At 45.3% G+C, this 144179-nt stretch overlaps 3 protein-coding genes and 1 pseudogene across 6 annotated transcripts in view; 2 read left to right on the top strand and 2 right to left on the bottom strand.

Moving 5' to 3' along the window:
- The window catches only part of eral1 (Era-like 12S mitochondrial rRNA chaperone 1), a 682619-nt gene extending 670808 nt beyond the window's left edge, over positions 1-11811 (bottom strand). For 2 of the 3 annotated variants that reach the window (XR_013499069.1, XR_013499068.1), the window contains exons 1-3: positions 11598-11763; positions 6754-6912; positions 3986-4113 (exon numbers count right to left, since the gene is read on the bottom strand). Coding sequence is in view for 1 of the 3 variants with exons in the window: in XM_078224622.1 (XP_078080748.1) it covers positions 3986-4113; positions 6754-6912; positions 11598-11679 (369 nt within the window). In the remaining 2 variants the exon portion in view is untranslated. Of the gene's footprint in view, positions 1-3985; positions 4114-6753; positions 6913-11597 lie in introns of all 3 variants that reach the window. The other variant, XM_078224622.1, reaches the window with a different exon arrangement.
- Positions 11812-13703: 1892 nt separating this feature from the next.
- LOC144501196 (reactive oxygen species modulator 1 pseudogene) lies at positions 13704-13938 on the top strand (annotated as a pseudogene).
- A 21586-nt stretch (positions 13939-35524) lies between these two features.
- On the top strand, positions 35525-81975 carry fam222ba (family with sequence similarity 222 member Ba). 2 transcript variants are annotated; one of them, XM_078224623.1, is made up of 2 exons: positions 35525-35834; positions 73992-81975. In XM_078224623.1, the coding sequence occupies exon 2, from the start codon at positions 74009-74011 to the stop codon at positions 75326-75328; it is 1320 nt and encodes a 439-aa protein (XP_078080749.1). In that variant the 5' UTR covers positions 35525-35834; positions 73992-74008; the 3' UTR covers positions 75329-81975. The 2 variants fall into 2 exon arrangements, with proteins under 2 accessions (XP_078080749.1, XP_078080750.1); XM_078224624.1 differs by lacking the exon at positions 35525-35834 and adding an exon at positions 36198-36293.
- A 1600-nt stretch (positions 81976-83575) lies between these two features.
- On the bottom strand, positions 83576-124834 carry LOC144501189 (transient receptor potential cation channel subfamily V member 3-like). The gene is made up of 15 exons (XM_078224618.1): positions 124770-124834; positions 120034-120152; positions 114934-115086; positions 112507-112647; positions 108485-108765; positions 101928-102104; positions 99536-99691; positions 97918-98001; positions 94070-94143; positions 93260-93425; positions 91959-92025; positions 90481-90752; positions 88198-88295; positions 86862-86938; positions 83576-85353 (listed from the first exon to the last, which is right to left on the bottom strand). The coding sequence occupies exons 1-15, from the start codon at positions 124832-124834 to the stop codon at positions 85079-85081; spliced, it is 2205 nt and encodes a 734-aa protein (XP_078080744.1). The 3' UTR covers positions 83576-85078.
- Between the last annotated feature and the right edge of the window lie 19345 nt (positions 124835-144179).

The raw sequence follows: 144179 nt of genomic DNA, 5'->3' as shown, positions 1-144179 counted from the left end.
TCCGATTGTATTATATTCTTCAGGAAATTGTACATTTCCTGTCACCAGCTCTCTGCAATGCTGAGTTGAGGCTGGGAGCCTCGCTAGGACAAAACAACAAAATAAATTTACCGGACAGCTTGTCCTCAGCAAGAATATTGGAAGTCAGCCAGGAAATGAAGCAAGACTCAGCTGGACCAGGAGGAGGAAGGAAGCTCCCACAACGTCACTTCAAGGCAGCTGGGTCACACGGACTTGAAAGGTCCGAGGTTCTTGTAACTCATTGTGTGCGCACTGAGTTAGCGGATCTCAGCTGGGGTGGAAGTTCATGCAAGTACCTCTGGGCCGGGGGGATTGCTCCCCAGGAAGGCAGAGAATCTACAGGAGAGGACGGACTGGGCTCAGCTGTAAAACTCAACAGAGGTTACCAACACTCACTGCCTGAAACTGATATTTCTGAGGGTTCGTCCACTGAGTCTATATGGGTAAAACTGAGAAATAAGGGGGGAGATCACTTTGGTAGGATTGTACTATTGCCCCCCCAAATAGTCAGCAGGAAATTGAGGAGAAAATATGTAAGGAGATTACAGATAGCACCGAGAAAAATAGGGTGGTAATAGTGTTTGAGCCTCTCGGCTGCTGGAAAGTAAAGGAGACAGGAGTTCTGCTTCTTCATAAAATACCTTTATTTCTTTGATCCAACTCCACACACAATTCTCCACCAACAAACAGTGCTACCTGTGGCCCCTTTATATATCAGTGACTTCGACTGGATAATTGACATCAAATTAGGATTTAATTGGAAGGTCTGTTAACCCATTCCGAACAATAGTAGGGGACTTTAACTTTCCCAACATTGACTGGGACAGTCATAGTATTAGGGGCTTGGATGGAGAGAAATTTGTTGAGCGTATTCAGGAGGAATTTCTCATTCAGTATGTGGGTGGCCTGATTAGAGAGGGGGCAAAACTTGACCTCCTCTTGGGGAAATAAGGAAGGGCAGGTGACAGAAGTGTTAGTGAGGGATCACTTTGGGACCAGTGACCATAATTCCATTAGTTTTAAGATAGCTATGGTCTGACCCAAAACTTAAAATTCTAAAATGGGGCAAGGCCAATTATGATGGTATTAGACAGGAACTTTCAAAAGTTGATTGGGGGAGTCTGTTGGCAGGTAAAGGGACGTCTGGTAAGTGGGAGGCTTTCAGAAGTGTGTTAACCAGGGTTCAGGGTAAGCACATTCCTTTTAGAGTGAGGGGCAAGGTTGGTAAAAGTAGAGAACACTGGATGACTCGGATACTGAGACCCAGGAGGAGGAGGAGGCATATAACATGCATAGGCAGCTGGGATCAAGTGGATTATGAATATAGAGGGTGTCGGAGTAGAGTTAAGAAAGAAATTACGAGGTCAAAAAGGGGACACGAGATTACTTTGGCAGATACGGCAAAGGAGAATCCAAAGAGCTTGTACAAATACACAAAGGGCAAAAGAGTAATTAGGAGAGAGTAGGGCCTCTTAAGGATCAACAAGGTCATCTATGTGTGGATCCACAAGAGATGGTTGAGATCCTAAATTAATATTTCTCATCAGTATTTACTTTTGAGAAAGGCATGGATGTTAGGGAACTTGGGGAAATAAATAGTGGTGTCTTGGAGTGTGTATATTACAGAGGAGGTGATGCTGGAGGTCTTAAAGCGCATCAAGGTAGACAAATCCCCAGGACCTGATGAAGTGTATCCCAGGACATTGTGGGAGGCTAGGAAGGAAATTGCAGGTCCCCCGAGCAGAGATCTTTGAATCATCGACAGCCACAGGTAAGGTGCCTGAAGATTGGAGGGTGGCAAATGTTGCATCTTTGTCTAAAAAGGGCTGCAAGGAAAAGCCTGGGAACTACAGGCCGGTGAGTCTAACATCTGTAGTGGGTAAGCTGTTACAAGGTATATACTGAGACACAAATCTACAGGCATTTAGAGGGGCAAGGATTGATTAGAGACAGTCAGCATGGCTTTGTGAATGGAAAATCATGTCTCACGAATTTGATTGAGATTTTAAGGGATCTCAGTAGATGAGGGCAGTGCAGTGATGTTGGCTACATGGACTTTAGCAAAGCCTTTGACAAGGTACAGCATGTAGGTTGTTACATAACGTTAAACCTCTCAGGATCCAGGGTGAGGTAGCCAATTGGATACAAAGTTGGCTTGATGACAGAAAATTGCAGAGGTTGTTTTTCAAACTGGAGGCCTGTGACCAGCGGTGTGCCTCAGGGATCAGTGCTGGGTCCACTGTTATTTGTCATTTATATTAATGGTTTGGATGAGAATTTAGTAGGCATGGTTAGTACGTTTACAGATGACATCAAGCTTGGTGGCAGAGTGGACAGTGAAGATTATCTGGAATTGCAATGGGATCTTGATCAATTGGGTCAGTGGGCTGATGAATGGCAGATGGAGTTTAATTTAGATAAATGTGAGGTGATGCATTTTGGAAGATCGAACCAGGGCAGGACTTACTCAGTTAATGGTAGGGCATTGGGGAAAGTTATAGAACAAAGGGATCTAGAGGTACAGGTACATAATGCCTCGAAAGTGGAGTCACAGGTGGACAGGGTGGTGAAGGCATTCGGCATGCTTGGTTTCATTGGTCAGAAAATTGAATACAGGAGTTGGGATGTCTTGTTGAAGTTGAACAAGATATTGTTACGGTCACATTTGGAATACTGTGTACAGTTCTGGTCACCCTATTATAGAAAGGATATTAAACTAGAAAGAGTGCAGGAAAGATTTACTAGGTGCTACCGGGACTTGGTGATTTGAGTTATGAGGAGAGGCTGGATAGATTGGGACTTTTTTTCCCCTGGAGTAGGAGGCTGAGGGGTGATCTTATAGAGCTCTATAAAACAATGAGGGGCACAGATAAGTCAACATCTTTTCCCAAAGGTAGGGGAATATAAAACTAGAGGGCATAGGTTTAAGATGAGAGGGGAGAGATACAAAAGGGTCCAGAGGGGCAATTTTTTCACAGAGGGTGGTGAGTGTCTGGAACAAGCTGCCAGAGGTAGTAGTAGAGGTGGGTACAATTTTGTGTTTTAAAAAGCATTTAGACAGTTACATGGGTACGATCTGTATAGAGGGATATGGGCCAAATGCGGGCAATTGGGACTAGCTTAATGGTAAAAACTGGGCGGCATGGACAAGTTGGGCCAAAGGGCTTGTTTCCATGCTGTAAATCTCTATGACTCTAACATGAAAAATGGAACGTCAGAAATTCTACAATGCTCTAAAACTCAACATCAAGTTCAACGATTCCAGTCATAAGCACTGCTCCCATTTTATCGGACTGCTGGGAATGATTTTGCCATTGCCACTCGCAGCTCCTTGGTTTATGTTTTTTTAAGTTTTAAGGTTTTTAAAAAATTTATTTATTGGTGTCACAAGTAAGGCTTACATTAACATTGCAATGAAGTTACTGTGAAAATCCCCATCCCACACAATTTTGGACTGTGGGAGGAAACCCACGCAGACACGAGGAGAACGTGCAGACTCCACAAAGTCACCCAAGGCCAGAATTGGACCTAGGTCCCTGGCACTGTGAGGCAGCAATGCTAACCACTGTGCCACTCAGTTTCCCTCTCCCATATTCCTGCCAATTTACTGGCTTCACTCACCTCTTTCACCTCTAACACTTTTCAGTTCTGATTGTGGGTCAGATTGTTAACTCTGTGTCTGTCCCCACAGATGTTGCCTGACTTGCCGAACATTTCCAGTACTTTCTGTTTTAGTTTTAGATTTCCAGCATCCACGGTATTTTGCCTTTGCATTAACACTACATCTGTTTCTGGTCTTAGTTGAGATGAGGTGTGCCGATATAGTGAGCAGCTCCCTGATCCGTCAGCACGACAACAACTGCTGGCTAGAACTTTTTTTTAAAAATAAGTCCTCAAGGACATCAATAGCAGGAACTAAACCAGGGGCATTCAATCTTTCTTTAAAATGGTAAGCTGGGTTTACCTTTCTGCCCAGAAGCTGGTTGGATAGGGTGGATTTGCCAGCATTCGGAGCCCCGATGATGGCGACTCTCAGCACACGCGAGTTTTCAGGCTGATCTGGTTGATGGAGGAGGAGGTCGTACTGCTCGTCTGGGCACAGAAATACAACTTCAATCATTTCAGACAGTGAATTGTGTGAGCAAAGTGCTGAGCCAAGGCCGGGCCAAGAGTGCACAGTGAATGCTGCTGAGTAGTAGTTTGGATCCATCTGGGACATTTGCATTCAGTTTTCGGCAACGCACCTTAGAAATGTCACAATGGACTCAGATAGGACTCAGCACATATTAACCACAATGGGAGTTAGGAACAGGAGTAGGCCATTCAGCCTGCTCCACCATTCAATACAATCATGGCTGATCAGATACAGCAATGCCTTTTGCACACATTATCCCCACAATCTTTTACATTATTGCTAATCATAAATCTATTCATCTCTCTCCTAAACATACTCAGTGACTGAGCTTCCACAGCCCTCTAGGACAGAGAATTCCAAAGATTCTCAACCCTCTGTGTAAAGAAATTTCTCCTCACCTCGGTCCTAAGTTATTTTGAAATTGTAGCCCCTGATTCTAGACTCCCCAATCAAGGTAAACATCTTACCTGCACCTACTCTGTCTATTCCTTTGAGTATTTTATAGGTTTCAATGAAATCACCTCTCAATTCTTCAAATCTCTTGGTGAATACAGGTCCGGCATGCCCAATCTCTCTTTGTAAGATAGTCCCACCATCCCCGGAACAAATCTGGAACTCCCTCTATGGCAATAATAGCCTTTCTGAGGTAAGGAGACCAGAACTGCACACAGTACTCCAGGTGCGGTCTAACCAAGCTTCTATACAATTGAACCCAGACCTTGCTACTTCTGCGCTCAAATCCTCTTGGGATAAAGGCTAACATTTATTAGCCTTCCGAATAGCTTGCTGCACCTTTATGTTGGCCTTCAGTGACTTATGGACAAGGACACCCAGGTCCCTTTGTACAGCTACACTTTCTAACTTCTTACCATTTAGGAAATACTCTGCACATCTGTTCCTTTTACCAAAATGAATAACCTCACATTTTTCCTCATTATGTTCCATCTGCCAAGTTCTTGTCCACTAAGCCTGTCCAAATCCACCTGTAGCTGCTTATTCCTACTCTGTTTTCTGCCTGTTAACCGATCCTAAATCCATGGTTAAATTAGGAGGATATGTTCATATACTGGACTTGTACTTTGAGTTGAGAAAGTTAAAAGGTTTTGTAACTGAGGTGTTTAAAATAACAGCTGTGCATGTTGGATGCCAAAGAACAAAGAAAATTACAGCACAGGAACAGGCCCTTCGGCCCTCCAAGCCTGCACCGACCATGCTGCCCAACTGAACTAAAACCCCCTACCCTTCCGGGGACCATATCCCTCTATTCCCATCCTATTCGTGTATTTGTCCAGACGCCCCTTAAAACTCACTACCGTATCCGCTTCCACTACCTCCCCTGGCAGAAAGTTCCAGGCACCCACCACCCTCTGTGTAAAAAAACCTGCCTCGTACATCTCCTTTAAACCTTGCCCCTCGCACCTTAAACCTCTGCCCCCCCTAGTAATTGTCTCGTCCACCCTGGGAAAAAGCTTCTGACTATCCACTCTGTCCATGCCCCTCAATCTTGTAGACTTCTATCAGGTTGCCCTTCAACCTCCATTGTTCCAGTGAGAGCAAACCAAGGTTCTCCAACCTCTCCTTATAGCTAATGCCCTTCAGACCAGGCAACATCCTGGTAAATCTTTTCTGTACCCTCTCCAAAGCCTCTACATCCTTCTCGTAGCGTGGCAACCAGATTTGAACACTATATACCAAGTGCGGCCTAACTAAGGTTAGGCCAGTTAGAACTTTCAAGAGTGCGATCAGTAGATTAGTGTTGGGTCGAGTGTACACAGGATATGAAGTAAAGGTGAGTAAATGGAGTTGAGGCATTGGTCAGTCGTGATATATTACTGAATACGGAACTGCCTCTTGATCTGACTGACTTCCTCCTGTTCCTCGGCACAAACACACAGTGTCAACGCCACACATATCACTATTTAAAAAACAATTAGAAAATGAAAGATTCTTCAGGGCCTCAAAATAGATAAACCCACAATGACACTAAAATTCTCCAACCCCATGAGATTTTGTGCCTGACGAGGTGAGGAGCAGCAGTGTCAGGAAAGCGACTGAGTTTTCACTTCAGAAGCCTAGTCGTGGCAATAATTGCTCCCAAAGCTAGTTCAGCACCCAGGAGGCCAAGTAAAACTCCCTCTACAATATCCCAGAGTGTCTCAGACCCAGCCTCATCAGAAAACCCCTCCTGCTGCAGTACGAACTTTCCACTCGATACACCAGCCGCGTGAAAGTCTTTTCTGAGCAAGATGCCAATTTGTACACAATTACAAGCAGTGTGGTGCAACTTAGTCTCGCGCACGTTCCCCTCTCCTGATGACAGTGTGCAAGATTGGGAACGAGTCTTGCTGTGTATCAGGCTGGTCTCAATCTGAAATTGATCATTCTCCCCCTCACATTCTTCACAAGATTGATTTGCATTGATTCCTACCTCGCAGACCCTGGGAGTTTGCAGCAGTCAAAGAATGGTCACCAACGATACACCCAAGTCGCAAAAATTGCTCGTAGAAAAACACCAGTCTTGAGATCCAGCAACTAAATAAAAATATTCGCAGACCACCCAACTTTAGAAGGAAGCACAGAGCAAGTTGAGAACCCACCTTTACTCACAGAAACAGCAGGAGGGTATTGTCGACCAAGGTCATCAGTTTCTTGTTTTGTGACTCCCAATATCTTCCCCAGAGCCGAGCTGCGACCGTAGTGACTGGCCAATGAGCGGGTGACAGTGTGAATCCGGTCACTTTGCAGAAAGGCAAATGCTGATAAGCACAAACACAGATCATGCAATGTGACAAAGAATTACACCAACAGTAAACCGTCTCAAATTTTCTGCCAAACCTGCCTCTATTCATAGAACATAGAACAGTACAGCACAGAACAGGCCCTTCGGCCCACAATGTTGTGCCGAGCTTTATCTGAAACCAAGATCAAGCTATCCCACTCCCTATCATCCTGGTGTGCTCCACGTGCCTATCCAATAACCGCTTAAATGTTCCTAAAGTGTCCGACTCCACTATCACTGCAGGCAGTCCATTCCACACCCCAACCACTCTCTGCGTAAAGAACCTACCTCTGATATCCTTCCTGTATCTCCCACCACGAACCCTATAGTTATGCCCCCTTGTAATAGCTCCATCCACCCGAGGAAATAGTCTTTGAACGTTCACTCTATCTATCCCCTTCATCATTTTATAAACCTCTATTAAGTCTCCCCTCAGCCTCCTCCGCTCCAGAGAGAACAGCCCTAGCTCCCTCAACCTTTCCTCATAAGACCTACCCTCCAAACCAGGCAGCATCCTGGTAAATCCCCTCTGCACTCTTTCCAGCGCTTCCACATCCTTCTTATAGTGAGGTGACCAGAACTGCACACAATATTCCAAATGTGGTCTCACCAAGGTCCTGTACAGTTGCAGCATAACCCCACGGCTCTTAAACTCCAACCCCCTGTTAATAAAAGCTAACACACTATAGGCCTTCTTCACAGCTCTATCCACTTGACTGGCAACCTTTAGAGATCTGTGGATATGGACCCCAAGATCTCTCTGTTCCTCCACAGTCTTCAGAACCCTACCTTTGACCCTGTAATCCACATTTAAATTAGTCCTACCAAAATGAATCACCTCACATTTATCAGGGTTAAACTCCATTTGCCATTTTTCAGCCCAGCTTTGCATCCTATCTATGTCTCTTTGCAGCCTACAACAGCCCTCCACCTCATCCACTACTCCACCAATCTTGGTGTCATCAGCAAATTTACTGATCCACCCTTCAGCCCCCTCCTCTAAGTCATTAATAAAAATCACAAAGTGCAGAGGACCAAGCACTGATCCCTGCGGCACTCCGCTAGCAACCTGCCTCCAATCCGAAAATTTTCCATCCACCACCACCCTCTGTCTTCAATCAGACAGCCAGTTACCTATCCAATCGGCCAACTTTCCCTCTATCCCACACCTCCTCAGTTTCATCATAAGCCGACCATGGGGGACCTTATCAAACGCCTTACTAAAATCCATGTATATGACATCAACTGCCCTACCTTCATCAACACACTTAGTTACCTCCTCAAAGAATTCTATCAAATTTGTGAGGCACGACTTGCCCTTCACGAATCCGTGCTGACTATCCCGGATTAATCCGCATCTTTCTAAATGGTCGTAAATCCCATCCCTAAGGACCTTGTCCATCAATTTACCAACCACCGAAGTAAGACTAACCGGTCTATAATTACCAGGGTCATTTCTATTCCCTTTCTTAAACAGAGGAACAACATTCGCCATTCTCCAGTCCTCTGGCACCATCCCCTATTCACTTCCTAAAACGGATTACATTTTTAACTTCTCACTTCTGCTGAAAGTTCATCAGCCTGAAACATGAACTAGTTCACTCTCTATAGATGTTGCGCGATCAGCTGAGTTGTTCCGGCATTTTCTGTTCCAGTTTCCAATCAGTATGATACTGCAAAAGGCTGTAATCATCAGGGACACATTTCTTAAAACAGAAGTGAAATATTTTAACTTTTCATCAATTAGTTGGCTCTGTAGCTTTACCTGATAAACATACGGTGGCACAGTGGTTAGCACTGCTGCCTCCCAGCTCCAGGGACCCGGGTTCGATTCCCGGCTTGGGTCACTGTTTGTGTGGAGTCTACACGTTCTCCCCATGTCTGTGGGGGTTTCCTCTGATGCTCCGGTTTTCTCCCACACTCCGAAAGACTGGTTAGGTGCATTGGCCATGCTAAATTCTCCCTCAGTGTACCCGAACAGGCGCTGGAGTGTGGAGACTAGGGGATTTTCACAGTGACTTCATTGTAGTGTTGTAAGCCTACTTGTGACACTAATAAATAAAATACATTTGCATGTAATCTTATTGCATGGTATAAATTAACTAGGTCTCTGTGAACTCCCCAGCATAAGCTTTCAAATGGGATTGCTCATTGTACATGGCCAGGAAGGAGATCAAGTTGAGTATCAGGTGCCCCTCTGGTATTCCGAAAGCCCCAAAGTAATGATTGTTTTATTTGAATGTATAGCTTATTTTAAGTGACAGTTGTTTCTTTTTTTAATTCCGTGCATCTAAACACTCCAGCTGTTTATAATTCCCATCTTAGTTGTGGTCAACTTTGGAGAAATGTCTGGAATTAATTTCGGATTCAGGGGTGTGGATCTGCTCATTTTGGATTTTAAAATCTGATTCTTAACAATAAACACAGCTCCACCTGCTGAAATGCGTGCACAATTTGGGTCAGTGTTGGGTGGGTACGACATTACCAAAATTTCCATCATATCCAATGAAGATAAAACTACAAATTTACATTACCAAAGTGTTTGTGTTCATTTTTTTAAGAATGACAGTCATAGCAAAGAAAGTCTTAATTTACATGTGAAGGAGGCAACCTTTATGCTTAAGACGACTTTTATGCTTAATATCATGGACATTTTTACGCGTGTATATCAAATTTATTTTAAAATAGTCAGCAGCTCACAGCAATGCGATGACTCATGGGCACCCCTTAATCACTTCAGACAGCCTCATCACTTTAGACTCCAAGCAGGGAAAACATAGACAGTAGCTCAACTGATTAGATGATGCAAGAAGCTCAAAACACAAAGGGAACCCTCCAGAAAGAGATCAGCCCAGGGAAATGGGTTCACATCATCATCAGCCACAGATCAATTCCACCTATCTATAATGGCTTTTTAACATCTTGCTATTGTGCCACTGCTTTGTGTTATTAGCAGGCACTGATCATGTAACTGGGAGTAAATGATGAGCCTATTACCATATGTTTGGCGCGAAGTTCAAAACCCTATAAATTGTAAAGCGCACAATGGCCAGGCAGAGCAGTTGACTAGCAGCTGTCTCTCCCCAGGCCTGCGGTTTTTGTTATTTTAAACAGAGAATAAAGTTTGTGTTGCCTTTCTGTACTGTACATGTCTGCTTGTCTTTTATGCTGGTAGGAAGCGAGAAACTTCCCCTTACAACATGTCAAAGTTCCTTGCACACAATGAATTATTTACCACCCTGACTTGGAAATATATTGCCATTCCTTCACTGTCACTGGGTCAAAATTCTGGAATTCCTTCCCCAACAGCACTGTGGGTATACCTACACCTCAGGGAGTGCAGTGGTTCAAGAAGGCAGCTCACCACCATCTTCTAAAGAGCAACTCAGGATGGACAATAAATGCTGGCCTAGCCAGCGATGCCCACATCCCATAAATGAATAATAAAAAACCTCAAATACACAGGCATGGTCACAATTTACAGTTGCATCTCACAAGTAGCAATAGATCAGCAAGTCATTTTGAGAGGAGAGGGGGGGGAAAGAGGTTGTTGCTGAGGGATAAACACTGTCCAACAGACTGGGAGAAATGTTTTAGAAGCGTCATGAAATCTTCAACACCTGAGCCTTGGTGGACGAGCTCTCCATAGTCCTGCCTTAGAGTGGCAGTCTCAGCCAGTGTTCTCGAGGACAATTAGGGAGCGCCAATAAATGCTGGCCTTGCCTTGATGTTCACATCCCATGAACAAATAAAATTTAAAAAACTATGCGGCTAATTGAGATTCCAAATGTGGTCAACTGCATTTTTGATTAGTAAATTAAAAATAATAGATGTTGCACAGAATCTCAACAATCAATTTACATGGTCGGTGTGAACTTCTAATCTTGTGGTAAAATGCCAAGATGATAGGGTTTGTTCTTTAATCATTGCTAAAGCTCAGAAACTCCCCCCCCCCCCTCCCCCAAAACTGTTTCCTGTCCTTTAAACCTCTTTGACACACTTTGATGTTCTCCCTGGTAGACCATAAGATGTAGGAACAGAAATAGGCCAGTCAGCCCATCGAGTCTGTCCCACCATTCAATGAGATCATGGCTGATCTGATATAATCCTCAACTCCACTGTCCAAAGATGTGCAGGTTAGATGGATTGGTTATGCCAAATCACCCCTTCATGTCAGGGGGAATTAGTGGGGTTAATATATGGGGTTAGAGGGATAGGGCCTGGGTGGGATTGTCAGTGAAAGCTCAATGGGCCGAATAGCCACCTGCATTGTAGATTGTATGATTCCATTTTCCAGCCTTATCCCCACAATCCTCGATTTCCATAGGGTGTCACGTAAATATAAATTATTGGCTACTGAATGGGGTTAATTGTTTGATTAAATATGAAGTAGTATGAACAGTTTATCTGCTGTACCTGTGCCAGGTGATTTCTGCTAAAATTAGTGCCTGAAACTAACCGCTCAGTGAATTTCTCCTGGACAATGTGTATAACTACCACGGATGGACTCAAGCCCCGGGCTCGGTTTTGAATCTCTGCCCACCTACTCCCCCTGGAGAGAGGCCTGTGCTTTCTGGCCCACAGGCTGCGCCTGGGCCCCCCCTCCCGGGGCTTTATTTACCCGAGCGGTCCTCGGTCAAGGAGGTGCCTCCCGGTACTGACCTGCCTGGCGGCTTATACCGGGTCTGCGACTCGAGTTCCCCAGCACCGTGCAGAGCCAGGCCCTGCCTAAGGCCGCAGCCATTGATTCCCGGCCCGGGGCTCCGGATTCTCCGCTCCCTCAGAGAGCCGCTCCGGCCGCCGCCATGACACTGCCGCCGTGCATTGTGGGAGCACGCAGCGGCATGCTGGGATAGGTTCCAACAGCGCCACCAACAGGAGGGGAGGAGGCCGCGCCACTCAGTCAGAGGGCAACATTCAGCCCTTTAAATGAACTCAGCCCTTTCACCATTCCACCCTGAGCCAATGTTCACCCCTTAGCCAACATTCAGCCCATTAACCTGTCAGCCCCAAGCCAACATTCAGCCCTTTAACCAACATCAGCCCTTAAACACAACATCCAGTCCTTCAACCTAACATTATCATTTGGCCAGAGAATGACAGAATAATTATAGCACAGAATGAGGCCATTCAGCCCATCATGCCTATGACCATTTGTCACAATGCAGTTTGTGGGAGCTTGCTGTACACTATAATGATTTTCCTTTGCACTTTGGAACATCCCCATTTCATAAAAGGCACTATATAAATGCAAGCTGTTACTTTTTAATCATGAACAATGCCGTGGGCTATTGAGGTTTCCTTGTGGATGAAAAATGTCAGTCACGCTTTGACTCTTTGCTGACCACATTTGACACATCACCAGAGACACCGCCAGATTGGTTATGTTACCATCCGGACTTGGAAATATATCGCCATTCCTTCACTGCTGCTGACTCAAAATCCTGGAATCGCACCCTAACAAAGGTGTGGGTGTACCTACACCAACGGGACTACAGCAGTTTAAGAAGGCAACTCACCATCACCTTCTCAAGGGTAACTAGGGATAGGCAATAAATGCTGACCTAGCCATTAATGCTCACATCCCATAATTGAACTTAAAAAACATATGTCTTCTTCCATTCCTACTTAATCTAATCTGACCAACATATTATTCTATTCCTTTCTCCCCCTTGAGTTTATTGAACTTCCCCCCTAAAGCTACTGTGTTTTCTGCATCCTAACAGTCATTACTCTCTCTAAGTACCAACAGCGATAACCCAGGTGTCATTAATCAGAAATCAATTTTAACTAAAGAGCCTGCTTTTTTAAACAGTGAAATCCAAATTATCGAGCAGAAACCAAAGGAAGCTTATCAAATCAAATCATAATCCTGTTCCGTGTGGCAGCTGTGTGCTTCATAAAAGAGTGACTTTTGTTCAAATGTACTACGCTGGCTGTAAAGCATTTCGGGACATCCCCAGGTCATGAAAGGTGCTATATAAATGTAAGCCGTTTCTTTTTAATCATGAGGAATGCCTGGGAGGTTTTCTCATGAGTGAGAAGTATCAGACACTGTTTTGACTCTATGGTGACCGAACTCGACACTTGTCATTGTCATCCGAAACCCACTCACCCAGAGTGTTTTCACTGCAATAACACTTTGGGAACAAAATCATGTCGGGCATACAGCACAAAAACAGGCCACTTATCCTCACTGGGCAGCACAGTGGTTAGCACTGCTGCCTCGCAGCTCCAGGGACCCGGGTTCGATTCCCGACTTGGGTCACTGTCTGTGTGCAGTTTGCACATTCTCCCCGTGTTTGCGTGGGTTTCCTCCGGGTGCTCCGGTTTCCTCCCACAGTCCAAAGATGTGCAGATTAGGTTGATTGGACATGCTAAATTAACCCTTGGTGTCCAGGGATGTGATAGGTTAAAGGGATTAGCAGGGTAACTAAACGGGGATAGGGCCTGGGTGGGATTGGTGTTGGTGCAGACTTGATGGGCCGAATGGCCTCCTTCTGCACTGTAGGGATTCTATGCTCGATGTTAATGTTGACAGTCCACACAAACCTCCTTCCATCCCTATTTACCTAATCCGATAAACAAATCCTTCTATTCCTTTCTGTCTGACATGTTTCGCAAGCTTTTCCTTAAATGCAGATATTATCCTCAATGTGGCAGTAGCGAGTTCCAAATTCACATCATTCTCTGATTAAAGGAGTTGCTCAAAGGGCATAACCTCAAAATGTCAACCTGAGGTACTGAGATTCGGAAGGCATCCCTGCAATGCCAGTCACAACGCCACTGTATGGGCAGTCACAGTCCAGCTGCTTTGACAGAGTTAAAGTGGGCTTGGTGATAGGCAGTTGGCATGGTGGCTGGTGCACCATTTGGCAGTTTTTCATGCCTCAGACTAGGGCTGAGAGATTGAGAGCTGCTGGGTGGTGTTGGGGAGACCAGGATGCAGAGTGGAGGCACATTTGGAACCATCATGGCAATTAGAATGGGAATCAGATGCTAACAATCAATCTTTCCTTTCTGCTGAAATTTCAAGTGTTGCAGATAATGTATCACCTGTCTCTATCTCCCTGGTAACCAGCTGTATAATAATGGAGATTAAAGTGCATGGTTTAATATTGCATCAAAAATAAAATCAGAGCCAGGCCATTTAGGAGAGAGGTTAGGAAGCAGTGCTTCACAAAAAGGTTGGCAGGAGTGTGGAACCCTCTCCCACAAAATACAGGAAGCTCAATGAAATTAAAGAAAAGTAAAAGTTTTTTTTATTAGTCACAAGTAAGTCTTACATTAACACTGCAATGAAGTTATTGTGAAATTCCCCTAGTTGCCACAGTCCGGCGCCTGTTCAGGTCAATGCACCCTAACCAGCACGTCTTTCAGACTGTGGGAGGAAACCGGAGGAAACCCACGCAGACACGGCCTGTTAGCGAAGAGCATCAATGGACAAGGCGGGCAGAATGAGCTAGGATAAGGATGAGCCAGGATCCTAATGAATGGTGGAAACAGGCTGATACCTCTTTTGTCTTTTTAAAATGAATCTTTAATTCAACCCCGAGCTCTGGAATACCGCCTCTACATCACTCCGTCTCTCAGTACCTCGCTTTCCTCCTTTAAGACGCACGTTCAAGCCTACTTCTTTGACCAAGCCTGTGGCCAACTGTCCTAATATCCCCTTCCGTGACTTGCTGTCAAATTTTGCTTTACAATGTTCTTGTGAGAAGCTCCTTGGAATGGTTTATTCTGTCAAAGGTGAACTATAAATGCAAGCGATTGTTTTTATTTGATCCTCAGTCAATATCAGAAAACCCCGTCCTCGGCAAAGTGACAACCTGCTGACACAGCAATAAGAGCAATCCAAGATAGAAAGTCACTGACAGCTCTCTCGATATGATTGATAACAGATGGCTGGGAGTGGAAGGTGTTTCTTCAAGCTCAGGATTCAGAATCTGACTGTAAACCATAGAATCCCTACAGTGCAGAAGGAGGCCATTCAGCCTCTCGAGTTCGCACTGACCATGATCCCACCTAACCCCTATCCCCGTAACCCCACATATTTACCCTGCTAATCCTTCTAACCGACACATCCCAGGACACTAAGGGACAATTTAGCATGGCCAATGCACCTAACCTGTATCTTTGGGCTGTGGGAAGAAACCAGAGCACCCGGAGAAAACCCACGCAGATACAGAGAGAATGTGCAAACCCCACACAGACAGTGACCCAAGCCTGAAATCGAACCCGGATCCCCTGGCACAGTGAGGCAACATTGCTAACCACTGCTGTCCAGTAAACCACTCCAGCTGAATTCCCACTTTGTATGACTCATTCAAGTTTGTGGATTGTGATTTTTGGATTGAAATAATTATAACATGTAAATTCTAAGCCTTTAATTTTTTTTAAATTCACTTACGGGATGTGGGCATGACTGGCTAGGCCAGCATTTATTGCCCATCCCTAATGGTCCTTGAGAAGGGGGTGGTGAGCTGCTTTCTTGAGCCGCTGAAGTCCCTGTGGTGTAGGTACACCCACTGTGCTGTTTGGGAGGGAATTCCAGGATTTTGACCCAGTGACAGTGAAGGAACCTCAGTCAGGATGGAGTGACTTGGAGGGGAACTTCCAGGTGGTGGTGTTCCAGGTGTCAGCTGCTCTTGTCCTTTTAGGTAGGTTTGGAAGGTGCTACCCAAGGAGCTTTGGTGAGTTCCTGCTGTGCATCCTGTGGATGGTTCACACGGCTGCTACTGTTTGCGGTGGGGGGAGGGATTGAATGTTTGTGGAAGGGGTACCAATAAAGCAAGCTGCTTTGTCTGGATGATGTCAAGCTTTTTTGAGTGTTGTTGGAACTACATTCAAATAGGCAAGTGGAGAGTATTCCATCACACTCCTGACTTGTGCACTGTAGATGTTGGAGAGGCTTTTGGGGCAGTGGGGTGGGGGGAGGAGGGAAGTTTGTGATGGTCAGGAGGTGAGTTACTCACCACAGAGTTCAGAGCCTCTGACCTGCTTTTGGAGCCACAGTTTTTATATGGCTAGTTCACTTCAGTTTCTGGTCAACGGTAACTCTGACGCAGGGTGTTGACAGCGAGAGATTCAGTGATGTTAATGGCATTGAATGTCAAAGGGCAAGGGTTAGGTCCTCTCTTGTTGGAGATGGTCATTGCCTGGCACTTGTGTGACACAAATGTTACTTGACACTTGTCAGCCCAAGCCTGGATATTGTCCAGGTCTTGCTGCATTTGGATACGGACTGCTTCAGTATCCGAGGAGTTGTGAATGGTGCTGAACATTGTGCAGTCATCAGCTCCACTTCTGACCTTATGATGGAGGGAAGGTGATTGATGAAGCAGCTGAGGATGGTTGGGTCGAGGACACTGACCCTGAGGAACTCCTGCAGAGATGTCCTGGGACTGAGATGATTGACCTCCAACCACCACAACCATCTTCCTTTGTGCCGGGTATGACTCCAACCATTGGAGAGTTTTCACCCAGATTCCCATTGACTCCAGTTTTGCTCGGGCTTCTTGATGTCACACTCGGTCAAGTGCTGCCTTATTGTCAACGGCAGTCATTCTCCCTCACCTCTGGAGTTCAGCTCTTTTATTGTAGGGATGTTTTTCAGAATGATTTCCATATCATAATTTGGGTTCCAGCTTGGGTTGGACATGTTCCTCACATTCCCCAACCCACTCCCCCTCTACTCCTGCCTCCAGCTACTCCACCCCACCCTCCTACTATTAGTTGCCAACATGTCCAACGCCAATTGAAAGTGAATAGAGGCCGTTTTGTTTCCTTTTTCTCTTGTTTTTGTGCTTGCAGTCAGCAGGATACCTGCTCGAGGCAGGTGTTTCTTCTCTTCACCTATCGCCATTCTCTTTGGCTCTTTTGACTAACTCTCTGCTATTCCATCTCTCCTGTCCTTCACATCATCACAGACCTGCCTTTTGTCCTTGTCCCACCACCCCTTGGCCCCTGGATCTACTGGCCTCTGGATGGTCGCAGACTGGACATATGAGCTGGTAAGCAAGCTGGGAGCCTGCAGAGGTTCTGATGCGCTGACAATGCATAAGAATTGCCCAGGGAGTTTCAACTTTCAATGTACCTGCTCCCTGGCACACTTCACAAAGGTCTCCAACTTCAGACAGTTCCGATGTACTCATCTGGATAGTTACCCAGCCAAATTTGAGACAGATTTAAAGCTAGTCTAGCTCTGGAGTAACTGCACAACTGAACCCCGCAATCACTCACACCGCCCCGCTCCACCCGACTACTCCCTCCTGACCATCCCCAATCTGACCAAACTATCCCTCCTGATCACTTTACTGCTTCAGCCCAACTATCTCCCCGACTACCCCTCTGAACAAACCCAATGCAACCCAACTACCCCTCCCAACAACGCTACCTGCCTGACTACCCAACTATCCCTGCCAACCAGACCTGACTAGTGCATCTCACCCACCTGATACCCTATCCCCTGGTACCTCCAACCTTACTCACCTGCGATCTCACTCACCTACCACATCACCCACCTGCCACCCTTCCCACCTGCGATCTCACCTACCCTGCCACCTTACCCACCTACCACCTCATACACCTTCCACCTCACCCATTTATCACATCAGCCACCTATCACAGAATACTACAGTGCAGAAGAGGCCCTTTGGCCCATCGAGTGTGCACCGACACATGAAATGCCCTGACCCTGCCCACCTAATCCCGCTTGGCCCATTGCCTTGAATGTTATGGTGTGCCAAATACTCATCCAGGTACTTTTTAAAGGATGTGAGGCATCCCACCACCTATCACGTCATGCACCTGCAATTTTTCCCACCTGGCATCTCCTATACCACTTGCCACCTCACTCACCTGTCCCCTAACCCACCTGTCACCCTATGCGATACCTCACCCACCCTACCCATTCACTCATTAATTAACGTTGTTCACCAACGTCGACACTGGACACAGACAAATAACATCCAGTGCCATAAACAGTCTGCCTTCCCCTGACTCTACTGACCTGCTGGAATTCTCCGAGAGATACTTTGCTCTACATTTCTGGGAAGATCAGACTTGGAGGATCCAGCAGGAAATGTGGAGTCCATTGAGGCAGGGGAACGTTGCAGCTGAGAAACAATCCAATGACGACGGAGTCTCTTCCAAGGATTCAGGCCATTCTACTTCCAACCTTTCCCAGTTCTGATGGAAGGTCACAGACCTGAATTATTAACTCTGTTTCTCTCTCCACAGATGCTGCCAGTTTGTCCCCCATTTTCTGTTTATATTTCAGATTTGCATTATCCGGAGATGTATTCCCGGAGATTTCAGTGTGAGATTCTGCCTCTGACCAGGGCGGGACGGTGGCTAGCACTGCTGCCTCACAGCTCCAGGGACCCAGGTTCGATTCCCAGCTTGGGTCACTGTCTGTGTGGAGTTTGCACATTCTCCCCGTGCCTATGTGGGTTTCCTCCGGGTGCTCCAGTTTCCTCCCACAGTCCAAAGATGTGCGGGTTAGGTGGTTAGTCCCCCTTAGTGTCAGGAGGACTAGCTAGGGTAAATGCATGGGGTTATGGGGATAGGGCCTGTGTGGGATTGTGGTCGGTGCAGAGTCGATGGGCTGAATGGCCTCCTTCCGCACTGTAGGATTCTATGATTCCACCCAGTTCAACAATGTTTCTCCCACCACCGCCAATATATTTTATAATCAAGACTGGAAAGTGAAAAAAATAAAGTGTTTTTTTTTTAAATGCCTCAACACTTACTCTTCCGGGTGTTGCTTGCAGGAGTGTCTGGGGTTAATTTAATCTGAAATTCCCCTGGAGAGTCCAGAACAATTCTGGAAGGTTATCAACCCTTGTCCTTGTGTATGGGGGGGCGGCGGCGGCGGCGGGAGGGGGGGGGGGGGGGGTGGGCGGGTGAGGCAGGTAGCTTCTACGAAAAGTTGCTCCAATACCGGGACTGTGCGAGTATATAGCTCCGTCCATCCACATCACTGTGGATAGTCCAACACACTGATCCTCCTCCGTAACTCATGTTCATGCAGCTCGGAAAGACAACCTATAATTGTCGCTTTCCACAAAGCCAGATAATCGCTGATACTTTCCTACAGGCAAAGCATATTTTTACAATTGGTAATTCTTCAAACCCGAATGGGAGGGGTACTTTGAAATCTATAAGTCGTGGTGTAAAATCCCAGTTAATTCCAGGTTATACTCCACTTTCTTTGAACACTTTTGATTTATGAATGATAAAATGTATTGAAGGTGCAGGGGAAAATAGATTGTTTAACTGGACGGGGTAACCAGTGGATATTGTGAACAGTCCTGGTCTCCATTTTACAACAAAGATGTGGAAGCAATGGAAAAAAGATTTACTGAGATCTTACCAGAACAGAGAGGTTCCAATATTCAAGAAAGACTGGAAAGGCTGGGCTTTCCTCTCCCGTAAAAACCTGAGGGGTGCCTAACAGAATCCTTTATGATTATGAAGGGGTTCAGTAGGATAGTCGTAGACAAAATTATTCCACTTGCGGGGGAGTACAAGGCCACAAATCAGTAACAAATCCAGTAGGGAATTCAGGAGAAACATTTTTACCCAGAGAGTGGTGAGACTGTGGAATCTATTAGCACAGGGAGTGGAGAGGTGAACAGTAAAGATTCATTTCAGGGATAATTGGATAAGCACACGAGGTAGAAAGAAATAGAAGGATATCCCAGAGGGTGAAAAGAATCAAAGTGAGAGGAGATTCATGTGGAGTGGAAACACCAGTAAGGGCCAGATGGACCAAATGGCCTGTTTCTGTGCCATGGATTCATCATCAGAGAACCCCCCGAAGCCCTTAAGAGGCATCCCAGATTGAATATCGATCAAAGTCAAATATATCAGAGGCAAGGTAATTATTGGCAGTACAAACAGGGAGGTGTTGACCTCGTGGTATCATCACTAGATTATTAATCCAAAAACTCAGCTAATGCTCTGGGGACCTGGGTTCGAATCCCACCACGGCAGATGGTGGAATTTGAATTCAATTTAAAAAAATCTGGAATTAATAATCTACTGATGACCATGAAACCATTGTCGATTGTCGGAAAAACCCATCTGGTTCACTAATGTCCTTTAGGGAAGGAAATCTGCTGTCCTTACCTGGTCTGGCTGACATGCGACTCCAGAGCCACAGCAATGTGGTTGATTCTCAACTGTCCTCCAAGGGCAACTAGGGATGGGCAATAAATGCTGGCCCAGCCAGCGACGCCCATGTCCCACGAATGAATAAAAAAAACATGAAACTGCCAGAGTATTATATTGAAGAGTGAGAATATTATTATGAAATGCAAGGGAGGATTATATAAACAAAATTATTAATGTTAGTCCAAAGATGCAGGTTAGGTGGATTGGCCATGCTAAATTGACCCTTAGCGTCCCAAGATGTGTAGGTTAGGGGATTAGTGGGGTAAATGTGTAGGGTTACCAGGTAAGATGCTCTGTCGGAGGGTCAGTGCAGACTTGATTGGCCGAATGGCCTCCTTCTGCACTGTAGGGATTCTATGATTCTATGAAGTACCCAGCAGTTTATTTTCATATCGATATCACAGGTGACCAATGGTCCTTGCTGACCATCAGTGCTTACGATGGTGTTCCATTTCCTGTTTACTTTCTTCCCTGTTCAGTCGAGATAGGAATACGCCCCTGTTCATTCACTCACTGCAATCCCTGCACCCAGAAGGTGTCCCCTCCTCTGCTCAGAGTTCTTTTAACGTTACCTTGGCTAGGCTCTCCTTGTTTGTGTTCGAGGGGACCGTCTTGTCTGTGCTTCTCCTACAACTTTGATTACAGTACTTTAGGGAGCCAAATTGCCTTTTGAAGTCTTTGCAAAGTGCTGATATTGATCCAACACTGTAAGGACGAGCATTGTGTCTGTGACCTTGTCTGTGTCATTAGCACTAACAGTAATGTAATATTACTTTTTCCATTTACTGAAAAAACCATTGGCAGTTAGGTTGAAGCAGAAAATCAATTTATCCTCCATGCCAAGGGAATAAAATCTAGAGTCGAACAAAGTCGTAGCCCCTTATGTTCACAGTGTTTGAAATCTCTCTGTTACAGTCTATTATAAAAATGCTGTAATATATTACAAATGCAGCGAGACTCTCACAACACAGGAGCAAAATGGCTTCCTGTTTACAACCAACTGGTTTTTTTCTTTCGCTCCCTGTCTGTTAGCATTAATAAGATTTTCTTGACACTAAATTCCAAATCTCACACACCTTTCTGTACCTTCTGAAAGCTAATCATTCCGTCAAAGGCAAGAAGGATCCAACAGGGGAGATAAACTGAAATTATTTATTCAGGTGGGAGAGTCCAGAACAAGGCGGAATGACCTTAAAATTAGAACCAGGCTCGTCTGGGTGATGTCAGGAATGGAGCACTTCTTCACACCAAGGGGAGTGGAAATCTGGAACTCTCTCCTTGTATAAAGCTGTGGATACTGGGGGTTTAATTTAGGGTTTCAAAATTGAGAATGATAGATTTTCACCAGGCTGCAGTAATATCAAGGCAGCGCGGTGGCACAGTGGTTAGCACTGCTGCCTCACAGCGCCAAGGACCCGGGTTCGATTCCCGGCTTGGAGTCACTGTCTGTGTGGAGTTTGCACATTCTCCCTGTGTCTGTGTGGGTTTCCTCCAGGTGCTCCGGTTTCCTCTCATCGTGCGAAAGATGTGCTGGTTAGGTGCATTGGCCATGCTAAATTCTCCCTCAGTGTACCCGAACAGGTGCAGTAATGTGGTGACTGAAGGATTTTCACAGTAACTTCATTGCAGTGTTAATGTAAGCCGACTTATGACACCAATAAATAAACTTAATCTTGATAAAGGATATGGAACCAAGGTGGGTAGATGGAGTTAGAACACAGACCAACAATGATCTAACTTAATGATGCAGCAGGCTTGAAGGACCTCCTCCTGTCTCAATGTTACTGTGTCTGCAATCCCACCATCACTTAAAATCTACCATTTGCTTGTGAGTAGTGGAGGTGAACACATGGGCTGTGACATTCTGGCCTCACTTGCCCTGAAACTCCTGCCTCTACTACTGCCTCTGGCAGCTTGTTCCAGACACTCACCACTCTCTGTGTGAAAAAATTGACCCTCTGGAGATACAAAAGGATCCAGAGGGGTAATTTTTTCACACAGAGAGTGGTGAGTGTCTGGAACAAGCTGCCAGAGGCAGTAGTAGAGGCGGGTACAATTTTGTCTTTTAAAAAGCATTTAGACAGTTACGTGGGTAAGATGGGTATCGAGGGATATGGGCCAAATGCGGGCAATTGGGACTAGTTTAGTCGTTAAAAAAAAAAGGGCAGCATAGACAAGTTGGGCCGAATGGCCTGGTTCCATGCTGTAAACCTCTGTGACTCTAGGTCAATGGTCCTTTCCATGGTCCGCCCCTCGCCCGCTCCCATTCCCGTGGTGGACGGGACGGTAAAATTCACCCCGCTGTCTTTTGGATGAGACGTTAAACTGAGGCTCCATCTATCTGCTCAGGTAGATGTAATAGATCCCACAGCATTATTTATCCTTACCATCCAGGACAATATTTATCCTTCAACCAACATCACAAAAACAAAAAGAGAGATCATCTGTTTATTTTCGTGCTGTTGTGTCTAAGAGTTTTCTGCGCAATTTGACTACCATAGAAAGAATCACAGAAACCCTACAGTACAGAAAGAGGCCATTTGGCCCATCGAGTCTGCACCGACCACAATCCCACCCAGGCTCTACTCCCATATCCCTACATATTTTACACACTAATCCCTCTAACCTACACATCTCAGGACACTAAGGGGCAATTTTAGCATGGCCAATCAACCTAACCTGCACATCTTTGGACTGTGGGAGGAAACCGGAGCACCCGGAGGAAACCCACACAGACACGAGGAGAATGTGCAAACTCCACACAGACAGTGACCCAAGCTGGGTAATCGAACCTAGGTCCCTGGAGCTGTGAAGCAGCAGTGCTAACCACTGTGCTACCGTGCCATGTTCCAACATTAAAATAGCGATTACATTTCAAAAGTACTTCACTGGATGTGAACACTTTGAGACATCCAGTAGTTTTAATAAGCACTTTATAAATGCAAGTCTTTCTTTTTGCTAAGGTGTAGCTGTATTTTTAAAAAAATATTTGTGTGCTGGTGGTTCCATGCATTTAAAATGTACATCACAGAATCCTAGAATCCCTACAGTGCTGTTCGGCCCATCGAGTCTGCACCGACCACAATCCCACCCAGGCCCTATCCCTCATAACCCCACATATTTACCCTGCTAATCTCCCTGACACTAATGGGCAATTTAGCATGGCCAATCAACCTAACCAGCACATGTTTGGGCTGTGGGAGAAAACTGGAGCACCTGGAGGAAACCCACGCAGACACGGGGAGAATGTGCAAACTCCACACTGACAGTCACCCAAGACTGGAATTGAACCCGGGTCCCTGGTGCTGTGAGGGAGTAGTGGTAAACACTGTGCCACCATATCACTATCAGAAAATTCAATAATCTGATATCTTTGTTACCTACAGCTTCAAATGTTCCATAGCTGCCCTCGCAGTCCTCCCTCTTTAGACCCTCCATAAAAAAGCTCTGCTGCCTCTGAGCCTGACTGGTATCAAGTCCTGTTCACTCACCATCCCATTTTCTTGCTGGCCTTGGCTACCTTTCTGGCAACACTTTGAATTAAAAAGTCACATCTGTGTTTTCAAATCTCTGGAACCTGCTCCAGTCCCACAACTGTCCAAAACCTCTGCCTCCCTCCAATTCTGGCCTCTTGTACATCCTCAAATGCTGTCGTTTCACCGTTCAGCTGCCCGAACTCTGACCTCTGGAATTCCCTCCCTAAACCTCTCTGCCGCTGCAACTGTCTGTCCTCCTTTAAGATGCTCCTTAAAACCTGCCTCTTTGATGGAGCTTTTAGTGACTTCTGATTTCTCCTTGTGGAGGGTCTTAGCTATGAGGAGAGATTGGGTAGACTGGGGTTGTTCTCCTTGGAAAGACGGAGAATGAGGGGAGATCTAATAGAGGTGTACAAGATTATGAAGGGTATAGATAGGGTGAACAGTGGGAAGCTTTTTCCCAGGTCGGAGGTGACGATCACGAGGGGTCACGGGCTCAAGGTGAGAGGGGCGAAGTATAACTCAGACATCAGAGGGACGTTTTTTACACAGAGGGTGGTGGGGGCCTGGAATGCGCTGCCAAGTAGGGTGGTGGAGGCAGGCACGCTGACATCGTTTAAGACTTACCTGGATAGTCACATGAGCAGCCTGGGAATGGAGGGATACAAACGATTGGTCTAGTTGGACCAAGGAGCGGCACAGGCTTGGAGGGCCGAAGGGCCTGTTTCCTGTGCTGTACTGTTCTTTGTTCTTTGTACTCCATATCAAACTGATTATACATACTCCTGTGAAGCACCTTAGAAAGTTTTACCACGTTTAAAGTGCTATATAAATACAAGTTGTTGTTGTCTTCTAGAAAGTAGACTAACAATTGTAAACCAACGGGCTGGTTTATTTTACACATAATACCTGAACGAATAAGATTGAGTTTTAGAGAATTTCAATCCATTTCATAATACATTGGAAACAAAGCACACCCTGCTCTAACCCGATTAACAGCTGGACTGACTTTACAGATGAGTGAATCCCCCAAACTGGCTGACTTAGGATGAGGGAATTCTTGGTAACAGATGTAGCTTTGTGGATAGCCCTCTTGCCTTGTGAGTCAGAAGGTTGTGGGTTCAAGTCCCACGCCAGGCTGTTTGAATCTAGGCTGTCGCTCCAAATGCATTACAGAGGGAGGGCTGCACTGTCAGAGGTGTGATCTTCCAGTTGAGTGGTTACACCGAGGCTCTGCCAGCTCTCTCAGGTGGATGTTAAATATGCCATGGCAACTGCTGCAAAGCAGAATGGAACATTTCTCCCCAATGTCCCAGCCAATGTTTATCCTTCAACCAACATCGCTAAAACAAGTGAACTGATCATTACCTCATTACTGTTTGTGAGATCTTTTTGTGCAGAGATTGGCTGTTGCATTCCCTCCATTAGAATGGTGACTGAGCTCCTAAAGTACATCATTGGCCCAATGCATCACATTACCAAGATCCCCCACAAGTACTACTTTTAAATTTTGAACCACATTACTGACAATTTAACAAAATTGTGGCACTGTGGTTAGCACAGCTACCTCACAGCGCCAGGGACCCGGGTGACTGTGTGGAATTTATACGTTCTCCCCGTGTCTGTGTGGGTTTCCTCCGGGTGCTCGGGTTTCCTCCCACAGTCCAATGATGTGTGAGTAAGGTTAATTATACATGTTAAATTGCCCCTAGTGTCAGGGGGATTAGCAGGGTAAATATGTGGGTTAAGGTGATAGGGTCTGGGTGGGATCATGGTCAGTGCAGGTTCGATGGGCTGAATGGCCTCCTTCTGCACTGTAGGGATTCTATGATTTTAAGTGATTTGGGATTTCCTGAGGTTGAGGGAGGTGCTATAGAAATGCAAGTCTTTCTGCTTCCACTCTAAATTATCCGCAGACTGCCTTGGCTTCCAGCTAGGTAGGAAATCCCTTTCCCAAGTCAGGGATTGACCAGTTTAGCTGATAATCAAAGCTGCTCAGTTTCTGACTATTTCCCTCCTGCCCCGGCTGAGTTTCTACCACCCCCTCACTGTGGCCACACAACTTGAGATTGGGAACTCGTTGGGGTTCAGAATGGCAGCCCATCGCATTGCAGGCCCAATGCATCGCATTACCAAGATCCCCTACGAGTGCTACTTTTAGATTTTGAACCACGTTACTGACAACTTAACAAAGGTCTGCTATCTCTTTGAAAGTCAGACTGCATTTTACAATCATACTTATTGGAAACACGTAATCAATAATAATAGTCCCTGGAGCAGATAAAAATGGGCATTTTCCTTCTCATTCATCAATCATTCTCAGGCTGAATATACCATATATAATTAACCATCAGTTTTTAAACCATCTTACATTGATCCCTGGGCTAAGGTGAAAAAAGTTTCTCTGGTAATACATTGGCTGGCATCGCTAAAATATCTCCTTATCCCTTCTGAAATGGTTCTGGAAAACAGCAGGGGTGATGGTGGCATTGTGGTTTTGTCAATGGCCTAACAATCCAGAGAACCAGGCTAATGCGCTGGGGACACGGGATCAAATCTCATCAAGGCGACTGGTAGAATTTAAACTCAATGGACAAAATCTGGAATTGAAAGCTAATCTCAGTCATGGTAACTTTGAAACTATTATTGATTGTTGTAAGAAAAATTCATCTGCTTCACTCTCTCCCCCTAGGCCCAAATGTGACTCCAAATTCACAGTCATATGGTCGATTCTTAACTGCCCTCTGAAATGGTCTAACAAGTCACTCAGCTGAAGGGCAATTAGGGATGGGCAACAATGACCATTAAATTAAAAAAAACTCTGAAGTTTACTCAATCACATTGGTTTTTGTGACCTTAAGTTGAGACATGTTTTACCCGATGATATATGGCCTCAGAGTGCATGTTCTCAGGTCCCTAGAGGTAGCAGGACAGGTGGATAGGGTGGTAAAGAAAGTATATGTATTGCTTTCCTTTACTGAATGAAGTTTGGAATACAAAAACAGGGATATAACACTAGAACTGTATAAAACGCTGGTTCGGCCACAACAGGGGTTTTATGTACATTTCTATCACCACATTACAGGAAGGACATAATTTCTCTGGAGAGATTTGATTTATTATGCATTATCATACAGTGAAAAGTATTGTTTCTTGCGCGCTATACAGACAAAGCATACCGTTCATAGAGAAGGAAACGAGAGAGTGCAGAATGTAATAGCTAGGGTGTAGGGGAAGATCGACTTAATGCCAGGTAGGTCCATTCAAAAGTCTGACAGCAGCAGGGAAGGAGCTGTTCTTGGGTCGGTCGGTACATGACCTCAGACTTTTGTATCTTTATCCCAATGGAAGAAGGTGGAAGAGAGTATGTCCAGGGTGCGTGGGATCCTTAATTATGCTGGCTGCTTTGCCGAGACAGCGGGAAGTGTAGACAGAGTCAATGGATGGGAGGCTGGTTTGCATGATGGATTGGGCTACATTCATGACCTTTTGTAGTTTCATGTGGTGTTGGACAGAGCAGGAGCCATACCAAGCTGTGATACAACCAGAAAGAATGCTTTCTATGGTGCATCTGTAAAAGTTGGTGAGAGTCGTAGCGGACATGCCAAATTTCCTTAATCTTCTGAGAAAGTAGAGGCATTGATGAGCTTTCTTAACATTTCATGTCGGCATGGAGGGACCAGGACAGGTTGTTGGTGATCTGGACACCTAAAAACTTGAAGCTCTCGACCCTTTCTACTTTGTCCTCGTTGATGTAGACAGGGGCATGTTCTCCTCTGCGTTTCCTGAAGTCGATGACAATCTCCTTCGTTTTGTTGACATTGAGGGAGAGATTATTGTCATCGCACCAGTTCACCAGATTCTCTATCTCATTCCTGTACTCTGTCTCGTCATTGTTTGAGATCTGACCCACTACAGTTGTGTCGTCAGCAAACTTGAAAATCAAGTTGGAGGGGAATTTGGCCACACAGTCATAGGTGTGTAAGGAGTATAGTAGGGGGCTGAGAACACAGCCTTGTGGGTCACCGGTGTTGAGGATGATTGTGGAGGAGATGTTGTTGCCTATTCTTACTGATTGTGGTCTGTGGGTTAAGAAATTCAGGATCCAGTCACAGAGGGAGGAGCCGAGGCCCAGGCCATGGAATTTGGAGATGAGTTTCATGGGCACAAATGGTGTTGAAGGCTGAGCTGCAGTCAATCAATAGGAGTCTGACATAGGTGTCTTTGTTATCTAGGTGTTCCGGGATTGAGTGCAGGGCCAGGGAGATGGTGTCTGCTGTGGACCTGTTGCGGCGGTAGGCGAACTGTAGTGGATCCAGACAATCTGGGAGGCCAGAATTGAATTGTGCCATGATTAAACTTTCGAAGCACTTCATAATGATGGATGTCAGAGCCACCGGCCGATAGACTTTAGGGCACGCTGCCTGGTTTTTCTTATTGAAGCAGATAGAGACCTCAGATTGTTGTAAAGAGAGATTGAAGATGTCTGCGAATACTCCCACCAGCTGGTCCGCGCAGGATCTGAATGCTCATCCAGATATCCCATCCGCTCATCCAGACACCCAGTCGATTTCTGTGGGTTGACCTTCGAGAAGGCTGCTCTGACATCAGCAATGATGACCCCAGATACAGGTTCATCCAAAGATTGCAGAGGAGATTAAAAGAATGTTGCCAGGACTTTAAAATTGCAGCTATGAGGAAAGATTGGGTAGGCTAGGGTTGGGTGGGCTCCAAAAGGCCAAATGGCCTGTTTCTGTGATGTACATTCTATATGATTTGATACATCTACATTCCAAGCAAAATGTATTTAGTGATGAGCAAAAGATATTATATTTATGGGGACAAGTTCACAGAATCACAGAGGTTAGCACTGCTGCCTCACAGCGCCTGAGACCTGGGTTCGATTCCCAGCTTGGGCCACAATGTGGAGTTTGCACGTTCTCCCCGTATCCGAGTGGGTTTCCTCTGGGTGCTCCGGTTTCCTCCCACAGTCTGAAAAATGTGCTGGTTAGATGCATTGACCCGAACAGGTGCTGGAGTGTGGTGACTAGGGGAATTTCACAGTAACTTCATTGCAGTGTTAATGTAAGCCTTACTTGTGGCTAATAAATACTTTTTAAAAACTTGTTATGGCGCAGAAGCAGGCCATTCAGTCCGTCGTGTTTGCATCTGCTCTTCAAACAAGCGTGATGACTTAGTGTCATTCCCCTGTCTTTTCCCCGTAACCCTGCACATTATTTTCTATTCAAGTAATCATCTGATGCCCTTTTGAAAGCCTCAATTGAACATGCCTACATCACACTCCCAGGTAGTCCGCTCTAGACCAGAACCACTTGTTGTGTTAAAAGTTTTTTCTCACATCACATTTGCTTCTTATGCAAATCAATTTAAATCTGCGGCTTCTCTTTCTCAATCCTTTTACGAGCGGGAACCATTTCTCCCCCTGTCCACTCTGTCTAGCCCCCTTACAATTTTACCATTTCCATCAAGTCTCCTTTTAGCCTCCTTCTCTCCAAGGAGAACAGTCCCAGTCTCTCCAATCTATCCTCACAACTTAAGTTTCTCTTCCCTGGAACCATCGCATAAACTTAGATTGTATTCCTTGAAGTTTAGAAGGTTCCGGAATGATGTGATTGAGGTGTTTAAATTGAAGAAGGGATTGGATAGGATTGATACTGATTTCCTCGGGTGGGGGAATCCCGAACAAGGGATTAAAAATTAAAAATTAGAGGTAGGCCATTCAACAGTGAAATCCAGAAGCACTTTTCCCACAGAGGGTAATAGATGAGGAGTGCGATTTCAGTTAGGTCAGGTCTGTACATAATGCTGCAGAGATATAACTTCGTCCATCTTTTATATATAAAGTTCTCCAGTACAGTGGTTAGTACTGCTGCCTCACAGCACCAGGGACCCAGGTTCAATTCTGGCCTCGGGTCACTGTCTGTGTGAGTTTGCACATTCTCCCCGTGTCTGCGTGGGTTTCCTCCGGGTGCTCCGGTTTCCTCCCACAGCCCAAAGATGTGCGGGTTAGGTTGATTGGCCATGCTAAATTGACTCTAGTGTCAGGGGATTAGCAGTGTAAATATAGGAGGTTACGGGAATAGGGCCTGGGTAGGATTGTGGTTGGTGCAGACTCGATGGGCCGAATGGCCTCCTTCTGCACTGTAGGGAGTCTATAATTCTCCGCCGGGAACCACTGAAACCTGTGAACACATCAACTATGTTATAGTCTTGTAGCAGACAGTGTTCCCTCCATAATAAATATGGATATTCCTTCTAAATTGGTTAAATCCCAATAGCAGCAGTTTGTTTCCACAAAACATTTAACTGTTACGTCAAACAGGCGAGTGAAATAATCACAATTAAATCTTACGCCATTGTGTGCATCTACACTGGGACACAGAGTCCATCGATGGTGTAGAGGGGGATCTGGTGCAGTAATAGCTGTAGCACAGTGGGAGCATGCTCATCTCCACCGCAGAATACCGTGGGTTCAAGTCCCACTCCAGAAATGTGAGCACAGTCTAATCGGAACATACGAAAAAGGAGCAGGAGTAGGCCATTCAGCCCCTCGAGCCTGCTCCACCATTTAATAAGACCTTGGCTGACCTGATTGTAACCTCAAATTTGCATCCTGCCTACCCCCAATAACCTATCGCTCCATTACTTACCAACTCAAACAATGACAAGATGGAGTACAGGAAAGAGAATCTGGTGTGTTGGTGCGATGACAATAATCTCTCCCTCATTGTCAACAAAACGAAGGAGATAGACATTGACTTCAGGAAGCGTAGTGGAGGGCATGCCCCGTCTACGTCAATGGGGATAAAGTATAAATGATGGAGAGCTTCAAGTTTTTAAGTGTTCAGATCACCAACAACCTGTCCTGGTCCCCCATGCTGAAACTATAATTAAGAAAGCCCACCAACGCCTCTACTTTCTCAGAAGACTAAGGAAATTTGGCATGTCCACTACGACTCTCACCAACTTTTACAGATCCACCATAGAAAGCATTCTCTGTGGTATGGCTCCTGCTCTGCCCAAGACCGCAAGAAACTACAAAGGGTCGTGAATGAAACCCAATCCATCACTCAAACTAGCCTCCCATCCATTGATACTGTCTACACTTCCCACTGCCTCGGAAAAGCAGCCAGCATAATTAAGGACCCCACACACCCCGGACATACTCTCTTCCGCCTTCTTCCATCGGGATAAAGATACAAAAATCTGAGAACACATACCAACCGACTCAAGAACAGCTTCTTCTCTGCTGCCATCAGACCTTTGAATGGACCTACCTCACATTAAGCTGATCTTTCTCTACACTCTAGCTATGAATCTAACACTACATTCTGCACTCTCTCCTTTTCTTATCTATGAATGGTATGCTTCATATGGCACGTAAGAAACAATACTTTTCACTGTATACCAACACGTGACTATAATAAATCAAATCAAATCAAGAATTCATTCTCCTCTGCCTTAAAAATATTCAAAGACTGCTTCCACTGCATTTTCGGGAAGAGAGTTCCAAAATCTCACAACCCTCTTAAGAGAAAACTTTGCCTCATCTCCATTTTAAATGGGCAACCCATTATTTTTAAACAGTGACCCTTAGTTCTTGATTCTCCCAGAAGAGTAATCATTTTTCTACATCCGTCCTGTCAAGACCCCTCAGGCTGTTATACGTTTCAACCTAATTGCCTCTTACTCTTCTAAACTTCAGCAGATACAAACCTAGCCTATTCAACCTTTAGTCATAAGACAACTCACTCATTCCAGGTATTAGTCAGGTAAACTTTCTCTCAACTGCTTCCAACGCATTTACATCCTTCCTTAAATAAGGTGACTAATACTGTACACAGTACTCCAGATGTGGCCTCTCTTGTGCTCTGTATAACTGAAGCATAACTTCCCTACTTTCATATTCAGTTGACTTGACACTCTAGTGTTGTATGCACTGAGGGAGAATGCTGTCTTTCAGATACCAGCGACCTGTCTACCCGCTCAGGTGTAAACAATCACAGAAATCATAGAAATCTTACAGTGCCGAAGGAGGCCATTCGGCCCATCGGGTCTACACTGACAGCAATCCCACCCCAGGCCCTATCCCCACAACCTCACACATTTACCCCGCTAATCCCTCTAACCTACACATCCCGGGACACTAAGGGGCAATTTAGCACGGCCAATGCACCTAACCCTGCATATCTTTGGACTGTGGGAGGAAACCGGAGCACTGCGACCCACGCAGACACGGAGAGAATGTGCAAACTCCATACAGACAGTGACCCAAGTCAGGAATCAAACCTAGGTCCCTGGAGCTGTGAGGCAGCAGTGCTAACCACTGTGCCACCGTGCCGTCCCCGTAGCACTATTGGAAGAAGAACAGGGAGAATCCCGTAGTATCCTGAACGATATTTATCCCTCCAACATCTGTAAAAAACAGATAATCCGGTCTTTTATTCTGTTGAGTTTTTCTGTGCCTACATTTACTTTGTTGTTATTTGTCTTGTGAATAAATTGTCAGCCGCGTTTGCTCCATTACAACATTGACTACATTTCAAAAGTATTTCTTTGGCTTTAAAGTGCTTTGCATCATCCTGTGGTCATGAAAGTCACTGTGTAAATGCAAGTTCTTTATTTTTCTCGCATAACAACTACGTTTGCATCTAGGTGCCAGTGAGAACTTTCATTTAAATTGCAGAATGGAAGCATTTCAAAGGAGCTGGTTGGATTTGATGTTTGCAGATGGGCTGACTTTAATGCAGCTTGTTAACAGTGACAGAAAGGGGAAGTGTGGACCTGCCTGCCACTGTGTACAAAATTATGTCAAAGAGTATTGTTTAGGCAAACAAGGCTGTGCCCTCAGGCAGAAAGGAGGAGGAGAGAATCTGTGCCAGACTGGAATGGCCGCAGGCTAGTTTGGAGACACAAATATTGAGTAGCCTATTATAATTATCAAACAAGTCACAAAGACGCCAAATTAGTATCTCCATCTACAACTGGAGGCTAAATCTCAAGGGAAGATATATGATGATTTACAATAAAGGCTTAGTGTCTTTGCAAAGTTGCAACACAATGGGGAGATTCAGATGTTGTCAAAAGCCCTGAGAAAACTCTTAAAGACAAGACTGTGAGCAAGATCCAAGCTCAGAGATTGTATTCCAGCCATCACTCACTTCTGTTTAGCCCTTCTCTATTTTGTGCTTATCAAGGTGAAGGGTATTACCGATAAAATAAAAGGATGACTTGCAGTTATACAGTGGCTTTCACCACCTCAGGATATCCCAAAGTGCTTTACAGCCACTCAAATGCTTCCTGCAGTCATTGTTGTAAAGTAGGGAAAGCAACAGCCAATTTATGCACAGCAAGCTCCCACAAACAGCTATAGTTAAGAAAGCCCACGAACGTCTTTACTTTCTCAGGAGGTTGAAATTCGGCATGATTCTATTCTATGATTCTATGTCCGCTATGACACTCACCAATTGTTACAGATGCACCACAGAATGCATCCTTTCCAGATGTATCACAGCTTGGTATGGGCTCCTGCTCTGACCAAGACCACAATAAACTACAAAGGATTGTGAACGAAGCCCAGTCCTTTACGCAAACCACCCTCCCATCCATTGACTCTACACTTCCTGCTGCCTCAGAAAAGCAACCAGCATAATCGAGGACCCCACGCACTCCGGACATTCTCTCTTCCACTTTCTTCCGTCCCGAAAAAGATACAAAAGTCTGAGATCACGTACCAACCGACTCAAGAACAGCTTCTTCCCTGCTGCCATCAGACTTTTGAATGGACCTACCTCGTATTAAGTTGCTCTTTCTCTACACCTTAGCCCTGACTGTAACACTACATTCTGCACCCTCTCCTTTCCTTCTCCCCTATGTACTCTATGAACAGTATGTTCTGCCTGTATAGCGCGCAAGAAACAATACTTTTCACTGTATACTTATACATGTGACAATAATAAATCAAATCAAGTGATAAGGGCCAGATGATCTGTTTTAGCAACGTTGGCTCGAGTGGAACTTTAACTCACGACTTTCTGACCCTTCTGACCCAGTGGTGAAGTGTCACCCATTGAGTGGCAGCTAATGTGTAACAGAATACTTCCCCAAATTGGGAAACCCAATATCAGTATTAAATGCTTCCAGTTGGGATCCAGCGCAGCCATGCACATGGCAAAGCCCTTGGTACTCTGCCTCAAAACAGTGCCTAGATCCAGACACACCATTCATCAATATGGTCTTTCTGCATGTTACAGGCAATGTAAATGTGCATAATCAGGAAGTGAAATTGATTCTGATTGTTTTTGTGATCCTGGTACAATCCCCACCATGTTTAAAACAGGTAGTTGTTTAGATTGGGTAATAATGCTAACTATTTGCACTATTAATTTTAGAATTGCTTTAAAATGTCCTGTTTATTTTGGGAAGAATCAAGCACTGCAGGTCTCTGCTCCACCAAATGTACTTGACTAGTCATTTCAAACATTAGATTTCAAGTTAGTACTGACGAAAGCCCCCTCACTATTCAGGATCCAGCGTAGAGGAGGGGGATAATAAATCAGTCAGGATAACTGCACCTGGTCACTACCCAGGAAACAACAGGTGAAAACAGAGGCTGCAATGCAGTGAAGCATGTTGGAGCATCCTTAATTGAGAAGGGTTTGTGGGTCCAGTGGGATCCACCACTTTGAGTTATGCAGCCTTTGGCTAATTGCTGCAGCTGTCTGATGACTTATTTATAGAATGCTGGCCAAAACTCTGTTTGGATACAGACCAATTTCCACACTTGTGGAGAAAATGTTGTACACTTCGTCAGTCTGCTCAGGGAGATGCAATAGAACAGCTGAAGATCTTGTCTGTGAAGCCATTGAGGATTTTTCTGTTTGTGTTAGTATTCTCGGTTCTCCCTTACATTTTGCTTAACACATTCTATGAAAGAAGAAAACAAGACATGTATTTTTATAGCTGCTTTCACAACTTAATGTTTATTTATTAGTCACAGGTAGGCTTAGATTAACACTGCAATGAAGTTACTGTGAAATCGCCTAATCGCCACGCTCTAACACCTGTTCAGGTACACTGAGGGAGAATTGAGCATAGCCAATTGACCTAAACAGCACGTCTTTCAGAGTGTGGGAGGAAACCGGAGCATCCGGAGGAAACGCATGCAGCCACAGGGAGAACATGCAGACTCCGCACAGACAGTGACCTAAACCAGGAATTGAACCCGAGTCCCTGGCACTGTGAGGCAGCAGTGCTAACCACTGTGTCACTCTCTGGATGTACTGAGATGTTTTTTTGTATTGAAACCTATTCACTGTCCTGTAGGGAATGTGGTGGACAGCTTACACACGTGGTTCCCCAAGCAGCAGTATGGTAGTTGAATAGATCGTGTGTTTCAGATAGTTGATTTTCACCCAACTCGCTATAGACAAACTTATGTGGGGCATGTGATCTCCTGATCCACAAACTCTGGCACCCTGGTGCTTGTAGGTGGGGAAAGTCAATGCATCAGCAAAATGTGAAGCATTTTATTTGGCAGCAGTTAGTGCAGAATGCTAACTTCATTTCTGCCCCTTCCCTTTAAAAGCAATGTCAATGCCCACTTCCTTTCAAGTAGACATTTGATTTCATTCTCCAGATCCCTCGAATCGTGGCTCAGTCCATTTCTCTCTTTGTGAAATCCCTTGGGGTTATGCCAATGAATTATTAAACAATGAATTAATTGTTCATGTATCTTCATGTGATGTGTGGAACCATCATTATACCGAAACATTTGGTCCTCCAACCGATAGGGGCGCAACACGCCAACTCCACGGTTCCGCTTGAGTAACTGGGATACAAATCAAATAAAAATGTATAGAGAATGACGAGGCCGAGAGGTTAATTGAAAACGATCCAAAATATATCGTGAAATCTGTGAGGATTTTAAGTTTAACGGTCAGATGGACCGCGTGAAGCAGGTGCATCTGTCCAATCACCACGATTGCGCATGCGTCTAGACTGCAAGCGGCTGCTGGTGCGCATGTGTATTCACTTACAATCGCGCATGCGTAGTTGCCGGCAGTCGCTGGTAGCGCGCATACGCATGCGCCGGCGGTCCCTGCGTCTGGCGTTTTTTGCCGCAGTAGCAGCGGTTGCAAGCGAGCGGCGCGGGCCGAAGAAGCGAACGAATTCATGACCTTACCCACAGTTTAACTATGCAGTCCTGTCAGCTCCACAGAAAGTAAGTGCCCGTCTGGCGTTTGGTTTGGTGGTCGGTTTTTTCCCCCTCCCCTCCGGAGGGCAGTCGGATTTTAGTTCGATTCTTGAGGCGGCGTCGGACAGTTAACAAAAGAGGGGCGGGCGCCCGGGCAACCGAAGCTGCCAGCGGAAGTCCCGCCCCCTGCCACGTCGCTGATTGGTTTATTGTGCCCTCAATGGGCGGGACGTTACCGCAAGGGCGGACTCCCCATTGGTCAGCTGCTGCTGTCGATCACGCCAGCTGCTGCCTGATTTCCGGCAGGGAGTTGGGTCGGGAGCTCTGGCTTTTTTTCTGCTTTTTTTTTCCCCTCACAAAAGTCACTGAATTGCATTTTTATGATCGGAGGGATTTTTTTTGTAAATAATGCCGTAAACGATGCCAAGCAAACGCCGCCGGCCTTGTCGTGTGGAGGTTGCAGCCTTTTGCAGCGAATATTTAAGAGTAAGAATCCACCAGTTGTGTCTATTTAACTTTTTTAAATGTCTGAAAATTTTCATTCATCAACCCAATTTTTGTTTTTGTTTTTTAAATTTGGTTTTTATAAACTCCATGAGGTGAGATTGGTGCCCATGACAAACTGGCTGCAGTGGCTACTGTCATTAAAAAAATTTTTATTATGCCAAAAGAAGTGCTAAAGTTAACTTTTTGTGGGGGGAAAAATAAAACTTTTTGAGGTAATTTTTGTTACAGGAGGGACTAAATTCATCTTAAACATACAGTCTCTGAGGCGTCTGTCTGGCTTTGTGTGCGTGTGTGTGGAAATTTTTTTCTCTGATGTCAAGCCTTTTTCTTTAATACATTCACATACAAGGGCAGCTTCAAAGAACGCTATTTAAAATGCAGTATTTCAAGGGGAGGGTTGGTTGTCCGCTCTGCAAATCTTTATTAAACCAGAGCCGTCTGTCCCTGTCACATGAAGATTAATGTGGGGGGGGGGGGGGGGGGAGAGGGAGGACAGACAGACAGGGGAGGGGGGGAGAGAGAGAGAAAATCGCAGCTTGATTTGAATTGCCAGCTCCTTTTCATCTCCCATCATGAGGGATTGTGGTGTTAGGCGGTGGCGTAACCTTGTGGCTGATGCACGGTTTAATCAGTCGAGGCAATCTGCAATCTTTACAGTACGCCATTGTTACAAAGGCATTTCCCCTTGCTCGTAATGTTTTTAAAACCAGTTTATCTCGAATTGATTAGCTGGGAATCCAGCGTGACTAATCATTTGCGCAGGACGGCAGCAGTTGTCATTAGATATCTCTTCCTCTTTCTTCTCTTCCTCCCCCCCCCCCCCTCCCTCCCTCCTTTCACCACCCACTGCATCCCCAGAGAATAACAATTAATTTTGGCCGTGCGACGTTATTGTACTTCCACTGTGTGGTTTTCCCTTTTTTCTGCCCCCCCTCCTCCTTCTCAAGGAGAACAACACATGGAAATGACACAAAACTGGGATTATTTTTACTTTATTTAATGGATGGGGGTTCGTTGATATGAGCATGAAGTTCCTGCAGAAACTGCTCATTGTGAGTAGATGGAGACTGTGTTATCTCTTGCGGGAGAGATAAGAGAATGGATTGCTGGCCTGTTTCTGAACCCGGCTTTTAATGAATCGGTTGCTAGGCAAATTTCATCTCGATCAGTTTAATCCTCAAGATGTCGTTTACACTTTGACGCCGGGTAATGCAGGCGACTTGCTCACATTTAAGCCTTTCTGCACAGCAATTGCGAGGTCTTCAGATGTCCAAACCATGTACTTAAAATTTAAGCTGTAATATAGTTTTCAGTGCACGCTGTAAGTGTTTTGGTTGACTTATCTTATAATTATGTTGACGTTTAAAAAAAACATATTGCACTAAAACTACTTTTTCTAACTGCTAGCACATTTAACTAATTGGGATAATTAAAGCGAGAGGACAGTAATTTTCTAGGGAGTTGGATTTTACGTAAATGTTTTCTAATTGTTCCCATGTGGCTGGCCTTTTTAAAAAAAAGAACCCTGATATTTAGACATTGGTTTTGAAAACTCACTTCATGCTGTACATCTATATTTTTTCCTTTGTATGATGGGGTATAATTTATTCCCAAAACACCTGTTTAGCTTCAAGCTTTCAATATATCACTGAAGGGGTGTTTACTTGGGGTCTGGCTTTTAAAGTAAGCTGAATAAACAAGTGCTTGAAAATTTTGATCTATGCTGGAGGCTGATGGTTTCCTAGCTGGGAAAAGTCTATGCCAGCTATGTTGTATAGTTGACTAATTAAAAGTCTCATGTTGCTGCAACAGCATTTCCAGTTCTGAGAGAGATAATGGAGCAAAATATGCTGTACGTCTTGAACATACGTGAGTACCATGGAATTTTGCAGTTAAATTCCAGAATTTAACTGCAAAAAAGATAATGACTGTTGACAGTTTACTAATTCCCCCAGCTATTTGCGGCAGTGCTGCAAGGAAGAGGATGATGCGACTGGTAAGATGCACTTAGTTTGCCAACGCATCATTATATTGAAATTTGATTATACAGCAGTCACATCTTGCTGCCTCTTGTGCATTAAGAGTTATTACTGACAGGATACCAGAGTGTTGTGATTCCACCCTGGAGTTGGAAGCCAGCTTTGAGTTGACAGGTTTGACATTGGGGAACTGAAGTTGGGAATGCCTGGGCAATAAAACTGTTCTGAGGCTATTGGTCAAGTGCTCTCATCAGAAACTAACTTGATCGTTTTTAAAAGGAGGACTGGTCCTATTGAATTGACTTTTTCTTCTCCCTCATTAGCCTTTCCCCTGGATGGTGGGAAAGGAATGCTGAAGTTGGAATATTGCACCATAATGTCATGCTGGTTTGGCACTGATCCAACCTTTTCCCGTGCTCAACCTTTACAAAATCTACGTCAACCATAATGCACATCCTCCCCCATCCCCTGGGAAAATTGGCATTTATTAAGATTGAGCTTAATCTGGCATCTGAACCAGGAGGTTGATCTAACCAATTTAAATGTGTGGACTTGCATTTGTGACAAGTATTTATGATTTGAATCTTGTTACTGAATGAGCCCTGGACCCATTGCTATCAAGTTGAATCTTGATAAATGCCAGTTTACCGAGAGGTTGCACTAGGATATGAAGTTCATTGAAATTCTAAATCAGATGATTGCAATTCAAAGCCAAATGCAGGCCCTGTTTACTCATTACTGAATTAAAGCATTTTTCATCCTATTTATTACCCTTGTACATTATGTGGAAGGTGCTGGGTTCTATTTACTTAGTGCAAAGTCCCAACCTCTTAACCTATTTAATCTCTTCTTTTCAGAATACCAATTTCCATCATAGCATGCAGGTAGGTATTGCCTAATTGAGTTTAATGTCGAGCCCTCAACTATCTATATCTAGGCTTCTGATCAGCCCAATTTATCGCTTTGTCATTGTACTGCTCAGCTGTTTGGGAGGATACAGGAACAGTCATTTATGATCCAGTCCACTCAGCACATGCTTTAGTGGGGGTCACTGGAAAGCAATCAGAAACTGCAGCGCTGTTATTCCCTGTCTACTTCCCTTACTCGAAGGCGAATCTCACATTGGCCCTAAAGCTAGACCCCCCCACCCCTCCCGGGTAAGGTACCCCACAGCTTGGGCTGCCTTGTGGAAATGCCCTCCATGCCCTTTGCTACCACACGGAGGTGTTTCCTGTACAGGCTGCTGCACACCTTCTATTACGGCGTCCTCGCCTGTTGCCCGGTTACACTTTGGCGGGCCTTGTTGCCGCAGGGTGGTGGAGGTCCCTCTATGGAGGGATCTCCCCCCACTATCTTGGGGACCTGAGGTGGAGGGTGCTGCACGCAGCAGTACCGTATAATTGTAGGTTGTACCAGTTCACGGGCTCCCAAATGTGCCCTTTTTGCAACTTTGTGGAGTCTGTGGACCATGTCTATGTTCAGTGTTATAGGCTGCACAACCTTTTCAGTTTCCTCGAAAGCCTTTTGTTGATGTTTTGTTTGTACTTCAGTCCCACGCTCCTGATCTACGGACACCTAGTGCAGAGGGGGGTGGGGAAGGAGGAGGACTTCGTGAACCTGCTCCTGGGCCTGACAAGGCATGCCATCTACATGTTCAGGCAGCGGGCGAGGGTGTCGTCCAACCAGACTGCCCCTCTACTGCAGCTATATTCGCGGCTGGGTGTCCCTGGAGAGGGAGCATGCGGTGTCTGAAGGCACAATTGATGTCTTCCATGCCCGCTGGGCACCGCAGGAACTGAGGTGTATTATTGACCCCATTAATCACATTTTAATTTGATGTTTTAAGTTTCCTTCCCGCTTTGTCCTTTGTTTTGGCGGTTCCCCCCCCTTTTAGGGAATTGTCCCCAAGTTAATTTGATTTCATTTATTTGGTTGGACACAAAAATATGTCCCTTACTCAAAGGCATTGAATCCACTACCATGGCAGACAGTTATATATAATTTACAGCAGAGGAACAGAACATTCAGCCCAATTGACTTGTACTCCACAGCAAAACCCCCCCCCCCCCGCCCGGCCCATCCTACTTCATCTCGCCCTATCTCTCCTGTACTTATCTAATTTCCCCTTAAATGTATGTTATCTGTCTCATCTCCCTGTGGGTGAGAGTTTCGCGTTCTCAGAATCTCTACAGTGGAGAAGGAGGCCAATCGTGTCTGCATTGGCTCTCTGAAAGAGCACTTCACCTGATCTCACTCTCCTGCCTTTACTGTAACCATGCGCATTCATTCTTTTCAGATAGCAATCCAGTTCCCTTTTGAATAGCTCAATCGAACTGGCCTCCACCACCCTCTCAGGAAGGTCATTCGAGACCCTACCCACCCTCTGGGTTTCCTTGCATCACTTTTACTCCCTTTTCTCAATTACTTTGAATCTGTGCTCTCTAGTTCTTGATGCTCTCTTGTGGGAACAGTTTCTCTCTATTTACCCTGTCCATACCCCTCAGGATCTGGAATACCTCTATCAAGTCTTCGCTCAGCTTTCTTTTCTACAAAGAAAACAGTCCCAATCTCTCTAGCTGTTCTGGGTAAAGGCACTTCTCCTGACTTTCCTTTTGGATTTATTAGTGACATTTTTGTTTTGGCCCCTGGTTTTGGAGACTCTGTTTCCCCTGTTAACACCTCTATTTGGTCACTTTTTCAGAGATAAGAGCCCCAAGCTGTTCAATCTTTCCTGTTAGTTATAATCTCTCCATTTTGGTATCGTCCACAGAGGTCTTTTTCCAATATCCATTGAGTAATTGGAGAAGCCTTCGTTTCCTTCAGTTAATTTGTTGCTTTCCACGTTGTCTGGCAGGAGCTTAGTCATGAATATGGACATGTTTCTGACATTACTATAATATTAGAACAGCTGCAGAGGCCTCCTGCTCAACCGCAAACTGATTTTAACCACTTAGAAATGAAGGTGATCCTGATTGATTGTGTGCCTTATATAGAAGTTCATTTTCAAGTTATTTGATACTTCCACCTCAGCAGTGATTGGGGAGGGTGTGGTGAGTGGGTGTGGAAATAATAAACTTGCGCTCCTTTTGTTTTAGCCCCTTTAATCCTCCTGAAAACCTATTAAAACACTTGATATTACAAATAAATCTTTCTTACAGCGGAATTTTTTCTGCTCGGGTCAGGAGTCTTGCATCCTGAGAGTGCATAAAAAGTGATTTAGTGCACCAGCCATTCTATACTTGGATTATGCAGTTGTTAATAATTAACTAGTGTTTCAGATTAAAATGCAGAAATCATAACTGGGATCCCAAACCCTTTTCAAATATGCTGTGACTTAGAGCCAGGAGCATTGGGCTTAATTTATCACTATTCAAAATGTGGGGTACGAGCCCAGGATGTCCAGGAAGAGATCAAGGCATTTGGGAACAAAACGTGTGACCTCTGTGAATTGCTTGAAGTTGAGTGGAAGCGGAAAGGATGGAAGGAGCACACCCTGATATCAACGTCCTGGCACTGCATTGGGGAGGGAGTTGGACTGCACATCTGGATAAATTAGTGTCTACAGTCTTCCAACGCATTCCCATACAGGCCCCTGAATCTAAAATCATGCATTATTTCCTGGAGTAGGAAATGTCTAAAATGCTTGTTTAAACATTGTTCAACTGTTGTTCATTTTGCTTTGTAAGCCACTGTATTGAGACTCTTCAGTATAAAGCCTACACTTTCAATCTTTCAATATTTAGGCAAATTTATTCTACCTTATTTGAACAAATTTGCTGCATTGGCTGCTGGTGGCACTTTCCAACATGAAGTTCCATATGATTTTTAGTGCAACCTAATAGAATTGTGGTTTACCCCCCTCCCCAACCCCCGAAACAGTGCAACAGCATACTCGCTGAAAGTGCTTTGCAGTTCTAATTCCAAAATGGTAACGTGCCAGAATTGATGTAAATAACCTGATTGCTGGGGGAGAAATTTCCAATTTTTGGATCATGATCTCAAGATCTTTGCTGGAATGTGTATGCTTGTAACTAGGAATGAATTTGGCTATGCCCTCCTGCACTCCCCAGCCCACCTCAAAGACACCATTCAAGAATAGTTTCCCGATGAGGACTGTCATGGGAAGGATAGCGAGAATGATTTATATCGCACTGTTAACATACTAAAATGTTCAGGAGCATTATCAAATAAAATTTGATACTTGACTACATGATGTGATATTAGGACGGGTGACCAAAAACTTGGACAAATGTGTTGGTTTTTAAGCAGAGCCTTAAAGGAGGAGAGAGAAGTAGTGAGGTTCCAAAGGCTAGTTGAAAACTGGTACTTAACTGGGGATTGCAGCATTTGGGCAGGAAAATCTTACTGCATGTTGAGTGTTATAATTGACATGATTTGCACTTACCCTTCCTAAACTGCACTAAGGTTAAGCAGAGTGCAGCTTCGTGAGAAAAGGCCTCAAATATCTGTGGAACCATAGATGCAGCTGTGAATAGCAGTACAGGAAAATGGATGGAGAGCTGGTATTAACACAGCTTGCCGTTGCTAGATGTGCTGCAATATTAAGAATTTCTGTTGCATTTTACAAGCAAGGGCAGGTTGGTTGCCACTGACAACTTGGTGCAAATCCAGGCTAATGTTTAATTACGTATAATTAACTGCTAGCACAAACTGTAGTTGTAATTATGCAAAACAAATGGCAAACTAAGAATAAATACATTGCACTTCATGGAGTAAAGTCCCCAGGGCCTGGCTTGATCTCATTCCATAAACAGCTATTCAAGTTTTTTTTTGAAGAAATTAATGGGAAACTATTATAGGGTGCCATAATTCCTGACTGTGTAATGGCAATTACTGAAACCCGGTTGCTGACTGAACAGATATGCAGAGGGGGATGGGGTGGGGGGGTGGTCGAAGGAAAGATGTAAATCTGGAATAACATTCATTTTGATGGGTTCATCGGAAACACGCACTATATTTTCACTTTTCCAATCCTGTCACGCCTCTTGTGTTTTCAGCATTTAAAAAAAAACATCGTGGGATTGTTCTATGAGCATTCAAATCCGTATTTCTCGCAACAAAACAAAGGATTGTGCAAAAAGTGAGTGTAATGGGTAGCTGTTGCAATTGCAAATATCTCTAATAAGCACCTGCCCACAGGCAATCTCCACTGCTGATTTAAATGGCCTATTGGCATTCTTTTCTCAAAAGATAAAGGCAGTGGATATCTAAAAATACATTATTGGCCATCGGATGTGACTCCTTTTACAGATGAATCTGCATTAAAACCAATGTATTTTTGTGCAGCAAGTTATGGTCTGGAATGCACTACCTGAAAGGGTGGTAGAAGCAGATTCAATTGTAGGTTCAAAAGGAAATTGAATACTGAAGAGCTCTTTCAAGAGGCAACACGGATGATGGGCTGAATGGCCTGCTGTACTGTATAATTTTATGATTTTCTGGTCATCGTGTTAAACATCAGGTTCGTACATTTTTGAAAAAGTAGGTCATAAGCTTACCATTGCTGGATAAGGTAAGGTCATTACCCAGAGTCCACAAGGGATCAAAGACATCTCTCCATCAGGGCATTAACCTGAAGCTGATTTGAAAACATTCAGCCTCCAAAACCTTTGAGTAACAAACTGAACCTTTGGAGATTTTGTTGTTGAAGATTGGTCTCGCCATAATGGAAACGCATGCATTAGACTGCTGTATCACTGCACGTTTTGTACAGGATGTTGGCTCCGTGTACAGTTGCACCTCGCACTCGCACCTCCAACTTCTCTCTAATGATGCTTACAGGAAAAATAAAACAGCTTCACCATAAGAACAAGGCTAAACTAGAGATTTACAGTTTTAATTTTTCAATCATGGGAAATAATACAGTTTTGTATAGAGTCTCTCTGCTGTTGGCTTGAAGTTAGTTGCATTGGTATTAGTTTCATTGTGTTCCACAGCACATTTCTCTACAGGTTTACAGCAGCATTAAATTGGCGATATAGTTTTGAGATTTTATAATGGCAGGCAGGTCCAACTAAATGTGGCTTACCCACTCACTATTTGAAGTAGGTTACGCTGTTCCAAATTGGTGTCTGTAAGCCAGCCATACCTCAAATTAGGTCATGTGTTGATGCTGTTTTGAATGCATGGCTGTTTTGTGCCTGAATGGACCCTGTGATTAAATCACCCAGTGCTGGTGAACACTCCTTTTGCCTTTTATTTGCTCCCAAGAGGTGTAACCAAGGAGTATAGATTGTACTGTGATTTATGAAACTGAATTCATGGAGAATGGGACCTGGGTTTAAATTGCTTTGAGGCACGTTAGTTTTGTCCTAATGATGTGCTGCAATCGTAATCTTGCTCTGTGCAGGTCCTGACACTAGGTGCATGCGCTTGGTTTAAGAGCTAAAGGTATGAAGCTACTGTCTGTGGTCTTCAACTGAATGCCTCTTAAATCAGAATGTGTCGCAACCTCCCCCGCCCACAGACACCCCCCCGTTTGGCCTGGGACAGCCAATAATCACTATAATCCAGGTGGACTTGGTATTGAGGAATGTTATATAGCATCATTAAAAATGAGGCATTTGTAAAGGAGAATGGTGTGGGCAAGTAAAAATATGATGTAGAAGAGCATAACCCCAGGAACTGTTAGCTGATTTGAATGCATTGTTCCCAGTGAGTTATATCGGACCGTATCCCCTCAAGCTTTGAATAACCTATGAATATTTTGAAGTCACTATTCCTGATACCATCCACAACAATTGGGGCTAATTGTTAGAAGTCTGGTTTTCATCTATATATTAATTGAGAATGCACTTAAAATGTAAAATAGCATTTAATAAATATATCCAACACAGTGGAATATTCCATCACCTTCACCCTGGGATGTCTTCCTGATTTAAATTCATCATGTAAAGTAGCATGAGCTCCAGCTCAATGAACCAGTGCTTGTCTGTTCCCCAGGTACTGAACTGATTTGAAAAGTACATTTCTGCACGTTAGTGGAATTTCATCAGTCCTCTGCAGAATGGAATGCAAATGATGGGATGATATATGTATAGTGCTGTATCATGCCCACAGCACCTCAGTTGATGACAAGGCCATTAATCTGATGGATGGTTCAGGATGAATTAGATGCGCCTATGTTTGAGTTTTCGTCCCCATCCATTCGTTCACTGATGAGTTCAAAACTAACCAGGTATCCCTGATGTCATGTCAATTTGTGCAAGTTTTATTTCTTGTTTCTTTTGAGGGAGGGGTTGGGAGAGGAGAGACGGCAAAGGAAATGGGGAAAATTGGATGACTTCTCATTTTGAGTGAACGACCTGTCACTTGAATTGGAAAAATTGGCATGTGATGGCGCCAGTGTGATAGCATAATAAATATCAGGAGCAAAACTGCAGGAACACGGGCAACTTGTACATCCTTGAAGCACAACGTGCAGGAGAAATCCAAATCCCGGATGAATGCAGCAGCTTTAATTCTGAGCAAAACAATGTCAAATACTATTTTTGCACTCTCAATCAAAATCTGCTGCAAAAGCAAGGCACGAGGCTGTGTTTAATTCAGGAGTGAGCAGACTATAAATCTCTTCATAGTACGCTTAACTAATGTATTTCTTCAAGCAGGTTTTTAATTTTTAAAGTGACCTGAAAATCTGAACAACCTGGGAGTGTAACAGTTAAGATTTGTGAGAGGCTCACCAATAATTGTAGAATCGCTGGTTGATGATCTGAGGCTGAACCTTATGGTTGTACAAATGAGCCTTCTCGGGCCATCGCATTGCAATGGAAGAGAGTGGGACTAATGTCACAGTTAAATTGTTATTTGTGGCAGTGAATCTATTTATTTTTATCTTTTTCCTCGCAGTAGCTAGTTGACCACCATGTGTCCTGGAAAAGGCAGCACAGTTAGTATGTGCAGCACCTCTCTGTATCTGTTGGCCAAGTGATTTACGATCAATCAGCAAGAGACAATGTTTAGAGGGACTTACTTAAAGGCTTCTTTTCTCCTTTCTTTCTTCAATCCTCCCTGCTGCCCTGTCACTTACCAGTGGAATGCTACACATTCTCATCAGGATAACAGGAATGTTCAATTAGTTATTAATAACACCTCGCGCGGCATTTGGAAATTGGTGCGTATGTTTCACTTGCAGTGGTTGCAAGGTGACTTCCAAAAAAAATGTTTTTAATCAATATGTTCCCATTATCTGAAACTGTACGTGCCCTTGTGAAACCGTTTGGTCCTGACTTTGAGGGGACGTTGAAACATAAAATGCCAATCATCTTCTAAAGGAAGGCTGTTGGTCTTGTACAGGTCAAGTCCTTGGGTAGGAAGGAGAAGGTACGGTGCACTGATCTTGTCACATTGGCTCTGTTTATCTTGAGCATTTGTGTATACCAAAGATATGAACCTCAATCCCGATTTCTAATGAGGTCTGGCCATGTAGAACTAAATATGAATTTACTAACATGGGTTTTTGGCTCTTGCATCACAATTCCAGGCAAAATCCAGAGCAGGTCATTGGAGATATGTTCACTTCAAACACCTCTGTTTGATGCATAATATCAGTCAAGTCCAAACAGGATGTGAGCAGTACGCATAAATCAATGACCTAAATTTGGCTGAAATGCAATCTCCATTCAACAACATGGGTTATAAATTACCTACAAGTAAATTGTGTGCAAAACAACTTGACGTTTCCCAATATGAACCAAGTGAATCAACAATGTTCCTACATGCTGGTGTCAACAACATTCTCTTAACTTCGCAAAAATGCTCTCTTTCAAAATTAGTGAAATCTGACCCATACGACATGGGAGCAGAAGTGGACCTTTCAGCCCATTGAGTCTGCTTCCCCATTCAATGAGATCATGACTGATCTGATGTGATAATCCCCGACTCCACTTTCCCCATAACCCTTGATTCTTTTGCTGATTAAAAATGACCAATTTTTATCATTGGGTATTGCAGATTCAAGTAATTTTAAGATTAAAATGCGAGGACCCAGCTCCCAAGAGGGTTGGCTGCCTACTCAACAAACTTCAAAAATGAAAACCCACATTCAACAAGGCATTAATTAATGTTAACGATTGTTTATCATACCAAATGTTGTCAGATTGATATATTTGTACAAATTCCTGCGTTTATTTTGATAAGGCTGCATTGCATACATATCGATGACTTTTTCCCCTGTTCTCCCTCTTTAAATTGATATGATATTCAATTTGGTTTTAGTAATTTTTGCTGCGACTATTATTGGAACAGCTGTTCAACATTCCCATTCCAAGCTACTTGCATTGCATGCTGCTGTTTGAAGTACACAGTGCACGGTGGCACAGTTGGTTAGCGCTGCTGCCCCACAGCGTCAGGGACCCGGGTTCAATTCCGGCCTCCGGTCACTGTCTGTGTGGAGTTCTCCCCGTGTCTGCGTGGGTTTCCTCCGGGTGCCCCGGTTTCCTCCCACAGTCTGAAAGACGTGCTGGTTAGGTGCATTGACCCGAACAGGCACCAGATCGTGGCGACTAGGGGAATTTCACAGTAACTTCATTGCAGTGTTAATGTAAGTCTTACTTGTGACTAATAAATAAACTTTTAAAAAATAAACTTTAATGTAGTGGAGATTAATTTGCTCAAGTTTCAGCTATACCCATCTCCCATTACTTCTACACATCACCGAATTGGAATTGAAACAGAACAGACTAACTGTTAGAGTAACAAACGTCTTTTGAACTGTTCACATTTGCTAACTGCGAATGATTTTTTGGGCTACCATTTTCAAATCCGCATCTCATACTTTTGCTGGCTGTAACATTGGGTCACCTCAAACTTGCAGCAGCACTGAAAGTAATTTTGCTGGTTGAATTGCAGTGTACCATTTGTGTTATTGAAGATAGGTCACCAGCTGTGTGACAGTTCAGCTTTTAAAACATTGCATACACCAGTTGATTCCCATCAGTACTGTTAATCTTTCAGAGTTTGTGCTGGCCTGATTCCAAAGTTATTAGGCTTATTTTGTTTCCTTTGCTGCATTGTTATGACAGTGAGGTTGCTCTTTGGCATGTTACACTGGTATTTTCATTCCAGAATTTGAAACAGAAGTGAGGTGTAAAAGGAGTTGAAGGTATTATGTATTGGGTGCTGCAGGATATTTAACAACATAGCGCATGATCCCCTGAAAAATGGGTCAGCTCCATGAGGCACACTTGGATCTTTCAACTTTGAAGTGAATATTGTTGACATGGTAGGTGGGTTGAAAATATACCAGTACAGCAGGCTTTGTTCAAATATAGATAATGGGAAGGTCATTGTCAGTGAGGTGACGCCCTTTGTGTTTTGATTTTAAAAATGGATGAAGCTGCAAAGCAGATGTCAGTTCCGGGTTGTAAGGTTCATTGTAATTAAATGTAAACAAAAACATAAGTTTAAGGTGGATGAAATAGACTGGATTTGAGTTCTTCAGGCCAGCCCATCATTCTTCCGAGCAAAACGAGGAAAAGTTACTTTATCCTTCTGTTAAATAGATCTTAGCTGTGACCGTTTTGTCTTGGGCAGAAGTTCAGGTCCCCTGCTGACTGATGAATTGCAGGCGGAAAAGGAGAGAGAATGAGAGCAAACTTCTGTTATGAATAATAACTCTTTAGCCAACAACTTTATATCCCTTCCCCTCTTTCTCTCTCTACTCTAAAGAACATCCAACTAGAATGAGATTTTAATTCTCTCCCAAATGTATGTGGCCCTGACATGGTTGTCTCTTTTGCCCATTCTTGGGTGTCCTCTGAAGGACTTTTCCCTGAACCACTGCAGTCCTGTGACAGTGATGCTACAACAACCCACTGTGGCTCAGTGGATAGCACTTTCACCTCTCAAGTCAGAAGGTCCTATTGCAGAGGCCGTAATCTAGCTGGTAAAGCTGAGGACATGCTGCTGATGAGATGTGGATCTGTGGTCTTGTCTGCTCTCACAATTGGATGTAAATGATCCCAGGGCACCATTTCAAAGAAGAGCAAGAATGTTACCCTGAGGCCAACATGTAATATTAACTAGTTCCACAAAATGAACAGATTATCTGGGCATCATGACATGGGGAACATGACACCTTTCATAAACAGCAATGTCATGAAGCCAGACTAGACCCCAATAATTTTTCTATTTTGGCATAAATGTGAAGAAAGGATTCTTCGCTCCAGGAGTAATTCCACTAACAAATTAGGGATCTTTTTAACAAAACGAGTTTTATTCATAACACAGTTTTTAAAGTATCATTCGAACAAAATAAAACAATTTAACTCCAACTCAACTTCTAACTTATTGCTTAGTTGGAACAGAATAGCAATATTTCTTTTATAGACTTTAGTTAGCAAGTCCAAGCTTACTTGCTTTAACCTTTAACAGCTTTGGAGCTTCCAGAGAGATTTTTTAGAGAGCTGCTTGTAGGCTGCTATTTTAAACCAGCCCCCTCCAATTGAACATGCAGTTTTTTTCAGCTCCTAAACTACCTCCTCCCATTAAGCTAATATCACATGACTATGTGACCTAACTCACCTTTCCATTACTTTAATCAAGAAAACACCCAAGGGTCCTCTTCTTTGGTAAACAAAAGCTCATTAAGCCTTCTGCTAAATAAATCCTTACGTGGCTAAAAGGAGTAATTATTCTGCTTTCCAGCATCTGTTGTATTCCTTCCAGACAAACTGACTGTAACAAAACACTGAATCTTTAATCATTCTGCCCCCCCCCCCCGCCCCAACATAAAATATATTAATAGCACTGTATCGTCACACCCATGTTGCAGATGACCATAGGCTCCTCGAAAGAAAGAGCTGACTGGTGGTGATTTTAATCTGAAGATCACCACACCTCTAGTGAGGGGCAAGGTTGAGAAGGCGGACCTTCATGAATAACCTCAGCTGGTATAGGAATTGAACCTGCACTGTTGGTGTTGCTTCGCATCACGAACCAGCCATCCGGCCAACTGAGCTAAACCAACATCTAATAGGGACCTGAACCAAGATGTTCTTCAACAATAAATTAGAATCCTTTTTAAAAAAAAAAATTACTTGAATTGGTTTCTAAAGTGTTTGCGATATCATAGAAAGATAGAAAATAGAAGCAGGAGTAGGCCATTTAGCTCCGCCATTCAACATGATCATGACTGATCCTCTATGTCAACACCACATGTCAGTGCTCTCCCCATACCCCTTACAGCCTTCTGTGGTAAAGACTTCCATAGGTTCACCACCCTCTGAATGAAGAAATTTCTCCTCCGCTCAATCATAAATGGCCTACGTTATATCCTGAGACTGTGACCCTTCGTTCCAGACCCCTCAGCCAGAGGAAATAATAGCCCTGCATCCAGTCTGTCCAACCCCGTCAGAATTTTATACCTTTCAATTAGATTCCCTCATTCTTCGAAATTCCAGTGAATACAGGCTCAATTGACCCAATCTATCCTATGTGGCAATTCTGTTATCTCAGGAATCAGTCTGACGAAGCTTCGTTATCCTCCCTCTATGGCAAGTATATCCTTTCTCAGATAAAGAGACCAAAACTGCACACGCTGATCCAGGACAACATGTCCTGAAGTTGTGGAAGGCATGATTTAAATAGAAATGCTTTCCCCCCAGACTTCAAAATTCTAGGATTTTGAACCAGAATCTCCAGCTTTCTAGAATTTTTAAGTACTCTTTGCGATGTGTTCTATATGTGGGGATGGGGAAGAAAAGGGGTGCAAGTGACTAATCTTCTGTTGCATCCCTCCCCCATATCTTAAATCATTGGAGTTGAGTTTGTTGCTTTCTCGATGATGAAAATAGAATGTCGGACCTGGCCTTTGGACTATAGTTGAAGGTGTGGCTTTGAGAAGTATATTTCCTCCTTGGGCTGAGGTGATGACAAAGGCCGGAGGGAAGGAAAGAAGAATGTCAAAAAGGAGACTGATTTCCTTGGAAAAATAGAGGCGATTCTTTTTAAAACTGCTTGCGATGATCTACATTGGTAAATGCAGTGACTAATTGGGTCATTCATACTTGGAAGATCCGGTGATCACATTCTATATTGAGTTAGTGTGTGAGTGTGGTTTGGGCCCTTCCCAACTGTTGGGTATCCTGCTGGCTCTGGGCGGTGCAGCCTGTGAGAGAAATAGCTACTTGGTCGGGGGCCAGAAAGACCCCAGTAGGAAAAATCCTCAAAGAAAGAGGGAAAAGTTGTTGGCAAAAGGAAAAGGAGGAAACAATTGCTGCTCCTGTCAACATGCTAATAAATTTCCAATAAAGCTTCACTTCGAGTTACTTGAAGTTTGGCAGATTGTCATTAAATTTGTGTGCATCTGAAATGTAACCTGAATTAATGAACATATATTATTTTTGGATGCCTATTGGATGAATTAGAATAGAAAGTTAAATCAGTGTTACGCAAGTTGAGAGCCAACAATTAAATGACTTTTGACTGGTGGGAAGATAACTAATCTCTTGCTTAACTGATGTTTCAGCCAGGTACCTCCTGAGGTCAGACTCCAATTGTTGAGGTTTTCATATTCAGCATCAGTTGTGTTGCTGGGGATGTTGCCTATTGTCTAGTCTCTTTAATGAAAATAGCTGCTGGCCTGTCATTAGCCACTTGTGAATGAGTAACAAATATGCTGATGAAGTATTATTATAAATTTGTGCCACCAGATAACACAGTCCCCAGTACCTCACTAGATTTTTATTGCAGGTGCCCCGAGTTCAGGGTCTTGCCTGTATTAATTTAGTTGCATTAACTATAGACACGATGCTGATCTTTTGAATGCGATACTCACCATTGTGTAAACAATGGCTCGAAAGGACAGAATTACTGACGTGCTCAGCTGTGGTGTTTTATGTACTGCACCTGGATTGTGATAATGCAAAGCAGAGCTAAAAATGGTTTTGCAGGACTATTAATTTTCCCCAGACTTAACCAGTCTTTTTCCTCTGACCATTATCATTATATTCCCCATGGCAACAGTCTGCTAATGCATTGGAAACTATAAACTCTGCAGGCTTTTTTTTAAAAAAAAAAGGTTTGCATTATGTCTTGCAACTAATCAACCTGTTAGGTGCATTGCGAATCTTGTAACTCAATTTGCCATTTTGAAGACCGAGAACCAAACACGTCTGTTTGCTCGAATTAGAGATTTCACTACATACTCTCTTTCCCCCACCACCCTGCCAAGCTACTGTGTGCTATGATTTATTTCCTGATTTGCAAGACCTTTTATTTTTGAGTCTCTGCTTAAGCTATGACAGGTTGTATTTATGTAGTGCCTTTTATCATAGTAAAACATCCAAAACCATTTTATACCTGATATCAATCCACATAAGGTATTAGGGCACATGACCAAAGACTTGGTCAAAGAGGTGGGTTTTAAGAAGCATCTTAAAGGAGGAAAGTGAGGTCGAGAGCCAGAGAAGTTTAGGAGGAATTTGCAGCACTTAACAGGCAAGGTAGCTGAAGGCACATCAGGTGGTGTGATTGATCAGGGATGCTCAGCAGACCAGAATTAGAGCAGTACAGATATGAGGGTTGTGGAGCTGGAGGAGATTGCGGCGCGTGAGGCCATGGAGAGATTTGAAAACACGAACCAGATGCCAATGAGTGTCAGCAAGCACAGGGTGATGAGGTGTGGTGCAAGTTTAAAACGTTGAGCAGTGGAATTTTCTGTGACCAAGCTAGAACTTGGGAGGTTGTTCATGAGTGCATTGGAATAGTCAGTCTGGAAGTAACAAAGGCATGGATGAAGGTACAGAAAAACCCCATCAATTGCAGATGCCAAGTTGTTGTCCTGACTTTGTGTAGCACAATGATATGGGTTCACTTGTCACATTAAACAGTTTGGTCTAGAATGGGAGCCCTCGTTGTTAATGTGGATGAAATTGTTACTGTGGATGAAATTGTTACTGTGGATGAAATTGTTACTGTGGATGAAATTGTTACTGTGGATTCTTTAACCCAAGTTGTTTTTGATCTGCCAGCTTTAGATTGAAATTATGCCTGGGACAAAGTACAACTCTGGTACAATATTATCTGTTTTCTTGCGCATTTTTGGACTGAACCTTATCAATGCATATGGTTCAAATTTTGAGTAAAGTCTAATGCTGAGCTACTGATCCCAGGACAGCCTGCTTCCACCTTTGTATTGTTGCCCATGTTTGTCCTGCTCTCAGTCCATCTGTTACTGAATCCTTATTTGTAACTTTTACCTCCAGACTCTCCTGTCCAAACCCCCTCTCAGCCAACCTCTCACCCTACATCTTCCATAAACATGAGCTCAACCAAAGTTCTGTTGCTCTTGCCCTATCCCACACTCAATTCTGCTTATCTGTCACCCTGTGCCCACTGACCTGCATTGGCTGCTGGTCTGGCAATCCTGTAGTTTTCAAGTTCTCATCCTTGTGATTAAACCCCATCCCAAATCTGCAACTTTCTCCAGCTCTACATCCCTCCAACCCTTGTGCGTCACCCCACCCTTGGCCTTTGGTTGTTTAGGCCCCATTCTTAAAGCATGAATAAAAAAACCCTCCTCCTCATCCTTTTTTAACACCTTCCCAAAAAACCCACCTTTTGATCAAGCTTTTAGTCACCCCTCCTATCATCCATGCTCCTTTAGCTCACCATTGATACAATGTGCAAGGGTGTGGGGGAAAAGGCAGGAGAATGGCACTGTCAGAATGCTCATTTGGAGAGCTGGCACAGACTTGATGGGCCAAATGACCATCATCTGCACTGTAACAATTCTGCGTTGGCTTGATGTTTTTCAGTTAAAGGTGCTGTATAAATGCAGGTTGTATAAGTCACATTTCTGCAGAATTTATATCCTATAAACCTGGGCTGGAGCTTGTACAAGAATTATCCATTTCTGCTGATGTTGGCCACAGTTGAACAATATGCTGCTTTTTAAAATGCACTCCATAAAAATACAGATGAACTGATTTTCCTTTCTTGGCAGGATTAAAGCACGCACACTGCTTTCAACCTAACGGATAAAGTAGCTTTGCAGACTGGACAGATCTTGGAATTCACAATAAGCTGCCACTAATGCACACACAGTAGGACATGTTTGTGAAGTGCTGAGTGAGAGACAATGAGCCAAGAGTGATTTTTCTCACCTAGGTGCTCTTGGAGAGTTAATCATCCTTTTTCATCTGAGAAGCTCCAGTATTCGTAAAAAATGACAGGAGTGTGAAGATTTTGAATGTGGATGTCTAGTTTTAGCAATTCTTTTGACAGTCTTTTATTAAGACTGTAATGTTCAATGTGCCTCACGCTATCACATCCTGGTTCCACTAACATCAGACAGTAAAGCTGGAAAATATTACTGTTGACAGCTGTTTCAGCTAGTGAATAATGAATGAAAAACTTCAGAAGAGCCAATAAAATAGAGCAAATTAACACCTAACTTGGCAGTAACCAGGCCCACTCATCTCGGTTGGCTTTGAGGAATTAAACAATTTTTTTTATTGTGAAGTGTTGTGTGTGCTTATGGTACAATGTCTGATGCTCATTAATTGCACTCGTATCCTGTTAGCTGCTGAGCTGGAGATTCGGTGCTGTAATCAGGTCAAGGTACTGGCATCTGTGCTACCCATTTTTATTGCTGGCTCCCAGCAGAACCAGCTCGCTGGCTTTTATTTATGTGGGTATGGTGATGCAGCTGTGGTTTTACATTGTGTTGCCAGTGAATTTGTCCCAGCATGGTGTCTACCCCAAAGGTATATATGAAATTGGGACTGATTTGTGTTAAATGCATGGGGTTCATGCTGTTCTGAGATAATATTTCAAATCTAATTGGCAATAGCCTGACATAATTTAGTCTGGCATGGGGTTCCTGTGCTGAGTGAACTAACTACTACATAACTCTGGAATAAAAACAGAAAATGCTGAAAATACCCAGCAGGTCGGACAGCAGCTGTGGAGAGATGATCTTTTGACTAAGTTTCTTCAGTTTTGATGAAAGGTTGTTCACCTGAAAAGCGTTAACTCTGTTTCTCGCTCCACAGATGCTGCCCGACCATTTCAGCATCTCCATCACTTACAGCTTTCGTTCCACATTTGCAGCATCAGCAGTATTTTGCTTTTGCAAGAGTAACTCTGGAGACTGGCAGCAATGTGGTTGTCTGGTTGCCCACAGTTTAGGTTCTTCTCAGTAATATTTTCCTCTCGTCTGTTGGAGGTGTTGCCTCCTTGTTGAGGTGCAACTCTGAAGGTATTTTCTAATACATCATCCAAATGACCTTTGTTAATGAGTTTTGGCACGCAATTTAATTGGTCGAGGGTGGGGATGTTTGATGCCACAGTGCGCAAGTGTCCCGGAAACATCGCTGAATCGTGATCAGGCTGGAAATTTGTACTTTCCTACCTACACGTCCAGTATTTATCCCAGAGAACAGTAAGAAATCTCACAACAATGACTCACCTGAGGAAGGAGCAGCGCTCTGGAAGGTCCTTCTTCCAAATAAGCCTGTTGGGCTTGAGACTTCTTACAGTGCCCATCCCAGTCCAACGCTGGCATCTCTTAATGTTTTTAAAGTAAAGTTTATTTATTAGTCACAAGTAGGCTTAACATTCACACTGCAATGAAGTTACTGTGAAAATCCCCTAGTCTCCACACACCGGCACCTGTTTGGGTACACCTGAGGGAGAATTTGACATTGCCAATTCGCCTAACCTGCACATCTTTGGACTGTGGGAGGAAACCCACGCAGGGAGAATGTGCAAACTCCACCCAGACAGCGACCCAAGCCGGGAATCGAACCTGAGTCCCTGGCGCTGTGAGGCAGTAGTGCTAATGGCTACTATCCCAGAGGAGTGAGACCATCTGTGCCTCTATTACTGCTACAGTGAAAATTAACTGAGCACAGACCATGGATCGACCTTTCCATCTGTATGAAGAGGAAAGATTGTTGGGCATATCATTGTCATACACCTAGGTCTGCTGGTTTTAAAAAGTAAAGTTTTTTATGGACCCAAGTATTAATGCTAAATATTCAACACCAGTGAGAAATGTCTCTGTTTTGCCAGCAGATTAGTGCCTGCATCAACAGTGCTTCTTGACGCAAGGTAACTTGTGACACTCTACAGGACTTGGCTTTCAAGATCCTTGGCGAGCAACATTTCTATTTTGAGACTGATAACGTGGTGTTATCTGACCTTGGTTGGATAGGGCGGACCTTGTTAAAGTCAACAACTGTTACTGTGCACACCAGACTTGGAAGTACAAAACTCTAAGCTGTTTTAAGACTTTTGGGGTCAGTGACTGACGGAAAGGTCAAAAATAGGGAAGTTAACTGAAGGTTTGAACTGACAGGATTAGTGTCCATAAAGAAAGTAAGACTTTGAAGAGGATAGGAGAGATCAGTTGAAAACTTTCCCTAATTTTTGCTTTCACTGAGCTCTTGACATTTGTTCTCCCGTTAACATGTACTGATATCTTCCCTTCATGCCACTGCTAACACCTTCTGTTGCCACTAACGCTTCCTCTGTCTCGTGACCTACACATCTTTGTTGCAATCTCTCCTATCTCCGACCAATCACTTAACTTCTTACACAGTATATAATCCATCACGTCTCTCCCCCTTTTAGCCCCGAAGAAGTCATATGGATGTAAAACATTAACTCTACTTTCTCCCTCCACGGATGCTGCCAGACCTGCTGGGTTTATCCAGCATTTTCTGTTAAGTTTATTTATTTTAAGTTTACTTATTTAGTGTCACAAGTAGGCTCACATTAACACTAATGAAGTTACTGTGAAAATCCCCACACTCTGGCGCCTGTTCAGGTACACAGAGGGGGAATTTAGCATGGCCAAAGCATCTAACCAGCCCCTCTTTAAGACTGGGAGGAAACTGGACCACCCAGAGGAAACCCACGCAGACACGGGGAGAACGTGCAGACTCCACACAGACAGTAACCCTGGCGCTGAGAGACAGCAGTGCTAACCACTGTACTACCGTGCTGCCCCTGTGGGAATGCACCGTTAAGTTCATGAGTGACATTTGTATAACATGATGCTAACTAAATGATATTTATTTAGGTTAAATGTTTTGAAATGTTAATTCCATAATTGTAGGAGGTTATTGTCTTTGAGAAGGACAGAGATTGTCAGGGGTGGCTGTGCAGAATGAGGAAGTTGGGTTATTCTGTTTATGAACAGGAGACTTCATGGTGACCTAATTGAAAGCCTGAAGATTGAGGGGAGCTGGCACAATTCATCAGGCAAATTAGTCATTATAATGATTCAAATACCGGAGGACTCTCCAATGGTTCCACAAGTTCAAAAATGAATAAACTGGTAGTAAAAAGGAAAGTTGGGCTGAAGTCTGTAGTACACAAAAGATTAATAGAATTGTGGAATAAGTTGCAAAATATGTCATTGAAGCAGGGAGTACAAATGACTTGAGAGATTAGTTTGTTTCTCGAGAGTAATTGTTTGAAGGATATGTTGTGGAGGTGGATGGGTGGGTGGTATTGACCTATTTAAAAGGTAGGGGCTCGTTGTACTTAATGGGTTTTTTCTTGTGTCTAAGAATTCCTGTTAAAAGTGTAGAGACACCAAATACCTTTTATAGTACCATGCAGTGGTTTTCTCTTGGGTTTACCAATCATTTTGAAAATTTTGATATAATATTTGTTCTTGTGCTTTGAGATCTTAACATGTTACAAAGGTCCTGGTTTTGTTTTGTTCCTCCAAACAAGCATTTAACTATAAATACAGATCTGATTCTCTTTCCCCCTCCCCCTGCCCCAACTCCTTTTTAAATATGTTTTCCAAAATAGTATCATCAGTGTCTGAAATTAAGCAGATTTCTGCAATGGAGGTAGGCCGTGAGCCAACCTGTCCTAAAATTCTGGGAGTGAAGAAATAACTTGATAGTTTTATTCCTGCCCATTTACTGTTGGGACTAGCACTCGTTTTGCATGAATATATGGGAATTGCTAGCCAGTGTTGTAACTTTGCTCTCAAACGGTTAAAAAGAAATGTTTTATGGATAGCTGGCTCTGTTAGTCGACCTCATTCCCAAGGACCTTTTTCTCACTTAAGTGCAGTCTAATTCACAGCAATGTGAAAATGATTAATTCACACTGAAGAAAGAGCTAGGTGTGATCTCTCGACTTCTGTCAGGCATCCTGACAGCATTTCAACCTCCATAACTGCATGCTTTTAATCTATTCTCAAGTATTTAGAAACATGAAATCTCTTGTATCCAGGATAACATCTGCTCTGTGAAAGGCGAGCTTCCATTTTGGGTGTTATCAGAAATTGCGCATGGGGAAAATTGAGCAGTTCCAGTTCTTCAGCCTCCACAAACAGATGATGGAGGTGGAGGGAAAGCATCAATCAACTTCTAGTAATTAATTATGCTTTTAAACTTGGACTGCAAGTGTAGGATTAAAGGATATAAATGCACAAATTAAAAACCTTCAAGGTTAAGAGATTGAGTGAAACAGAAAATGCTGGAAAATTTTAGCAGGTCTGACGGCATCTGTGGCGAGAGACAGAGCTAACGTTTCATGTCTGGATGACCCTTCATCAGAGCTGGTTTGCTTTTGTATAAGAGATTGAGTAGTCCAGACTCCCAAAAGATTTATGCAGTTGATTCAATTGAGATATTTTTAAAGGAAGCATGAACAATATCTTGGGGGGCGGGGGGGGAGAGAAAGAGATTTAAGGTTAGAGGTGTATTAATAGTACTGCTAAATTTTTCTCCAAGCAAAGGGGCAAAGGATTTTAATGGTTGAAGTGCCATTACTTTTGTATGATGGGGAAAGCATGTAATGGAATGTCTTCTTTGGCTTCATTTGGTGGCCTCCTCAGATACCGAGTGGAGAAATGAGGTGTTTCCTGCAATTGATTTTTATTGGCAAGTTGATGTCATCTGTTGTGTTCTGGGACTTGTGGCCTCAATCATACTTTGGGCTCATTCTGCATTTTTTTCCCATTCATTTGTGGGACATGTGCATCGCTGGATGACCAGCATTTATTGCCCATCCCTAGTTGCCCTTGGAGCGCAGTTGAGCGTCAACCACATTGCCATGGCTCTGGAGTCACATGTTGGCCAGGTGGGTAAGGATAGCAGATTTCCTTCCCTAAAGGACATTAGGGAACCAGATGGGCTTTTCTGACAATGGTTTCACAGAAGTCAGTAGATTCTTAATTCCAGAATTTTTAAATTGAATTCAAATTCCACCATCTTCTGTAGTGGGATTTGAACCCGGGTCCCCAGAACATTAGCTAGAACATAATCTTCTAATTATGGAGCAGGTAGCTGGATTGTCTGTGTCCTCTATCGATTTGGTTGAGTGCTGTCCGCTTTCTTGGAGGAAGGTTGAAGCCAGTAATGAGATGTTGGTTCTTTATGCTGCATCCATCTAGGTAGTGGGTTAACAGTAACTGCATGAAAATTTGCTGCTTTTTCTCAAAGCAGCTGGCATGATTTTCACACTTTTATGGCAGGCTTATCAAATCTTCCTGAATGGTTGGATCTGTGTTGTGGAGCATGATGATATTGCCCAACCTACCATTTGCTGCAATGTGGAACAGCACCAGCAGCCGCCCAGTTAGACTGGACTTGGTATGCTTGATGCTGCTGTCGTGGCAGCATTAAGTTGCATGGCCAGGATCTTTGGATGCTGCAGGACCATGAGGCAGGGCAACATTCTGCAATGGAGCAGGCGCTGGCCACTCTTTGATGTATAAAAGTTGGAGTGTTATGGTAAGGTTATATAAGGCATTGGTGAGGCCGAATTTGGAGTATTGTGTACAGTTTTGGTCACCTAGTTACAGGAAGGATGTAAATAAGATTGAAAGAGTGCAGAGAAGGTTCACAAGGATGTTGCTGGGACTTGAGAAGCTGAGTTACAGAGAGAGATTGAATAGGTTGGGACTTTATTCCCTGGAGCGTAGAAGATTGAGGGGAGATTTGATAGAGGTGTATAAGATTTTGATGGGTATAGATAGAGTGAATGCAAGCAGGCTTTTTCCGCTGAGGCTAGGGGAGAAAAAAACCAGAGGGCATGGGTTAAGGGTGAAAGGAGAAAAGTTTAAAGGGAATATTAGGGGGGGCTTCTTCACGCAGAGAGTGGTGGGAGTGTGGAATGAGCTGCCGGATAAAGTGGTAAATGCGGGGTCACTTTTAACATTTAAGAAAAACTTGGACAGGTTCATGGATGAGAGGGGTGTGGAGGGATATGGTCCAAGTGCAGGTCAGTGGGACTAGGCATAACATGGTTCGGCACAGTCAAGAAGGGCCAAAAGGCCTGTTTCTGAGCTGTAATTTTCTATGGTTCTATGTGAAGAGTTCTGGTTGTTCTTCCCCCATGATGTTACACACCAGGTTCACACTGATTCTTACTTTGGCTGGTTGGTGTTGGTGAGAACCATGACTGGGATGACACTCTGATGCTGTGGCTAGGGTCACAGACCAATCAATAATGGATGTGGGTTTGCAAGATCATGTATGGGTGGGAGGAGATTTGTGGTACAGTTAGCATACAAAGATTCCGCGTCGAACAGGGTTGGAGAATGGAGATGCTGAAGGAGGAGATTTGAGTCCAGGATATATGTGCAATAAGTATTTCTGATTAAAATCAGAAACAATATGAAGAAAAGTTTTGTGGCTCTTGATGGCAGTGTCTGATTTTCAAGGTAGCACGTGGAAGCAGTGGAAAGTTGGTGTTAGCTGACTGTTTTGTAACAGGTCCTCTGAAAGAGCGCCATCCTAGGGGAGGTGGCAGCAAAGTGGTAATGTCACTGGATGAGTAATCCAGAGGCCCAGACTCTGGGGATACAGTTTCAAATACCACAGAGAGAATTGAAAAGCTAGTACCAGTTATAGTAACCATGAAACCATTATCGATTGTTGTAAAAAAAAAATCTGATTTACTAAGGAAATCGTTCGTCTTGGTCTCACCTCGATATGACTCCAGACCCACAGCAGTCTGGTTGACTCTGAAATGGCCTGCATGCCACTCGGTTATATCAGACTGCTACAAAGTCTAATTAAAGGAATGAAACCGGACGGATCACACGGTATTGACCTAGGCACCGAAAATAATAATGGCAAACCCAGCCCTGTCGATGCTGCCAAGTCCTCCGAACTAATATCTGGGGGTTTGTGCCAAAATTGGAAGAGCTGTCTCATATTAGGCAAGCAATAGCCTGACATAGTCATACTCATGGAATCATACCTTAGAAACAATGTCCTACACATCACCATCACTATTTATGGGTATGTTCTGTCCCACTAACAGGACCATTAGAGATGGAAGCACAATGGTATACAGTTGGGAGAGGGTAGTCTGGGGCTCTAACATTGATTCTGGACCCCATGATGTTTCATGGCATCAGATCAAACATGAGCAATGAAATGTCCTGTTTGCCACCTATCCTCCCCCACCCATCACCAGCAGTGGCTCAGTAGCACTATCACTGACCGACCTGGCTGAATCCTAAAGTTGTAGCTGCTATACTCTGTCTGCAACAGGTCATGATGAAGCCAACATGAGGGAGAAACCTATTTAACCTCATCCTTATCAATCTGCCTGTTGCAGATGCATTGGTAGGAGTGCCACTGCATCATCCTTGAGGACAAAGTCCCATCTTCACTTTGAGGATACCCTCCAGTGTGCTGTGTGGCATTACCACTGTGCTAAATGGGATAAATTTCGAACAGATCTAGCAGCTCAAAACTAGGTACAATGAGGCACCATGGGTCATCAGCAGAGCTGTAGACAACCGCAATCTGTAACCTTATGGTTTAGCATATCCCGCACTCTACCGTTATCATCAAGCTGGTGATCAACGTTGGATCAATGAAGAGTGCAGGAGGCAGTGCCAGGAGGAATAGCACAGGCATCCCTCAAAATGAGATGTCAACCTGGTGAAGTTACAAAACAGGGCTACTTGCATGCCAAACACCGGAAGCAGCATGCAATAGACAAAGGTTAGTGACACCAATGCTTACAGATCAGATTTCAGCTCTGTCGTCCTGCCACATCCAGCTGTGAATGTTGTTGGACAATTAAACAACTAACTGGAGAAGGAGGCTCCACAAATAAATATTCCCATTCTCAATGATGGGGGAGCTGCAAAAGATGAGGGAGCAAAATCATAGAATCCTACAGTGCAGAAGGAGGCCATTCAGCCCATCGAGTCTGCACTGACCACAATCCCACTCAGGCCCTATCCCCATAACGCCATGCATTTACCCGAGCTGCAAAAGACCAGGCTGAAGCACTTGCAACCATCTTCAGCCAGAATTGCAGAGTGGAAGAGCCATCTCCATCTCCACCTGATGCTCCCAGCATCACAGATGCCTGTCTTCAGCAATTCGATTCTCTCCACATGAAATCAAGAAATGACTGAAAGGCAATGGGCCCTAACAACACTCTGGCAATAGTACTGAAGACCTGTGTTCCAGAATTAGCTTTACCCCTAGCCAAGCTGTTCCAGTACAGTCACAATACTGTCATCTACCTGACAATGTGGAAAATTGTCCAGGTACAACTAGTATGCACAAAGCAGGACAAATGCAACCTTCCCAATTACCACCCCATCAATCTACTCTCGATCATCAGCAAAGTGATGGAAGGGGTCATCGACAGAGCTATTTAGTGGCACTTACTAATAACCGCACTGATGTTCAGTTTGGGTTCTGCCTGTGCCACTCAGCTGCTCGCCTCAGTACAGCTTTGTTCCAAACATGGACAAAAGAGCTGAATTCCAGAGGTGAGGCAAGATTGACTGCCCTTGAAATCAAGGCAGCCTTTGAATTGGTGTAGCATCAAGGAGCCCCAGCAGAAGGGTCGATGGGAATCGAGGAAAACTTTCCACTGATTGTAGTCAAACCTGGCACAAAGGAAGATGGTTGTGGTTGTTGGAGGTCCATCATCTCAGTCCCATGACATCACGGCAGGAGTTCCTCGGTAGTTCCCTGGGTCCAACCATCTTCAGCTGCATCATCAATGAGCTTCCCTTCATCATAAGATCGAAGTAAGGGGATGACTTGTACAATGTTCAGCGCCATTCAGGACTCCTCAGGTACTGAAACTGTCCATGTCAAAATGCAGCAAGACCTGGAAAACATTCAGGCTTTGGCATTTTTCTTTAATCTTTCCTGGGATGTGAGCATGACTGGCAAGGCCAGCATTTGTTGCCCACCCCTAATTGCCCTTGAACTGAGTGGTTTGCTAGGCCTTTTTTTTTGTTCTGGTTTATTTATCAGTATCACAAGTAGGCTTACATTAACAATGCAATGAAGTTACTGTGAAAATCCCCTAGTTGCCACACTCCGGCGCCTGTTCGGATACACTGAGGGAGAATTTAGCATGGCCAATGCACCTAACCAGCATGTCTTTCGGACTGTGGGAGGAAACAGGAGCACCCGGAGGAAATCCACGCAGCCACGGGGAGAGAGTGCAAACTTTGCACGGGAATCAAAACCATCAAAACCAAAACCCAGGTCCCTGGCGCTGTGAGGCAGCAGTGCTAACCACTGTGCCACCATGCTGCTTTCAGAGGGCAGTTAAGTGTCACCACATAGCTGTGGATCTGGAGCCACATGTGGGCCAGACCAAGTAAGGACGGCAGATCATGAACCAGATCGGTTTTCTAAAAATGAGTTGCCATGGTCACCATTACTAACACTAGCTTTGAATTCTAGATCTATTAATTGAATTTTAACTTCCACTAGCAGCCATGGTGGGATTTGAACTCGCGAACCCAGAGCATTAGCCTGGGCCTCTGGATTACTAGTCCAGTGACCTTAAACCATATGCCCAGGCTAATGATCAGAGGACATGGGTTCAAATCCCACCATGACAGCTGATAAGTGGCAAATAACATTTGTCATAGAAATGCCAGCCAAGGACTACCTCCTAACAAGAGGGAATCTAACCGACATTCAGTGGCATTACAATTGCTGAATTCCCCACTATGAACAACCTTGAGATTACCATTGATCAGAAACTGAACTGAACTAATCATACAAATACCGTGGAGATGAGCGCAGGTCAGGGGCTGGGAATTCTGTGGCAAGTAACTCTCCTACCGACTCCCCAAGGTCCGTCACCATCTACAAAGCACAGTCAGAATTATGTTGAAATATTCACCGCTTGCCTGCATGAATGCAGCTGTAACGGCACTCAAGAAGCTTGAGACCATCCAGGACAAAGCAACCTGCTTTGGCACTCCATCCACTACCTTCAATATTCACTTCCTCCACCACCAATGCACAATGGTGGCAGTGTGCGCCACCTACAAGATGCACTGCAGCAACTCACCAAAGCTCCTTCTACAGTGCTCTACCACCTAGAAGGACAAGGGCAGCAGATGCATGGGAGCACCACCACCTGCAAGCTACTCACCTTGCTGATTTGGGACTATATCGCTGTTTCTTCATGGTAGCTGGGTCAAAGTCCTTGAACTCCCGTCCCAAAACAGCATTGTGGAAGTACCTACATCACATGGACTTCAGTGGTTGAAGAATGGGGCTCACAACCACCTTTTGCAAGGGCAGTTGGGGATGGGGAAGAAATACTGGCCTAACCAATGATGCTTTCATCCTGTGAAAGAAAAAAAAACAGGCATATTGCACATGTATGGGGGTCTAGTTAGAGTAGTAGAAGTTAATTGTAGGTCACCTGTCTGCCCTGTTTGTATGTGCAAGCAACACTCAAGGGTGAGGCTTTTTGGCCCATCAAATCAAAAAAGAGTTGTCCAATTTGGTCCCACACAACCATGTAAAATTCCACTCTTCAAGTACATCTCCAATTGCCTTTAGAAAAAAATAAAGTTTTATTTCCATGGAATCCGATTCCACCCTTGTTCAGGTTGTGTTTCAGATCTTGGTGGTGTGTGGTAATGGCCTCTGAAGGCTGTGATTTCTCCTTGAGCTCCATTCTCGCACACAGATGGAGACTGGACTTTGGACTGCGTCTCTCATCAGTGGATCTTCTAAACATTTATTATTTTGGTTTATATTTTGTAGCAGTTTTAGCCTACTTGACCTTCCTTTAACTCTTTTTTAATATACTGGCTAGAACATAGCACTCACTTATCTTGTTTTCTTTGTACAGAAAACAAGCATTTTTCACCTCAGCTGTGTTTGGGGTTACTTGTTGACATTGACAAGTACTGTACTTCCGTCTGTACATGAAGTGTCGGAGTCAGGGACTGGTAACAAAAATAGGCCACTTGACCTTGAACACAATACCTCAGTTGGCCTTACATCTATGGTCTTGAGTCCAACGTTTTCTTAAACTTTTTGTGTGAAGCTAGTTCTAGGTTTTTTTTCCTGGGTCCACTATTACAAGGCAGAGACTTTCCCTCTCTATCTTGCTAATTCTTTATTATATCAAACACCTCCACCTTTATCGCTACAGAATATAACTCCGATTACCTAATTCCTTTACCCCAGATATTGCTCTGATGAATCATCACTGCCCTTTTACGCCGGTATATCTTAAGGTAGGGCGCTCAAAACCAAATACAGATTCCAGTGGAGTCAAAGCGCATAAATAGATAATTTGACGCTATTGGTCTGTGCCAGCATTTATGCTCACTGCGACCCCTCACTCTGTGCACAAACTTCCTCCTCTGAAATCTCTTAAGTTTATTTTGACTGCATACATGCTGTCCCCATTAGCACTTCCCATTAGTTGCACTCCTTTGTGCTATTATTGCATCCAAAGTGTGTTTACTCACCACCTTCATTGCCAGTTGTTTAACTATTGTCCTTTTTCCATTTCCTGTTCCTGTTGGATATGACATCCTCTTGAACCAGGATTCTTCATGGTTGTAATGGAGTTTATTGCTCCTACAAGCAGAATGGATAACAGGGTGAGGTAGACCAAAGGTGCAAAGCAATTTAAAATTTCAAAATATGGGTGGGCGAAAAGGTTGCAGGATAGGTAGAAAACTGAAAGCAAAGTTCAAATGGAAAGAGGCCAACAGGGCAACCCTAAGGTATTTTTTTAATGTAAATTTGTCTGTTGGGTATAGTCTAGGGTTAAACAATACTAAAGATATTCCTGATTATGTGGCTTTTTATTATAATAAGAAATCCTTTGAGAGTCTTTGTAATCTTTAATGACAGACTACAGCTGAGGGATATTTCCCATTAAAGACACAAGCCTCTGAATTATTTGCAGCATATGAAGAAATTCATCTGATTATTTCAGTGCTTCAGTGAAGACCCTGTAATGCTTGCCCCGGTTGACCAATTTCCTGAAGGCTGGTGTAGGTGGACATAAGGAGATCACCTGATATAAAAGGTGTGGGTATTGTATTGAATTATCAGGGCCATGAGTGATCTGTCCAGATTTCCATCCCCTTATAAAGTTGGAGACTAATTTCCCCCCTCAAAGTTGCATGGGCTTTTATTTGGTGTTGTATTTCTCCCAGGAGACAACATGGTTTACTGTGGGGTAGGGAGTATATATATCGTGATGCACAAGATATCACCTGTTGAGAGATTGACTGGATGCTCTTTTCCCATCTGTCATTGTGTAGGTTCTATGAGAAGTAAAGGTTGACCTGTGAATGGTGCCTGCCTTTCAAGCATTAATTAGGGTATTTTTAACCATGTAGCTGTAATGTAGGCACCACAATAAAAGAGTAATATGGTTATTGGTAAAACCTTTTTTTGTACATTTAAACCCTCACTGATAATCATGGTCAGTTACCACGCTGCACAACCGTCCTCCTTTCACCCAAGGTTTACATCCACTTGAAAGGGCCTGCAGGGGCTCAGTTTAACATATCCAAAGGTGGCTCTGTTCCCTCAGCACTGTGCTGGCAATGTCCATCTCTGACACGTGCTCAAGTTTCTGGTGTTGGAACTCTCACCCATAAACTTCCGATGAGGCAAAAGTGATACCCCCAAAGTGTCAGCCACTGCTGACACCGTCTTCAAAAGAGGAAAAGAGTAATCTTCATCTTCATACCTGGCTGCTGTTCTGCCAATTGCAGAATCCATCCAATTTAATTTAAATAAATTTTATGTCAGACATGTGGTCAATTCTGCCAGATTACTGCTTGAGAGTGAAGGTGAAAGCTGTCCCATGAAACATGGATCATGGAGGGAAGGACCTTGGGTCCAGTTCTGGAGACTGGGAGCAAGTCGATCGTACACTGAAATTTCAAAAAGAACTTGATGTGTCTGGCACATCTCTTACAGACAGTCCGTTCCTGCAGCTAGGCAGTTTAACTATTTTCATCAGCATTGTGCTGCAGTGACAGGCTTTTCAAAACTTGATTGTCATGTTTATCCAAAGGCTCTGAAGTTTATAATTGCTTTCTCTGTTGCTACATGGAATGGTCAGTCCAGTGGCATGTGGAGCATTGGGCAGTGACCCATCAGGATGTTCAGCCCCGTCCTGATGTAATACATTGATAAATAAAAGACTCTGGTGGCAAGTGGCTGCGTGTCAAAGCTGGTTGGATTCAGAATGTATCTGCATCCTAAATGGGTCAGAGAATTTGTTATAAGAATGCATTGTTTCCTTTTAGTCCATTTAGACAGGAAATGGAGGCTAACAGAGAGAGGATATGAATTCTCTCTGGGCATGCACAACATTGAATTAACTTTGGTGTGTGCAAAGGTCAGTTGATCATTAGCTTCACATGTGAAATAGGCCATGGATCTTGTGGGGCGGCACGGTGGCACAGTGGTTAGCACTGGTGCCTCTCAGTGCCAGGGACCCGGGTTCAATTCCCAGCTTGGGTCACTCTGTGGAGTCTGCACGTTCTCCCTGTGCCTGCGTGGGTTTCCTCCGGGTGCTCTGGTTTCCTCCCACAGTCTGAAAGACGTGCTGGTTAGATGCATTGACCCCAAACAGGTGCCGTAGTGTGGCAACTAGGGAAATTTCACATGAACTTCATTGCAGTGTTAATGTAAGCCTTACTTGTGACTAATAAACTTTAGCTGAACATCTTTTAAATAACTGGGAATATGTTGTTGAAGTATTTTGGACAGAACCTTTGTTTAAATACTCCGTGGTTTTGCTCACTATCTCTGCAACCTTTTCCAGTTATACATTCTAGCGCACAAACTCCTCTTGATTTTACTGTGTGTTCTCTCCACACCGTCTCCTTTCCCCCCACTGCTCCTACATCAGTGGCAGACTATAGTTTTTAATTTATTACTCCATTCTGAAAGTTACAAAACCAATGCTCAGAATGGACCGGTTAGACCCCAAACCATTCCTTGCTAGTTCCAGAACCAAATTCAAAATCCAATTCAAGGTCTACACAAGGGAGGCAAACAAGATCCAAGCCAACAAGATGAAGCATTGCACCCCACCCATCTTGGGCTTGATCTGACAATTGATCTTGGCCAAAAAGCTGAGAAGAGATTATAGTTGCATAGTTTTATAAGTATTACATAGATATATGGTAGACTACAGTCCACCAAATCTAAATGTTGTACTGTTCTGTTCCTAACACCACCATCCACTAGCTATTGCCTTCTGCCATCTCCCCTTTTAGTCCCTTCCTAGCTTTGCCTCTGCTTATTTTGGACTCTGCTTTCATCACTTCCTACTTCCCACCCACATCACCAATTGCTTGTAAATAGCACCATGGAAAGATAGAAGTTAACTGGAAAAGAGAGGTTGTATTTCCAGTTTCTTTTGTGGCCACAGGACACCGCCACACGCCCCCCCCCCCCCCCCCCCCCCCACCACCAAATGTGCTGTACTGCCAGTGAAATCTAGTCATTGTCATAATGTACGAAATGTGACATCCAATTTACCCATGAGTAGATTATCTGTTTATGTGGTGTTGGTTGAGATTCGCCCAGTGCACTGAAGAAAACTCACCTGTCCATCAAAATAGAGGCTATAGATCTTTTACATCCACCTGAGAGGGCAGACAAGGCCTCCGTTAATATCTTATCTAAGAAAGGTAGCACCTTCAACAGTACAGGGCTCTCTCAGTACTGCGTCGGAGTGTCAACTTTGACTTTTGTGCTTCTGATTTGGGTGCGAATGCACCCCACTGAGCTACAGCTGACAGCTTCAGCGGTGCTGAGTGGGTGCGTCAAATATTTCGTGTTGAGAAAGATGAGCTGTGTCTTACCCATCTGCCCCCAAGTCTTGAAACTGTACTGGTTTCCTTTTCCACACTGAATGCAGCATTAAAGGTGAAAAGCAGAAACCAGCCCTAGCAAAAACTCCTGGGGTAGTTTCCAGCAGCAACAGTTTGGGCTGGAGAGGAGGTTTGCTTACCTGAAATCCTTAATGTTGCATTTAAAAAGGAAATAGGCGTGGATTGAGTCTGCTTCATAACCTGGTGTTGTTAAACTTCTTACTGTCATAACCGGTTGCCAGTCTAGAGAATTATCCAACAACAGCTTGCTGACAAATGTCTTGTGGCATTGGTGCTTTAATTTCTATTGTTTCACTAAGTAGTGAATGGGTGTAAATTGTTTAACACTCCCTCCAGTGTGGTAAGGGGATATTGAGTTTGTGTGCTAATTTTTGCCAACTCCCAACATCTGTTGGTGATAGAAGTGCTGAACTCCACCAGGGCTTTTAATCAGTTGAAGCCTGAATGAGCTCAGGACCCCTCGTTAAATGGAGCTATGTAAATTCCATCCCGTATCACTTCTGCCACTATATATTAGAGTAAAATTGCGCGTGCGTGTGTGTACGTGCATGTGTGCCCTAGTTAATTCTGTGCTGCACCTCTCCATCTGTTATCACATTGATAGGTAGGGAAGATAACCCGGCTATGTCTCGAACATTTCAATGAAGCATGATGATGGCAGTGTGATATCTGTTGTATTGGATCCATTTGAACTGCAAGTATACAGCAGAAGGGATTATTTTACAGGATTTCGTCCATCCAAACTTGAATTGCCTGGAGAAGACATTGTGTGACACTGGCTTGAAATACCGGTGATGATATTTACAGCAGCAAGGTGAAATGACTGAACACCTGAAAAAGGGACTCCTCCTAATGGCTCAATACTTGTGTTCTTAGAAACTGCTTGAATTGTTGGCGCTAAAATTATTTTTTTTTTTCCCCTGAATGCTGAGAGCTATGGCACTCATTTTGCAAGTCTTTCATTCCACAGATGTAGCAGTTGAGGTGTGTTTCCATGAGAATCCTTTTGATCTTTCAGTCACTTTTAAATAAACCATTTCAGACTTTCCCTGGGGGAGCTCGACGTGTTTAGATTCAGTTTCCATTGTCTGTTTTATTTAAGTCACTTTTATTGAAGTGCTGATACTGGGCACTCCAGGGGAAACTGAACATTTCTCACTGTCACTAGCCGCCCCCCCCCCTTTTTTTTTTAAAACCATGCTAATATTGTCCCCGTTAAAAGATTGCTGAAAATAAAAAGGTTTCCATGCTATTGTTCTTCCCTTTCTCCCCACCCGGCCAGAAGATTTGGTCTTAACCTTCTATCTGAGGTGCCTATTTCATCTCCTTTTCATTCTGTACTTCCAGCACTGATGGCATGTTGTCAGAGCATCTTTTTCATTGGGATTCTGTCTTATGATGAACAGTCATTTTGAGGTTATGGGAAGGGTTTAAATCTGCTCCAAAATGTTGTCAGTTTTACTTTAATCCTGAACTAGTGCAGATGACTGTTCTGCCAACATTAAGGGAAAACTCTACTTTTTTACTGATAAGGCTCAGTGGTATGCCAGCCAGTCCACTTTTGATTTGATTTTTTTGATTTGATTTATTATTGTCACATGTATTAACACGGTGAAAAGTATTGTTTCTTGCTCGCTATACAGACAAAACATACCGTTCATAGAGAAGGAAACTAGAGAGTGCAGAATGTAGTGTTAGTCATAGCTAGGGTGTAGAGAAAGATCAACTTAATGCAAGGTAAGTCCATTCAAAAGTCTGACAGCAGCAGGGAAGAAGCTGTTCTTGAGTCAGTTGGTAGGTGACCTCAGACTTTAGTATCTTTTTGCCGAAGGAAGAAGATGGAAGAGAGAATGTCCGGGGTGCGTGGGGTCTTTAATTATGCTGGCTGCTTTGCTGAGGCAGCGGGAAGTGTAGACAGAGTCAATGGATGGGAGGCTGGTTTGCGTGATGGATTGGGCTGCATTCACGACCGTTTGTAGTTCTTTGTGGTCTTGGGCAGAGCAGGAGCCATACCAAGCTGTAATACAACCAGAAAGAATGCTTTCCATGGTGCAACTGTAAAATCTGTACTTATAATCTGACTGACAGCCAATGTGCTAAATAGGTAGTGAATTAAAAATAATCCATTTATGGGATATGTGCGTTGCTGGCTGGACCAGCATTTATTGCCCATCCCTGAGAGCATTTAAGAGTCAGCCACATTGCTGTGTCTGGAGTCACATGTAGGCCAGACCAGGTAAGGGTGGCAGATTTCTTTCCCAAAAGGACACTAGGAACCAGATGAGTTTTTCTGACTATATGCTTTTTAATTCCAGATTTTAATTGAATTCAAAATTCAGCAGAGCATTGCCCTAGGTCTCTAAATTACTAGTCCAGTGACAATACCGCTACGCCACTGCCTTCCCTCAAATTGGCGATCTCCCTAAAGTTATGAAATTATCTTTTCTCAATGTATTACTCTGGGTTTTTAATTTCCATTTTGCCCAGTTTGCAGAGACATGTAAGTAAAGACTCTCCATGTCACTAATTCATAATAAGAAGTCTCACAACACCAGGTTAAAGTCCAACAGGTTTATTTGGTAGCAAAAGCCACCTGTTGGACTTTAACCTGGTGATGTGAGACTTCCTACTGTTTTTACCCCAGTCCAACGCCGGCATCTCCACATCATGACTAATTCATAAAGCAGTCCGTGAAACAAAGCTTGCAGTTTAAGTGTTTCAGGGCAAATTACGTTATCAGAGTATGAATTAGTGTTACGTTATCAGAGCATTGCACAATGTTCGTGGATCAAACGCTTTAACTCTGAACTGCGCTCCTAATGGCTCATTGTGCGTTCCATTTGTTCTGTTATCATGCCTCGAATATAAGCCATTGCAAGCCAATCTTTACTCTTCAGCATGGATCTTTAAAGCTGAAACTTGATTTTCTTTTTGTCCTCACGAGCAGCAAGTGGAGTATTTTCAATCCTCGCGACTGGCTGACACCGGCTTTACTTGCACTGCAGCCTGAGCTGCTGCTTTTAATTGACTGTACTCTGGAGCGAATGCTTTTCATTGCACCTCTCTGTCACTGACCAGGAGGTCATTTCACCTCACAAAAATTTCCTGTCTTGCTGTGTCCTCCTGTGTTAATTGTTTTAAGGCTTCATTCAGACAAATCCCTAGATATTGGTGGAGCAGAACTTGGGTGTTAAGAATTTGCTAGAGGGAGGATTATTAAATGAGCTTGGCTGCACAATAAGAAAGCAAAATAAAAAATCTCTGGCTGAATGTGGCTAAGGGTCTGAGGCACAGCATGAGAAGCTAATGGAGGAATTGGTTTTTGATTCACATTGTTCACGCACTTATCCACAGCACTGGGTGATTGAATTTTCTCCGTCCAGTCACTGAGGTGGGGCCCTAGGTGAGACACCGTGTAGAGTTTATTAAATAATCTGACTAGTAACTGCCTCTGTCGGGATGATTTGCCAACAGCTGTTCATGTTATAGAAGGAAAACGGAGTTAAAGTTTCACATTTTAAAGAGTTGTGTGAGCTGCAGGAGGAAACAGGTTGAACTTTAACTCAAGCCTCTGAGGATCTTGCAAAGAATATGCAGGATGTTGCTATCGAGGTTATTGAAGATGGTGGAGGACAAAAACGCTGAGGGTGAAGCTTTAATTATAAAGGATAAAAAGAGATATTAGGATTTGCATTACTCCTTTTATGGCCTTGGGTCAGCCAAGGGTTGCACAGTGGTTAGCACTGCTACCTCACAGTGCCAGGGAACTGAGTTCAATTCAGGCCTTGGGTGACTGTGTAGAGTTTGCAGGTTCTCCCCTGCATGGGTTTCCTCCGGGTGCTCCGGTTTCCTCCCCCAGGCCAAAGGTGTGCTAGTTAGGTTGATTGGACATGCTAAATTTCCCGAAGTATCAGAGGGAGAACTAGCATGGTAAATACGTGGGGTTGTGGGGATAGGACCTGAGTGGGATTGTTGTCGGTGCAGGATCAAAGGGCCACCTCCTGTACTGTAGAGATTCAATGAAGTGTAATGTCGGAAACATGGCAGCCATTTTACCATCTGGCAGTGGAAATGGGGCCTCAATTTAAATCTTTTACAAAAAAACAGCACTTGTGACAGTGCAGCACTCCCTCAACGTGGCATGAGTGTCAGCCTGGATTATAGGCTCAAATTTTCTGACTCGGCCTACCAGAATGACATAGATTCTGCCACGTGGCATCAGCACCAATTGGCACAGTTGCAACATCTGACCAGAGACACTGCTGGCACAGGGCATCCCACCAAGCTCCACCGAGAGATTTCTGGAGCTGGATTCACCAGCAAGACTGAGCAATAGCTGACACCGCGTAATGTCAAATGCCTCTACTTCAGCCAGGTTTTCATCTTGAGATTCGGTTGGGAAGGTTAAAATCTGCTGCTTTTACTTTCTGAAGGGGAAAATAATTGAAATACTGTTCTCCTGGTAGCTTACCTTGTAATCTAACAGCCAGAGCAAGCTGAATGACTAAACAAACTGAGGAATGGCCCTCTTGATTTTCCATGTCACTTATCTATCTTTTTTTTCATTCATAGGGGAAAATACACAGAAGATGAGATCTGCACAGTACCCAACCCCAGCAGAATTGGATGCATATGCTAAGAAAGTTGCCAACAATCCGCTGACTATAAAAATCTTCCCAAACAGTGTCAAAGTACCACAAAGGAAACACCTCCGTCGAACAGTGAACGGTTTGGATACTTCGGGCCAGCGATTCAGCCCTTACCCTTCTCAGGCTAGCTCCCATCGTGGTTTACTCGCAATTGTCAAGCTGCCCACGAAAAGGATTGTGAAAGACTTCGACGGAACCCGCGCAAGGTTGCTGCCAGACATGAACCCTCCGTCTGCCCCGTACGCTGCACCTAGCACTTTATCCCACCCCCAAAACATGTTGCTGCAACCGGGTTTACATGGATACCGGAAGATGCGCCCAGACGGGGATGCCCCTCCCAACGTCACGGTGTCTACCTCAACCATTCCGCTCTCCATGGCTGCTAACCTGCAGCAGAACAGGCCCTCTGACTTGAACAGCATTGTGCACCAGATATACCAGATGTGCCAGGCCAGCGCGGGCCTTAACACTACCTCAGTCTGTGAGGGACAGATCGCCAACCCCAGCCCCATCAGCCGTAATGTGCTGATCCACGCCAGCACCCGGGTGTCTGGCCACAGCGTGCCGGGTCACCTGCCCCCATGCATTGTAAATCCGGGCGACCCGACCATTGCCATGACAGCCATTGCCCCTGGTGGTGTTGCCATGGGCAATATGAGCAGGATGCAAGCGGCCTACCAGAATGACATAGATTCTGCCACGTGGCATCAGCACCAATTGGCACAGTTGCAACATCTGACCAGAGACACTGCTGGCACAGGGCATCCCACCAAGCTCCACCGAGAGATTTCTGGAGCTGGATTCACCAGCAAGACATTAAGTTACCCTGCTGAGCTTTGCCTGGGCCAGCCTTACAACCTGAAAGTTCCCGGGGATAAATTGTCGCCCTCGCCCCCAGTCAATGGAATCCAGGGGGCTCTACCATATTCCAACGGGCAGTACTTCCAGCCAATATGGAACAACATCCTTCCGACTCCCAACAGCGACAGCTCCGGGTCCCAGGACCTGGGGATGGTGTTTCACGGAGGAGCCTCGGGCCCAGTGGACTGTGTGGCGGGGACTCACTTTCGAGCTGGAGCTGGTTCCTCCAGCCAAACCAATGTCCTGCAGACCATGGACTACCTAGGCGGGGACTACCAGAACTCCTGCTTTAGAGATCAGACTATGGGGATGCTGGGGAAGGTCCACAGGCACTCCGGCCGAGGCCCAGAACCAAATCTTAATCAGAATAGTCATATTCACCATCATGTGTACAGATGAGCTGGGTTCAAGTAACTGTGGTGCTCTAGTCAGTCTTAACAGCAATTTTGGATCATGTTATTTGTGTTAATGCCTTTTGATTGCCAAACTTGTCAGTGATTTGTTTTTTAAAAAAGCCTTTTATTTATTTTAGAAACTTTTTTTTTCTCAATTTTTTTTTCTCTCCCTTTTCGTGAGGAAGAATATTTCATGAGATTGAAGTCTGTGTGTCTAGCCACCACTTTGATGTGTGATTAGAAACTGGCATCAGTGACAGGACTGGAGGGGGGAAGAATGCAAAACAGATGCAATCTTGCAAAAACATCTGCAGTGCCAGAATCTTTGATTTGAAGTGAGGTGTGAAAAGCTGATGGCAGCTGTTGAATTATCTGGCGAGTGTCCGCACATCACTCACTAGCACTAGCAAGTTTTCCTGTAAACCTGCACAATTGTCCCCATTAGTAGTTCTCGAGAGAGATGTAGGAGCCCTGTTATCCCACTTTACAGCGCGTCAGCATATTTATTCTGAATTTTCTTTTGCATCCGCTGTACTGTTTTCCGACCAGCAGGTTGTGGTCATGTGGCTTCTGCTCAACAATTTTAATGGTTCCCCCTCCCGCCCCGCTTCCTTTCCTCTTGTATCCCATGTGTACTGCTGACTTGTAGCAGCCTCTGTAATCTCTGAACTGCAGAGCTCTGTTTAACCCTGATGGATGATCCATTTGCAGAACTGTCACCAGGAGGGAAAATGTTCAGAGTGATATTTATGACCCAAGAAGTGACAGATTGAAAACTCATTTAAATCTACAGAGCTGTTTATTTTTTTTTTCTGCAGTGTAGATCAAAATAGGCCATAGTTTCAAAGCAAAATGAAGAACTGTCACTGCAGATGACAGTGCAGTCTGGGTTTTATGGTAATTTATTTAAAAACCTTTTGCGCTTTCCTGTCATCCTTTCTGTCTCTCTTTCCCCCCCCCCCCCCCTTCATTGTTTTTAGGGGAGATGGAGAGAATTGAAGGGCAAGTGAAGAAATTGACTAAAAGCCTCTGGTCTCAGCAGTGAAGGGCAATTGAAATGCTGACTTCCCCTCTCATGGGCCAATCACGCTGACCAGCTCCCTTTATCCAACCAGAGCTGATTGGAGAAGGCTAGGGCTTTTGTTTTGGGGACCGGGATGGGAAGGGGAAGAAAGATGGAGTCACCACATTGTGTGGAGGATGACTTACCCCAGGGTGCCTTTTGAGTAAAGCGCACACACTACTAGGATGATAGGTCTTAGTAGTTTGAGGGAGCAGTTTCTTGGTTATTTGCATCAGGTTATGCAGTTTGTAGAGTCTGTATTGCTGAAATCCCTGTATTTATGGTCCATGGAGACTGGCATGCACTATCCCAATTAATACTGAGTGCTGTAAGTATTTTAGGTTTTAGTTAACGCCCAGATATCATACTGCAAATCTTAGTGTTGCATGGAGAGGTAGTGATTCGCTAAATCATATGATCACTGTGACCCATTGCACCATGAAAACTTTCATCTGCTCATAAAGCCCCCTCCTCACTCCATGTTTTACTGACCTATGTAGGTTTGCCATTGTGTAATCTTGTGCCTTCAAAAACCTGCAGCGCTGGGAGGAGACATCTTTTGACTTGCACCAGGCATGCTTGTACTAAAAATGACCATGAAGCACTCGGGATTGTTAATCCAACTAGTTCACTAGTGTCCTTTTGGGGGCCGAAGCCTGCTGCCTTTACCTGGTGTGGGTCTGTATGCAACTTCATTTCCACACCAATGTAGTGGCCTAACAAGTTGCTCAATTGCATCACAAATTGCCACAAAGAGTGCAGTATTTTAGGAAGAAGGCAGCTTGCCTGCTTCTCGGGGTAAATGACGATGGACAATAAATGCTGGCCTCGCCACTGATGTCCACATTAAAGGAATGATTTTTATTTTTAAAAAAACTAGCAAACGCACAATAAGTGATTTTTGTAAGCTCAAAATTCATGCACTGAATCAGTCAGCGACAGACTCTGCAGTTAAGTCTTTCTTTAGATGAGGTCTTAAATTTAATGAATCCTCCCTGATAGCAAATGAACAGGAGAAACCACCAGGTGCAAGGGTCCTGGGTTTGAGTCCCAGGTTGTATTGCTGATCACTGCAGTTGACTTTGCTGTCCTGGGACAGATGTTCTCTGCAGATCTCCGCTCCCAGTTGCTGTCCAACGACCGCCTACTGGTTAGCCCTTGTGGGTGTTGAATGTTTGTGTCTCAACGGTGATGCCCCACACAGTCAAATGACATGACATTTGCTGTCAGGGCCAGAACTGGGAAAATAACTACTGGGGAGCAGGTGCCAGAGGAATGCTAACACCAATGCGTTCAGACTGAAACACATTGGCTTTGGTAGAGGTAGCGATTTTAGAAAGGAGGAAATTGAAAAGAATCCTGCTCTGATCACAAGGAACTCTTAACTGCAAAGACTGAAAGTACGATTTAATTTTGCCTCCCTGCTCTCCCCAACATCAAATGGGTGATTCCGGTCATCAGTGGCAGACCTATCCTTGGAATACATCCAAGAATTCCATGTCCATGCAATACTTGATTCCTCCTCATTGGTCTGCCTGCAAGGCAAAGATAATCTCCATTGGTAGTCCTTAATAAACAAAACTGACCTTTATCAGATGATCAATTTTAATTGCTGACAGGTTTGGCAACAAAGGTGTTAAATGCGTTCTTATTTTTCTCTTCCATACACTGGCTGAATATTGCTATACTACTGTAACTTTAAAAAAATTAAGTGTAATAATTCTGTATGAATGTTGCCTGTTAGTGAGGGTCCGAGTAGCAGCAGTTGTGTGCGAGTGTTGCCATTGACATCTGCAAGTCATTGGTCTCCCTCACAAGCCCATTGAAAAGCCTTAAGTCTTTGCTCTCTTCAGAGCTGTTGTAACGGTTTGAAAATAGAAAGCTGGCATTGTTTTCAGCACAAAACTACTGTTGGATAGCAACAATCGTTCTCGAGTGGTTCTCTTAAGAAACAGAACAATTAGATTTGGAATATTTTGTTCAATAGTTCAGGGCTGTAACAGTTTTTCTCTCCTCCCTCCCTCTCTCTCTCACCCCCTCCCCATCCCACGCTCCAAGTCTTTCAAGGCTTCAAAGCTTTACTGATGTTGACTAGTAATACGCTAAAAACTTTGTGATTGGAGTCACTATTTGATGAGCTTGGTCAGGTCATCGTGAAGAGTACTGCAGTGTCAATGCTGCTGGACAGTCACTGAAGTGGTGCCTGTTTTGTATATAAAGGAACATCACAAAGTCTGATGGTGGGTGGTGGCTGTTCATCAGCTGTGCAGCATTTCCTGTTTTTATTTTCTTTGTGCTGACTCTTGTCCCCTTGCACACAACCTCCGACCCAACAGCATCAGTAAGGGAAATAACAAAAATTTATCTTAAACCACTTTTGAACCTCTGTGCGACGAGTGGGCGTTGTGGGGGGGGAACCACTTCCATAAATTTTGAAAGGTTACGTTAATAACCACCATGCTTGTTTTAGAGGTTCTTTATGTAGCTGCTGTTGCCACCTGTGCACCCTAATAATTCAATCTGATAAATCACGACTACAATTGTTGGACTCCAACCCTGATACAATATCGCTCTCTCCACCAGCTGGTTTGTGTTCAGAACCGAATTAATGGGAGATTCATTTTCTAGCTGGGAGACTTTTTAAGACTTTGTGATGGTTGAAATGATAGAACATCTGGTTTGCCATTAGATTTCAGTGTTGTCACTAGATTTCAGTATCAAGCAACTTTCTCTGAAATTTACCTCTGTTCATCACTCAACAGCACAATGGTAGATTAAGCCTTTCTGAATTTTAGTTGTGGCTGATGAGTATTTTGAGCTGTGTAACACTAAGTGAAATGCTGGTATGTACGGGTCTGTCACTAATTTTGGTGGCAAGTTTAAGAGCATTCCCTTTCCCATGTCCCCTTGGCATCCGTATGCTAAATCAGCAAGAGCACGGAGATGGCTGTGTTCTGGTAGTCAGCAGGGCTGAGGTTTGAGCAGGAACAGAGGTATTGTGTCTCAGAAAATCGCAATGCGTTTTTGACAAGTGGCCAGTGTAACATCACTTCATCTCACACACCGTCAAGGGGCGTGCCCCACTGCACATCAAGAAAGGGTTAGACTTGTAATGTTTGACAGAAGAACTGAGCATCCTATTAATTGACTTCTAGCACAGATGGGTGTAGTGATGACTATTGTGGTTAAATGCATGGCCTTGCTGTGGAAATCAATTTTATTCCCGATGAAAAGTATTTCACAGCGTTTACAGGTTGTGACCTGCTAAAGCAGTTTAACTGCCATCCAGTGTTTTCAATTTTCAACTAAGAAGCTTTAGTAATGGATTTTAAAATTAGTTCATAGATGATATACAGAGGGAGGGTGTCGTGATAATTCCGGTCTCCTGGAATTGCTGTCTCTTGGTATCCTTTCCTTGTGCCCTAGATGTTACACGCTCAAGGGTAACGTTCATCCGAGTTTTGTTTTCTCTGCGGATTTGAATATCTGCAAAGATGCCGTGCTGTGTTGTCACTAGGATTTTTAATGTGCGCTGGGAGCGTGAAATCTTCATGCAGCAGAATTGTGAATATTCATCCTTGTGGATTTCAGTAAAGAAAAGCAATAGTCCAGTGAAGTTACAAGTCATCCGGCAACTTGAACTGTGAAGAGAGCAGTGGAATGAGCTTACAGATGTTGTCCTGGAAAGTTTGAACAGTGTTCAGAACTAGTGCTGACAATTTGTAGGCCTGTTACTGGTGGAGGCAGGAGCAGGTCGAGGTGATGGAAATAAGTGTGTTAACATCAAAGTGTATTTATTTAATGTGTTTTCTCTAGTCTAAGGTTTCAAATATCCAATGACCATACTGGAATGGGACCTGTGCCTGTTCTGGTAATTTGAGAAGCTTTAAAGTGTGTTTTTGTTCTAAAAGCCCTAATTCTAAATGAACACTTGTAGTTTTGTTTTCTTTTTGCTTACGATGTGAAAAGGGTGCCTCCACAGAGCTTGGCTTAACTTATTTGCTGCAATTGCCCACTGTGGAGGCGACTGCTGCTGTATTCTTTAGAAAAAAACAAGAAAACATAAATATAAGCTGCTTTTATACGTGCTACGGGTAAACTTGATCCATCTGCAGGAGACGTTGCAGTTGATGGAGTTACTGATGAAAAACTGCACCTGATTGGCAACAAGCTAGGGGTAGGATGTGTTTGGAGCAGGAGCTGCAATGATATGTACGCAGGTGAATGATTTCTTTTTTATGTGGACTTAAATGGACAAGACTGGGGCCTAAAACCTGTAGCAAAAGTGCCAATTTCTGAAGCAGAACCTTTATTGTGAGAACCCTTTCCTGGGGGGGGAGGCAGCACCTTTTTTGTTAAGAATTTGTACCCAATTATCATGAATAATCGACCATGTTATGTTTTACAGACCTGTTTGTCAGAAGTACTTGAGTTCGAGTGTATCTTTGTAAACTCTGCATCCTTCAGGCATGTGCTTCCCACGCCCCACCAGCCCAGGTCCCCCTCATACAGTCTTTTATCAGCTCTCGCACAGAGATGCTGACTTCACTATGCCGCTATTTTATTTAATAGCATCTACTGATGTGACTTTTGTGTCTTGTCGGTGGCTGATCTTGCAGAGCAGTGTGCCCTTTGGGTTGGGATTATAGTGTTGTCCAACTGACCCGGGCAAATCCAACTCACCTGGGACCACCTGTTCGTGCACTCAGTAGTAGATAGCAGCTGTATCTATTGGGTTTTTAAAGCTTATCCCACTTTTGCCAGCTATAGAATCCTGTCAAAATTGTTTTAAATAAGCTATGATATGCTTACCACCATCCCCACCCAGGTTTGCATTTCTGTCCTTAGTGCTCAGAGCCCTGTATGCACATTCTTGTACCTCTGCCCTTCAAACTATCCTTGTCAGCTCGCAGTGCAGAGACTTCTAGGTAGTCCAGTTTTTAGCAGAGAAGAGTGACTTGGACATTCAGGTGGTGATGTCTCTCTTTCTGACTCCTCCCCAGTCTTCAAGTGATAATGTGATTTATCATGCTGGACCAAGAAACTTGCCAATGCATTGACAGATTGAATGACCCATTGAAGCTCTCTGTACAAGACTCTTAAACACTATTGCTAGGGGCTGAACCAGTATTAATTAACAGGAGTGCGATTGTGAAGTATCCATTTCTTGCTTCATTGCTAGAAGCAGGTGAATCTAAACTAAGACCCACCACAGGTGCTTATAAAGGGTAGAGTGAAGCAACATCTATACCTTAGTGAATATGCCCCCTAACAGCAGCCATCTGGTGTCTTGTTTGGGTAAATGGTCACTTGTCTGATATTGATGTATGAAACTTCATAATTTATGACCGGGCTTCTTGATTTTAAAAAACAAAAATCGAGGGGGTTTAAAAACCTTAAATTTTCCTTCCACGCAGGGAAAGCTCAACACTAACTGGTTGGTGTGTGTTTTTCGATGTTTTCAGAGATGGAAATGTGAATGGTGAGCAGTTCTTGCTGTGTGGAGGATATATCAAATTCAGTATGAAAACGCTGTATACTATTGTAGAACTACATTTTGATGAAGAATAAAAAAAAATTTGCACATCTAAACGAAAGAAGCTCAATGTTGAAATTTTCTCTTTTTAAAAAAAGTTGTCGCAGCTCATGGAAGTGGAGATGGGACTGATCGCTTGCAATGGGTGATAATCTGGAACCGGACTTCCACGTGAGAGGCTACAGATCGGACGTTCTCTTGCAGCTGGGGAATATTTTAATAAAGTACGTCATTTTGAGGATGGATGAGGTAGAGATCACGTTGGGAAACGTGGTGTGGAGATGCCGCCGTTGGACTGGAGTGGGCACAGTTGCATGTCTCACAACACCAGGTTAAAGTCCAACAGGTTTATTTGGAATCACGAGCTTTCGGAATGTCGCTCCTTCTTCATCGGGTGACTCACCTGACGAAGGAAGAGCGCTCCAAAAGCGCATGATTCCAAATAAACCTGTTGGACTTTAACCTGGTGTTGTGAGACTTTTTGCCACGTTGGGATAGATTGTCACAAACTGTGGAATGGGAGGGACTGATACACAAATGATCTTGTCTCCTGTCTTATGAAGGACTGTAATCTGCAACATTTAATATCTCTGTTCCCACCTCAAGGTTGACTGTTCCCAACATTTTGTCATTTCAGCTTTCTAAGACGTGTTTTTTTTTCCTCCCCTATGTTTTCAGTAGTTTTGCTTGGTAAGGGAGGTAGAATGGAAAAGTTGAGAAATTGTGTTGGTAAAGCACTGGGTTTACCAGATCGTGCAATGGTACTTCGAAAGCATTAACTAACTGATGCACTCTCAGCGACCCAAATTTAGAACATTTGGGACCATGTAAACAAGTTGTAGTCTATAAATTACTGCAGAGGCAATGGAGAGTAGGTGTGTTGTAGGTCAATGAAGGGGGTGGATGATTAAGGGTTCTTGTCCCATGGAGGGGTTGAATCATCCTGGATTTATGTCAGCTGAGCAGATCTCATAAGTGGTCAATCTTTGTGTGAGCGCAGCTCATGTATTCTGACAAGAACCAAATCTTCTCACCCCAACATCCCTAAACTAGCACTTTTCCAGTTGTGATGACAACAGAAGCTCTGCTAACTGCCTGTCCCAGTGAGGATTTAAGCTAATGCTGGTGCCTCTTTCTGCCACCTTTTTGAGAGCAACCAATATAAGATTTTCCTGGTCAGTGTGTCTCAGTGCTGATGTGGCAATACTTTTAAGTTTATTTGTGTCACAAGTAGGTTTACATTAACGCTGCAATGAAGTTATTGTGAAAATCCCTTAGTTGCCACGTAGTTTGGATACACTGAGGGAGAATTTAGCATGGCCAATGTACCTAACCAGCACATCTTTTGGACTGTGAGGAAACTGGAGCACCCGGAGGAAACCCACGCAGACACTGGGAGAACGTGTAAGCTCCACACAGTGACCCAAGTCGGGAGTTGAACCTGGGTCCCCGGCTCTGAGAGGCAGCAGTGCTAACCACTCACCCACGCCACACACCACAACCAGGATAATTTAGCTGAGTTGAAATGAGAGAAATTATTTTATGCTTTTGTTATGTCTGAAATGGGATGAGTGCACTCACTGCCTGTCTTTTAGTTCCGCTATTCCACAGGTCTCTCAAATATATTTAAAATGATTTCTCCAGCTAGGTTTAAGGCCAAATCTGTGCTTTATTTATGAATTTCAGAATGACTGCTCAATGCCCAGCTTTCTTCAATAAACAAAGTTCAGTTTTATAATAAACCGACAATTGTCAAATATAAAGCGAAGCTTAACTTACAGTATGAAATATGGAAGTATATTGACTTTATCAATACCCTAACTCTCATAGCACTGCCCCCCCCCCCCCCCCCCCCCCCCGCCCCATAAAATAAAATACGGGAATTCTGCAAAAAGATTATAAGTCAATGGTTCAAAAGGAGAAGGGTAGATGATGGAGTCCTTGAAAGGTATCTCCAGGTTAGATGGTTGGGGTCTCAGCACTGTCTGCGAAATAATTGAAGACTCTTGCATTACTTTTCAGGCAGTCTATGGAAAGGTTGCAGTCAATTGATTTCAGAACATAGAGCGGCCTCAGCAACTTCCATTCACTTTATGCTTTTGACTGAGTCTGAAGCTTCAGGACCTGTGGCCGCCTCCACCCAAACAGTTGGTGGTTCTTTTCATCCCAAAGCCAAAAGCAGTCTTCCAGCTTTTAAACATTTTCCAAAACATTGTTTTTTTTTCCCAAAGTCATAAAATACCGTGTGACCCTTTTGTAAACAGTCCATCGGGGTCAAGAGATTTCCACTCTCCTTAAAACTGCTTAATTCTTGTAAAAATCCTGTCTTTTCCAGGAACTGTAGCAACCAGAGTCCTTTCATTAACCCTTTAAGGGACAAATCTTTTAAAGAATGTTCTTAGTCCTTGAAGGTGAACTATTTTTTGTGATTCAAACGTCTGTGACATTTTTAAATGATTAAACCTCACCCATAAGCACTCTGTAAACATTGAGGTCGACCGTGTTAGCTGAAAGCTATCAAATGTGAAATATCAAATGGTTCAGCTCATCCATCCTACACAGTAAGCGCAGGAAACACTAGACTTTGGCACGCCACCAAAGCCCATTCAACCAGCTAGGATCATGGAGCACAAAGGGGGGGGGGGCATTCAGCTACTGTACCTGTGCCAGCTCTGATAGTGATCCAATTTGTCCCACTTTGCTCTTTCTGGAGTTCTTTTCAAGTCGATATCCAGTGTTTTTAAATGCTACCATTGAATCTGCTTCTGCTACCATTGTGAGCAGCAGATTACAGATCATCAAAACTTTAAAAAAAAATTAGATCCAGTCTAATGTGGCAGCATTCCACAGAGAGCATCAAGTATAGTCAGTTTGTTTTTTGGGTGCGGTGTTTGTGGAGGAATGTTGGCCAGAATGCTGAGAGAACTGCTAGATATTTGAATAATGCCTCGGATCTTTAACGTCATGCTGAACAGACAGGGTCTCTACTTAGTACCTTTGGCAGTGGGGCACTTCCTCTGTGCTGAACTAGAAGTGTCAACCAAGAATGTGCTCAAATCAGTGAAATGAGGCTTCAATTCATGACTCAAGTTGATAGCCAGAAGGTCAAGTTCTCATTGAGATCAATTAGTTGGCAGTGTACCGGCATCAACAAGTTAAATCATTGTGTCTCCACTTTGCTTGACCTCTCTGTCTGCTTCACTGCGATCTACGGTCCCCAATGTTGCTGGCACATCTTGTTCAGAAACCATCACCACCTCTGGTACATCTTTCTGCCGTGCCTTCCTGTTTGCTTTGGCTGGGAAGCCAAAGTTTGGTTTTCTCTTAGTCCAGATGTTTCTATGTAAGTTTTTTCTTGATCTGTGAGGGGTTTTGCTTGAAGGTAGCGATATGCTATGCATTTCATCTGGGCTTTCAGGAACATTTTCTTCTGGAAAACAAATACATAGCATCATTTGTTTCTTGGTCCCTGAGCCAATAAACTTTGATCACCAATGGAAGAGATTTTGACTGGAAAATAGTTTTGCATTTGTATGACACCTTAGCATAGAGTCGTTGAGGTTTACAGCATGGGAACAGGCCCTTCAGCCCAAGTTGTCCATGCCATCCTTTTTTAACCACTAAGCTAGTCCCAATTTCCTGCATTTGGCCCATATCCCTCTATACCCATTGTACCCATGTAACTGTCTAGATGCTTTTTAAAAGACAAAATTGTACCCACCTCTACTACTGCCTCTGGCAGCTTGTTCCAGACACTCACCATCCTCTTTGTGAAAAGAAATGCCCCTTTGGACCCTTTTATATCTTTCCCCTCTCACCTTAAACCTATGCCCTCTAGTTTTAGACTCCCCTACCTTTGGGAAAAGATATTGACTATCTAGCTGACCTGTGCCCCTCATTATTTTATAGACCTCTATAAGATCACCCCTCAGCCTCCTACGCTCCAGGGAAAAAAAATCCCAGTCTATCCAGCCTCTCCTTATCACTCAGCCATCAAGTCCTGGTAACATCCTAGTAAAGCTTTTCTGCACTCTTTCAAGTTTAATAATATCCTTTCTATAATAGGGTGACCAGAACTGTACACAGGGCATATAACATAAAATGAGCTGGAATTAGAGTCAAACAGCACAGAAGATGGCTATTTGAAATATTGGCACTTTAAAAAAAAATCCAATTCATCCCATTCCCTGCTCTTTCTCCAGAGCCTTGAAAATCTTTCCTTTTAGTATTTATCCAATTCTCTTTTGCAGTTATTATTGAATTTGCTTTCACTGCTTTTTCAGGCAACACATTCCAGGTCATAGCTCACTGCTTAATAGTTTGCCTGTGCGTCCCCACCCTGTGCCATCTTAATATAGATGAGGCCTAATCGGGGTTCTATAAAGGTTTAGCATAAGAACCTTGGGGGCGATTCTCCCATCCTGCTGTGCTATATTTTTTGGGGTGATTGGCACTGGGGGGGGGGCGCATCAAGGCTGGCGGGGGGGGGGGGGGGAGGGGGAGCATGATTGGGCCATGGGGAGGTTGGGGGGGACAGCATTGTGGGGCGGTCCCAGGCTGGCCAGCGAATGGGAGGCTGACAGTTCAGTTCAGTTTCAGCCTCCCAGGCGGGAATAGACCCCCTCCCCCGAAATCTAATATTTGCGCTGGTGGCCTCTGCAGTACTCAGAGTGGGAGATTCTTGTTTGAACTCCCACTGAAAAAAAGAGTGAATTACTCCTGTTTTCCTGCGAATTCAACACTTAGAATTTTTTTGCGAGAATTCCACCCCTTGTGTTTGTACTTTCTGCCTCCCACTGATGAAGCAAATATCTCTTTTACAACTTGAATATTCGTAAACAATAGTGGATATGGCAGGGTGTACTAATGTTTTATTGAATGTGGCTTGATCCTTGTGATCCGTTCAGGTCAGCTATCTGACCAACACTGACAATTTACCTTGATCCTCTTCTCCTGGGTCTTCATGGATACGAGCTAAACTGGTGTTCCACTTCGTCCAGTTAACTTCATTGATCCTGATTTGAGAAATGATAAACTTGAATTAAAACCAAAGTGGTTTGCAAAGTAAAGTTTATTTATTAGTCACAAGTGAGGCTTATATTCACACTGCACTGACGTTACTGTGAAAATCCCCATGTCGCCTATCAGGGTACACTCGGAGAATTTAGCATGGCCAATCCACTTAACCTGCGTATCTTTGGATGGTGGGAAGAAACTGGAGCACTCGGAGGAAACCCACGCAGACACGGGGAGAACATGCAGACTGCACAGACAGTGACCCAAGTTGAGAATCGAACCCGTGTCCCTGGCACTGTGAAGCAGCAGTGCTAACCAGTGTGCCGCCGTGCTGCCCCCGTTGCGTTGTTTTGGTAAGGAAGCGGACCTGCTCAGTTAGCGCTCTGACCTCGGGAGTCAGAAGGGGTGTGGTGTGTAAGTCTTCCTCTAGGCAGAAAGGGTACAAAAATCTGAGCTGACATTTATGGGTACAGTACTGAGGGAGTGCTGCACTGCCCGAGGTTCTGTCTTTTGGATGAGATGTAAAACCAAGGCTTCGTCTGCATTATTTCCAAAGAGGAGCGGGGGAGCTTTCCTAGTGTTCCAGTTAATGTGTATATCTCAAGCAACACCAAAAACGTTATCTGGCTATTATCACAGTGATGTTTGTGGGAGCTTTCTATGTGTAAGTTGATGGTGATGTTTCCTACATTACAGCAGTGACAACACAGTTGGTTATAAAGTGCTTTGGATTGTGCAATGCATTGTTCTGGAACACCTGACCCAACAACACTGAGGAGTGAATCTTTGTTATACGGACTGCAGTAACTCCAGAAGGCAGCTCCACCAATAGAGGGCAGCTTGAGGGGTAATAGAATGTTAGCCTTACAAACCGCACCCATATCCTGAGAATTAATTTTAAAAAGACCTCCACCCAGTTCTAACAACATTCTCCTGTAGCTCGAGTCCTGCATTCAACTCCCCTTTACCCTCTCGCTCACTCCAGTGATATTCTCATTTGTCAAGGGTATGGAAACTGTGCCATCGCTGTAATAAAGATTGCTTCACCTTGGATGGTAAAGATCTGCTCGAGTGTTATTGGGGCTGCACAAATCCAGGCAAGTGGTGTGCATTCCATCACACTCCTGACTTGTGTCTTCTCGATGGTGGACAGGTTTTGAGAAGACTCAAAACTGGCCTTAAAAGAAATGCAGTGCCCCTGAAGTGAGGCATTCCTGATTGATAGGGTGATCTGCTCTATAAATAGATCTCGTTTTACCTGATGTATCTCTTGCCATTCGATTCTTTTCCAAGTTGAAATTTCTCTTTCAGAAACTTTGGCAAACACTTCTCCAAATTCAGAATGGTTCTTGCTCTCTTGGATTAATTTGGTTATTGAGAAAAAGGAACAAAGCAGAGTAATTACATTGTCATCTTCCTGTCTTCATCTATCAAGCAGAACCAGCTATGTTCAGTTAGAAGATTTGGGCCTGTTTTAGTCAAAAGGAATTTTTGGTAACCTGGTACTTCAGTAATGTTGAAACTAAACTGGATCAGCTATGTAAATACTGAGGCTACAAGAGCAAGTCTGAAGCTGGGCAAGTGACTTGTCCACCATCTACAAGGCGCACATCAGGCGTGTGATGGAATACTCCCCACTTGCCTGGATGAGTGCAGCTCCAACAAACTCGCAATGCTTGACACCAGGATAAAGCAGTCCACTTGATCAGTAAGTTTGCAGACGACACGAAAATGGCTGGACTGCAGATAGTGAGGAACATTGTCAGAGGCTACAGAAGGATATAGATAGGCTGGAAATTTGGGCAAAGAAATGGCAGATGGAGTTCAATCCAGATAAATGCGAAGTGATGCATTTTGGTAGAACTAACGTAGGGGGGAGCTATACGATAAATGGCAGAACCATAAAGGGTGTAGATACGCAGAGGGACCTGGGTGTGCAAGAGCACAGATCCTTGAAGGTGACGTCACAGGTGGAGAAGGTAGTGAATAAGGCATATGGCATGCTTGCCTTTATAGGATGGGGCATAGAGTATAAAAGTTGGGGTCTGATGTTGCGGTTGTATAGAACGTTGGTTCGGCCGCATTTGGGATACTGCGCCCAGTTCTGATCGCCACACTACCAGAAGGATGTGGAGGCTTTAGAGAGAGTGCAGAGGAGGTTTACCAGGATGTTGCCTGGTATGGAAGGGCTTAGTTATGAGGAGAGATTGGGTAAACTGGGGTTGTTCTCCCTGGAAAGATGGAGGATGAGGGGTGACCTAATAGAGGTGTATAAAATTATGAAAGGCATAGATAGGGTGAACGGTGGGAAGCTTTTTCCCAGGTCAGTGGTGACGTTCACGAGGGGTCATAGGTTCGGGGTGAGGGGGGGGGGGGGGTAGGTTTAACACGGAAAGCAGAAGGACGTATTTTACACAGAGGGTGGTGGGGGCCTGGAATGCGCTGTCGGGCAAGGTGGTGGAGGCGGACACACTGGGAACGTTTAAGACTTACCTAGATAGCCACATGAACGGAGTGGGAATGGAGGGATACAAAAGAATGGTCTAGTTTGGACCAGGGAGCGGCGCGGGCTTGGAGGGCCGAAGGGCCTGTTCCTGTGCTGTTTTGTTCTTTGTTTGATCGGCACTCTAGTCACCATCTTAAAAAGTTCGTTCATTCCACTTCTGATGCACAGTGGCAGTAGCGTGTACCATCTACAAGATGCACTGCAATAACTTGCCAAGCCTCCTTTGACAGCACTTTCCAAACCTGTGACATTGCCAAGAAGGACATGGGCAGCAGAGGCACTCATCTTGACCTGGAACTATTTTACTTCCTATGTTGGGTCAAATCCTGGAACACCCTAACAGCACTGTGGGTGTACCTACACACACACACATGCACACACGCACTGCAGCAGGTCTAGAAGGCTGTTTATTGTCAGCCTATTGTCAGTGATGCTCAATCCTCTGAAAATATAAAAAAGCTTGATTATTTTACTTGGGATGATTTTGGGAAGAAATGTTAGACTCAATGTAGTTTTTGATTTGGCTGGTTAAAATCAATTTTATATTAAAATACAATCTGGCCACCAGAGACTTTTACAGTAATTTCATTGCAGTGTTTTTTTTTGATAATTTCAGAGAATCCATAGAATCCCTACAGTACAGAAGGAGGCCATTCAGTCAATCAAATCTGTACAGACTACAATCCCACCCAGGCCCCATCTCCATAACCCCACGTATTTACCCTAGCTAGTCCCCCTGACACTAGGGTCAAGTTAGCATAGCCAATCCACCTAACCTGCACATCTTTGGGTGGTGGGAGAAAACCGGAGCACCCGAGGAAACCCACGCAAACACGGGGAGAATGTGCAGACTCCACACAGACAGTGACCCAAAGCAGGAATTGAACATGGGTCCCTGGCGCTGAGAGGCAGCCGTGCTAACCACTGTGCCACCGTACCAAACCGCCCCCCCCCCCCCCCCCCACCCCCCAACCAATTCCCCTGAAGCAGAAACCTGGCGTCAAGCTGTTGAGAGGTGCAGATAGTTTGTGATACCTGTAGTTTCCATATGTTCTTGCTCTCTTTAGAAATGTTCTCCACCGTCTCCCCCATCAGTGCAATCAGCATGTTCAGCAGGAGAATGAAGGTCAGAATGACGTACAACACCAGGAGTAAGAGGAAGAGCTGTGGGTATTTTGCTTGTCTTTGTACTTCCAGATCACCCAGGCCAATGGTTAGCTTGAAGAGCTCCAGCATTGCTGTGTTGAAACTGTCAAAGGAGCTACATTTTGCATTGCTGGAACATCCTTCAATCAGGGAGGCAAGTGCTGTTGGTGTCAGAATTTACATCGTGTGAGAGAAAAGTGAAATTGAAACTGAACAACTTTTCATTGCTCCATAGCAACACCTCTCTGTCTGGAGGAAGCTGGTGGTGTCAAATGACTAACTCCATTTTTATTCACTCGTAGGGTGTGGATATCGCCGGCAGGGCTGGCATTTATTGCCCATTCCTAATGGTGTTGGACCAGTGCCTTGAAGCAAAGCACTGCAGTCTGTGATGTACTCTAGGTACATCCACAGAGCTATTTAGACCTGAGCTCCAGGATTCTGTCCCCTGGAGTTGGTTTTGGTCAGGCAGGGGATGGTGGGAGTGAATGTGGACTAGTTGGGTCTTTGCACCGGGAAGAAGTAGAATGTCTTCTGACCAATCTGATGGGGGTACAGAGGGATTGGATGACCAGAAGAGAGATTGGATGACCAGAAGATGACCGGGACCAGGAGACTGCACATTGTTAAAGTGACAGAAAATGTCTGAAGAGCCATGAACGCTTGTTCTAGATCAGATCCTGATGGATCTTTCAAGGTGGTGAAGGTACCATTTTAAACCGTGCTGCAATGGGACCGGGATTGATTAAATGGAGTAAAACACCAGCCTTCAGTATGCAGTGAATTAGTTTCTCGGACCTGCTTCTTTCAGTCAATCTGACATTTGGTTGGCTGCCTTTGCTGAGAGTGTTCTATTTATAGAATCCTACAGTGCAGAAGTGGGCCATTCAGCCCGTCAAGTCCGCACTGACCACAATCCCACCCTGGTCCTATCCCCATAACCCCATGCATTTACCCAGCTAGCCCCCTGCCACTAAGGGGACATTTTAACATGACCAATTATTCTGTGGATTGCAAAGGGAAATAGAAGGTTACAGTGCAGGAGGCCATTTGGCCCATTGATCCTGCACCGACCACAATCCCACCCGGATCCTATCCTCATAACCCCACGTACTTTAGCTAGTTCCCCTGACACTAAGGGCAATTTAGCATAGCCAATCAACCTAACTCTCAGGTCTTTGGATTGTGGGAGGAAACTGGAGCACCGGAGGAAACCCACACAGACACGGGGAAAACATGCAGACTCTGCGCAGATAGTCACCCGAGGCCGGAATTGAACCCAAGTCCCTGGCGCTGTGAGGCAGCCGTGCTAACAACTGTGCCACCGTGCCAGTGAATAACTAATTCAAACGTGTAACAAAGTTTACCTGCAGCAAATCCGATTAGGAACAGTAAATAGATGGACAGGAATTGGACAACGTCAGTTAACAGAATCTGAAAGAGAGTATGATTCAACAGGATCATGATTCCATTCGGAAAAGTGGGAATGGTTTATTTGCACAATCCAAATTAAGCAATGTTTCAATTGAAGAGTAAAACTCATCCTTGGCCACTCATGATTACCATCTGGTCAACCGTCTGCCTTGATCTTGCTAATCTGCAGCTGCAAGGTGATGGGTACCAAGTGGAGAGGCAAAGGTTGTGGAGAAGGCCTCCCAATGTTTAATTCACTGTGTGTGTGTAGGTGTGTGTATACAGATTGTGTATTGGTACTTCAATACGCAATACCTGAAACCGGCTCTACCTTGTTGAAAAATGAGGAAGCTTTTCTATTTCCAGCCTTTGTGTCCCCAAAGGTCCAGTTTGAAAATCTGGTGTTTAAATTACTCCATGTCTTTGCCCATCCAAATTTCTGTAGCTTCTATCACCCTTCAAGAACTCTGTCTCGAGCCTGTTGTGAATTCCCTGCTCCCTTTGTCGTGAGAGCTGTGATATCCACAATTTAGGCCCTAAACTCTGTTCCCAATCTAAACATCACTTCCTCCTTTAAGCTGCTTAACATATTCTTCTTGACCTGAGATTTTGGGTACCTCTCCTAATATATTTGGCTTGGTTTCAATTTTTGTCTGATAAAGCTGCTGCAGAGTACATTCGGATTGTCTTCCTACGTCTAAAGGTGCTTATATGTATGTAAGTTGTTCATGAAGACTCTTCCTTGTTCTCTATTTATATCTCCCATCTTCTCACAATCACTAAATCCCTTCCCTCTCCACCAACACTTGCGTCTCTTGTAAGTCCATTCTGTTGCTCCCATTCAAATAGCTTTCCTTGTTCCATTGCTGATGCGCGATTAATTCACTCGGGAGGCTGGATCGTACCCGGGAAATAAAGGCTTTTATTAGCAACAAGAATAGAGCATACTGCTTAACAATACAATCCCAGACTAAAGGGTCACTAGGAAGTGCAGTAACCTTTATACTCCTATAGGAAGGCGGAGCCAACCGGAGTGTACCACAGAACAATACCAGCAGGTGGAACACCCCAACCCTAACCCCAACAGCAACAAGAGTAACATATGTACAAGTACCCATAGTGATAACCATCTATGGTTCACCACAATTGCGTTACCTTGATTCCTCAGTGTGGGGAAATCACTTCATTTGCCTTTCCTTTGTCCTCTGAACTTGACTTTGAATCATATAAGCCAGGTTCTGGCATTCACTCTTACCTTCTGTAGCATGACGCTGTAGATCCCCATGCTTTGGAATCCCCGTGTGTAGTATAGGATATTAATCCAGCCGAGAACCATCGCCCCCACCCGTGCTGCCAGATGGAGTTCCATGTCAGCCCAGTCCAATATGGTGCACAAGACCACCAGCCCAGCCTGTAAAATGCTGAATGGGAAAAGATAGATCCTTGATATCAAATGGTTGAATAGAGTACATTTGAGTGTGGTTGCTGTTATAATGTAGGATACTGGACAAGCAATTTACAGATAGCAGACTCTCAAACAGAAAGGCAATAAAGACTGAAAATGTTCTTCTTTTGAGGTGTTGGCTGAGGGATAAATATTGATCCAGGGCACTGTGCTTTGATGTGGTGGCCACGCGATCTTCTCAAACAGGGAAGATGGTTTAATGGCTCATCCAAAAGACAACATTTCAGACAGTACAGCATTCCTTCAGTAGCGTGTCACCCTAGAGTTTTGTGCTGAGGCCTTCAGCTCTATGACCTTGGTTGAAAGGATGGTTGTCTAATCCCACAAGAATCCAGTCGCAACTGGAACTATTGCACACAGTGAAACCAAATGTGAAAGATGGTGAGGTGCCAGGTTGATGATCTGGGTGGTTAGTTTGCTCCAGTGGCCTCTGGCTACCACCTTGCCTCATCATGCTAAGGATGCATCTTGGATAACGCAGCATTCCCTACGCCAGCCTGGATTATATATTCAAGTCTTTGAGTGGGGCTCAACATTTTACCATTCCTTTATCAACAAGGGAAGCTTGTACTATTTCAACCATTAATAATATATACTCACAAGAGGATGTGGAACCAGGCGTCTGTCATTATTGATTGGAGGTAAGAAAGTCTCAACTGGGCTATCATTGCCAACTACAAAATTTAAAAATTAAAGCACTCTTTAACATTGGATGATGTCAACACAATGCAGTCCCAATTAACAAAAGATACCTCAACAAAACTAAACTAATTTTAAAAAAAGCCCAACTCTCTGCCAATACGAACCAATGCAAAATTTTTAACGTGGATTCCATATGACACCATTGGAAAGTCATTGTCTATTGCTAATGAGAAGGTGATGGTGAGCTGCCTATGGCTTGGTAGACCATTCCACAGGGCAGTTGAGTGAACCATAGTGATGTGCCTCTCTGAGTTACTTGGGAGCCAGACTAGGTAAGGATGGCAGCTTTTGTTTTCTGAAGGCTATTTGGGAACCAGTTGGATTTTTGCAATCATTGAATCCCTACAGTGCAGAAGGATGCAATTCAGCCCATTGAGTCTGCACCAACCACAATCCCACCCAGGACCCATTCCGTAACTCCACATATTTACCCTGCTAACTACCCCCTGACACGAAGGTCAATTTAGCATAGCCATTCCACCTAACCCACACATCTTTGGAGTGTGGGAGGAAACTGGAGCACCCGGAGGAAACCCACGCAGACATGGGGAGAACGTGCAGACTCCACACACACACGCACACACACAGTGACCCAAGCCGGGAATCGAACCTGGGTCCCTGGCGTTGTGAGGCAGCAGTGCTAACCACTGTGCCACCGTGCTGCCCGGTATAACAAAACATTACCGAGCCGCATGTTATACAAATAACCAAATCAAACTTGCAATACTCCAAAACTACAGCATAGCTAGGTGCACTGGTTGTGCTAAATTCTCCCTCAGTGTACTTGAACAGGCGCCGGAGTGTGGCGACGAGGGGATTTTCACAATAACATCATTGCAGTGTTAATGTAAGCCTACTTGTGACTAATAAATAAACTTTTTAGAACAACACAATATGGCCCAGTTCAACACACCCAGGTACAACAAAATTTAGTTCCGGTCACCAGATACTCCAGGATGGAATCAAAATCACCAAATTAAGTACAGGAGTCTCCACCCCTGTTCAGTTTGATGGCAGAACTTCAGACTCGCACTCCATCTTCCTGTCTGCTCTATATACCCCGTCATTCCCTTTGTGCCCAAAGATCTGAAAATCCCAGTCTTGAATATACTCAACGACTGAACATTCCATGATCTCTGGGAAAGATAATTCCCTCTATTCATTCTGAGTCCATTAGACATAGGCATAGGCCATTTGGCCCAGTGTGGCTGCTCCACCATTCAATGAGATCATGAGTGATCGATGATAATCCTCAACTCCACTTTCCCACCTTATCCCTATAACCTTTGATTCCCTTACTAATTCAAAATCTATCTCAGCCTTGAACATACTTCATGAGCCAGCCTCTAAGTTTATTTATTAAGTTATTTTATTAATGTTATAAGTAGGCTTACATTAACACTGCAATGAAGTTACTGTGAAAATCCCCTAGTCGCCACACTCTGGTGACAATGCACTGAATTTGCATGACTTTCAGACTGTGGGAGGAAACTGGAGCACCCGGAGGAAACCCACGCAGGCACAGGGAGAACGTGCAAACTCCACACAGACAGTGATCCAAGGCCGGAATCGAACCCGGGTGCTTGGCGCTGTGAGGCAGCAGTGCTAATCACTGTGTCACCATGTCGCCTACAGCTCTCTCTAAGAATTCTACGGATTCACTACCCTCTGAGAGAAGAAATTTCTCCTTGTCCCTTAAATGGGTGACCCGGTTGGGGACCAGATCATGGAATCATAGAAACCCTACAGTACAGAAAGAGGCCATTCGGCCCATCGAGTCTGCACCGACCACAATCCCACCCAGGCCCTACCCCCATATCTTACCCACTAGTCCCTCTAACCTATGCATCTCAGGACACTAAGGGGCAATTTTTTAGCATAGCCAATTGACCTAACCCGCACATCTTTGGACTGTGGGAGGAAACCGGAGCACCCGGAGGGAACCCACGCAGACACGAGGAGAATGTGCAAACTCCACACAGACAGTGACCGAAGCCGGGAATCAAACCCAGGTCCCTGGAGCTGTGAAGCAGCAGTGCTAACCACTGTACCACCGTGCCGCCCACTATCAGAAACGCCAAGGTATATTATGGAGTTAGTCTAGACTCCAACTATTTTTAATTTTGGCAATAGGGTGAGCATAAGATGTTTCACTCCAGGTATGATTAAATTGATCCACTAGGAAGCTTTTATCAAACAAACTTCATTTTTAATAACACACTTTAAAATATGACAAAGAATTAGCATAACTTTTACTAATTGGAAATACTTAAAATATGACAAGGTATAATTCTGAACTAGCTATTGCTTTAGTTCCAACGCAAGAAGAATCCCCACAGACATAAATATCTTTTTTGGATCAGCATGAAAACAGATATTGCTAGATTTCCAGCCTTTTAACACCTCTGGACAGATATCCAGACAGACGCCTGTCTTCTGACGCAGTTTCCAGAGAAAGATCCAGCCTCAAACAGCAGAATATGAGGAAGAGATTTATTTCCTGGCAGGTCCTAGTCTCCAACTCCAGAGAGGTAAAGACAGGCCCTGCTCTCTAACAACTCCAAACAGCATCTGACTTGATTCTCTGTGTAAACCTAGTTCCACCCAGTCACCTGATTTTTCTGACAATCAACCTATTCAAGTCCTACTTTGCAAAACAACAGGCAGCACTAAAATAACACTGGGGTTAGACTTTTTTTAAAAAAATACCGCACAGAAGCAAGACTCATACATTTCTTCGAATCGTCACAACGCCTAACCCTGAGATTATGCCCTCTGGCCCTAGACTCCCCTACAAGGGGAAACAACCTCTCAGCATCCACCCTGTCAAGCCCCCTAACAATCCTATAGGTCTCAAAAAGATCATCTCTCATTCTTAACTCCAATGAGTACAGACCCAACCTACTCAACCTCTCCTCATTAAAATCCCTCCATACCTGGGATCAACCTAGTGAACCTTCTCTGGACTGCCTTGTCGATGAATTTCTTATCTCCGTCCTGACCAATCCCTCATTCTGAGATTATGACCCTCAGTCTGTGGCTCGCCCAGCGGGAGAAACAGCCACTCAGTAGCCACATTGTCAAGTGCTGTCAGAATCTTGCATGTTTCAGTGTGATCACTTCTCATTCTAAACTCCACAGAAAATAAGCCCATTCCAATCCATCTTTCCTCACAGGAAAAGTTTCTCATCCGAGGAATCAATCTGGTGAACCTTTGTTGAGCTGTCTCTCGGGCCAGTATATCATTCCTTGGATAACCAGAGTAAAACTGTACACAGTACTTGTGTGGTCTCTGACATGACCTCCTTACTCCTATGTTCCAACCATCTTGCTATGAAGGCTAACACATTTCATATATAGAATCATATATAGAATCCTACAGTATAGAAGGAGGCCACTCGGCCCATCGAGTCTGCACCAACCACAATCCCACCCAGACCTTATCCCCATTACCCCTTGCACTTATCCTAGCTAGTCCCCCTGACACGAAGGGGCAATTTAGCCAATCCACCTAACCCGCACATTTTTGGACTGTGGGAGGAAACCCATGCAGACACGGGGAGAACGTGCAGATTCCACACAGATAGTGACCTAAGCCGGGAATCGAACCTGGGTCCCTGGCCCTGTGAGGCAGCAGTGCTAACCATGCCGTGTCACCGTGCCGTCCCCGTATTGTATGCCTCCTAATTGCTTGCTGTCCCTGCATGATAAGTAACACAGCTTGCAATAAATAATGTTATACTTACTTCCAGGATAAATAAAACAATGGCCCATGAAAAAATTAAAATTTGTCCACCGAGTTGCCATGATGTGGTTGTTGTAGTATTTGTCTGAAATGGAGACAAAAAATATAAGTGTGTTTACGATTATAAATATGCTGCAAATCTGCAGGGTCTGGGTTGAGTGGATAGGAAGGGCCTAATACTTTAGCTGAGGTGCCAATGACTAGGGGGTATAGTTTAAAAATGATTAATAGAAAGATTAAGTTGACCCTAACGTTAAGGGATTAGCAGGGTAAATATGTGTGGTTACAGGAATAGAGCCTGGGTGGGATTGTGGTCGGTGCAGACTCGATGGGCTGAATGGCCTCCTTCCGCACTGTAGGGATTCTATGATTGAAGGGGAGATGAGGAATGATTCTGTTCATCCAGAAGGTTGTTGGGCCTCGCTGCCTGACAGGGTAGTAGAGGCAGAAGCCCTTGGCTCATTTTAACAGTGTGTCAGGATATACGCCTCGGGTGCTGTAATTTGCAGGGTTACAGAGCAAATGCTAGAATGTGGGATTAGGCTGGGGTGGCTCGTTCTTTGGCCAGTGCAGGCACGATGGGCAGAGTGGCCTTTCTCTAGGCGTAAACTTTCTACAGTCCTATTCCGTGGTGACCATAAGTTGGCGTAAGTGTTTGTTTCAGATAGGTGAGCTGTTACTTTAGAGTTGGATGGGTTCCCGACAGGGTGGGTCATCTCCGTACGGTCGTCCCCTCAGCTCATCTGCAGCATAGGCAGACTCCAGAGGAACCTCGTTGCTAAGAGGGAGCATGACTGCAAAATCCCTAAAGTGCTGCAACACCATTCAAGTGGGAGGTTTGCAACCTTGCATTCTGCAAAAGAGATTGCGATCCCACTCCATAACAAGTGCACAAAGTCTAAGCCAGTGGTTCCCAAACGTTTTTCACTGGGCCGCACTTTCGGAATAAAAATTTGCTCGCGTCACACCGAATGTTTTATTGAATAGGAAATACATCCAAAAACAAAAAAAAAACAACTCCTAGCAGTGCTTGATTCATAACATAGAACACGACTACTTTATAATATGATCATGGGACATCCAGAAAGTATAAAACAATGCTTGTTTAAACCATGTTTAAATGTTTCTTTGATTGTCCTTGAATCTTCCCGCCACACTTGCCATCCTCTCTCGCCGCACCAGTGTGGCGCGCCGCACCCTTTGGGAACCACTGGTCTAAGCTGACACTCCCAGTGTCAGTGCATTACTGTAGGAGTGCTGCACTGTTGGATGTGTTGTCTTTTAGGTGCAACGTTAAGCAGAGGCCCCACCTGCACTCTTAGGTGGATACTAAACATCCCATGGCCATTATATCAAAACTAATCCCTGGTGTTCTGGCCAATATTTATTCCTTAACAATCATCATTAAAAACGTTACCTGGACATGATCACATACTGTTTGTGGGAGTTTGTTGTGTGTGTGAATTGGCTGCCACATTTCCGAAATCGCAACAGAGACTACAGTACTTCAAAAAGTACTTCATTGGCTGTAACGCAAGTGCTTTGGGCTCCTTCATTTGGCATTTTGTGAGGTTGTGAACAGTGCTTTAGAAATGCAAGTCTTTAGAGGAGCTCCTTACCTTTCCATATGGCATGTCATAATAAATGGTGGTAAAAATGACTATATATGACACATACAGCAAGCAGCTGACTGTGAACATGTAGGCTGCAAATTTCTTCCACTTTTGCTCAAGCAGTGTGTTTAAGGGTTCCACAGAGAGCAACAGGTGTCTGTTCTAAAGGGGGGGGAAGAAGGAGAGAAATAATTAGATTGATTTTTGACGCTGCGCTGTGAGATGTTAAATTATTAAACCGGAACTTTTCTTGCTCTGTGACAATGCGAACTGTGGTGAGGGCAACAGAGATTCCAGGAACGTGGTGACCAGGAGTCAACTCCTTCACCAATGTGATTGAAGAAAGAAAGAGGGGAATGGTGGAGAAAGAGATGGTGTCAAATCAAGTACAGAATGAATAATAGAGGGGGAAAGCTTGGATTAAGAAAGAGAAGCGATAAAAGAAAAGTTTAAAATAAAGTTTTAAATAAAAACTGCAATCAGGAATGTGATTCCACAGTTTATACTGGTCCCTCTGAGCTGGAGAGGCTGGGTGGTGGTGTTAGCATATCTTCACATCCACACTGTTTTTTACCTTTTGGGGAATAGTGGGGGAAGGATTCCTGAGCTGAATCTCAGTCTCCTTCCATGGTCAACAAGTCCTGGCGTTGGACTTGAACCCGGAGTTTCTGGTCCAGTGGTGGGGGGGGGGGGGGGGGGGGCACTACTCACTGAGCCACAAGGCCTCCCAGTAAAGCAGTACAAATTGGCAGGTAGTGAAGGAAACATAGAAACATAGGAGCAGGAGGCTATTTGGCCCTTCAAACAGGCTCTGCTATTCATCACGATCATGGCTGATCGTCAACTCAGTAGCCTGATCCTGCTTTCTCCCCATAACCTTTGATCCCGTTCGCCTCTAGTGCTGTATCCAGTCCCCTCTTGAATACATTCAAGGTTTTGTCATCAACTACTTCCTGTGGTAATGAATTCCACAGGCTCACCACTCTTTGGGTGAAGAAATGTCTCCTCATCTCCTTCCTAAATGGTCTACCCCATATCCTCAGACTGTGACCCCTGGTTCTGGACTCCCCCCACCATCGGGAACGTCCTCCCTGCATCTATCCTGTCTAGTTCTGTTACAATTTTATACATCTCTATGAGATCCCCCCTCATTCGTCTGAACTCCAGTGAAAACAATCCTAACCTAGTCAATCTCTCCTCATACGTCAGTCCTGTCATCCCTGGAATTAGCCTGGTAATCCTTCGCTGCACTCCCTCAAGAAACCAGCATGTGGCTGTGTGCCGAAACCCAGGATTGAATCGGGGACCTTCAGGCCCTCCCAACCTGAGGGCAAATGGTCTATTCTTGTTCAAACCACCTCTGGCTGCAGTGGGATATTGCGGGGATAAAAATTTCGCCATTAAAAACAAGAATTCAAGCTGTTAGTGACTATCCCTAACTTCCTTCAGTGAGTTTAAGAAATAATTAGCGTGCAACTTCACAAAACTAACTGGAGGTTGAGAGTGAGATGCCATTTTCGCAAGGCTATCATGAATATCAGCAACTTGAGGCAATTCACAAGCTGTCACTTCCTCACCAGGATGAAGACATTAATCATAGTCGGCATGATTAAACTTGCTGAGTCTTTAGCAAAGCCCGGACCATTAAATGTCACAATTATATGGAATTTACAACAGAGCAAGAAACAGGCCTTTCGGCCTAACTGGTTTGTGCTAGTGTTCATGCTCCATATAGAATCACAAAATCCCTACAGTGCAGAAGAAGACCATTTGGCCCATTGAGACTGCACCGACTCAGCATCTTACCCAGGTCCACACCACCCCCCCCCATATTAGTATGGGGTATTATTTCCCCTCAAAGTGGATCTGAGTTTGAAATTGGAGATGGGAAGGTGGAAATGAGGAAGGCAAAGGATTCCTATTCTGGAGACCCAGGAGAGAGTATGTTTGATTAGAAGGCAGTTTTGTTGATGTATCTCAAGGCGCTGGGTGCAAGAATGGCCCAAGATCAGTCGAGGAAATGGAAGTTTGGCAGAATCATAGAACGCTATGTTACAGTGGGAGGCCACTCGGCCCATTGTGCTGGCTCTTTGACAGAGCAACAGACAGTCGCATTTCCAAAATGGAGAAAGGTTCCCAACTGGAACTTCAGTAGACAGTTAATGAGACCAAATGTGAAAGATGGTGAGGTGCCAGGTTGATCTGGGCAGTGGACTTACTCCAGTGGCCTCTGGCTGGCTACCTCTTTGTGCAAGGTTGTAATGAAGTGAGGGGAGATTGCCTATCAGATAATCGGATTCTGCCCAGCACTGTGACAAGTGATATTTAAAATAAGAACTCTACTGGTGCAAAAAATGATAAACTGGTCGATGGAAATGTTAAATTCAAACATGCTCGCCTGGATTGTGGTGTTAAACGCGACGACTTTCAGAACCGAATTCTTTGCTAAGGTGTCCACTTCCGTGATGTCATAAAGTGAAGAAGAAACTGGCCCATAGGCCCAATCTGTAATTTTTCTGGAAAGTTCCATGAGCTGCTTGTCGTGCATTTCTCTGTTGAGGATATTTCTGAATATCTGCAAGGGGATAGAAAGTGCCAACTCCAATCAGGTAAAGAACAAAGAACAGGCCCTTCGGCCCTCCAAGCCTGCACCGACCATGCTGCCTGAACTAAAACCCCCGACCCTTCCGGGGACCATATCCCTTCCCATCCTATTCATGTATTTGTCAAAATGCAAGAATGTGTTTACATCACGTGGTAAGCAACAGCCCTACTGTCAGTTTAGTTTGATTTATTATTGTCACATGTATTAGTATACAGTGAAAAGTATTGTTTCTTGCGCGCTATACAAACAAAACACACCGTACGTAGAGAAGGAAAGGAGAGGGTGCAGAATGTAGTGTTACAGTCATAGCTAGGGTGTAGAGAAAGATCAACTTAATGCAAGGTAAGTCCATTCAAAAGTCTGATGGCAGCAGGGAAGAAGCTGTTCTTGAGGGTTGGTACGTGACCTCAGACTTTTGTATCTTTTTCCCGATGGAAGAAGGTGGAAGAGAGAATGTCCGGGATACGTGTGGTCCTTAATTATGCTGGCTACTTTCCTGAGGCAGCGGAAAGTGTAGACAGAGTCAATGGATGGGAGGCTGGTTTGCGTGATGGACTGGGCTTCATTCATGACCCTTTGGAGTTTCTTGCGGTCTTGGGCAGAGCAGGAGCCATACCAAGCTGTGATACAACCAGAAAGAATGCTTTCTATGGTGCATCTGTAAAAGTTGGTGAGAGTCATAGCTGACATGCTAAATTTCCTTGGCATTTGGTGAGTGGTTGTGGTTTTTCAACACTAAGCACATATTTAGACTGGTACTCGATCTAGTACAGTCCTGAGGGGGCACTGAGAGTTCATGTTGCTGCTTATGATGGTTTCCATTGTGTAGTGTTTGCCCACACAACAGTCACTCTCAAAGAACAAAGAACAAAGAAAATTACAGCATAGGAACAGGCCCTTTGGCACTCCAAGCCTGCACCGGCCATGCTGCCCGACTGAACTAAAACCCCCTATGCTTCCGGGGACCATATCCCTCTATTCCCATCTCATTCATGTACTTGTCAAGACGCCCCTTAAAAGTCACTACTGTATCCGCTTCCACTACCTCCCCCGGCAACGAGTTCCAGACACCCACCACTCTCTGTGTAAAAAATCTGCCTCGTACATCTCTTTTAAAACTTGCCCCTCGCACCTTAAACCTATGCCCCCTAGTAATTGACTCTTCCACCCTGGGAAAAAGCTTCTGACTATCCACTCTGTCCATGCCTCTCATAATCTTGTAGACTTCTATCAGGTCTCCCCTCAACCTCTGTCGCTCCAGTGAGAACAAACCAAGTTTCTCCAACCTCTCCTCATAGCTAATGCCCTCCATACCAGGCAACATCCTGGTAAATCTTTTCTGTACCCTCTCCAAAGCCTCCACATCCTTCTGGCAGTGTGGCGACCAGAATTGAACACTATATTCCAAGTGCGGCCTAACTAAGGTTCTATAAAGCGTCAACATGACTTGCCAATTTTTAAACTCAATACCCCGGCCGATGAAGGCAGGCATGCCGTATGCCTTCTTGACTACCTTCTCCACCTGCATTGCCACTTTCAGTGACCTGTCTCCTGTACACCCAGATCCCTTTGCCTATCAATACTCCTAAGGGTTCTGCCATTTTCTGTATATTTCCTATCTGTATTAGACCTTCCAAAATGCATTACCTCACATTTGTCCGGATTAAACTCCATCTGCCATCTCTCCGCCCAAGTCTCCAACTGATCTATATCCTGCTGTATCCTCTGATGGTCCTCATCGCTATCCGCAAATCCACCAACCTTTGTGTCATCCGCAAACTTACTAATCAATCCAGTTACATTTTCCTCCAAATCATTTATATATGTATTACAAACAGCAAAGGTCCCAGCACTGATCCCTGAGGAACACCACTTGTCACAGCCCTCCATTCAGAAACGCATCCTTCCACTGCTACCCTCTGTCTTATTTGACTGAGCCAGTTTTGTATCCACCTTGCCAGCTCACCTCTGATCCCATGCGACTTCACCTTCTGCACCAGTCTGCCATGAGGGACCTTGTCAAAGGCCTTACTGAAGTCCATGTAGACAACATCCACTGCCCTACCCTCATCAATCATCTTCATCACTTCCTCGAAAAACTCGATCAAGTTCGTGAGACACGACCTTCCTTTCACAAAACCATGTTGCCTCTCTCTAATACGTCCACTTATTTCCAAGTGGGAATAAATCCTGTCTCGAAGAATCCTCTCCAATAATTTCCCTACCACTGATGTTAAGGCTCACCAGCCTGTAATTACCTGGATTATTCTTGCTACCCTTCTTAAACAAAGGAACAACATTGGCTATTCTCCAATCCTCTGGGACCTCCCCTGTAGTCATGATGTGGAGATGCCGGCGTTGGACTGGGGTAAACACAGTAAGAAGTCTCACAACACCAAGTTAAAGTCCAACAGGTTTATTTGGTAGCAAATGGTATTTCGTAGCAAATGGTATTTGCTACCAAATAAACCTGTTGGACTTTAACCTGGTGTTGTTAAAACTCTTACTGCACCTCCCCTGTAGCCAGTGAGGATACAAAGATTTCTCTCAAGGCCCCATCAATTTCCTCCCTTGCCTCTCTCAGTATTCTGGGGTATATCCCATCAGGCCCTGGAGACTTGTCTACCTTGATGTTTCCCAAGAACCCCAATACCTCCTCCTTTTTGATCACAACATGACTCAAACTACCTACACATCCTTTCCCAGACTCATCATCCACCAAGTCCTTCTCTTTGGTGAATACTGACGCAAAGTGCTCATTTAATACCTCACCCACTTCCTCTGGCTCCACACATAGATTCCCTCCCTTGTCCTTGAGTGGGCCAACCCTCTCCATGGCTACCCTCTTGCTCTTTATATATGTGTAAAAAGCCTTGGGATTTTCCTTAATCCTGCTGGCCAATGCTTTTTCATGACCCCTTTTAGCTCTTCTTACTCCTTGCTTAAGTTTCTTTCTACTTTCCTTGTATTCCACACTTGCTTCATGTGTTCCCAGCCTCCTAGCTTTGACTAGGTTAGTTTATAACGGTAAAACATGACCACTGCTTGCTGATCTATATTGGCTTCCGATCTCTCCACGCTGCTGCCTCACTCTCTCTCTAACCTCCTGAGATCACTGCTCCTTCAATTCTAACCTCTTGCAGAATCTGAGCATTTGTTGTCCATCTCCAGTCACCCTGCAAAGGAGGTAGTTGACCTTCCTCCTGGAGCCTTTCGGAGGGCATTTGAGACTATAGACATGTGGTGTGAGGTTGTAATCAGTCACAGGCCGAGTCTGGAAGGATTCCTTCCCTGGTGGACATTCACCAGCCAGTTGGGTTTTCATCCAGGGTCAGCCGTGGCTCGGAGAGTAGTGCACTCTCCTCTGAATCAAGGTTTGTATGTTCAAGCCCCACTCCAGAGCAAATAATCCAAGCTGATGGCCCCTATTACAGTACTAAAGGGAGCATTGCGCTGTTGGAATTGTTGGTCTTTTGGATGAAACTTTAAAGTCTGTCTGCCCCCTCAGTTGGACATGAAAGATCCCAGGGGACTTTTTGGGAGAACAACAGAAGAGATGTTCTGGTCAATGTTTATCCCTCAATTAAAATGACTGGAAACAGAATCTTTGTTCACAGAACACCACCACCTGGAGGTTCCTCTCCAAGCCACTCACCATCTTGACTTGGAAATATATCCCCATTCCTTCACTGCCTAATAGCACTGTGGATGTACCTACACCACATGGACTGCAGCGGTTCAAGAAGGCAGCTCACCACCGCCACCTTTTTGAGGGCAATTAGGAATGGGCAATAAATGCCGGTCTAGCCAGCGACACCCCCACCCTGTGAATGAATTTTAAAATTGCTGCATGTGGGAGCTTGCTGTGCACAAATTGGTTGCAATGTACCGACACTCACAACAGTGACGACAATTCAAATGTACTCAATTAAAGTTTATTTATTAGTGTCACAAGTAGGCTGACATTAACACTGCAATGAAGTTACTGTGAAAATCCCCTAGTTGCCACACTCTGGCACCTGTTCGGGTACACTGAGGGAGAATCCGGCACCTAACCAGCACATCTTTCGGACTGTGGGAGGAAATCGGAGCACCTTGGAAACCCACGCAGATGCAGGGAGAATGTGCAGACCCTGCACAGGCAGTCACTCAAGGTTGGAATTGAACCCACGTCCTTGGCGCTGTGAGAACATAAGAACTAGGAGCAGGAGTAGGCCATCTGGTCCCTCGAGCCTGCTCCGCCATTCAATAAGATCATGGCTGATCTTTTTGTGGACTCAGCTCCACTTACCCACCCGCTCACCATAACCCTTAATTGCTTTACTGTTCAAAAATGTATCTATTCTTGCCTTAAAAACATTCAATGAGGTAGCCTCAACTGCTTCACTGGGCAGGGAATTCCACAGATTCACAACCCTTTGTGTGTGAAGAAGTTCCTCCTCAACTCTGTCCTAAATCTGCTTCCCCTTATTTTGAGGTCATGCCCCCTAGTTCTAGTTTCACCTGCCAGTGGAAACAACCGCAGCAGTGTTAACCACCGTGCCACACTGTACCGGTATCAAATATTTTGAAACGACCTCAAGTTGTGAAAGGTGCTATGGAAATGCAAGTCCACACCAATCTGGCTCCATTGTCACTTTTAAAGTAAAAGTTTATTTATTAGTCACAAGTAAGGCTTACATTAACACTGAAATGAAGTTACTGTGAAATTCCCCTAGTTGCCACACTCCGGCGCCTGTTCGGGTCAATGCACCCCTAACCAACACGCCTTTCAGACTGTGGAAGAAAACCGGAGTACCCGGAGGAAACCCACGCAGACATTGACCCAAGCCAGGAATCAAACCCCGGTCCTTGGTGCTGTGAGGCAGCAGTGCTAACCACTGTGCCACTGTTTTAGTTTCCAGATTTTTATTTTAAAAACTGCATTCAGATTTTCATATGCCGACACTGAAATTTGAACACCTTCCATAGAATCGCCGGCATGGAGACAGGCCCTTCGGCCCAAACTAGTCCATGGCGTCCAAAATGCCCATCTAAGCTAATCCCATTTGCCTGCATTTGGCCCATATCCCTCTGAACCTTTCCTATCCATGAATCTGTCCAAATGCCCTTTAAATGTTGTCAATGTCCCAGCCTCAACCACTTCCTCCGGCAGCTCATTCCACACACGCACCACCCTCTGTGTAAAAAAAGGTGCTCCTCAGGTTCCCATTAATTCTTTCCCCTCTTAACTTTAAATCTCTGCCCTCTAGTTCTCGATTCCCCAATCCTGGGAAAAAGACTGAGTGCATTCACCCTATCCAATGCCTCTCATGATCTTATACACCTCTATAAGATCAGCCCTCAGTCTCCTACGCCCCAGAGAAAAAAATCCTAGCCTGTCCAATCTCTCCCTATAACTCAGTCCCTTGAATCCTGGCAACATATCCATATCCAAATTAAAGTTTATTAACATATTAATGTGATTCTGCAAAATGCTGCTTAGTGTAAGTGTGAAAACAGGGTTCCCACTGAAGTTGAAGTAACGACCAGTATTACCTTGCATTTTATATATTTATGTAGTACAGAGTACAGTCAGCAGAGGGCGGTCTCACACAATGTCATACTTCACATCAAGTTAGTGAGTGGAGTTCCTCCTCATTGACACCAAGAGCATCATTGAGTCCGAATGAGGGTACGTGCACACATGTAAACATGTGTGTGTTCACGTGTGAGACTCAGGCTTGATCTGGACTGGCTGTGAGGCCCCTTTCTCATGACAATCAAGGTGGGCCAGGAACCACAGAGCTGCTCCAAAAAGCAGCTGCCACCTTTCAGCAATGATGTGGAGATGCCGGCGTTGGATTTGGGCGGTCACAGTAAGAAGTCTCACAGCACCAGGTTAAAGTCCAACAGGTTCATTTGGAATCACGAGCTTTCGGAGCACTGCTCCTTCATCAGGTGAGTCACCTGAGACAAAAAGATACAAAAGTCTGAGGTCACGTTCCAACCGACTCAAGAACAGCTTCTTCCCTGCTGCTGTCAGACTTTTGAATGGACCTACTTCACATTAAGTTGATCTTTCTCTACACCCTAGCTATGACTGTAACACTACATTCTGCACTCTCTCCTTTCCTTCTCTATGAACAGTATGTTTTGTCTGTATAGCGCGCAAGAAACAATACTTTTCAATGTATACTGATACATGTGACAATAATAAATCAAATCAAATCAAATAAAATCCTGATGAAGGAGCTGCGCTCCGAAAGCTCATGATTCCAAATAAACCTGTTGGATTTTAATCTGGTGTTGTGAGACTTCTTACTATACCTCTCAGTAACAAAGTAGCCTATCGATAAATAGGTTCTTACCTCAAACTTGCCCAGTTTTGCCGCGAGCTGCAGTGGGGTTAGTTCTTTATCATTCTTTATTTCCTCCAGGTTCTTCTCTTTATTTTCGATCAGGATCCTGTTGTACATTTCCATTATGAACTGTGTGTTGTCCTCTGTGTCATCGGCTACAGTGACCAGTGCGTGTAGCACTGTGTTTCCCATGGAGTCCTGCTCCCCGACGTTGGTGGTCCGATTATCCAGGAGCAGTGTGACTATCTCTGGTTGATTGGTACAGGCAGCCAAGGACAGCGGGAGTTCACCTGTTACACATTCAGCAACAGCAAAAGTTATCACTGCCTTTGTCACCTCCCAGACTCGACTATACATGAACGCTCGTGTCCCATTTATCATTACCCGCACACCCTGTAAACCTCAGCTCAGCTAAGATCTCTGCTTCCTGCATCGGCACGGTGGCACAGTGGTTAGCACTGCTGCCTCACAGCGCCAGGGACCCGGGTTCGATTCCGGCCTCAGGTCACTGTCTGTGTGGAGTCTGCACGTTCTCCCCGTGTCTGCGTGGGTTTCCTCCGGGTGCTCCGGTTTCCTCCCACAGTCCAAAGATGTGCGGGTTAGGTGGATTGGCCATTCGAAATTGCCTCTTAGTGTCCCAGGATGCGTAGGTTAGAGGGATTAGCAGGGTAAATATGTAGGATTATGGGGATAGGGCCTGGGTGGGGTTGTGGTTGGTTCAGGCTCGATGGGCCGAATGGCCTCCTTCTGCACTGTAGGGATTCTATGATTCTAACCAGGGCCTGCTCACCCCCATGCTGACTGACATGCAGCTGGCTCCCAGTCTGATAACATCTCAAATTTAGAAATCTTCTCCTGTCCCTACCTCTAACCTCAGTGAGTCCTGCGCCTCCTCGGAGAATACTGAACTTCTCTCACTATCTTTCATTATTCAATCTAATTGTTTCTGCTCTGTGCTTCCACTCCATTTACCCACCTGGGGTTGGTATCCCTTAAACCCCTGACCCAATACCCTGATCCTACAAGAATCTACCAGTCTCTGTTTGAACTCAGTTGACCCCCCCCTCCACCCCCACTCCCGTCCTCCGCTTCGGAGGGGAGGTGGGGGGAGTTGCAAATATCCACTCCAGTTTGTGTGAAGTGTTTCCTGACATCACCCTGAATGGCCTGACTCGAATCTTGAGGATAATGCCCCCTCATTCTGAACCGCCCCCCCCCCCCCCCCCCCCCACTCCTCCAAAGATGGTGGTTTCCCTCTACCATATCCATTCCTTTTCGCATTTTAACACCTCAATTAAATCACCCCTCAATCGTCCAAACCCAAGGAAATACACACCTCATTTATGCAATTCTCCTTATAATTTAATCCCTTTTGCCCCAGTATCATTCTGGTGAACCTGTGTTGCACCCCCTCCAAGGTCAATATATCCTTGCTGAGGTCTAGTGACTGGGACTGAATGCTGTTATCCCACGTGGATCTGATCAAGGCTCAGTACATTACAAAGAGAACAAAGAACAGTACAGCACAGGGACAGGCCCTTCGGCCCACCAAGCCTGTGCTGACACATGACACCTTTCTAAACTAAAGAATCTTTGCCTCTACGCAGTCCGTATCCCTCTATTCGCTGCCTATTCATGTATCTGTCAAGATGCCTCTTAAACGTTGCTATTGTATCTGCTTCTACCACCCCCTCTGGCAGCACATTCCAGGCATTTACCCCCCTCTATGTAAATAAATCCTGTCTCTCACATCTCCTTTAAACCTCCTCCCTTTTACCTTCAACCTATGTCCCCCAGTAATTGACATTTCTGCCTTGGGGAAAAAGACTCCGACTGTACATTCTATCCCTGCCTCTCATAATTTTGTAAACTTCTATCAAGTCCCCTTAGCCTCCGTCCGACGTTCAAGTAAAAGCAAAGCAAGCATCACTTCTTCCCCATTATATTTCTCTCTAATGTCTCTACTTTCTCTGGAGACTAAGGAAATTTAGCATGTCCACTACATCTCTCACCAACTTCTACAGATGCGCCATTGAGGTGACACGGTGGCACAGTGTTTAACACTGCTACCTCACAGCGCCAGGGACCCGGGTTCCATTCCCGGCTTGGGTCACTGTCTGTGTGGAGTTTGCACGTTCTCCCCGTGTCTGCGTGGGTTTCCTCCGGGTGCTCCGGTTTCCTCCCACAGTCTGAAAAATGTGCGCGTTAGGTGCATTTACAGTAAGAGTTTTAACAACACCAGGTTAAAGTCCAACAGGTTTATTTGGTAGCAAATACCATCAGCTTTCGGAGAGCTAATGGCATTTGCTACCAAATAAACCTGTTGGACTTTAACCTGGTGTTGTTAAAACTCTTACTGTGTTTACCCCAGTCCAACGCCGGCATCTCCACATCATAGGTGCATTTACCCAAACAGGTGCCAGATTGTGTCGACTAGGGGAATTTCACAGTAAGTTCATTGTTAATGTAAGCCTTACTTGTGATGAATAAATTAACTTTAACTTCAATAAATAAATTTTAACTTTTAGAAAGCCATCTTTCTGGTTGTATCACAGCTTGGTATGGCTCCTGCTCTGCCCAAGACCACAAGAAACTACAAAAGGTCGTGAATGAAGCCCAGTCCATCACGCAAACCAGCCTCCCATCCATTGACTCTGTCTACACTTCCCGCTGCCTGGGAAAAGCAGCCAGCATAATTAAGGACCCCACGCACCCCGGACATTCTCTCTTCCACCTTCTTCCGTCGGGAAAATGATACAAAAATCTAAGATCACGCATCAACCGACTCAAGAACAGCTTCTTCCCTGCTGCCATCAGACTTTTGAATGGACCTACCTCGCATTAAGTTGATCTTTCTCTACACCCTAGCTATGACTGTAACACTACATTCTGCACTCTCTCCTTTCCTTCTCTATGAATGGTATGCTTTGTATAGCGCACAAGAAACAATACTTTTCGCTGTATGCTAATACATGTGACAATAATAAATCAAATCAAATCAAATGTTCCAGGCCCTAATTGCTCGCCATGTTTCTTTAATCAGTGCAGTAATAGTTCTCTGATTTTTCTCTCCCTCACTCCTTTTGAATTTCAGATTCTCCAGTGCTAAGCCTCGATTCATTCATAAGAACTAGGAGCAGGAGTAGGCCATCCGGCCCCTCGAGCCTGCTCTGCCATTCAATAAGATCATGGCTGATCTTTTTGTGGACTCAGCTCCACTTACCTGCCCGCTCACCATAACCCTTAATTCCTTTACTGTTCAAAAATTTATCTAAACCTTGCCTTAAAAACATTCAATGAGGTAGCCTCAACTGCTTCACTGGGCAGGGAATTCCACAGATTCGCAACCCTTTGTGTGAAGAAGTTCCTCCTCAACTCAGTCCTAAATCTGCTTCCCCTTATTTTGAGGCTATGCCCCCTAGTTCTAGTTTCACCCACCAGTGGAAACAACTTCCCTGCTTCTATCTTATCTATTCCCTTCATAATCTTATATGTTTCTATAAGATTTCCCCTCATTCTTCTGAATTCCAATGAGTATAGCCCCAGTCTACTCAGTCTCTCCTCTCGGCACAATGGCCCAGTGGTTCGCACTACTGCCTTACAGCGCCAGGGACCCGGGTTCGATTCCAGGCTGTCTGTCCACACTGTCTGTGTGGAGTTTGCACATTCTCCCCGTGTCTGCGTGGGGCTGCTCCAGTTTCCTCCCACAATCCAAAGATGCGTGAGTTAGGGTGCATTGGCCATGCTAAATTGTCCCTTAGTGTCAGGGGGACTAGCTAGGGCAAATGCATGGGATTATGGAGATAGAGCTTGGGCAGGATTGTGGTCACTGCAGACTCGATGGGCCGAATGGCCTCCTTCTGCACTGTAGGATTCTATGATCGTAAGCCAACCCTCTCAACTCCGGAATCAGCCAAGTGAATCTCCTCTGCACCCCCTCCAGTGCCAGTATATCCTTCCTCAAGTAAGGAGACCAAAACTGTACATGTGTTGGACGATTCGCTGGTAAGGTCGGGATTTGTTAAACTCACCAAAATAAAAGCCATGGCGTTTTCTGTTTGATCGGAAAAACTTCCCATTGGCTTTTGCGTTGACATTAGCTCCTTTGTCCAGTAGGATGTGGACGATATCTGGACACCGTCTCTCAATGGCAATGTGCAGAGCTGTTTGACCTCCACAAAAACAAAAGCAAATAGCTCAAATCAAAGCATCTGTTTCTGCCCCCATGTCAAACTTCTGCAACAGTCCCAGCAGACTGGAGGCTGGCAAACGTAACCCCGCAGTTTAAGAACAAAGAACAAAGAACAAAGAACCGTACAGCACAGGAAACAGGCCCTTCGGCCCTCCAAAAGGGCCGAAGGGGGCATGGCCTTAAAACAAGGAGGGAGGGAGAAAACAGGGAATTACAGACCGGTTAGCCTAATATCAAGTTCACTTAGTTATTAGTCACAAGTAGGCTTACATTAACACTGCAATGAAGTTACTGTGAAAATCCCCCAGCAGCCACACTCCGGCGCCTGTTCGGGTACACTGAGGGAGACCCGAATCCACCTAACCAGCACAGTCTCTCGGACCGAAACACCCAGAGGAAACCCACGCAGACATGGGGAGAATGTGGAGACTCCGCACAGGCTGTGACCCAAGCCGGGAATTGAACCCGGGTCCCTGGCACTGTGAGGCAGAAGTGCTAACCACTGTGCCACCATGCCACCCAGCAGTAGGGATAAGTTCTAGAGTCTATTATAAAGGATGCATACCAGAATACTTTGAAAATATCAGTGGGATTAGACAAAGTCAGCAAGGATTTATGAAAGGGAAATCATGTTTGACAAGCCTATTGGATTTTTTTGAGGATGTGACTTGTAGAATAGATAAGGGTGAAACAGTGGATGTAGTTTATTTAGATTTTCAGAAAGCTTTCGATAAAGTCCCACATAAAAGTTAAGTGTGCAAAAATTAAAGCACACAGAATTGAGGGAAAAGTGTTGGCATGGATTGAGAATTGGTTAGCAGACAGGAAACAAAATAGGAATTCATGGGTCTTTTTCAAAGTGACAGGTAGTGACTAGTGGGGTCCCACAAGGATCAGTGCTTGGGTCCCAGCTCTTCACAATATATATCAATGATTTGGATGAAGGAACTTGGTGGGAATGTGAGTGGTGGGGAGGATTTTCAGAGGCTTCTGGTGATTTAGACAAGTTGAGTGAGTGGACAAATATGTGGCAGATGTAGTATAATGTGGATAAACGTGAAGTTATCGCCTTCAGATGGAGGAACAGAATGGCACAGCATTATTTAAATGGTGCTAGATTGGGAAATATTGACATACAAAGGGACCTGGGTGTCCGAGTGCACAGGACACCAAAAGCAAGCATACAGGTACAGCAAGCAGTTAGGATGGCAAATGTTACGTTGGCCTTCATTGCAAGAGAACTTGAGTACAGGAGCAAAGATGTCTTACTGTAGCTGTACAGGGCCTTGGTGAGACCACATCTGGAGTATTGTGTGCAGTTTTGGTTTCTTTATCTGAGAAAGGATGTATTTGCCAAAGATGGAATGCAGAGAAGGTTCACCAGACTGGTTCCTGGAATGGCAGGATTGTCGAATGTCAATTGGGCCTGAATTTACTGAAATTTAGAAGAATGAGAGGGGATCCAATTGAAACGTATAAAATTCTGACAGAGCAAACTGGACGCAGGATGTTGTTTCCCCTGGCTGGATTAAAGCTCCAGTCTTTATGGAGGATTGGGTTTGAATCCCACCACTGCCACAGTGCCAGGGACATGGGTTCATTCCAGCCTTGGGTCACTGTCTGTGTGGAGTTTGCACATTCTCCCCGTGTCTGTGTGGGTTTCCTCCGGGTGCTCCAGTTTCTTCCCACAGTCCAAAGATGTGGGGGTTAGGTTGAATGGCCATGCTAAATTGACCCTCAGTGTCAGGGGATTGGCAGGGTAAATACATGGGGGTTATGGGGATAGGGTCTGGGTGGGATTGTGATCGGTGCAGACTCGATGGGCCAAATGGCCTCCTTCTGCACTGTAAGGATTCTATGATTCTAAGAGAAGGTGGGCTGGATTTTATTAGGATGGCAGGAGCATACCCTGGAGAGGTCAGCGATGGAATGTTCGCAGCTGCAGATCCCTGCCACTCTCGGAAATGACACTGGTGGGATTTGGGATGAGGAGGAAGGTGGGATTGGGGGTGGGGGTGGGGATGGGCTTTGGAGTGGTGACTGGGGTAATTGATGTTGTGTGGGTGATAGCGGGAGGTCAGAAATGGATCAACCCCATGGTACAACACACAAGCAGTAAGGTGGAGGCTTCAGTAGGGGGAAATAATTTGATTCAATTGCCTGCTTTCCATCTTAGAAATTTCTGTTCGGGCTGAAGTGCTCATTTGGGTCCGTGGAATGTTCTAGCAGCAGGCTCTGTGCAATCAGCAACTCCCTGTTAACCAACCTTTATAATCTTTATCGTAATATTCAGCATTGATCAGCTGTTTTAAACAGCCATCGCTCTCCGCAGCTGCAATCAATACCTCAATTATTTTCATTGTGTTGGCATTGAGATTCAGCAAGGCTTTCATCAGGCAGGTCTTCCCTGTTTTCTGATCTGTTTAAAAAAAAAGAATAGTTTTTGTAGAATTTGCTTACTTCTTACCTACCCCTCTCTGTCTGCCTCTTCTCCCACCCCCTCCCATCCATTGACTCTGTCTACACTTCCCGCTGCCTCGGCAAAGCAGCCAGCATAATTAAGGACCCCACGCACCCCGGACATTCTCTCTTCCACCTTCTTCCGGCGGGAAAAATGTACAAAAGTCTGAGGTCACGTACCAACCGACTCAAGAACAGTTTCTTCCCTGCTGCTGCATGGAAACTTTTCATGGAATCATAGAATCTCTACAATGCAGAAAGAGGCCATTCGGCCCATCGAGTCTGCACCGAAAACAATCCCCCCCAGGCCCTATCCTCGTAACCCCATATATTTACCCCGCTAATCCTTCTAACCTACACATCCTGGGACACTAAGGGGCAATTTAGCATGGCCAATCCACCTAACCCGCACATCTTTGGACTGTGGGAGGAAACTAGAGCACCCGGAGGAAACCCACGCAGACACAGGAAGAATGTGCAAACTCCACACAGACAGCGACCCAAGCCAGGAATCGAACCCAGGTCCCTGGAGCTGTGAGGCAGCAGTGCTAACCACTGTGCCGCCGTTGCGCCCCACTTTTGAATGGACCTACCTCGTATCAAGTTAATCTTTCTCTACACCCTAGCTATGACTGTAACACTACATTCTGCACTCTCTCCTTTCCTTCTCTATGAACGGTATGTTTTGTCTGTATAGCGCGCAAGAAACAATACTTTTCACTGTATGTTAATACATGTGACAATAATAAATCAAATCAAATCAAATCCTGTTGGGAGCCTCAGGCTTGTAACTGGAAATGTGGTTGATTTTCCCTCTCCTGCTCAGCCTATGATGTTAGAGGCTGTTGGCAGTGAGTATACCAGCCTTCCCAGCTGAACCGTGAGTTCAAATCCCAGCTGGGATAGTTTGAGAAATTTGAATTCAATTGGAAAAAGTTTGGACCATAAAAGCGTGAAAACAGCAAAAATGATCACAAAGTTTCTGCTTGTCATTGGAACACAACTCCCTGACCATGAGCCTTTTAAAAAAAAGTTTATTTATTAGTGTCACAAGTAGACTTGCATTAACACTGCAATGAAGTTACTGTGAAAATCCCCTCACTCCAGCACCTGTTCGGGTACACTGGGGGAGAATTTAGCATGTCCAATGCACCTAACCAGCACATCTTTCAGACTGTGGGAGGAAACCGGAGCACCCGGAGGAAACCCACGCAGACACGGGGAGAACGTGCAGACTCCACACAGTAACCCAAGCCGGGAATCGATCCCGGGTCCCTGGTGCTGTGAGGCAGCAGTGCTAACCACTGTGACACTGTGCCGCCCCTTTACCGGTGACACCTGCCATCCTTACCCTGACTGGGCTTATACGTGACTCCCGATCCACACTGACACATTGGCCTGCTCTTGCTCCTCGCTCTCACCATCTTGAGACTCTTAACTGTCCTCTGAAGGCACAAGTCAGAGTGTGATGGAATACTCTTCACTTGCCCGGACGGGTACAACTCCAACAAACCTCAAGAAGCTCGACACTATCCAGGAGGACAGAACAGCCCCGCTTGATCACCCCATTCAACACCTTAAACTTTCACTCCCTCCACCACCATAGAACCTTAGAAATGTTACAGCCCAGAAGGAGACGATTGGACCCATCTTGTTCAAGCCAGCTGGAGGACACTCCAATCTCACCTTCCTGCACTTGGCCCATAGGAGCAGATCCAGGAACTTTTAAAAAGAGTTTAGAGTCTCTGCCTCCACCACCAACTCGGGCAGCGAATTCCAGACACCTGCCTGGATGTAAAACATTCTTCCTCATGTCCCTTCTACACCCTCTGCCACTTATCTTGAATTTATGTCCCCTGGTTTTAGAATTCTCCACCAAGAGAGACAATTTTATCCTGTCCACTCTATCTCTTCCCCTCATCATTTTATACACCTCTATCAAGCCGCCCCTCAGCCTTCTTTGTCCCAAGGAAAATAACACCAACCCATCCACTCTCTCCTCATTGCTACACTTTTCCAGCCCTGGTAACATTCTTGTAAACCTCCTCTACACTCTCTCCAGGGTAATTACCTCCTTCCTGTCATGTGGTGACCAGAACTGCACACATTACTCCAGTTGTGACCTGGTGTTTTATACAATTCCAACATTATATCCTTACTTTTACATTCTATACCAATGAAGGAGAGCATTCCATATGCCTTCTTTACGACCTTGTCTACGTGAACTGCTGCATTTAGGGACCTGTGCACTTGTAAACCAAGATCTCTCACTTCATCAACCCCTCTTAGTATATTCCCATTTATTGTGTGTTCCCTGTAACTGTTTGACCTCCTTAAATGCATCACCTCACACTTCTCGATGTTAAAATTCACCTGCCACTTTACCACTCACTCCTCCAACCCATCAATATTGTTTTGGAGATTATAGCTATCATCTGCACTGTCTACTACTTGGCCAATCTTGGTATCGTCTGCAAATTTTTCAATCCTGCCCCCTACATTCACGTCCAAATCGTTAATACAGAACACAAACAGCAAGGGTTCCAACACCGAGCCCTGTGGAACACCATTCAAAACAACTTTCCATTCACAAGGCCATCCATCGACCCTTGCCCTCTCTTTCCTGTTACTAAGGCAACATTTGATCCACCAATACACAGTGGGCCAAGGTGATTAGCATTGGTGTATTTACAGGGAGGTTTGGGGCGGCACGGTGTCACAGTGGTTAGCACTGCTGCCTCACAGCGCCAGGGACCCGGGTTCAATTCCCAGCTTGGGCCACTGTCTGTGTGGAGTTTGCACGTTCTCCCCGTGTCTGCGTGGGTTTCCTTCATAGAACATTACAGCGCAGAACAGGCCCTTCGGCCCACGATGTTGCACCGACCAGTTAAAAAAAAAACTGTGACCCTCCAACCTAAACCAATTTCTTTTCGTCCATGAACCTATCTACGGATCTCTTAAACGCCCCCAAACTAGGCGCATTTACTACTGATGCTGGCAGGGCATTCCAATCCCTCACCACCCTCTGGGTAAAGAACCTACCCCTGACATTGGTTCTATAACTACCCCCCCTCAATTTAAAGCCATGCCCCCTCGTGCTGGATTTCTCCATCAGAGGAAAAAGGCTATCACTATCCACCCTATCTAAACCTCTAATCATCTTATATGTTTCAATAAGATCCCCTCTTAGCCGCCGCCTTTCCAGCGAAAACAATCCCAAATCCCTCAGCCTCTCCTCATAGGATCTCCCCTCCATACCAGGCAACATCCTGGTAAACCTCCTCTGCACCCTCTCCAAAGCCTCCACATCCTTCCTGTAATGTGGGGACCAGAACTGCACACAGTACTCCAAGTGCGGCCGCACCAGAGTTGTGTACAGTTGCAACATAACGCTACGACTCCTAAATTCAATCCCCCTACCAATAAACGCCAAGACACCATATGCCTTCTTAACAACCTTATCTACTTGATTCCCAACTTTCAGGGATCTATGCACACATACACCTAGATCCCTCTGCTCCTCCACACTATTCAAAGTCCTCCCGTTAGCCCTATACTCAACACATCTGTTATTCCTACCAAAGTGAATTACCTCACACTTCTCCGCATTAAACTCCATCCGCCACCTCTCGGCCCAACTTTGCAACCTGTCTAAGTCTTCCTGCAAACTACGACACCCTTCCTCACTGTCTACCACACCACCGACTTTGGTGTCATCAGCAAATTTGCTAATCCACCCAACTATACCCTCATCCAGATCATTAATAAATATTACAAACAGCAGTGGCCCCAAAACAGATCCCTGAGGTACACCACTTGTAACCGCACTCCATGATGAATATTTACTATCAACCACCACCCTCTGTTTCCTATCCGCTAGCCAATTCCTGATCCAATTTCCTAGATCACCCCCAATCCCATACATCTGCATTTTCTGCAGAAGCCTACCATGGTGAACCTTATCAAACGCCTTACTAAAATCCATATATACCACGTCCACTGCCTTGCCCCCATCCACCTCCTTGGTCACTTTCTCAAAAAACTCAATAAGGTTAGTAAGGCACGACCTACCTGCCACAAAACCATGCTGACTATCACCTATCAATTCATTACTCTCCAAATAACTATAAATCCTATCCCTTATAATTTTTTCCAACATCTTGCCGACAACAGAAGTGAGACTCACCGGTCTATAATTCCCGGGGAAGTCTCTGTTCCCCTTCTTAAACAATGGGACAACATTCGCTAACCTCCAATCTTCTGGTACTATACCAGAGGCCAACGACGACCTGAAGATCAGAGCCAGAGGCTCTGCAATCACTTCTCTTGCCTCCCAGAGAATCCTTGGATAAATCCCATCCGGACCAGGGGATTTATCTATTTTCAGACCCTCCAGAATATCCTGCACATCCTCCTTATCAACTGTAATACTGTCTATTCTACTCCCTTGCAACCCAGTGTCCTCCTCAGCTATATTCATGTCCCCTTGCGTGAACACCGAAGAGAAATATTGGTTCAATGCTTCACCAATCTCCTCCGGTTCCACACATAACTTCCCTCTGCCATCTATAACTTCGGGTGCTCCAGTTTCCTCCCACAGTCCAAATACGTGCGGGTTAGGTGGATTGGCCGTGTTAAATTGTCCATTAATGTCAGGGGGTGAATGCATGGGGTTACGGGAATAGGGCCCCGGGTGGGATTGTGATCGGTGCAGACTCGATGGGCCGAGTGGCCTCCTTCTGCATTGTAGGGTTCTATGGTAAGTTGGATAAACAAATAAGGAGCAAGGAATAGAAGGATATATTGATAGGCTGTGATGAAGTAGAGGTGGCAGAAGGTTTGTGTGGACTATAAATGGACCAGATGGGCTGAGTGGCCTGTTTTATTTAGAGGTCTGACCCAATACCTATGAACTCTGTCAGCTTCATTCTGGTAACCTGGGAGTGCTCCAGTATTCTCTCGAATCTTTCCATATTCCCATCAGCAATGGAGGAGAATAACTGCACCGTCAGTTCATGCCTCAGGCTGCCGGGATATAAGAAGAAACAAAGCTGTTGACATATTGTAATTATCTGCATCAAACCCTTGTTTGTAAATGAAGAAGGTTCCGGAGAGGCTGATTATCCTCTACCCTGCTCAAGATCCTTACTCATACACTCCCTACAGTGCAGACGAGGCCATTCGGTCCATCAACTCTGCACTGACTCTCTGACAGAGTATTTTACCCAGGCCCTATGCCCCATCTTATCCCTATAACCCCACACATTTCCAATGGAAGATCCATCTAACCTACACATCTTGGGACACTAAGGGGCAATTTAGCATGGTCAATCCATCTAACCCACACATCTTTCAGACTGTGGGAGGAAACCGGAGGAAACCCATGCCGACACGGGGAGAACGTGCAGACTCTGCACAGACAGTGACCCAAACCGGGAATCGAACCCGGGTCCCTGGCGCTGTGAGGCAGCAGTGCTAACCACTGTGCCACCGTGCCGCCCATCAGGGAGCAAGCTGACTTGGACACTGATTGGCCTGCAATGATGGTACTTGCATTTATTCAGAACCTCTCACAACCCAGCATGCTTTGCAGACACGGAAGAACTTTGGAATTGTGGTAACTGTTGTAATTTCTCAGATAGGAATGCAGGAACAGGAGTGGGCCATTCAGCCCCTCGAGCCCACTCCTCCGTTCAATAAGATCATGGCTGATTCAGGAAACACAGCGGCCAGTTTATAGATGATCTGGCTTTTTCAGTGATAGTGAAGGAGTACAATTGGTTCAGAAAACATTTCCTCTGGATAGTGGCAATGGGATTGTTTACGTCCACCTGAGTGGAGGGCCGAAGGGCCTGTTTCCTGTGCTGTACTGTTCTTTGAGTGGAGAGGTGTTGTCCTTCCACATTCTATCCTTTGAGAATATGGGAAGACATTTTGGGATGTGGATTTAACAATCCAACAACACATCACCACATGAACCCTTCCTCAATGGCCACCTCCATCCTTGTAGTAGCTTATAGAGGATTTTCTGGGCTCCAACAGCCCATATGATGGGATTTAAAAATAATATTCATGATGGGACATGGGCATTACTGGCTGGGCCAGCATTTATTGCCCATCCCTAGTTGCCCTTCGAGGGCAGTTGAGAGTCAACCACACTGCTGTGGCTCTGGAGTCACATGTAGGCCAGACCAGGTAAGGACGGCAGATTTCCTTCCCTAAAGGACATTTGTGAACTAGATGGGTTTTTCCGACAATTGACAATGGTTTCATGGTCATCTTAATTCTTAATTCCAGATATTTTTTATTGAATTCAAATTCCACCATCTGCCGTGGTGTGATTCGAACCTGGGTCCCTCGAACATTAGCTGAATTTCTGCCTTAATAGTCTAGCGATAATACCACGAGGTCATCACCTCCCCCGTGGAAAGGCGAGACACCCACTCGGTGAAGTATTCTGCTGATGGAGTGCTGAGTGAGAGCTGCACTCATCAGGACCGTATAGAGCACTGATCAATGTGAGACCTTCGGGATACAGTTATAGGCCGTGCCTGGAGTAGTGTGTGTACAGTTTTGGTCTCCTTACCTAAGAAAGAATATACTTGCCCTGGAGGGAGCGCAACAAAGGTTCACTAGACCTTGGGATGAGGAGATTGTATGAGGTGGAGCAATTGGGGAGACTAGGTCCATATTCCCTGGAAGTTAGAAGAACAAAAGACAATCTCATTGAAACCTGCAAGATTCCAAAGGAGCTTGACAGGCTAAACACAAGAGGTTGTTTCCCTGGGCTGGGGAGTCTAGAACAGTGTCAGGATAAAGGGGCCAATCATTTAGAACAAAGATGAGGAGACATTTCTTCACTCAAAGGGTTGTGAATCTTTGGAATTCTTTACACCAGAGGCTTCGTGTTGGCTCAGTTGTTGAGTTCAGCCTGCTCATTGTTCCACAGGAGCAGGCTGAGGGTAAGGGAGTTTGTTTCTGCATTTGATTTATTTATTTTTCAGTTAAATTTGTGTTAAAAATCGGAGGGTTTTTTTCCAAAACCAGAAGCAGGCCCAGGAGAAGCCTGGGAAGGTTTTCAGAGGGTTTAAAAGCAGGCCGCACTTTTGAGCGGGCAGCGTCGGGAGCGGGCAGTGGAGTGAGTGGGAAGCAGAGTGTGAGCTGTAAGGGCTTTGGCTCACAGGGCATCGGGGGAAAGGGCGAAGCGGGGTAGGTTTTTTTTCCATTCCTATAAAGGAAAAGGGTAGCTATGAGTGATAGGCCAGTTTGTTGCTTTCGGTGTGGGATGTGGGAGTTCCTGGAAACACCTAGCCGCCCGGAGGTTCACATTTGCGCCAGGTGCGTGGAGTTGCAGCTCCTGAGGGACCGCGTCAGGGAACCGGAGCAGCGGCTTGGTGACCTTAGTCTAGTCAGGGAGAATGAGAGACAAATAGACATGAGTTATAGGCAAGTAGTTACACCGGGGCCTCAGGGGGAAGACACGTGGGTCACAGTTAGGAGGAGTAAAGGTCAGAAGGGTAACGTACCAGAGAGTATTCCAGTGGCTGTCTCTCATAATAGGAAGGGCTCGGCGACAGGTGTGAGAGGGGAGGGGAGTGAGCAATTAGTGGTGGGGTCACCTGTGGTTGTTCCCCTCCAAAACAAGTATATTGTTTTGGATAGTGTGAAGGAGGATGACTCTCCAGGGGTAAGCCACAGTGACCAGGTCACTGGCACAGAGTCAGGCTCTGTGGCCCGGAAAGGAAAGAGAGGGATTAGGAGAGCGATAGTGATGGGGAACACGTCGGTTAGAGGCACGGATAGGCGATTCTGTGGGTGCGAACAGGATTCCAGGATGGTAGTCTGCCTACCTGGTGCTGGGGTACTGGATGTCTCCGAGCGGATAGGAGGCATATTAAAAGGGGAGGATAAAGAAACAGATGTCATTGTACACATTGGTGCAAATGACGTAGATAGGAAGAGCAGGGGGATCCTACGAGAGCAATTCAGGGAGTTGGGAAATAGGCTAAAAAGTAGGGCCTCCAGGGTGGCAATATCTGGGCTGCTCCCAATGCCTAGGGCCAGTGAGGCTAGGAATAGGGAGATAGTACAATTGAACGCTTGGCTAAAGGACTGGTCCAGGAGTCTTCATATTCCTGGATCACTGGGAAGTTTTCAAGAGAGGAGGGCACCTGTACAAGAAGGATGGGTCACAACTAAATTGGAAGGACACGAATATCCTGGCTGGGAGTTTTGCTAGTGCAGTTCGGGTGGGTTTAAACTAATATGGCAGGGGGGTGGGGATCAAAAAATTATGTCTACAAGTGTAGAGGCTGGGGATGAGCTTGGGGCCAGGACAAGGCTGGCAAAGAAGAAGAGGATGGGGGAGGATGACCTCACTGGGCCTGGAGGCCTGGAGTGCATCTACTTCAATGCAAGGAGAGTAGCAGGTAAGACAGACGAACTTAGGGCCTTAATGCTTACGAGGAATTTGGATGTGGTTGCGGTGACAGAGGTTTGGTTGAAAGAGGGACAGGACTGGCAGCTGAACATTCCGGGGTACAAGTGTTTTAGGCGAGACAGAGGAGGGGCCAAAAGAGGTGGGGGAGTAGCAGTATTAGTTAGAGAGCATATTACAACGGTGCAGAGGGAGGACAATTCAGAGGGGTCGTGTAACGAGTCACTGTGGGTGGAGCTCAGAAACAGGAAGGGCGCAGTCACTATGTTGGGGGTGTACTACAGGCCCCCCAACAGCCCAAGGGAAGTGGAAGAACGGATATGTCAGGAGATAATGGATAGGTGCAGGAAAAATAGGGTTGTTGTAGTGGGAGACTTCAATTTCCCTGGTATAGACTGGAAATCGCGTAGGCTGGGAGTCTGAATGGGGAGGAATTTGTAAAATGCGTACAGGATGGTTCTTTGGAACAATATGTCGATAGCCCGACTAGAGAGGGGGCTATACTGGACCTAGTACTGGGGAATGAGCCCAGTCAGGTCTTCAAAGTTTCGGTAGGGGAACATGTGGCAAATAGCGACCACAATTCTGTTAGCTTTAGGATAGTGATGGAAAAGGATGAGTGGTGTCCCAAGGGTAAGGTGTTGGATTGGGGGAAGGCTAACTTTAGTGGGATTAGGCAGAAATTGGCAGCTGTTGATTGGGAGAGGCTGTTTGAGGGTAAATCCACATCTGGCATGTGGGAGTCTTTTAAGGAACAGTTGTTAGGGCTGCAGGATAGGCATGTGCCTGTAAAAAAGAAGGATAGGAAGGGCAGGATTCGAGAACCATGGATACCCAAGGAAATTGAGGGATTGGTCAAAAAGAAAAGAGAGGCGTGTGTTAGGTCCAGGCAGCTAAAAACGCCTCTCTTTTCCTGTGCTGTATTGTTCTTTGTTTGTTCAAGCCAGCAATTTATAGATTTTGGGGTACTGGGGAAACTCAGGAATATGGAGTTAGTACGGGAAGATGGAGTTAAGGTAGAAGATCAGCTGGGACCTTGGTGAATTGTGTAGCAGGCACTGGGGAATGGATAGCATGATCCAGCTTCTGTACCTCAGTTCTAAGGGGAAATTCTAACCACTGGTCCAGAGCCCAGTTCACAAGCATGTGAGTTACACTGCAGGAGCTGTAGCCCATTGTTTCATATGGATTGTAAAGTTACTGACCTCTCCCTGTTTCCAGCAGGTCCATCTGATTTATCAGGCTGCAGGAGCAGGCGGTTTTTATCCATTTCCCCCTGCATGAACACAAGAGAAATAGAATCAGTTATGCAGAATCCTACAGTGCAGAAGGAGGCCATTCGGCCCATTGAGCCTGTACCGACCACAATCCCACCCTGACCCTATCCCCATAACCCCTGATATTTTCCCTTCAAATCCCCCTGGCACCAAGGGTCAATTTAGAATGCTGAATCCACCTAACCCGCACATCTTTGGACTGTGGGAGGAAACCGGAGCATCCGGAGGAAACCCACGCAGACACGGGGCGAATGTGCAAACTCCACACAGACAGGGCAGCACAGTGGCACAGTGATTAGCACTGCTGCCTCACAGCTCCAGGGACCTAGATTCGATTCCTGGCTTGCGTCACTGTCTGTGTGGAGTTTGCACGTTCTCCCCGTGTCTGTGTGGGTTTCCTCCGGGTGCTCTGGTTTCCTCCCACAGTCCAAAGGTGTGCTGGTTAGGTACATTGGCCGTGCTAGATTCTCCCTCAGTGTATCCGAACAGGAGTGTGGTGACTAGGGGATTTTTACAGTAACTTCATTACAGTGTGAATATAAGCCTACTTGTGACTAATAAATAAACTTCATTTTACTTTGCTTTCACCTAAGGCTGGAATTGAACCCGGGTCTCTGGCGCTGTGAGGCAGCAGTGTTTAACCACTGTGCCGCCCATAAGGGTGATGCAAATCAGGCCACACTGTCACCCTTTAGATAAAAGCAAAATACTGCGGATGCTGGAATCTGAAACAAAAACAGAAAATGCTGGAAAATGTCAGCAGGTCTGGCAGCATCTATGGGGAGAGAATAGAATAAGAAGTCTCACAACACCAGGAGACCTCTTACTGTGTTTACCCGAGTCCAACGCTGGCATCTCCACGTCATGGAAAGAATAGGGCCAGCGTTTCGAGTCTGGATAACCCTTTACCTGTCACCCTTTAACTTGCTTTGGACAAAAGGTTGCTTATGTCGAGAAGAGACAAGTCAAGGAAAAGGAGTCGCAGAAACATGCAGCACAAAAGGAGGCCATTCAGCCTGTCTTGTCTCTGCTTAGCCCGACATCCCCATTTTGCATTCATAACCTTAAATTCTTCATCCTCAGGTACTTGTTTAATTTCCTAAAATACGTGATAGGGTCAATATGCACCACTTTTTCAGACAGCGTTCCCGATCCTTTGAACTGAATGAAAAAAAAACTCCTCATCTTCCCTCCAGCTACGACTCTCACCAACATTTACAGATGCACCATAGAAAGCATTCTTTCTGGTTGTGTCACAGCTTGGTATGGCTCCTGCTCTGCCCAAGCAACTACAAAATGTCGTGAATGTAGCCCAATCCATCACGCAAACCAGCCTCCCATCCATTGACTCTGTCTACACTTCCCGCTGCCTCGGCAAAGCAGCCAGCATAATTAAGGACCCCACGCGCCCCGGACATTCTCTCTTCCACCTTCTTCCGTCGGGAAAAAGATACAAAAGTCTGAGGTCACGTACCAACCGACTCAAGAACAGCTTCTTCCCTGCTGCCATCAGACTTTCAAACCTTGCACTAAGTTGATCTTTCTCTACACCCTAGCTATGGCTGTAATGCTACATTCTGCACTCTCTCGTTTCCTTCTCTATGAACGGTATGTTTTGTCTGTATGGTGCGCGAGAAACAATACTTTTCACTCTATGTTAATACATGTGACAATAATAAATCAAATCAAATCAAAAAGATCTTTTGTCAATGATTTAGAAGGGAAGGATCGAAGGCCTTTAATTATTTATCTATTTGCCCAGCGGAATGACTTTTCCCCGTGTGCTTTATTAAAACCTCTCTTCTTATAAACCTTTACCAGGTCATTTTTTAATCTCCCAAGGAAATGAGTCCTATCTTTTCCAAACTCTGCTCACAACTGAAGTCTCCTATCCACTCATTCTGGCCACCCTATTATAGAAAGGATATTATTAAACTAGAAGGAATGCGGATAAGATTTACTAGGATGCTACCGGGACTTGATGGTTTGAGTTATAAGGAGAGGCTGGATAGACTGGGACTTTTTTTCCCTGGAGTGTAGGAGGCTGAGGGGTGACCTTATAGAGGTCTATAAAATAAAGAGGGGCATAGATCAGCTAGATAGTCAATATCTTTTCCCAAAGGTAGGGGAGTCTAAAACTAGAGGGCATAAGGTGAGAGGGGAGAGATACAAAAGTGTCCAGAGGGGCAATTTTTTCACACAGAGGGTGGTGAGTGTCTGGAACAAGCTGCCAGAGGTAGTAGTAGAGGCGGGTACAATTTTGTCTTTTAAAAAGCATTTAGACAGTTACATGGGTACGATGGGTATAGAGGGATATGGGCCAAATGTGGGCAATTGGGACTAGCTTAGGGGGTGTGGTAAACCACTGTTAGCTTATTACCTGTATATGTGACATGCCTGGACACATCCCTGTCGGCCCTACCCGAGACTCCTCCCCCCCTGGTTCAGGTATAAAGGCGACTGCTCCCCACCCCCCCGCCTCAGTCTGGACCAGTTCATCGGCATGGGTGTGCTCCAAGTCTTTTGCTAATAAAAGCCTATTTGTTCTTGCATACAAACTAGTCTTTGCTCGATTGATGGTGCATCAATTTTATTAGCAAAAGTTTTGGGATGGAGCAGATACTAAAACCCGACAAACTCGAACTGGACCCTCAAGCTGTAGGAGCCTCTAACAGCTTCGATCACTGGCTGTGCTGTTTTGAAACTTTCCTCACCTCCTCCTCCGTCGTCCGGACTGAAACCGACAAGCTCCACGTGCTCCACGCTCGGGTAAAAGCGATCAAGTATTCTCGATGATTTGAGACGCTGAAACTTACAAGGATGCGATCGAACTTTTAAAAGGCCAGTACAACAAACAGTCTAATGAAATCTACGCCAGACATCTTCTGGCTACTCGCAGACAACAGCCGGGAGAATCGGGTGGTCAATTCCTGCGTGCGTTGCGAGCACTTGGCAGGGCCTGCAACTGCAAGACCGCAACAGCCGCCCAAAACACTGAGGACTTAATCAGAGATGCCTATGTCACGGGTATCAGGTCAAACTATATCCGACAACGACTGCTGGAACAGGGTGGGCTGGACCTACAAAAGACTGTGGCACTTGCCGACTCGTTAGAGGTGGCCTTCCGTAATCTCGTGGCCTACACCCCCGTCCACGGGGGCGCATCGTGGACACCGCGGCCGCTGCCACCTCTGTACTCGGGAGGGCCGCAGGCCTACGCCATGCCACGTCCCACCAATGACCCGACCGCTGCGGCAGTCTCCGGAGGCCCGAAGTGCTACTTCTGCGGCCTGGGGAAGCACCCCCGACAACGCTGCCCGGCGAAGGATGCGATCTGCTCCGTGTGTGGAAAGAAGGGGCATTATGTGAAGGTATGCAGAGCAAAATCGACCTCCAAGCCCAGTAGCGCCACGTGTGACCCCCGGGGGCTGCCATCTTGGGTGCCGGTAGCTGTGTGTGAGCCGCGCGGGCCGCCATCTTGGATGCCATCAGCCGCGTGTGGGCTGTGCGGGCCGACATCTTGGACGCCATCAGCCACGTGCGGGCCGCCATCTTGGACGCCATCAGCCGTGTGTGGGCCGTGCAGGCCACCATCTTGGACACCGTCAGCTGCGTGCGACTACTCGCAAAATCCAACGGTGGCTTCGATTATGCTGGACCAATCCAGGCCTCACCAACTCGCCAGGTCCATGATGGACATCGAGGTAAACGGTCGCATTACAAACTGTTTGTTTGACTGTGGGAGTACGGAGAGCTTTATTCACCCTAACACAGTGAGTCGCTACGCCCTTTCAGTACTGCCAGTGAAGCAAACGACTCCATGGCTTCAAAGTCCCACTCGGTGGATGTCCTCGGGTACTGCGTGGCGACCCTGACTGTACGGGGCACAGTGTACAAAAACTTCAGGCTCCTTGTGCTGCCACAACTCTGCGCTGCCGTACTCCTGGGGCTAGATTTACTGAGTCACCTTCAGAGCGTCACCATGGAGTATAATGGGCCTTTTCCCCCACTCTCCGTTTGCAATCAGCAGTTCTTAGATCGCCCACCACGCACCACCTGCAGTCTCTCGACCTTTAAAGTCACCCCTCCCTCACTGTTTGAAAATCTCACCCCCGACTGCAAGCCCATCGCCACCAAGAGCAGACGGTGCAGTGCTGGAGACAGAGCTTTTATCAGGTCCGAAGTGCAACGGCTCCTTGGGGAGGGGATCATTGAGGCCAGTACCAGCCCCTGGAGAGCCCAAGTAGTAGTTGTAAAGACTGGGGAGAAACATCACATGGACATTGACTACAGTCAGACCATTAACTGATACACGCAGCTGGACGCGTACCCCCTCCCCCGCATATCTGACATGGTTAATCAGATTGCACAATATCGGGTGTTCTCCACCATTGACTTAAAATCTGCGTACCACCAGCTCCCTATCCGCCCGGGAAACCGCCAATATACTGCCTTCGAGGCGGATGGCCGCCTCTATCACTTCCTTAGGGTCCCCTTCAGCATCACCAATGGGGTCTCGGTTTTCCAGCGTGAGATGGACCGAATGGTAGACCAGAACGGGCTGCGGGCCACCTTCCCGTACCTGGATAATGTTACCATCTGTGGCCATGATCAGCAGGACCACGACGCCAACCTCCACAAATTCCTCCACACCGCCACACTCCTAAATCTGACCTATAATAAGGAGAAGTGCGTATTCTGCACACACCGCCTCGCCATCCTTGGTTGTGTTGTGGAAAACGGGGTCATCGGTCCCGATCCCGACCGCATGCGTCCCCTCCTGGAACTCCCCCTCCCCACCAGCCTCAAAGCACTGAGGAGATGCCTGGGCTTTTTCTCATATTACGCCCAGTGGGTCCCCAATTATGCGGATAAAGCCCGTCCGCTCATCAAATCCACCTCTTTGCCCCTGATGACAGAGGCCCGCCTGGCCTTCAACCGCATCAAAGCAGACATCGCAAAGGCCACGATGCACGCTGTAGACGAATCCATCCCGTTCCAGGTGGAGAGCGATGCGTCTGACTTCGCCCTAGCCGCCACCCTTAACCAGGCGGGCAGACCCGTGGCCTTCTTCTCATGAACCCTCCAAGGCCCTGAAATTCGACACTCCTCTGTCGAAAAGGAGGCCCAAGCCATAGTGGAAGCTGTACGGCACTGGCGCTACTACTTAGCTGGTAAACGATTCACCCTACTCACGCACCAACGGTCAGTTGCATTCATGTTTAATAACACGCAGTGGGGCAAGATCAAAAACGATAAAATATTGAGGTGGAGAATCGAGCTCTCCACCAACAATTACGACATCTTATACCGGGAAGCTCAATGAGCCCCAAGACGCCCTGTCCCGGGGAATATGTGCCAGCGCACAAATAGACCAATTGCAGACTCTCCACAACGACCTCTGCCACCTGGGGGTCACCAGGTTTTTTCACTTCATTAAAGCCCATAACCTGCCCTACTCCATTGAGGAAGTCAGGTCTATAACCAGACACTGCCAGGTCTGCGCAGAGTGCAAGCCCCACTTCTATCGGCCAGACAGAGCACACCTCATAAAAGCCACCCGCCCTTTCGAACGCCTAAGCGTCGACTTCAAAGGCCCCCTCCCCTCTTCTGACCGCAACATATACTTCCTCAACGTCATTGACGAATATTCACGTTTCCCCTTCGCTATTCCCTGCCCGGATATGACCTCAGCCACAGTCGTCAGGGCCCTGCACGGCCTCTTCACCCTGTTCGGTTTCCCTAGCTATATCCATAGCGACCGGGGATCCTCCTTTATGAATGATGAGCTGCAACAGTACCTGCTCTCCAAAGGCATAGCCTCAAGTAGGACCACCAGCTACAACCCCAGGGGCAACGGACAGGTAGAGAGGGAGAACGCGACAGTCTGGAAGGCCGTTTTACTAGCTCTGAGATCTAAAGGTCTTCCAGTCACCCGCTGGCAAGAGGTCCTCCCTGATGCACTACACTCGATTAGATCACTCCTTTGCACAGCTACCAATGCTACCTCTCATGAAAGGATGTTTGTTTTCCCCAGAAAGTCCTCCTCGGGGACCTCACTACCGTCGTGGCTGACGTCCCCAGTCCCTGTCCTGCTCTGGAAGCACGTGAGGACCCATAAGTCGGACCCCCTGGTCAAAAGGGTCCAACTCCTCCACGCCAACCCCCAATACGCCTATGTGGCGTACCCCGACGGGCGGGAGGACACGGTCTCTATTCGAGACCTGGCACCCGCAGGTGCCCCAGGGACCACTACGACCCACAATCCCGCACCCCCAACCCCCAACATTGTCCATACAGCACCAGGGCCACAGCATGCTCCCCTAGCCCCCTTATACAGCACACCTGAGCCCCAGGAGCCGCCACCACGCATCCGACAATCTGAAGGGACTACAGACGACTCGAGTGACTACGACCTGGCGCCTGAACCAACACCGCGGCCACCGGAACCAACACCACAACCGGCACTACGGCGGTCGCAGCGGCAGATCAAGCCCCCAGAGAGACTAAATTTGTAATTCTGTAAATATCGCTCCACCCACCTCACCCCCGCCGGACTCTTTTTTAAACAGGGGGTGAATGTGGTAAACCACTGTTAGCTTATTACCTGTGTATGTGACATGCCTGGACACATCCCTGCTGACCCTGCCTGAGACTCCTCCCCTCCTGGTCCAGGTATAAAGGCGACTGCTCCCCACCCCCTTGCCTCAGTCTGGACCAGTTCATCAGCATGGGTGTGCTCCAAGTCTTTTGCTAATAAAAGCCTATTTGTTCTTGCATACAAACTAGTCTTTGCTCGATTGATGGTGCATCACCCATCAAGGCCCTATCCCCGTACCCCCACAAGGGGTTAAAACAAAAGGGCAGCATGGATGAGTTGGGCCGAAGGGCCTGCTTCCATGCTGTAAACCTCTATGACTCTATCCCCAGTCTATCTTCTCTACCCCTTCAAAGAAAGAAAAAAATAAAAACTTGCATTTATATAGCACCTTCAGCCTGTTGCAGAGTGCATTACAGCCAAGGGTAGTCACCTGGAAGATGGCAGCCAATTTACGCACAGCAAGCTGCCAGGTTTCAGGAGAGCAGTCGGAGAAAGTGCTGCAGACCCCCCTTCACAGTAAGAAGTCTCACAACACCAGGTTAAAGTCCAACAGGTTTATTTGGTAGCACAAGCCACGAGCTTTGAGAAACAGGGTATATAAAGACACAAAATGTTTGTGAACAGAACTCCCACTTACCTGATGAAGGAGCAGCACTCTGAAAGCTAGTGGCTTGTGCTACCAAATAAACCTGTTGGACTTTAACCTGGTGTTGTGAGACTTCTTACTGTGTTTACCCCAGTCCAACGCCGGCATCTCCACATCATGACCCCCCTTCACCAGGGTGAGTGTCTCATTGCACAGTGCAGTCAGCAGAAACAATTCTTACAAGGTCTAAACACTATGGATGCTGGAAATCTGAAATATAAGCAGAAAATGCTGGAAAGACACCAGTAAACCATTTGAATTGTCATAGTTACCCAGAGGTTACGAGTATGGATTAAGTTTGCTTACCTGGTCCGGACTCTCAAGACGAAACAGGCAGCTGCTGTTCCTGGTCCAACTATAAAATAGGGAACTGTAGAATGGGGAAATGGAAAGTGGAAATGCAATCAGTTATGTGGAAACCACTAAATTCAAAGAAATATGAATGGAAAGATCCAGAACATTTGAACCAGTGAAGTCCGTGTACAGACACGGACAGTTCTGGAGCTGCCCCCTAACTCTGAGGGGTGAGTCTGGGCTTCGGATCATTGTCTGGCTGGGTTTCAGTGCCTGACGCTCTCACCCTCAGTGCCAGGAGGTTGTGAATTCACGCCCTCCCCTCCAGAGATTTAAGTACAAGATCCAGGCTGACAGTGCCAATGGGGCATGTATGGGGCATCACACTTTTGGAGACGCCATATTTTGGGCAAAGCTCAGTGGTTAGCACTGCTGCCTCACAGCGCCAGGGACCCGGGTTCAATTCCGGCCTCGGGTCAGTGTCTGTGTGGAGTCTGCACGTTCTCCCCATGTCGGCGTGGGTTTCCTCCGGGTGCTCCAGTTTCTTCCCACAGTCTGAAGATGTGTAGCTTCGGTGGATTGGCCGTGCTAAATTGCCCCTTAGTGTCAGGGGAATTAGCAGCGTAAATATGTGGGGTTATGGGGTTAGGGCCTGGATGTGATTGTTGTCTGTGTAGCCCCGATTGGCCAAAAGGCCTCCTTCTGCACTGTTATGATTCTGAGGATCCTCTGTCCCCTCAGAGAGGTGCAAAGAACCCAGGGGTCAATTTTGTAAAAGCATCTGGGAGTTCTGCCCGGTGATCTGAGCCAAATTATAACTTTCAACCGATATTACTAAAAGCAGATGATCTTGTTATTACGCTGCTGTTGGTGGGATCTTCCTGTGCACAAATTGTGGCAATACTTAAAAAAAAGAAACATGTAAAATACTTTGTGTTGCCCTGAAATTGTGAAAGGCTCTTTGCATTAGGTGCTGCACTGTTCCCTCTAGTGTCCCCCAAGGATCCTGACTGCTCACAAGCTCGGTGTCTGATTAGACAATGCAGAGAGCTGAAAGCCTATATTCACGCAACCCGCGGGTGTCTATTTCACCCCTGGAACATCACCCGACCAGGATTTTGCAATTTTGCCAGCACCCAATCACAGAGTTTTACAACACAAGAGGCCATTCAGCCCACCGTGTCTGTGCTGGCCATCAAGCCCCTATCTATTCTAATCCCACTTTCCAGCACTTCATCCGTAGTTGTGCGTGTTATGGCGTTCCAAGTACTCATCTAGTGCTTCTTAAATGTTGTGAGGGTTCCTGCCTCTACCACCCTTTCAGGCAGTGAGTTCCAGATTCTCACCACCCTCTGGGTGAAAGAGTTATTCCTTAAATCTCCTTGAAATCTCCTGCCCCTTCTCTTAAATCGATGCCCCTTTGTTACTGACCCCTTGACTAAAGTGAAAAGTTCCTTCCTATCTGCTTTTCCTACGTTCCTTATAATTTTGCGCAGTTCAATCAGCCTTCTCTGTTCTAAGGAAAAGAACCGCAGCCTAACCAGCCTCTCTCCATAGCTGAGATGCTGCAGCCCAGGCAACATCCTGGTGAATCTCCTCTGCACCCTTTCTTGCGCAATCACATCCTTCCCTAGTGTGGTGACTAGAATTGCACACAGAACTCCAACTGTGGCCTAATGAATGTTTTATACAGCTCCATCACAACCTCCCTGCTCTTATATTCTATACCTTGGCTAATAAAGACAAGTATCCCATGTACCTTCCTAATCACCATACCTACCTGTCCTGCTACCTTCAGGGATCTTGGGACATGCACCCCAGGGTCCCTCTGATCTTCACACTTCCCAGTGTCCCACTGTTCATTTTGTATTTCCTTGCCTTGTTAGTCCTCCCAAAGAGCATCAACTCAGTTTCAGGATTAAATTCTATTGGCCCCTGTCCTGCCCGTCTGACCAGCCCATCCATATCGTCCTGTAATCTCAAGCTATTTACCACACCCCCAACTTTCGTGTCATTTGTGAACTTTCTGTGTTGTTAAACAGTTTGGGTTTTGGACAAGTCCAAACTTGGGAAACTTTGAAGGTTGGGGTGTGGAATGGACTGCCTGCAGAGATAGTGGAGTCAGACACTTTAGGAACATTTAAGCGGTTATTGGATAGGCACATGGAGCACACCAGGATGATAGGGAGTAGGATAGCTTGATCTTGGTTTCAGATAAAGCTCGGCACAACATCGTGGGCCGAAGGGCCTGTTCTGTGCTGTACTGTTCTATGTTCTATGTTTCTAAATGAGAAAACGGGGAGAAAAATTATGTCTGAAATGATCGAGTTGCTCATTCTGATTGGTAAATTAGGAAGGAAATTCATTTTCACAATCACCATCTGGCCTTCCCGTACAACCCCAGGCAACTGGAGCTTTACAAAAAAGAGAACTTCACAGAATAGAAACCCTACAGTTCAGAAGGAGGCCATTTGGCCCATCGAGTCTGCACCGACCACAATCCCACCCAGGCCCTATCCCTGTAACCCCATTTACCCTGCTAATCTCCCTGACACTAGGGTCAATTTAGCACGGTCAATGCACCTAACCCGCACACCTTTGGACTCTGGGAGGAAATCAGAGCACCCGGAGGAAATCCACGCAGACACGGGGAGAACATGCAAACTTCACACAGTGAGCTGAGACCGGAATTGAACCTGGGTCCCTGGCACTGTGAGGCAGCGGTGCTAATCACTGTGCCACCATGCTGCCCTTGTGTGTATATTTGATTTGATTTGATTTATTATTGTCACATGTATTAACATACAGTGAAAAGTATTGTTTCTTGCGCGCTACACAGATAAAACATACCGTTCATAGAGAAGGAAATGAGAGAGTGCAGAATGTAGTGTTACAGTCATAGCTAGGGTGTAGAGAAAGATCAACTTAATGCAAGGTAAGTCCATTCAAAAGTCTGACAGCAAGAACTGTTCTTGAGTCGGTTGGTACGTGACCCCAGACTTTTGTATCTTTTTCCCGAAGGAAGAAGGTGGAAGAGAGAATGTCCGGGTGTGTGGGGTCCTTAATTATGCTGGCTGCTTTGCCGAGGCAGCGGGAAGTGTAGACAGAGTCAATGGATGGAAGGCTGGTTTGTGTGATGGATTGGGCTACATTCACGACCTTTTGTAGTTTCTTGCGGTCCTGGGCAGAGCAGGAGCCCATACCAAGCTGTGATCCAACCAGAAAGAATGCTTTCTATGGTGCATCTGTAAAAGTTGGTGAGAGCCGTAGCTGACACGCCAAATTTTCTTAATCTTCTGAGAAAGTAGAGGCGTTGGTGGGCTTTCTTAACCACAGTGTCGGCGTGGGGGGACCAGGATAGGTTGTTGGTGATCTGGACACCTATATATACCACCAATATACACCACCTTTCACGATCCTAGGGTGTCGCAAAGCACTCTACAGCCAAAGTACTCTGGAAGTGTTATTGACTGTTCCAATGCAATACACTCAGCCACCCGTTTGTACACAGCAAGATCCCGCAAGCAGCACTGTCATAACCTGAGGGCTGACAGGATCTCAGTTCAATGAGGGACAGTACCTCCAACCATGCTGCATTCCCTCAGTATGTCAGTGTTTGGTGGATTCAGAGTTGCCAACCCTCCGGGATTGGACTGGAGTTCTGAGGAATTGAAGATCAAACCCCCAGGACTCTGGAGCGAAATCATCGCCGCGTTAAAAAGAGGTTTTGTTGTTTCCTTTGAAGATTTCTCATTACCCATTTCCTTTATCTTTGTAATTGGTAAAAAAAAACGCTGTTTGGTTGAGAGTCAAGCATCATCCAATTGAGTGATGAGTCTTTTTGCTTTCCAGTTGGTGTAGGAAGGTGCTGGTGAACCCGCTGCACTCCATGAGGTGTAGGCAAACCCACAGTGCTGTTGGGGAAGGAGTTCCAGGATTTTGACCCAGCGACAGTGAAGGAACGGCGATATAGTTCCAGGTCAGGATGGTCGGAGGGAGACTTGCCAGTGGAGGTGGCCCCCTGTATCTCTACCCATGCCCTTCTCAGTGGTGGGGGTTAGGGGAGGAGCCTTGCTGGTAAGTTGGCACACGCTGCTGCCCCTGTGGTGGAGAGAGTGAATGTTTAGGGTGGACAGGGTGCTGATCAATTGGAATCATTCGGAAACAAGAATGGGAATTTTAAATTGAGGCATTTCTGTGCTGGAAGCCAGTGTAGGGCAGGGGCGATGTGTAAACAGGATCTGGGCTGGGTCAGGAATGAAAGCAGCAGAGTCAGTGGATTATAACACAGCAATCCAGTCAGTCCCACTCCCGCACTCTCTGCTTCACAACTCTAACTGGATAAATTCTGTCCTTTCTCTTCCAGGACACCCTCTCTTTCCAACACAAACAACAACTCTGCCGTAATCAGTGTGGCCACTCTCATTTTCCAAGTGACTGTCTGTGTGGAATTCGCACATTCTCCCCATGTCGTAGAATCATACAATCCCTACAGTGCAGAAGGAGGCCACTCGGCCCATTGAGTCTGCACCGTCCATAATCCCAGCCAGGCCCTATTCCCTTAACCCCACACATTTACCCTGTTAATTCCCCTGACACTAGGGTCAATTTAAGCATGGCAAATCAATCTAACTCGCACATCTTTGGACTGTGGGAGGAAACCGGGGCACCCGAGGAAACCCACGCAGACACGGGGAGAATGTGCAAACTCCACACAGACAGTGACCCAAGCCGGGAATCGAACCCGGGTCCCTGACGCTGTGAGGCAGCAGTGCTAACCACTGTGCCACCGTGTCTGCGTGGGTTTCCTCTGGGTGCTTCCGTTTCCTCCTGCAGTCTAAAGATGTGCGGGTTAGGTGTATTAGCCATGGTAAATTGCCCCTTAGTGTCAGGTGGATAATACGGTGGGTTACGGGGATAGGGCCTGCGTAGGATTATTGTTGGTGCAGGCTCGATGGGCCGAATAGCCTCTTTTTGCACTGTAGGGATTCTTGAATCTTCTAAAGTATCCGTTCAAACCATCCTCCATTTCCTTTTCTTCCATGATTACTTCCTCATTCTCATTTTCTGGAAGACCAAAGATCACTTCTCTTTTTTTTACAAATACCTGCAGGAACTCTTACCCTTAGCTTTTATATTTCTGGTTAGAACTCTTTCAAACTTAATTTCTCAGCCCTTATTCTTTCAATTATTCTTTGCTGTTTTTTATATTCTGTCTAATTGTTGATCTGCCACTAATTATTGCAGAATTGGATGTTTCTTCTTTCAGTTTGATATTGACTTTCATTTCCTTAGCCCCGGCCGATGCATTCTTCCTCTAGAATCTTTCTTTCTCACTCAAATGTACCTTTTCTGAGTGTTGTGAAATACATCCTTAAATGTCTGCCGCCCCACTGCACCTCCGCTGACCTCTCCCTTAATCTAATTCATGTTAGCAAGCTCTGTCTTTATACCCTCATAATTTTACTTATTTAAGTTTAAAACACTAGACTTATACCCACTTGTCTCTCCCTCAAACTGAATGTGAAATTCAATCATGCTATGATCACTGTTATCTGGGGCCTCCTGTACTATGAGTTCATTAATTAATCCTGCCTCGTTGCATATAACCAAATCTCGAGTAGCCAGCTCTCTGGATAGCTGAAAAACAGGCTGCTCTAAGAATCCAACTCAAAAGCACGCTATGGATTCATTCCCCAGGCTAATCTAATTTGTTCAATCTATAAGCATCTCGAAATCACCCATTATTATCACCGTATCTTTATCAAAAGTCCCCATTATTTCTCCCTTTGTACCCTGTCCTACAGTGTTGTTACTGTTAGGATGCCTATAAACCACTCCCAGAAGTGATATCCTACCTTTAATATGCCTTACTTCCGCTCAAACTGATTCTCAGGGCAGGATTTTCCAGCCACGCTCGCCGAAAAACCGGAAAATCCCACCCGAGGTCAATGGACCTTTCCATGGTCCGCCCTCGCCTGCTCCGATTCCCGTGGCGGGCGGGACTGGAAAATTCCAGTGTCAATCTTTAAAACATGGTGATCTTTATCTCATGTATCAATACCACCCAAGGATTATGGGAAGGACCCGTGGAACTAGCCAAACAATAGTTGGAATTTCTTCGATGAACTAGTTTGTTATTCAATCAACTTGTTGTTGAGTTTTGGATCACGGACATAACTCTCCATGTTCACCTATTTACGTTGAGGATTTTCTCCGGCGTGTCGTGTGACATTATCATCATGCTAAACGGGATAGATTTCGAACAGATCTAGTAACTCACAACTGGGCACCCATGATGCACTGTGGGCCATCAACAGCAGCAGAATTGTATCAACCACAATCTGTAACCTCATGGCCCGGCATATCCCCCACTCTACCATCACCACCAAGCCTGGTTCAATGAAGAGTGCAGGAGGACATGCCAGGAGCAACACCATGCATATCTAAAAATGTGATGTCAACCTGGTGACAGAGGACTACATACCAAACAGCATAAGCACCAAGTGGTAGACAGAGCTAAGCATCCCCACACCAACGGATCAGATCTAAGCTCTGTGGTCCTGCCACATCCAACAACTCACTGGAGGAGAAATATCGCATCCTCAATGATGGAGGAACCCAGCACATCAGTGCAAAAGATAAGACTGGAACATTTGCAAAATCTTCAGCCAGAAATGCTGCATGAAGGATCTAACTCAGCCTCCTTCAGAGGTCCCCAGCATCACAGATGTCAATCTTCAGCCAATTTGATTCAAGGAGCATCAAGGACTCTAGAAAAACTGGAGTCAATGGGAATCAGGTGGCAAACTGCTGGTTGGAGTCATCCCCGGCACAAAGGAAGATGGTTGTGGTGGTTGGAGGTCAATCATCTCAGCTCCAGGACATCTCTGCAGGAGTCCCTCAGGGTCAGTGTCCTCGACCCAACCATCCTCAGCTGCTTCATCAATCACCTTCCCTCCATCATAAGGTCAGAGGTTGGGATATTTGCTGACGATTGCACAATGTTCAAGAACATTTTCAAATACTGAAGTGGTCCATGTCCAATTGACGACATCCAGGGTTGAGATGACACGCCACGCAAGAAGCAGACAATGACCAAGAGAGAATTGAACCATTTCCCCTTGAATGGCACTGTCTTCACTAAATCCCGCCACCCCCCCCCCAACTATCAACATCCTGGGGGTTACCACTGACTAGAAACTGAACTGAACTCAGCATATAAACACTGTGACTGCTAGAGAAGGTCGGAGGCCGGGAATCCTGTGGCGAGTAACTCACCTCCTGACTCCCCAAAGCTTGTCCACCATCTACAAGGCACAAGTCAGGAGTGTGATGGAATACTCTTCACCTGTAGCTCCAACAACACTCAAGAGGTTCGATCGCATCCAGGACAAAAGCAGTCCTGCTTGATTGGCACTCCACCCACCACCTTCAAATGGCACTTCCTTCGACACCGACACACACACCGTTTAAACCGACAGGATGCACTGCACCAAGGCTTCTTCAATACCAGCGTCCAAACCTGCGACCTCTATTACCTAGAAGGTCAGGAGCATCAGATGGGAACACCGTCACTTGGAGTTTTCCTTCAAACCACTCACCATCCTGACTTGGAAATATATCGCCGTTCCTTCACTGTCGCTGGTTCAAATTCCTGGAACTCGCGACCTACACCACAGGGACTGTATCAATCCTATCACTATCAGCTTCTCAAGATCTATGGGGATGGGCGATAAATGATGGCCTCGCCAGTGACACCCGCATCCTATCAATAAATAAATAGAACCGCAGACAGTGCATTCGGATCTAATTCTTTGAAGGACTTTACGGTGTTTTTCATATATTTGCAGAGATTTTACAGTCTCTACCTTACATCCTGTTTTTCATATTCCAGAACAATCTGGAGCATTAGATCTGCAGCTAATCCAAAGGTCAGAGACAAGGGAGAAATTGTTTACCTGCTGAGTAGAAATAGAGTTCTGAACATTCCCTTACCTGAGTTAATCACCCAGAAAGTGAATGAAAAGCTTTCTGACGGTGGCAAGCCTCTAGTCCTTCCTACCCAATCACCAACTGTTCTGTCAATCTTACTCACAATGCTTTTGTCAGGTGTTGCATTTCCAGTTTTTCGAGAACAGCACGTAAAAGCAAATGTTCCTCCTGTATAGAATTACATCAAATCTACAGCATGGATCCAGGCCTCATTAACCAACAGGTCGATGCTTGCCCTTACATTCTCTTCCCAATCCCATTTCTCATCAATAAAAGCAAATTACTGCGGATGCTGGAATTCTGAAACCAAAAGAGAAAATGCTGGAAAATCTCAGCAGGTCTGGCAGCATCTGTTAGGAGAGAAAAGAGCTGACGTTTCGAGTCCAGATGACCCTTTGCCAAAGGGTCTAAAAGCCTTTTAGCTTTTGACAAAGGGTCATCTGGACTCGAAACGTCAGCTCTTTTCTCTCCTAACAGATGCTGCCAGACCTGCTGAGATTTTCCAGCATTTTCCCTTTTAGTCTCATTCCTTATCCTCTCCCTCTATTCCGTTCTCCCTCTTGTGTGTACTAACCCTTCCTTCACTTCTCGGCCTTTTGGCTCAGATCAAGCCCAAATGGTGTGCAAAAAACAGAAAATGCTGGAAAATCTCAGCAGGTCTGACAGCGTCTGTGGAGACAGAATAAAGCCAACGTTTCGAGTCTGGATGACCCTTCGTCAGAGCTGATGGAGTGCGATGCCTCATCTTGACAGCTTGGATATTTGTCCCTTTTACGGGGACCTTGAATTGGATTCAATTGGATTTTGAATTTGGTTTTTGGAGCAAGCACGGAGATGGATTTGGATTTGCCAGGTCCACTCTGAGCACTGGCTTTGTAACTTTAAGGATGGGGTAAAAATAATTTTTTAAAAGCCTTTCTTCCTTGCTCTCTGCTCCAGTGCATTTGGGCAATGGGTTCCACATTCTCAAAGCACGCTGTGTAACAAAGCAGCTCCTAAATTCTCAATCTGGCACTGACAGTCTTCTGTCCCTGCCTGGACTCTGGAACCTCCACATGATTTTTAAGACCTCACTCGGGTCTCCTCTCAGGCCAGGTGAAATGGACCGTGTTTACAGGGGCACAGGTAAAAACCTCTAGGGAAAGGGGGATAAAACCCATACCCAATATTGCCCGGTTCCTGATGGACACCTTTGTGCACGGCTGCATCAAGCCGTGCTTGAACTCTCGGGACGCAAACCACCAAATGTCACCAGCTGCGGAGATTCAACTGTCCTGGTGCTGCAAAAAGTTGGATCTTGTGGAAAGGTTTATGCAGAAAAACACCTTTGGCCATCGGTTCATCTAGCGGTGGTCTACACGTTACACCTCAGAGGCTCTGTCAGATGGTTCCCTGAGCAGAATGTCAGAACCAGCTGGCAGAACGTCTCACTGCCAGAACTTTCATCAAGATTTACTTTGGCTGGTGGAGCTAAAAACCCCATCGGATCCTTCCTGCCTGCCTAGACTCTCACCCTCTTCTCATGTTACCCCGGAGGTGGGGAAGAAACTGCTGTCCACCTCCTCCTGGACTGTGCCATTGTAAAGAAGATCAGGAGCGGGGTAGATATAGTGGGTTTTTTGTTGCAGTTGATCTGAGCAGTTCCCTCACACTGGACCCCACAGTCTCTTCCCAGCGATTCACACCAACGTAAAAACCAGCTGGAGGATCATCAACTCAATGGAAGACACTCTTTGGTTTGCCCGAAATGTGCTCGTTTACCAGTGCAAAATGTTGTCCACCATCGAGTGTTGCAGGCTGGTACATGCCAAGGTTCAGAACTACGTGCTGACGAATGCACTGAAGCTTGGGGCAGTGGCTGTAAAAGGCTCAGTGAGGAGAGGTCACTGACTAAGGTCTGTCAGACCCGGTGCACTAAGCAGCTGGTAACATTATAGAACCCTTTGGGGTGTGTGTCTGACATGGAGAGTGCGATCTTACTGGCTGTTCAGCTAAATCTCCATTCAATGCAGCGGGATGGGAAAATCCCGCCGGTGTGAACGGTGGTAACATTCCTTTTCATTTGATTTGATTTGATTTACTATTGTCACATGTATTAACATACAGTGAAAAGTATTGTTTCTTGCACGCTATACGAAGCATACCATTCATAGAGAAGGAAAGGAGAGAGTGCAGAATGTGGTGTTACAGTTATAGCTAGGGTGTAGAGAAAGATCAACTTAGTGCAAGGTAAGTCCATTCAAAAGTCTGACAGCAGCAGGGAAGAAGCTGTTCTTGAGTCGGTTGATACGTGACCTCAGACTTTTGTATCTTTCTCCCGACGGAAGAAGGTGGAAGAGAGAATGTCCGAGGTGCGTGGGGTCCTTGATTATGCTGGCTGCTTTGCCGGGGCAGCGGGAAGTGTAGAGGGAGTCAATGGATGGGAGGCTGGTTTGCGTGATGGATTGGGTTACATCCAAGACCTTTCGTAGTTTCTTGTAGTCTTGGGCAGAGCAGGAGCCATACCAAGCTGTGATACAACCATAAAGAATGCTTTCTATGGTGCATCTGTAAAAGTTGGTGAGTCGTAGCGGACATGCTAAATTTCCTTAGTCTTCTGAGAAAATAGAGGCATTGATGGACTTTCTTAACTATAGTGTCCGGCTGGAATGTACAGTGTAACTAACAAGAGTATTGGAATTGAATGAGGCACCAATGAGTGCAATAACCACACAGAGACAAGCTGAATTTTATTGCACTTTTTTTTTACAAGTTCAAATGTTTTTGTAATAACTCGAGGCAACTCAATGTGGCAAGTAACAAACTAAAGAATTTATTGATAAGAACAACAAGGGGTTAACAGCACAGCTAATACAGGTTCACTCCGAACAAATTCCTGATGCCAACTGAAGCCTCCAGCCTTTGGGGATACGAGTCCTCGCCACCCGATAGGCCCAGGTTTGCACGCTGGCGCTTCATTGGTTCCGGCCTGGTCACGTGGCCCACGAAGGATTGTTATAATGTAACCAATGATAACCACTGAGGGTCAGCTGACTCAGTAGACAATGTAACCAATGTGGTGGTCAGCGGACCAGTTGACCCGGTACAAATAGAAAGCAGATGGGAATTAATGGGGAGTTTTGTGTGGCCCAGGGTGAGGCCCCAAGTGTTGGAGTAATGAAGTTTCTTTATTAAACCTTTCTCTTTGATTTACTTTCTGAAGTTAGTTCTTTTATTGCTTGCCTACTGCCGGATGGACAAGGATCACCCATTAAGGGGGCCACACTACCACCGTTTTGCAATGTAGTTTCATAAATTTTATGAATAAAGTATATTTTTTGGAAAAAAGGATGTTTACCCACTGTCCACCCCACCCTCCCTCACCCCCCAGCAGCATATTTCAATATGGGAGGGGCTGATAAAGTACAATGCTTTCAGAAACCAAAAGAGAAAATGCTGGAAAATCTCGGCAGGTCTGGCAGCATCTGTAAGGAGAGAAAGGAGCTGACGTTTTGAGTCCCGATGACCCTTTGTCAAAGCTACAATGCTTTCAGACTTTTGAATACACCTACCTCGCATTAAGTTGATCTTTCTCTACACCCTAGCAATGACAGTAACACTACATTCTGCACTCTCTCCTTTCCTTCTCCCCTATGTACTCTATGAACGGTATGCTCTGTCTGTATAGCGTGCAAGAAACGATACTTTTCACTGTATCCCAACACATGTGACAATGATAAATCAAATCAAATTAATTCAAAATGCAAGGCCCCTCTGCCACCTTCTCACCCACGCCAAACCTATCTCCCATTTTATGGCGGGT

The sequence above is a fragment of the Mustelus asterias genome, chromosome 12 (assembly GCF_964213995.1).
Source record: "Mustelus asterias chromosome 12, sMusAst1.hap1.1, whole genome shotgun sequence".
Lineage (NCBI taxonomy): Eukaryota > Metazoa > Chordata > Chondrichthyes > Carcharhiniformes > Triakidae > Mustelus > Mustelus asterias.
Note: the sequence above shows the minus strand (reverse complement) of the source record. Positions and strands in the feature narration are given on the sequence as shown.

Bases quoted from the DNA above. Each gene is read 5' to 3' on its own strand.
- fam222ba (XM_078224623.1), top strand. From the start codon at position 74,009: ATGAGATCTGCACAGTACCCAACCCCAGCAGAATTGGATGCATATGCT.
- LOC144501189 (XM_078224618.1), bottom strand. From the start codon at position 124,834: ATGGATAAAAACCGCCTGCTCCTGCAGCCTGATAAATCAGATGGACCT. The intron at 92,026-93,259 runs GTAAGAGTGAAT...ACTCTCTTTCAG, and splicing joins ACAGCGTCATGCTACAGAAG to ATTCTGTTAACTGACGTTGT. The intron at 90,753-91,958 runs GTAAACTTTGTT...TGACACCAACAG, and splicing joins CCTAATCGGATTTGCTGCAG to CACTTGCCTCCCTGATTGAA.